At 43.0% G+C, this 144,179-nt stretch overlaps 3 protein-coding genes, 1 long non-coding RNA gene and 1 pseudogene across 4 annotated transcripts; 3 read left to right on the forward strand and 2 right to left on the reverse strand.

Moving 5' to 3' along the window:
• Nucleotides 1-20,294: 20,294 nt before the first annotated feature.
• On the forward strand, nucleotides 20,295-24,728 carry LOC118385549 (glutathione S-transferase theta-3-like). The gene is made up of 5 exons (XM_035772772.2): nucleotides 20,295-20,520; nucleotides 22,709-22,796; nucleotides 22,991-23,141; nucleotides 23,733-23,909; nucleotides 24,251-24,728. The coding sequence occupies exons 1-5, from the start codon at nucleotides 20,409-20,411 to the stop codon at nucleotides 24,446-24,448; spliced, it is 726 nt and encodes a 241-aa protein (XP_035628665.1). The 5' UTR covers nucleotides 20,295-20,408; the 3' UTR covers nucleotides 24,449-24,728.
• A 23,345-nt stretch (nucleotides 24,729-48,073) lies between these two features.
• On the forward strand, nucleotides 48,074-79,598 carry LOC118385550 (serine/threonine-protein phosphatase 6 catalytic subunit). Its single transcript, XM_035772773.2, has 7 exons — nucleotides 48,074-48,228; nucleotides 73,428-73,523; nucleotides 73,664-73,729; nucleotides 74,386-74,527; nucleotides 76,820-76,899; nucleotides 77,013-77,222; nucleotides 77,746-79,598. The coding sequence occupies exons 1-7, from the start codon at nucleotides 48,154-48,156 to the stop codon at nucleotides 77,992-77,994; spliced, it is 918 nt and encodes a 305-aa protein (XP_035628666.1). The 5' UTR covers nucleotides 48,074-48,153; the 3' UTR covers nucleotides 77,995-79,598.
• Nucleotides 79,599-92,565: 12,967 nt separating this feature from the next.
• LOC118385602 (protein SCAI-like) lies at nucleotides 92,566-108,970 on the forward strand (annotated as a pseudogene).
• Nucleotides 108,971-115,125: 6,155 nt separating this feature from the next.
• On the reverse strand, nucleotides 115,126-120,349 carry LOC118385551 (actin-related protein 2/3 complex subunit 5-like protein). The gene is made up of 4 exons (XM_052521730.1): nucleotides 119,930-120,349; nucleotides 118,151-118,222; nucleotides 116,025-116,201; nucleotides 115,126-115,810 (listed from the first exon to the last, which is right to left on the reverse strand). Exons 1-4 carry the CDS (start codon nucleotides 120,068-120,070, stop codon nucleotides 115,748-115,750), a joined length of 453 nt encoding a protein of 150 aa, XP_052377690.1. The 5' UTR covers nucleotides 120,071-120,349; the 3' UTR covers nucleotides 115,126-115,747.
• A 6,687-nt stretch (nucleotides 120,350-127,036) lies between these two features.
• LOC127930814 (uncharacterized) lies at nucleotides 127,037-129,802 on the reverse strand. Its single transcript, XR_008139587.1, has 3 exons — nucleotides 129,583-129,802; nucleotides 129,310-129,382; nucleotides 127,037-128,423 (listed from the first exon to the last, which is right to left on the reverse strand). It is a non-coding gene; the product is annotated as an uncharacterized LOC127930814 (long non-coding RNA).
• Between the last annotated feature and the right edge of the window lie 14,377 nt (nucleotides 129,803-144,179).

A 144,179-nucleotide genomic window follows, 5' to 3' on the forward strand; every position in this document is an offset into this window, starting at 1 on the left:
GGGTGAGAAGGATTACTTTATCCTATCCCAGGTATTCCTCAAAGAGGTGGGGTTTCAGGTGTCTCCGGAAGGTGGTGATTGACTCCGCTGTCCTGGCGTTGTGAGTGAGTTTGTTCCACCATTGGGGGCCAGAGCAGCGAACAGTTTTGACTGGGCTGAGCGGGAACTGTACTTCCTCAGTGGTAGGGAGGCGAGCAGGCCAGAGGTGGATGAACGCAGTGCCCTTGTTTGGGTGTAGGGCCTGATCAGAGCCTGGAGGTACTGAGGTGCCGTTCCCCTCACAGCTCCGTAGGCAAGCACCATGGTCTTGTAGCGGATGCGAGCTTCAACTGGAAGCCAGTGGAGAGAGCGGAGGAGCGGGGTGACGTGAGAGAACTTGGGAAGGTTGAACACCAGACGGGCTGCGGCGTTCTGGATGAGTTGTAGGGGTTTAATGGCACAGGCAGGGAGCCCAGCCAACAGCGAGTTGCAGTAATCCAGACGGGAGATGACAAGTGCCTGGATTAGGACCTGCGCCGCTTCCTGTGTGAGGCAGGGTCGTACTCTGCGGATGTTGTAGAGCATGAACCTACAGGAACGGGCCACCGCCTTGATGTTAGTTGAGAATGATCCCAGGTCAGTTTATATTATACAGGAAGTATTATTAAAGAGATGTAGTAGTCCCAGAGTTAATGATCCAAGGTCAGTTTTGCATTTCACCTCCTGATGATGATGATGACTGACCGTGTTAGAATAAAAAAAAACTAGGCTTAATCATGCTGTCTCTCTATCCACCTGTCTCTCGTCTGCAGGTATGATTTGATGTGAGAGGAAGCCAGTCCCGTCATCGCCACCTCACCTGCCAACTGGGGGCCCAAGGCTGGTTATGAACTGAGAGAATATTAGGGTAGCACTGTAATTCATTAATCATATGCTGTCTGCCGCTGTTCTTATCTATTTCCCTTTCTGTCTTCTACACCTCTCTCTTCATTTTGTAATGCACACCATATGTGCATTGAAGTACAGATTGAACTTGTATTTATAATACAATATTACAATGATCATAATTATAATGCATTTATGCATTTGGAACACCTGGATAATGGACTCCTTTCAATAAAAGCGTTTCACATTCTGGTTGAAATTAAGTGTCTCATTGAAATACTATCCTGTGTCCTCAGATTAATGCAGATGAAGGGAGTTAGATATGCATAGTTTTCTTTCTGTATATATGAATTACAAATCAATCATGTTTGTATTCTATTGCATAGTTACAATGTGTAATCATTGATGTCCCAGGAGCAGGAGTGGTAAACACTGTTGAAGTGTATCATTGTAATACACACCTGCAGACACAGCATATATTCAAATAATGGAGTTTGAAATGACTGATAAAGAATGTCTCAGATTTATACCTGAACCGCACCTTTATTTGCCAAGGAAGAGAACATTATCAGTGAATATATTCAATGTACTGGCTACAATGTGGGAATCTCGTGCGTGGTAATAACTACAGTACATGTATATAGGACTTGCATCCTTGGCACAATAAAGTTATTATATTCTACTCAATCCATGGGCTTCATTAATGCCATTCAGACTTGAAGTTGATACAACAACTATAATAGCTGAGGTTCATAGACAGGTTCTGAACTAATATTCATAGCAAAAGTTTGAGGGTCCATACACAGATTGGCTACTTACTGTAGCTAGCTACACATCCATAGGCATACAGTTATTTTTATCCTCCACTACATAATAAGCAAGAAAATAGTTAGCTAGCTATGTTACTTCAGCTGCATTGCAAGGCAAGCGTACACAATTGTACATTCAATTAGCAGTAAATGCTATTAGCTAGCTAGATTCTTTACATCCACTGTTTCATATGACGGCAGCCTTGTTTTCTGGTTTTCTCAGGAGTCCCTAAAACATTAAACAACACAAATTCTACATTAATTATCCTGTCATAACACTAGCTAGCTAGCTGGCTAATGTTAACTAGTCAGCTAAATAGAGATTTCTGTAAATTAACTTTATGACAAAAAAATATGCAGAATCGTTTGTCTGCATTAACTAACATATTCCTCTCAATTGTACATGTTTCGCTTATCTCATTATGTCGTTATAATTACTTGCATTTGATTCCACCGTAACGTTTTGTCAGCCATCTTTGCTGAAGAAAGTCACCAGGGACGGATGGCTCGTGTCTAATTAGTCATTGGAACCACCCGATATGATTGGTCATTTTTGGGTCCCAAAAACCTTAGGACCCAAATCCATAATGAGTGCTCTAACTCCCCCTTGTGGTGGTGTGAAAGCAATGAAGCCGTGACGCTGGGTACCTCTCAGTCCCGCGGTGCAAGCTCCCAACTTTTAAAGGAGGAACCATTGTAGTAGTTGCCAGGTGCACTGGTTTGAGTGTGTCAAGAAATGCAATGCTGTTCAAAAGGACATCCAGCCAGCTGCGAGAAGCATTGGAGTCAACATGGGCCAGCATCCCTGTGGAACACAGAGTCCATGCTGTTCAGAGGACAAAAGGGTGCAATTATTAGGAAGGCGTTCCTAATGTTTTGTACATTGTGCATAGTGAGCAAAATACTAATGCTAATAATTCAACTGTCATGTTAATAAGGATAATTCATTAGCAAAAATGCATTATTTCATAAAATGTAGTGCAAATGTTAGTTTGTCATGATGTACAACATTGGCAGCTACAAACTGAATTGTAGAGTCCATGCCCAAATAAATAAACAAATCAAATGCTAAATGTTCTTGGGAGAGAGCATCACGATCATAGCCAGGGGTAAGCCTCGGGAGCCTCAATCAGGGTCAGTCTGGTCTTGGAGCAATGATGACTGTGGTCCAGAGCCGTTAAACAGAGCAGTCTGGTCTCTGTAGCTGGAAAGCTACTCCTTGACCACCACTGATCACGCAGCACCCACCTGGTGATGCCCCAGCAAGCACCCACCTGGTGATGCCCCAGCAACCGATGGGGCCGCCGGAAGGCTCACGGCACCTCAGTGCTATTCTAAAGCAGCCTGTCTTCTTCCCGAGCATTTGTCCACATCTCTGCTGTCCTCTTGCTTAGGGCTTCTCTGCTAAAAAAAACATATACTAGCCAGTTAGCTAGCTTGCCAAACCAACCATACTTCTGATCTTACTTGACAGTTTTATAATGAAATACACTGTTAATAATACTCATTTTAAAAATGTTGAACAATCATCACGTCTTTGTCAAGTTTTCACTCTCAATTTCTTAAGTTGCTCTCTCAAGTCTGGGTATCTTTGGGTCTTTTTTCGCGATTGGATTTCAGGCTGGTGGGGGACGGGCTTAGAGGCGGTGCGTGTCCAGAATGGTCACTTACACTGGAGTGATGGACGAACTAACAAATGCTTGCCCTTGACCTGTCCAGTGGGTCATTTATAGTTACCACGGCCACAAATTCAGAAGGCCCGCCTCCTCGACCAATCAGACGAGGGAGTGTCATGACACATTATCCGACCGGCTTGCAGGGGCAGACTAAAGACATGCATTTATTGTATCTATTACTCCATCAATGATTCGGTTATATATTAGATATAGTAAAACCAACTGTTATAAATAAAATGTTTTAATCGGCCCTTAATCATAGTTACTTGTCTTAACCAATAATATGTTTACTCTAATATCTGCATAGTTTTTTAAATGGCAGCATGTAGACAAATACATTGACATAGCGTGAGTTCATTTTTATTTTCAAAATCCACAAGTAAAACAGAAATGTTCACAGAAATGTACATTTTAGAAATTGGCAGATTTTTTGCGGGGGGGGGGGGCTGATGTAAGATACTTTTTGCCATGCAGTGTAAGTGGACACCTCCTTGTCAAATATCTCATTCCAAAATCATTGACATTGATATGGAGTTGGTCCCCCCTTTGCTGCTATAACAGCCTCCACTCTTCCGGGAAGACTTTCCACAAGATGATGGAACATTGTTGCTGGGACTTGCTTCCATTCAGCCACAAGAGTATTGGTGAGGTCGGGCACTGATGTCGGTCGATTAGGCCTGGCTCACAGTCGGTATTCCAATTCTTCCCAAAGGTGTTCGATGGGGTTGAGGTCAGGGCTCTGTGCAGGCCAGTCAAGTTCTTCCACAGCGATCTCGACAAACCATTTCCGTATGGACTTCGCTTTGTGCATGGGGTCATTGTCATGCTGAATCAGGAAAAGGCATTCCCCAAACTGTTGCGACAAAGTTGGAAGCACAATATTGTCTAGAATGTGATTGTATGCTGTAGAGTTAGGATTTCTCAGGGGCTATGAAGAATGGCCCCAGACCATTATTCCTTCTCCACCAAACTTTACAGTTGTCACTGCATTCGGGCAGGTAGCATTCTCCTGGCATCCGCCAAACCCAGATTCATCCGTCGTACTGGCAAAGCATGAGTCATCACTCCGGAGAACGCGGTTTCCACTGCTCCATAGTCCAATAATGGCGAACTTTACAACACTCCAGCCAACGCTTGGCATTACGCATGGTGGTCTTATGCTTGTATGTGGCCGCTCGGCCATGGAAACCCATTTCATGAAGCTCCCTACGAACAGTTATTGTGCTGACGTAGGTTCCAGTTTAGAGAGATTTAGCTCCCATTTATTTGATTGGACACACAGATAAAGGGGAAAATGCTGGAGAGTTCTTCCAAGACATGGCTTGTTTGACACTGAACTAAAAGACAAAGACCTTTGGTATTTATTAAGGGAATTGGCTGCAGGTGTGTTTAGAGCACGGAGATGTACAGAGGTCTCTAGTGCCCAAAAGCATATCTTAACATGGGCAGCGTTGATACCATGCGATCTCCGCACATCTCTATGGCTCAGAGGTGCCTGCATTTAAAGGTAAAGTTAACCAAAAAGTCTAATTAAAGTGACAGTTCCCTAAAAAGTATAAGGAAAATTAGAGCCTTTTCTACAGCCGCCTCCAAAAAAATCTGGGTCTTTGCTGTTTTTGCCCTTACTCCTCAAAGACTCAAAGCAGCCTGTTTTTTCATTTATTTATTTTTAGTTCATCTTTATTTAACCAGGTAGGCAAGTTGAGAACAAGTTCTCATTTACAAATGCGACCTGGCTGACCTGACCTGGTTTAATGCACGTCATCCTTGACCTCAGGCAAGGGAATCAGACAGGCCTCTGGTCTGAGGTGAGTATGAAGTTTAAAAGGAAAACATTTGGCACCATCCAGTTCCTTATGTCTGAAACACAGGCTTCCAGGGAGGGCAATTTTGGGGCATCACCATGTTTCATCGAAATGTACAGCTGTGTGTCATCCGTCATAGCAGTGAAAGTTGGCTTTGTGTTTCTGAATGACATCACCAAGAGGTAGAATATATAGTGAAAACAATAGAGGTCCTAAAACGGAACCTTGATGAATGCCGACATTTACAATTGATTTGTCAGAGGACAAACCATCCACAGAGACAAACTGATATCTTTCCGACAGATAAGTTCTAAACCAGGCGAGAATTTGTCCATGTAGACCAATTAGGTTTTCCAATATCTCCAAAAGTATGTGGTGATTGATGGTTTCAAAAGCAGCACTAAGGTCTAGGAGCATGAGGACAGATGCAGAGCCTTGGTCTGACTCCATTCAAATTTGATTTACCACCTTCACAATGAGTATGTCCAGAGACATGTTGGACAAAACCCACTAAGTCGATGATGGCTCAGAAAGCCTTTTGGAGAGGGTCTGTGGACTTTTCCATGTTAATATTAAAGTCATCAAAAATTTGAATATCGTTTGCCATGACTACAAGGTCCGATAGGAATTCAGGGAACTCAGTGAGGAACGCTGTATACGGACCAGGAGGCCTGTAAACAGTAGCCATAAAAAGTGATTGAATAGGCTGCATAGATTTCATGACTAGAAGCTCAAAAGATGAAAACAGTCATTTATTTTTTTTTGGTGTAAATTTTAATTTGCTGTCATAAATGTTAGCAATACCTCCACCTTTGCGGGATGCGCATGGGATATGGTCACTAGTGTAACCAGGAGGAGAGGCCTCATTTAACACAGTAAATTCATCAGGCTTAAGCCATGTTTCAGTCAGGCCAATCACATCAAGATTATGATCAGTGATTAGTTAATTGACCATGACTGCCTTAGAAGTGAGGGATGTAACATTAAATAGCCCTATTTTGAGATATCACAATCTCTTTCAATAATGACAGGAATGGAGGAGGTCTTTATATTCCAGTGAGATTTCTAAGGCGAACACCGCCACGTTTTGTTTTGCTCAACCTAGATCGAGGCACAGTCACGGGTTCAACAGGGATAGCTGAGCTGACTACGCTGACTGTGTTAGTGGCAGACTCCACTACGCTAATGCCCTGCTGCCTGCACCTTATCTCATTGTGGAGCTAGAGGAGTTAGAGTCCTGCCTATGTTCGTAGATAAGATGAGAGTACCCCTCCAGCAAGGATGGAATCCGTCACTCCTCAGCTTTAAAGACTTGGTCCTGTTTGTAGGTGAGTCCCAGAAAGAGGACCAATTATATACAAATTCTATATTTTGGGAGGGGCAGAAAACAGTTTTCAACCAACGATTAAGTTGTGAAACTCTGCTGTAGAGCTCATCACTCCCCCTAACTGGGAGGGGGCTAGAGACAATTACTTGATGCCGACACATCTTTCTAGCTGATTTACACGCTGAAGCTATGTTGCGCTTGGTGACCTCTGACTTTTTCATCCTAACATCGTTGGTGCTAACGTGGATAACAAGATCGCCTTAGCCACCACAATTACAGGCCTCTCTCATCTTTTTAAGTGGGAGAACTTGCACAATTGGTGGCTGACGAAATACTTTTTTGCCCCACTGTAGACATTAAAATGCACCTATACTGTATATAAACAACATATCTGAAATGCCCTAGAGGCACCAATTCCTCCAATTCTAAAGTGCATTGGCGATCATTCCGCATGTAAGGTGCAACGTCTTTTTAAGCAGATCTACCGGTGGAGATAGAAGCGATCTCCAGTTAGCCATCCCTGAGACCGGGTCTGGTATCTCATAAGTCTATAAATTAACAATGAAGTTAGGTACGGCGGAAGTTTATGCAGGAGGGCTTTATACAAAAAAATACCCCCAAAATGAGAGCAATGCATCCATCTACAAGACTTCTAAGAGGACAGCCTACTTTCTGAATGCAGGGATGTGTACTGAACCTATCGCCCGTTATAAAGCGTAGAGTGCTATTATAAACTGTGTCCAATGGCTTCAGTACAGTGGCAGCTGCATTCATATAGACAATATCCCCATAGTCTATAACCGCTATGAATGTCAACTGCATGATTTTGTTTTCTGCTATTTAATGAAAGACATGGTCTATTCCTATAAAATAAGCCCGTTTCAATTCTTAATTTCTTGACTAACTCATCAACATACATTTTTTAAACTAAGATACCTTTTTGTTAATCCAAATGTCTAGATATTAATAAGCAGGGACACGATCAATGAGGGTATAAATCATCACATACATTTTTATGTGATTTGGAGAATAACATATATGTCACGTGTGCTCCTGTAACAGAATAACTTTACGTCCGTCCCTCGTCCCCTCGCCCATCACCCGGGCGCGAACCAGGGACCCTCTGCTACTACTTCAAGGTCTCAGACAACAGTCACCCACGAAGCATCCGTTACCCACCTTCCACAAATCCGGGTCAACAGCATCAATGTAACAGTATGACTTTAAACCGCAGAGCAAACCAGGGAACTTCTGCACACTACTTCAAGGTCTCAGAGCAAGTGCAGAGCGGGGAACTAACCGATCTCAGAAACGCTATTTAGCGCACACCGCTAACTAAGCTAGCCGTTTCACATCCGTTACACTCCCTCTCCAGCCTCTAGGCTGCTCGTTATGGCGCACACCTGTCACCATCGTTACGCTCACCTGCACATCATCAGACTCACCTGGACTCCATCAGCTCCTTGATTACCTTCCCTATATATGTCACTCCCTTTGGTTCCTTCCCCAGGCATTATTGTGTCTGTTTCAGTTTCATGTCTGTGTGCTCTTAGTGTTTCTTGTTTTGTAATATATTCCATTTATTTTATTAAAATACTCTCTCCCTGAACATGTTTCCTGACTCTCAGTACACAACGTTACATATACTGGGTTTTACTTGCATTAAGTACCAATTTTAGTTCAACAAAGGCTTTCTGCAAAACAATGAAGGTAGATTAAATCTCCAAAAGAGCCTGGTCAACCATGGAGGCAATAGCATGCACAACAGTGTCACCTGCATACAGCTGTATGTCAAAAACAAAACCAATGGTGTGTTTATATCAAAAAAGTACAGGACCTAAAATTGATCCCTGTGGGACACCTTTTGTAATGTCAAAACCTGACTTAACACCACCACAAAAACACATTCTGTCCTGTCTGTCAAGTCATGTTCTGATCCATACTGATTGCAGACAATCTTTGAATCAATATAGTGGTCAACAATATCAAAAGCTTTCAATAAGTCAATAAACAGGGCCGCACATTGCTTCCTCCGATCCATACCCTTTACCACATCATTTAACACCCAAGGTTGTAACATAGATGGTGCCATGACCTGACCTGAAACTAGACTGGTTTCATAACACTTAGAATACGTATCTTGGCAAGGAAGGATCGAAGCTGACAGTTGATTAATGATGTAAAAACATTGCTAGCCAAGATCATTTCGAGGTAGGGCGATAATTATTTAGGTCGGAGGGGTCACCACCTTTGTGGAGAGGGAGGACATGGTCTGTCTGTCTGTTTGTCTGCCAGAGATCAAAATAGATGAAGTTCTAGAGCCAATTCAGTGTCCGGCATGCAGCTGATAAAGGAAAGCTCAGAGTAAAAAAATAAATAAATAAACATTATGCGAGGAACAATGTTTTTCTGTTTGGTATCTTGAATACATACAATAGGACAGTGATCACTGATGTCATTAGCAAAGACACCACTCAATAAGTACTTGTTTGTCAAAATTAGTGAGGAGTTTGATGGGTTTCTTACATTCATCTAAGTTATTTTAAAGCCAAGACGAACAAATATTCTTCAGATGATCAGAGGCCGGGGTAAAACAATCCAGGTTAAAATCTCCTAAAATAATGAATTCAGATGACAGAAATGTTTTAAATATTCTGAAATATTATCAACAGCATCTGTTATTGCAGCAGGGGGGTGGGAAATCCCCACTACAAACACATGTGTTTAACCTATAACCAAACACTCACACTTTTTGAGTAAAGAGACACCTATAGACGGCAGCGTAGCCTAGTGGTTAGAGCGTTGGACTAGTAACCGCAAGGTTGTGAGTTCAAACCCCCGAGCTGACAAGGTACAAATCTGTCGTTCTTCCCCTGAACAGGCAGTTAACCCACTGTTCCCAGGCCATCATTGAAAATAAGAATATGTTCTTAACTGACTTGCCTGGTTAAATAAAGATAAAAAAATATATATACATAAAAAATATATATATATAACCCACAAAGAAGCTGAATGATGAGAAACCAATCAGGAAGGACTATACTGTTAGGGTTTTTGGAATCTCAACATGTTCTTAAATGTTAAGGAAAATCTGAAGGTGGATGATTTTAACTTTGTGTATTTCATGTATATGGATACAATGCCCTCAACCATAAAGTCTTCGCGTCATATATTTAGATTTGACACATTTAGGAAAGCCTGTATCTCATTTCTGAACATTTAGCCTAACATTTGCACATGATTTGGTAAGGTAGTCGAGTGATACAGTGGTATACTTGGTCAACAAAAGCTAAAATCAAATGTGAAGATTAGTTCATAAAATGCTGACCTCAGATTTTTACGTATCATTAATTCAAGAATTCATGCTGTATTGTAACAATTAGTGGGGTCGGAAATTATTGACACCCCTGATAAAGATGAGCATAAATGACTGTAAAATAAATAATAAAAATACTGAGCTATATTTTATTTAAAAAAAAGGGAAATTATATTTTATACCAGCACAATTACTGAGAGAAATAGATATTGTTTAACATTTACATTTACATTTAAGTCATTTAGCAGACGCTCTTATCCAGAGCGACTTACAAATTGGTGCATTCACCTTATGACATCCAGTGGAACAGCCACTTTACAATAGTGCATCTAAATCTTTTAGGGGGGGTGAGAAGGATTACTTATCCTATCCTAGGTATTCCTTAAAGAGGTTTAACAAGTAATACTTTATTCTCAAAGGTAGGGGTCAAGATTGACACCCATGTTTTCAATACCTTGCGAGGATAGATACTTTTTCTAAAATATTTTTATGAGTTGGAGACCACAATGGCAGCGATCTTATCCCCATCCTAAATACAGAATCCTTCCAGATCCTTGATATCCTTCATCTACGCTGATCAGCACTGCCCTCTTCAATGCAAACCACAGGTTTTCAATGGGTTTCAAGTCCAGAGACTGCGATAGTTATTGCAAAATGTTGATTTTGAGGCCAATGAACAATGTCTTTGTGGATTTTGATGTCTTGCTGGAAGTTCCACTGGCGGCCATGTTTCAGTTGTTCCCACCGTACATCTTAAAACATCTTAAAATGGATGACATCCATGGGTCTTTGTTCAGAACTAATTACTCATTTCCCCCGACAGACCTTGATGTCAGTAGAGATAAATAGCCTATCATTAGAAGGAATATGTTCCACACTACACTGTTCGTAGATTGATCATTAGTTGTATTATAATTTTGATATTTCACATGAAGTAACAACACATTCAAACATGGATTTTTCCTTCGCTTCTTGAACAGAAATCCCCCCTGGTCCATTAGATATAGAATTAATTGATCTTTGCACTGAAAGTAAAGGGGCTGAATAATTTTGCATGCCCAATGTTTCAGTTTTGATTTGTTAAAAAGTTTGAAATATACAATAAATGTCGTGCCACTTCATGATTGTGTCCCATTTTGTTGTTGATTCTTCAAAAAAAATACAGTTTTATATCTTTATGTTTGAAGCCTGAAATGTAATGAAAAGCAAAGTTCAAGGTTTTTAGAACTTTCGGCACTGTATGCAAATGTATTTAACATAAAAAAAATATATTTATATATATGTCTATATATATATCTATTTATGCATCTATCTATAATATATGAGCTGTAGGTGCAAACCCATTCATCTCAACACAGCCAGATGCTTCCTCAAATCAGTCTACATTAGAGGGAGCATCAATTGATTGGATGCTTTGCTACAGCACCACTGTTTATATAAGCCCTGTCCCTTCTGCTCCTGCCACAAGTGTTCATCTACCCAAATAATATTTGTGCAGGCATGGATGTGCCTAAGGGCCAAAAGGGCACAGCATGGCGGCGTTGCTGTGTTGTTTGCACTGAATAAGTCTCCCATCACATGCACCACATGCTCAGTGACCCTCTGAATCTAAACCTGAGAAAGGAAAACTGCTATTGCATCTGGCACCTCAGCAGCAGAATTCTGTCTGATGTTTTCTCAATATTCAATAAATGGGTCAGAGTTTTGGCAGGGTTATATGGCAAAGGGGGTGGGGGCTTGGTTCATTATGTTATATCTGGCTGTACTTTTCCTGTCTTATCCATGTCTTGTGTGAATTTAAGTCTGTTCAGTTTACTCCTGGTCCTTGGAAAATGCTTCATCTACCTGCCATGATGACTCCTTGCTTTCCCCAGTCCACCCGGCCTTGCTGCTGTTCCAGTTTCAACTGTTCTGCCTGCGGCTATGGAACCCTAAACTGTTCACTTTCCCTCTTGAGGTGCTGTCCTGTTGCACCCTCTACACCCACTGTGATCTCCACCTGGCCAGCAGAAAATAGGACTATGCCACCCCTCATAGCCTGGTTCCTCTCTAGGTTTCTTCCTAGGTGTTTGCCTTTCTAGGGAGTTTTTCCTAGCCACCGTGCTTCTACACCTGATTGCTGCTGTTTGGGGTTTTAGGCTGGGGCTATATAAATAGATTTAATTTGATAGAGGACTGAGGTCTTCTAAATATTGAAAGTGTGTAAATAGTTACCCATGTTATTTTGTAAATGTAAAATATATATATATATATATTTTTTTCAGATATTTTTTATCAATATTTTTTTTCTCCCAATTTATTTATTTTTTTGGGGGGAGGGTGTTAGAATACCATTTTGGTATTTTGTATATAGTTATTTGTCTCAAAATGTATACCTTCACCAATTTGGCCACTTGGGTACATTTGGGCTACTTGTGTGGGACACCTGGGTGACTTCATGATAAATGTCATGTAGCACACTCATTTTGGAAGTTATCATTCTGAAACTTTGCACAAGTACTGTTGCCCTCTTATATTTTTCACTGAAATTGTCCCCATCATCCTATCTGAATGTTTGTTTTATCTTGTTCATTTTAAAGATGATATAAAAATAAAAAACTGATGTTTTTTTCCATCATGTGCAACGATGTCAACAATTTTAATTGGCACATTTTAAGACTGAGAAAAAATAAGTATGGGCCCTTAGTGTCATCCTCAGTGGTGTAAAGTACTTAAGTAAAAAAAAAAAGTACTTCTTAAGTAGTTTTTCAGGATATCTGTATTTTACTTGACTATTTATATTTTTACATTTACATTTCTTAAGAAAATGATGTGCTTTTTATTCCATACATTATTCCATACATTATTCCATACACCCAAAAGTACTTGTTACATTTTGAATGCTTAGCAAGACAGGAAAATTGTCAAATTCACACACCTATCAAGAAAACATCCCTGGTCATCCCTACTGCCTCTGATCTGATCTGGCGGACTCACTAAACACAAATGCTTTGTTTGTAAATTATATCTGAAGGTTGGAGTGTGCCCCTGGCTATCTGTAAGGACTCGGTCCATGAGTCACTGAAATGTCGCTGGTGTCCCGTGGAGCCCGAAAGGCAGAACCCGGTAGTAGTATAGCCTTTTGTCTCCCCATTATTCTTTACTACTTGATACAATCAATTATGCTTAATTGCGAAGTGGAGGTAGCGCCAATCATTTACCCCAGGTAACAGTACGCCATCCACCGCCATCACCTGGAACCCTAGCATTCTGGAGATTTGGGTCTAATTGGGCCGTCCCGAACTGACCCGTGAGGGTTCCTGTGTCGGGAGGTCCGTCTAGGGTCTCCACCTCCATAAAGGGGAGCCTGAGGTCTTCCTCGCACGGTGGCTCGCTTGCCAGAGCGGGGTCATCTCCCTCCTCCGGGTCCGACTCGGGCCCAGTGGACACCTCGGGGCGGGGGTCGGGCACAACATATACATTTAGATTATAAAAGAGTTGTACAAACTATGTATATGTTGTGCAAAGTATTTGGGATTCTCAGTCCACAGAATTGAACACCTATCAATTAACCATGAAAACGGTAGTTACCCATGATATACACTATTGTGTTCTATGTTGGTAGGTCTAATAAACAAATATATTGTATACATTGATAATATTATTTTGTCAGAAATTCAAGCCGTTGATACAGTTCCCCATCAGAGACAACGACTAACACCAGCCTCTGATTGAGAACCATATCAGGCCAGACATAGAAAAATACAAATTAGACATACAGCATAGAATGCCCACTCAGATCACACCCTGACCAAACAAAACCTATAAACATACATAGCAAACTATGGTCCGGGCTTGACACAAACCTATTGGGAATTCTTGATCAATCAAAATGTACTCTTTCAAAATCGCCACAGTGACCAAATCTCTAACATTCCTGATCCTTCCCATATATTTGAACCCTAAACCTCCCACAATAACTATTGTCTATTGTTAGTCTCCGTGACCTTACTGACAATATCCTCGTTTAAAACAGATCGAAATACATTGTTGTCTACAGTTTTCATGTCTTTCATTATGCAGACATTTGTTTTATTAGCCTATATTTCTCATTGTGAATACGGTTGTCACCCCCCTTGGAGGCTTGGTGCATGTACAAAGAAAAAGTACCAAATTCAACCATGGGTGGCTGTTAACTAAAATAATGGCAATGCGTGTAGTCGTGTTAAGGTTTTCATTGTTTTCTTGTCAGAGTTTTATGGTTTTGCATATGACTGTACATTATATGCTGTCGTAATAGGGTTGAGGATCAGATCAAGCTGTCACGATCGTCATGGGTAATAATAAGTGGACCAAAGCGCTGCGTGGTGTGAATGCATCGTTTTAATGGATGACGAAAACACGAAGTAAACTGAACAAACCAATAAATGAACAACGACCGTGACGCTATATACCAAATGAGCTGACACAAGCACCTAACTTAGACAATCACCCAACAATGACAACACAGGCTACCTAAATATGGTTCCCCGTCAGAAAGTTTAACACCAGCCTTGATTGAAAACCATATCAGGCCCAAACACAGAAAAAAGACAAACTAGACACACAACATAGAATGCCCACTCAGATCACACCCATACCCAACAAAACCTATAAACATACATAGCAAACTATGGTCCGGGCGTGAAAACCTAGCTTGAAATCAGAATGTACCTGTTTTCATAGAATGACTTGTATAAAGATTATATTACAATTTTTGTGTTTTGGCTTAGTGGTTGTTTCTTTACTAACTAGGAAAACTCAACAGTGTGTAAGTCTGAGAAACATTATTGAGCAGGTTGGTTTACTGTTGTTGAAAGCTTGAAATGTACACACATTGAGAAGTGATATTGCAGCAACAGTTTTAAAGTGGGTAATCGTATCATGTATATATATCCTTGCATGTTTGAATTAGAGCTCCTTTAAAGTGTTTTCATCACCGCCTGGTAAACACATTCTTGTAAATTGTCTTCGTTGACATTTCTGGTTATGTCTCACATGTAACATAATAATCCTAAAGATTATGATAATAATGTTATATTATTTTTTATAATAATACATATTTGCAAACCAAATGTATTTCTGAAAACCCCCTTTTTGCATCTTCAATAGTTGTAGATGTTCCAACGTTCGTAGATGATCCTCAGGGGCATATAACAACCTGGGCTGTTGTAGAGTGGGCATAAGTTCAACACTCAGGAGTCAGTGTCCTAGCTTTGGTCTTTTTCATAGCCTGCGAGAGAGAATATATTCCACAGCCTTGGTTTCTAATCATACTTTCTAATCAATAAGCGGGTCAAGTTGACCCTAAGAGGGCAGAAGTTATTGTTTACAAACAGTGTGAATAAAACAACATTGTTTCATTGTATAAATAGTCTTCATTTTTAAAAACATACATGTAAATGGCTAGAATTAATACCTATGGTGATTCTGCGCAATGCACTTGGTCCACAGTTGTGCGTTGGTTGTTGGGGCATGGAATGTGTAGCGAGTGAGTGGAGGTTCCCGGGATTCACTGTGAGTTTGAAAAAAGTTCGTACAGAACTGGAGAATTGCATCCAAGTCACCCGATGTGTCAGATGTCCATAACGAATCCTTTATCGTTCTTGGCTGTATGTCGGCTGTAAATACATAAAATAGCTTTTAAAATAGTACACACTATTTTTATATTTTTATATATAAATATTTTTGGGTATGTGATTAATTATAAGGACTTACAGCGAAAAAATGCTGATGGCGACTGACTGCCTGGTTTTTGAGACTGTGAATTCCCCTCATGTTGTTCCAGATCCGGTAAACCGCTTAAAAGCTGCTTAAATGTTTGGGATCCAAACAAACGTTAGACAATTGTTTGGGATCCTGACAAACGTTAGACAATATTACCAGTTATACGCTATATATACCCTTTTTTAACATATATTGGCATTTGGCCTGAAATACCCAAATGGTTTAATATTACAATAATATCCCGATAATATTCAAACAAATCTTAAAATATATTTTTCATTTACTCACCTCCAGAAATATCCATTAGGAGAGATTCACTTATTCAGAATATATTTTTTTAATCTGTCCGGGCAGCTAAATATTCGGGCCTGTGGGTTTGCGCTAAAGCTGTGGTAACATAGTGTTAAAGTATATGCTCCACGTTCTGTCCCTAACTAGGGGGTGTTTCGAGACATTTTTTGTTTTATAATGGTTACATGTTCAGTACACACCCCTGCATTCTATATTATTAAGTAGGCTGTTGGTCTTTGAGGTCTGTTATGTCAATTTGCCTTTATACATCTCATTGACCTACTGTCAACTCCCTCAGTTGTAAACATCTACAATAATCATTAGACGTACGCGTCAGAGTTATCATACCCCGTGTCGGGGTTTGTACAGAGTTGGTTAAACCGCTCTTTTGCTCCCCATTTACATGGCTAATAATCTCCAAGCTGCTCTAAACGATGATGTTTTTGGTGTCTTTAGGTTCCTCTCTAGACTGTTGAATGAGGCCTGTTACAACTTTCTTACAAAACCTTTAAAGGTAGTTTGTGAAACCATTCAGTCGTGGATGTATGTAAACCATATTTAACACGTATTGCAGGTTACAGAAGCCTCCTGTTGTACTATGAATCCCCACCCATCCCTGTTAGATCTTGATGTGTTGGTTCTCTATGTATGTACATGTTTATAATCCACATAGTGTGAATATTGTTTTCCATAAAGTTAATAACCCCCCTAAACCGAAATATGAAATTACCTCTTTCCCCTATCGTTAAAGCGTGAGATACATTTTTAAAACCAGTGATTTAATTCAAAATATTTAGTACCTACATTTTAACACATTCCAAAATGTTGACTATTTCTTACAGATAAAGGGTCCGGTTAGCCCTGACCCTTATCCGTTTCGAATTCACCAACTCAAAGACGCTTGCCCGCTCCATCATAACTCCGTAAGTTTTCCCTCCATGTGTAGATCAACTGTCCTGCCTGTAAATCCTGGGTACATCATTAATTAATAAGATGTGTAGAAAACTGTTTAGCCATAGTTAAAGGCCTTTCATAAAGAGGCTGTCATGATGAACCTGAATCTGAAATGACCTTTAGGATCTTTTCTTTGGGGTTCTAATCTCCCCAGGTGTACATGCACTGAAAATCCTTAGGCTGGAGCCATCTGGAAGCTCTGTGCCTGTACATATAAAGAGAACTAAATAGGAAACTAGGCTGAGACACATTATTTAGATGGCTGTTTAATTGTTGTTTAAAGCCTGAAATGGACACAATGCCAAGGGACCTTGTTTCTAACACACACACACACACACACACACACACACACACACACACACACACACACACACACACACACACACACACACACACACACACACACACACACACACACACACACACACACACACACACACACACACACACACATTCCTTGTTTCTAACACCCACACACACACACACACACACACACACACACACACACACACACACACACACACACACACACACACACACACACACACACACACACACACACACACACACACACACACACACACACACACACACACACACACACACACACACACACACACATTCCTTGTTTCTAACACCCACACACACCCACACACACACACACACACACACACACACACACATTCCTTGTTTCTACCACACACACACACACACACACACACATTCCTTGTTTCATCGTGACGCAGGGTCATAAATCAATTACTTTGACGTGTGCCGTCTACTTTAATCTCTCTCTTCTGGGTAAACCAGCGAGTGGGTAATCTGCCTCTACCATTAGTCCTATTATCCAACAAGATCCTATAAGATACGAGGAGTATCTTAAGAAACAAAAAGTAAGATAACAGAAGTGAAACTAAAGTGATGAACTGAAATCCATCTCACAACTTTCCCAGTGAGAAAAAAATGAAAAAAGGAGGCCATGGAAAATAAACCAAAGAAACAGAAGGTCAGCTGTCCAGAAATGTGTGGTTATGGAGTCATACCTGTAAAGGAACACACCACCACACTCACCCGAAGTCTTACAGCTACAGAATGATGACCTAACTGCCCCTCACAGGACTCTACATCTATGTTAATGTTTTGGCCTAAGCACAAACCGTGATAATTCAACAGAGGCAGGCAAACCCCAACCTTCCACCTGTACAGCACCACAGCCATCTCCTAGCGCAATAGAGCCCATTGTAGACATATATGAGGGACTGATTGGAAAGTGTTGTGTTGTGGAATATAGTGAAGACCCTTACCCTGGTATTATACGAGATGTTGATGCAGAGAGCTGCGCTCTAGTCAAGACGATGAGTTGTGTGGGAGCCAACTGATTATTTTGGCCAATGAGAGAATGTGCTTGGGTTTGTCCCTGAGCCTCATCCAGCGACAAAATGGCATATGATGCTTGATGGCGCAGTCTGGGTGGAAATTTGCTCTCTCGTTAAGCAATAGAGTGCATTAAGGGCAAAACCTAATCTTGAGTGAGCACACACCTGTCTCATTTATTTTATTTTATTTAACTATTGATTGATTTATTATTATCTATTTAACTTTATTTAACTAGGCAAGTCAATTAAGACCAAATTCTTATTTACAATGACAGCCTACCAAAAATATAGGACAAAACACACATCATGACAAGAGAGACAACACAACATAAAGAGAGACCGAAGACAACAACATAGCATGGCAGCAACACATGACAACAACATGGTGGCAACACAACATGGTAGAAGCAGAAAACATGAAAACATTACTGGGCACAGACAACAGCACAAAGGTCAAGAAGGTAGAGACAACAATACATCACACAAAGCAGCTAAAACTGTCAGTAATAGTGTCCATGATTGAGTCTTTGAATGAAGAGATTGAGATAAAACTGTCCGGTTTGAGTGTTTGCTGCAGCTCGTTCCAGTCGCTCATGAGTCTGACTCAATAGACTGCAGCCAGTGAACACTAATGTGTTTAATGTCGACCAGTATTTCCAACTCTATACATGTATTTCTGCCTAATGCATTGAAGCCCCAAATTGTTCTAAAAGACAGTCACTTTACAGTTATTGAGGCATGTATCTTTGTTTTTTTAAAGGTTTTGAATGGTGTCACGCCCTGACCTTAGAGAGACGTTTTATGTCTCTATTTGGTTAGGTCAGAGTGTGATGTGGGGTGGGCATTCTATGTTTTGATTTCTATGCTTCTTTATTTCTCTGTTTTGGCCGGGTATGGTTCTCAGTCAGGGACAGCTGTCTATCGTTGTCTCTGATTGGGAATCATTTACTACAACTACTACAAATTGTTCTAAAAGACCCATGTATCTTTGTTTTTTAAAGGTTTTGAATGGTGTCCCTCCTTTCAGTGTGGGTAGTTAATGCTTCTTTATTTCTCTGTTTTGGCGTTAGAGGGACATCATAGCCTGATTGGGAATCTATTAAGCTTCACAGTAGGGTTGTATTGTTGGCGACATTCTAATAAAGAGGAATATGTACGCTCACCACGCTGCACCTTGGTCCGCTTCTTACGACGCTCGTGTACAACTGTGACATTAAACTATTGAATGGTATTTTTCATCAGTTGTTTTATATGAAACGTAATTTCATCACACTCTGTCGTTGCCACAACACTAAGTCATTACCATCACGGTACATAGTTTTGATATTGATGATATTTCCCATATGTGAACCTTTGATATGCTTGTTATTAAGAGAATTCCTACAATAATATATTACCAAGGCATATATGGACATTCAGACAGGACAAATACAATTAAGAAAACTACAAAATCGTTTTTAAAAAACAAACATGATTAAAAAAATTATGTGAAATGTTATATAAAATACCTTATACACAATACACAATTTCTGTCATTTCATTTTCAATTAAAATAGCACATTTTATGCCTTGGGGGTAATGACATTTCCCCTGGGTATTTGTGGAAACTGATACTTTTTTTGTTCGTTTAAATAGCATTTTCAATAACATTCAATATCCAAAAGTGCCCGTATTTGCGAAATCAACCATACATCATATCCTGATGTTGTGCGGGGAAGAGGCAGCAGGGAAGTCAGGCTGTTGCTCCCCGAGTTGTCAAGCGGATGTATCTAAAAGCAGCCACACTATTTTAGGGCAACCCCAACTAAAAAGGCTAACCGAAAAATTGTATTTTAGTTTAATTCATGTAACGTTATTCATAGTAGGTCACAATAAATCACACATCACCTTGAAATGCATTTGTTGTGAGAAATGTTCTATAGAAATAAAGTTCGATTTGATCAATGTTACATAGATCATGAGATAACTGTCTGCATGTCTGCATTACAATTATGCAATCATTTCAATTGATGAAAATCTTGTTTCGTTGTTACGTGTGCATTTTTAACCACTCAGACACACATGATCCTTTTCTATGCGTCGTGGAAAGTGGGCGTGCGCGCGAGTTCCAGTGAGAAGGCTCGGGGATCCTCCTCGCGCTCCAGGGGTGTGGTATATAGGTCCCGAAGAGAAGTAGAACGCTTCCACAAATTCTAGAAGTCATTCGGGGTTTGACCGTGAAGACAATCTTTGCATTGTATTAAAGATGGCGTTGGAAATGTATTTAGACCTTTTCTCACAGCCATGTCGCTCGGTGTATATTTTTGCCAAGAAGAACAACATTTCTTTTGATTTTATGAAGGTTTCGCTTTTGGAAGGTAGGTTATTGTTTTTATTTTGGAGACTGTGCTTTTAGAGTAGGCAACTTCATTCTAGAATTTTCACCGTTAATAAAAGGTTATCTAAAGTTCAGTAAAAAGTCATTTACAGAAGTATCCTGATAAGGTATTTTGGAAGTTTAAGTCTGGTAGGCATCTATTCTTACTTGCACGCAAGTAGCCTAGTCTGTGTGTAGGCCTAGTCTACCCTAACCCTGTCCTGGGTTTCTCAACTCCACGATACAGCTTCTACTATCAAGCCATAAGACTGTTGAACAATTCATCAAATGGCTACCTGCACTATTTACATTGACCCCCAAGTCAGAAGTTTGGACACACCTACTCATTCAAGGGTTTTTCTTTATTTGTATTTTCAACATTGTAGAATAATAGTGAAGACATCAACTCTGAAATAACACATATGGAACCATGTAGTAACCAAAAAAGGGTGAAACAAATCAAAGTATTTGAGATTCTTCAAAGTAGCCCCCCTTTGCCTTGACAGCTTTGCACACTATTGGCATTCTATCAACCAGCTTCACCTGGAATGCTTTTCCAACAGTCTTGAAGGAGTTCCCACATAGGCTTGAGCACTTGTTGGCTGCTTTTCCTAAACTCTGCGGTCCAACTCATCCCAAACCATCTCAATTGGGTTGAAGTCAGGGGTGATGGTGGAGGTCAGGTCATCTGATGCAGCACTCCATCACTCTCCTTCTTGGTCAAATGGCCCTTTAACAACCTGGATGTGTTTTAGGTCATTGTCCTATTGAAAAACAAATAGTCCCACTAAGCACAAAACAGATGGGATGGCGTATCGCGGCAGAATGTGGTTGTAGCCATGCTGGTTAAGTGTGCCTTGAATTGTAAATAAATCACTGACGGTGCTTTGCTGGTGACACCATCACACCTCCTCCTCCATGCTTCACCATGGGAATCACACATGCAGAGATCATCCGTTCATCTACTCTGCATCTCACAAAGATACAGTGGTTAAATCTCAAATTTTCAGATTTCCAACAGTCTAATGTCCATTGTTCGTGTTTCTTGGCCCAAGCAAGTCTCTTCTTCTTATTGGTGTCTTTTAGTAGTGGTTTCTTTGCGGTAATTCGACCATGAATGCCTTACTCACGCAGTCTCCTCTGAACAGTTGACGTTGAGATGTGTCTGTTACTTGAACTCTATGACGCATTTATTTGGGCTGCAATTTCTGAGGCTGGTAACTCTAATGAACTTATCCTCTACAGCAGAGGTAACTAGGTCTTCCTTTCCTGTGGTGGTCCTCATGAGAGCCAGTTTCATCATAGCACTTGATGTTTATGCGACTGCACTTGAAGAAACTGTTTCTCTGCTTATTTGAGCTGTTCATTCCATAATATGGTCTTTTATCAAATAGGGCTATCTTCTGTATACCACTCCTACCTTGGCTCAATCGCATTAAGAAGGAAAGAAATTCCACAAATGAACTTTTAACAAGGTACACCTGTTAATCGAAATGCATTCATGAAATAAGCTGGTTGAGAGGATGCCAACAGTGTGCAAAGCTGGTACCCCCTATATATAGCCTCGTTATTGTTATTTTATGGTGTTACTCTTCACATTTTTTACTTTAGTTTATGTAGTCAATATTTTCTTAACTTTGTTGTTGTTTAAGGGCTTGTAAGTAATCATTTCACGGTAAGGTCTACCTGTTGTATTTTGAGCATATGAGAAACAATTTGATTTGATTTGTTTAAGGGGAAGAGACGGGTTAAATAAGGATTTTTAAGCCTTGAGACAACTGAGACATGGATTGTGTATGTGTACCATTAAGCTGGTGAATGGGCAAGTGCCTTTGAACAGGGTATGGTAGTAGGTGGCAGGTGCACCGGTTTGTGTCAAGAACTGCAACGCTGCTGGGTTTTTCACGCTCAACAGTTTCCCGTATGTATTAAGAGTGGTCCAACCTCCAAAGGACATCCAGCCAACTGGACACAACTGTTGGAGTCAACATGGGCCAGCATCCCTGTGGAATGCTTTCGACACCTTGTAGAGTCCATGCCCCCTACAAACTGAGGCTGATCTGAGGGCAAAAGGGGGTGACACTTAATATTAGGAAGGTGTTCCTAATGGTTTGTACAGTACACTCGGTGTAGGTGGCTTATTACAGGAGTAAGTCTGTCACGTATCTCTGTCATTTACTACATTTCAGGAGAGCAGTATGGAGAAGAGTTTGGGAAGATCAACATGATCAGGAAAGCTCCTGCAATCCGAGATGGAGACTTCTGCTTGGCTGAGAGGTTGGAATGACAACATTGAGTTGAGATCAATAATCTTATCTGATGAGGCAATGTACTAAATGTAATAAAAGACTAAATCCTTTGTGATCCCTGGAGTAGCTAAACATATCCTCATTCTGATTTTAGTAATGATTCTAATACAGTGGCGAGGTAAAGTGTTTCCATGACTATAAACGGGCCAATCATCTCTGCAGCATTGCCATCATGAAGTATCTGGCAGAGAAGTACCAGACCTCAGACCACTGGTATCCAGCCGATCTGCAAAAGCGTGCCCGTGTCAATGAATACCTGTCCTGGCAGCACATGGGCATACGTATGCATGGCTCAAAGATGTTTTGGCTCAGGGTAAGTGATGCTACTACATGATTGGATTTAGAATAGTTTTCAAATTGTTCTTTGGACTTTGTTCAGTCCAACCCAGATAGCAATGTTTACTCAGTAGCACATTAACATCCTTTTTTTCCTGTGGTCAAATAAAGTCACACAACAAGAAGATTTAGGTAATAATAATGGTATTATAAACCGGTAGATGTTTCCAGTTTTCCATGTTCAATGTGTGCCCGTGGGCAGTAGTTTGTGAAGAAATAGACTACAGTGTACATTGTTCAATGTGTGAGCGTGGGCAGTAGTTTGTGAAGAAATGGACTACAGCGTACATTGTTCGATGTGTGCGCGCGGGCAGTAGTTTGTGAAGAAATAGGCTACAGCATACACATTGCCAAAGCATGTGACTGTGGCCCTTTGAGTTTCACTGACAAGAAAAATAATCCTTCTACAAGCATTGTTATAAGAACTTGATGCAGAGCTGTTTTGTTAAATACCTGTTAGATTTTGAGAGATGATCTCATGCCTTCTCGTTTTTCATGGCATAATATAAAGTTTCGGGAATTCAACACGTTTGTGTTTTGAATAATAGAAAGGCTGCCTGTGTTGTAGCTCTTGATTCCAAAGATCATGGGTGTGGAGGTCCCCAAGGACAAGATGGATGGAGCCCTGGAGGACCTGGAAGGCTCTCTGAAACTCATTGAAGAAAAGTTCATTGGGGACAAGCCCTTTATCGCAGGAGAGCAGATCTCCTTGGCCGACCTGGTGGCCATTGTTGAGATCATGCAGGTGAATGCTTTGCAGATCTTGTCTCTTCCTGCTTCAGTAGATTAGACCAAGTACGTTTTACATTTACATTTTTTGTCATATACCAGACACTCTTATCTAGAGCAACTTACAGGTGAAATGAAACCCCTTAGCTACCTGCAGTGACATGTCCAAATGAATTACTAAATCTGTCTTAGGTCTTTCGTTTGGAGCTGCTTGTTTCCACAAGTGTTTACTAGAACAATTATTGATATATGAAACAAGTCTGAATCATCACAAACCTAACAACAATCAATTTTGTTGTAATATATTGTTATATTGTGGCCCTTCTGAGTGTATTTCTGCGTTTTGGTATTCCACAGCCTGTCGGTTCCGGTTTGGATGTGTTTGAGGGGAGACTTAAGCTAAGTGCCTGGCGAGACCGGGTTCAGGCGGAGATCGGGAAGGAGCTGTTCGATGAGGCTCACCAGGGGATTCTTGCGTCCCAGGAAATGGTCAAGAATATGGACAGCAGCAAGATGCAGATCTTCAAACCCAAGATCTTGAAATTATTCCTCTGAATGCTCCAATGACAGTGCAGAGGAATTCAAATTAAGCTGGTCTTCAGAGAAATAATCAATCTGTTATTTAGCCACTATGCAGCATGTAACATAACAGTGTAACATAATAACAAAAACATCTACATTTCCTGTTAGTGCCAATTACATACATGATGTTTTATTCTAATGTTCTAAAAAGCTGTATTTGCCTTTCACTGTTTTTGATTGGCTGAATAACGTATTGAATTCAGACAACCAGGTTTAACGTTTGCAAACAATATATTATCTGTTTCAAAGTTGACTGGGTGGGTGTCCATTTTTTTTTGCTGTCTACATTCTTATGAATCTGTCTGCAACTTTCTCATACTGGCTCTTTCACAACAATCGACCATAGTCTAGAGAAGTCTGGCACGCAATAGTGCCTTGTTAGCTATTGCGTAAAACTATCATGCACCCCAATGGGGAGCTGAAATATGAGATGCCTTTTCCTCTCACTCTCTGTGTGGAAGTTACGGTGTGGGCCGATCTGTAAAATGTTGGCAGGGATACTTCCTTATCTCATGGGAGAGAGGGAAGGAATCAACAGCTGGTATTTATCTTCTCCTGATGTCGTACCCATAGCCCTATAGCATATGCATTTGTGTTAGGGGAAGAGTTAAATACTGTGTCTTATGTGTCTTCTAAACAATGTTCTGTGTGTTGATACTCCACTACCTTTAAGACCAGAAGGCCAGTGTGGTTGGTCTTTTATAATTAAACAGTGTGATTGTTTCCTTGCTATGCTGTGAAATGTGCTTATGATTGTGTAGTTTTCCAGAGTGGGAATGGCCCTATCTGTGCCAAAACGGTCTATATGTCTTGGTTGAGGTATAGCACATGAGTTTTGTCACTGACACTATACTTCTGACCCAGGACATGAACCCAAGGCTATTCCCTTTCTTTCAATAAATTCCCCATGCAAAAGCCAGCCTTAGAGACTGGGGGGATTATCCCACCGCTACCACCAGTGCGGCAGTTGAGGTGGAGTAACTTGACCTTGCAAATTGCACTTATGGGTGATCATCACTCTACCACATGTACCATAAGGTTCCGATATCTTGGTAGAGGTGGTACACTTTCCCCTTATATCTGAAAAGCGCCTTGTGTCCATTCTGATTTGGTCGTCAAGACACATATTTGATTCTAAGAGTCTGGCATAATGTGATGTAGTAACCATGCACATTGTATGTCTAACTAGACAGACGTAATTCAGTAAATTGTCATTTGTATGTAACAGATTGATATGCAGTAAGCCAACTCACCTACCACCACCCACTTTGCCAAATCACAGCCCCCACACCACTAGAGGGACGTCTTCAACCACCAACTTACCATCCTGAGACGAGGCCAAGTATTAGCCCACAAAGACCTCTGCCACAGCACAACCCAAGGGGGGGCGCCAACCCAGACAGGAAGATCACATCAGTGACTCAACCCACTCAAGTGACGCACCCCTCCTAGGGAGGGCATGAAAGAGCACCAGTAAGCCAGTGACTCAGCTGCTGTAATAGGGTTAGATGCAGAGAATCCCAGTGGAAAGAGGGGAACCTGCCAGGTAGAGACAGCAAGGGCGGTTTGTTGCTCCAGAGCCTTTCCGTTCACCTTCACACTCCTGGGCCAGACTACACTCAATCATATGACCCACTGAAGAGATGAGTCTTCAGTAAAGACCTATCGGTTGAGACCGAGTTTGCGTCTCTCACATGGGTAGGTAGACCATTCCATAAAAATGGAGCTCTATAGGAGAAAGCCCTGCCTCCAGCTGTTTACTTAGAAATTCTAGGGACAATTAGGAGGCCTGCGTCTTGTGACCGTAGCGTACGTGTAGGTATGTACGGCAGGACCAAATCAGAGAGATGGGTAGGAGCAAGCCCATGTAATGCTTTGTAGGTTAGCAGTAAAACCTTCAAATCAGCCCTTGCCTTGACAGGAAGCCAGTATAGGGAGGCTAGCACTGGAGTAATATGATCAAATATTTTGGTTCTAGTCAGGATTCTAGCAGCAGTATTTAGCACCAACTGAAGTTTATTTAGTGCTTTATCCGGGTAGCCGGAAAGTAGAGCATTGCAGTAGTCTAATCTAGAAGTGACAAAAGCATGGATACATTTTTCTGCATCATTTTTGGACAGAAAGTCTCTGATTTTTGCAATGTTACGTAGATGGAAAAAAGCTGTCTTTGAAACAGTCTTGATATGTTTGTCAAAAGAGAGATCAGGGTCCAGAGTAACGCCGAGGTCCTTCACAGTTTTATTTGAGACGACTGTACAACCATTAAGATTAATTGTCAGATTCAACGGAAGATCTCTTTGTTTCTCGGGACCTAGAACAAGCATCTCTGTTTTGTCTGAGTTTAAAAGTAGAAAGTTTGCAGCCATCCACTTCCTTATGTCTGAAACACAGGCATCTAGCGAGGGCAATTTTGGGGCTTCACCATGTTTCATTGAAATGTACAGATGTGTGTCATCCGCATAGCAGTGAAAGTTAACATCAAGTTTTCGAATGACATCCCCAAGAGGTAAAATATATAGTGAAAACAATAGTGGTCCTAAAACGGAACCTTGAGGAACACCGAAATGTACAGTTGATTTGTCAGAGGACAAACCATTCACAGAGACAAACTGATATCTTTCCGACAGATAAGATCTAAACCAGGCCAGAACTTGTCCGTGTAGTCCAGTTTGGGTTTCCAATCTCTCCAAAAGAATGTGGTGATCGATGGTATCAAAAGCAACACTAAGGTCTAGGAGCACGAGGACGGATGCAAAGCCTCGGTCGGATGCCATTAAAAGGTCATTTACCACCTTCACAAGTGCAATCTCAGTGCTATGATAGGGTCTAAAACCAGACTGAAGCATTTCGTATACATTGTTTGTCTTCAGGAAGGCAGTGAGTTGCTGCGCAACAGCCTTTTCTTAAAATGTTGAGAGGAATGGAAGATTCGATATAGGCCGATAGTTTTTTATATTTTCTGGGTCAAGGTTTGGCTTTTTCAAGAGAGACTTTATTACTGCCACTTTTAGTGAGTTTGGTACACATCCGGTGGATAGAGAGCCATTTATTATGTTCAACATAGGAGGGCCAATACAGGAAGCAGCTCTTTCAGTAGTTTAGTTGGAATAGGGTCCAGTATGCAGCTTGAAGGTTTAGAGGCCATGATTATTTTCATTGTGTCAAGAGATATAGTACTGAAACACTTGAGTGTCTCTCTTGATCCTAGGTCCTGGCATAGTTGTGCAGACTCAGGACAACTGAGCTTTGAAGGAATACGCAGATTTAAAGAGGAGTTCGTAATTTGCTTTCTAATAATCATCTTTTCCTCAAAGAAGTTCATTAATTTATTACTGCTGAAGTGAAAGCCATCCTCACTTGGGGAATGCTGCTTTTTAGTTAGCTTTGCGACAGTATCAAAAATAAATTTAGGATTGTTCTTATTTTCCTCAATTAAGTTGGAAAAATAGGATGATCGAGCAGCAGTAAGGGCTCTTCGATACTGCACGGTACTGTCTTTCCAAGCTAGTCGGGAGACTTCCAGTTTGGTGTGGCGCCATTTCCGTTTACATTTTCTGGAAGCTTGCTTCAGAGCTCGGGTATTTTTCGTATACCAGGGAGCTAGTTTCTTATGAGAAATGTTTTTAGTTTTTAGGGGTGCAACTGCATCTAGGGTATTGCGCAAGGTTAAATTGAGTTCATCAGTTGGGTGGTTAACTGATTTTTGTCCTCTGACGTCCTTGGGTAGACAGAGGGAGTCTAGAAGGGCATCGAGGAATCTTTGTGTTGTCTCTGAATTTATAGCACGACTTTTGATGCTCCTTGGTTGGGGTCTGAGCAGATTATTTGTTGCAATTGCAAACGTAATAAATTGGTGGTCCGATAGTCCAGGATTATGAGGAAAAACATTAAGATCCACAACATTTATTCCATGGGACAAAACTAGATCCAGAGTATGACTGTGACAGTGAGAAGGTCCAGAGACATGTTGGACAAAACCCACTGAGTCGATGATGGCTCCGAAAGCCTTTGGGAGTGGGTCTGTGGATTTTTCCATGTGAATATTAAAGTCACCAAAGATTAGAATATTATCTGCTATGACTACAAGGTCCGATAGGAATTCAGGGAACTCAATGAGGAACTCTGTATATGGCCCAGGAGGCCTGTAAACAGTAGCTATAAAAAGTGATTGAGTAGGCTGCATAGATTTCATGACTAGAAGCTCAAAAGACGAAAATGTATTTTTCTTTTGTAAATTGGAATTTGCTATCGTAAATGTTAGCAACACCTCCGCCTTTGTGGGAAGCATGGGGGATATGGTCACTAGTGTAACCAGGAGGTGAGGCCTCATTTAGAACAGTACATTCATCAGGCTTAAGCCATGTTTCAGTCAGGCCAATCACATCAAGATTATGATCAGTGATTAGTTCATAGACTATAATTGCTTTTTAAGTAAGGGATCTAACATTAAGTAGCCCTATTTTGAGATGTGAGGTATCACGATCTCTTTCAATAATGACAGGAATGGAGGAGTTCTTTATCCTAGTGAGATTGCTTAGGCGAACACCGCCATGTTTAGTTTTGCCCAACCCAGGTCGAGGCACAGACACGTCTCAATAGGGATAGCTGAGCTGACTACGCTGGCTGTGCTAGTGGCAGACTCCACTAAGCTGGCAGGCTGGCTAACAGCCTGCTGCCTGGCCTGTACCCTGTTTCATTGTGGAGCTAGAGTTAGAGCCCTGTCTATGTTGGTAGATAAGATGAGAGCACCCCTCCAGCTAGGATGTAGTCCGTCACTCCTCAGCAGGTCAGGCTTGGTCCTGTTTGTGGGTGAGTCCCAGAAAAAGGGCCAATTATCTACAAATTCTAGCTTTTGGGAGGGGCAGAAAACAGTTATCAACCAGCGATTGAGTTGTGAGACTGCTGTAGAGCTCATCACTCCCCCTAACTGGTAGAGGGCCAGAGACAATTACTCGATGCCGACACATCTTTCTAGCTGATTTACATGCTGAAGCTATGTTGCGCTTGGTGACCTCTGACTGTTTCATCCTAACATCGTTGGTGCCGACATAGATAACAATATCTCTATACTCTCTACACTCGCAAGGTTTAGCTTTAGCCAGCACCATCTTCAGATTATCCTTCACGTCGGTAGCCCTGCCCCCTGGTAAACAGTGTATGATCGCTGGATGATTAGTTTTAAATCTAATACTGCGGGTCATGGAGTCGTCAATTTGTCAGAGCTAATGGTGGGAAGCTTCGGCATCTCAGACCCCGTAACGGGAGGAGTAGAGACAAGAGAAGGCTCGGCCTCAGACTCTGACTTTCTGCTTAATGGGGAAAACCGGTTGAAAGTTTCTGTCGGCTGAATGAGCGACACCGGTTGAGCGTTCCTACAGCATTTCCCTCCAGAAACCATGAGAAAGTTGTCCGGCTGCGGGGATCGTGCGAGGTGATTTATACTAACGTTACAGTCTGTACTTACTGGTGGCACAGACTCTGTTTCATCCTTTCCTACACTGAAATTACCCTTGCCTAACGATTGCGTCTGAAGCTGGGCTTGCAGCACAGCTATCCTCGCCGTAAGGTGATTGTTCTCCTGTATATTATGAGTACAGCGACTTTAATTAGAAGGCATCATGTTAATGTTACTACTTAGCTTCGGCTGTTGGAGGTCCTGACAAACCGTATCCGGGGTGAAAAAGTCGAATGAAAAAAAGTTGAGTGAGGGAAAAATCTAAAATATAAACGGTAATTAAAAAGTAAAAAACGTAAAGTTGTCAGGTCCAAATGTATGTGGAAGACAAAGGCACTGGGAACTTCCAGTGGGAGTGACAGTTCAGCTGAATGTTCATTTGTTCCAAAACATCTGACATGCAGGAAAGATATAAAAAAATGGGCGGGCTATCTGGATCTGTCGAAGGATTCAAAATAGCGTTTTGAATCCTATGAGGAAGAAAACATGACGAAGATGTTGTGCGTCCCCCTGTCAATGTTTTTATTTTAAATATTCAACGCTGAGAATTATTGTCATAAGGTTGGAACCTGTCGTGGTAATTTACAAACCACACACAAGTCAGTTATATTTGAAACTTCATCTTTTAATAATATGAGCTTCACCATAGCCCTTTGACTCTCAGATCAATACAGTGTCTATAAAATAATTCTGAGAGTGCTTACAAAAGAATACTTCATCTTTTATAGCCAAGATACACCCCTCTCAACTCACAATGACGATCCACAGATCTCAAAAACTTCACAAAGGACCTTTTACTTAAAAAAGGAATATCCCATAGCCAGATAGAATTAGCTATAAATTATCGTTCAGTTTGCTCTCTAAGACGAGGTTCTAATCTCCTTCTTGGTACCTCATAGTACCAAAACATTACCTCACTATCTGGAATGCTCTTTAGGCTTTATTGGCCAAAGACATGGTAAATCTCCTCTGCCAGTGCTATCTCATAGAGGCCCATCCTCAGTGGAGCACACACATACAATATTCTAATGCTGGAACGGTCGTCGTCGGTGGAAGAAGGTGAGGACCAAGGTGCAGTGTGGTATGTGTCCATATTTATTAGAATGAACACGGAAATAACTAAATAACAAAGAGAAACGACCGAAAACAGTTCTGGCTGGTGCAGACACACAACAGAAAACAATCACCCACGAAACACAATAGAAAACAGGCTCCCTAAATATGGTTCTCAATCAGGGACAACGATTGACAGCTGCCTCTGATTGAGAACCATACCAGGCCAAACACAGAAATAGCATATCATAGAAAAAGTAACATATAGACAACCCACCCAACTCACGCCCTGACCATACTAAAACTAAGACATAATAAAAGAACTAAGATCAGAACGTGACAAATGCAATACAAAGATTATAAAATAATCTTACAAGCACTATAACATAATCTTGCAATGTTCCAAATTTTTCCAGGAAGGCCGAGCAAAACCTAAGTTATTTCTTTGAAATATTTATTTTCTGTCTTAAGTTGTTTTTCTGACTAAAGCCTCCCTGTCTCTGTGTCAATCTCTGCACGCTCAACCCAGCACCCCACGGTTTACCACATATGGTGGAGAATGCGGGCATTTCAATAGATTTGGTTGCCGTGGGGTCGAGTGTGCAGAGATTACCATGGAGGAGCTGGTGGCTCAGTTCATCCTCAGCCAGCAGAAGCCACAGGCCTTCCAGGAGCAAGTGCTGGAGGAGCAGCGCCAACAAAACCGCAAACTGGTAGCGGAGGTAGCCCAGTTGAAGGTTGGGAGGGCTCAGGAGTCTGGCCCGAATCAGTTCTTGGTTCAGTTAAGGGAGGACGATGACGTGGAGTCGTATTTTTTTTTTAATTTAAATTTTTTATTTTTTTTAACCTTTATTTAACCAGGCAAGTCAGTTAAGAACATATTCTTATTTTCAATGACGACCTGGGAACAGTGGGTTAACTGTCTGTTCAGGGGCAGAACGACAGATTTTTACCTTGTCAGCTCGGGGGTTTGAACTCACAACCTTCCTGTTACTAGTCCAACGCTCTAACCACTAGGCCACGCTCTGTGCACCTTCGAGAGGACCGCACAGCGGGAAGGATGTCCCAAGCCCCAGTGGGCCAGCCTGTTGGCACCCTACCTGTCTGAGAAGGCCCAGAAGGCCTACTTTCATTTGAACACTGCCCAGGCCGTGAATTATGAGGGACTCAATAGGGAGATACTAAGCCTTTATGGGTTCAATCTCGCACGCCGTGCACAACTGGTCCACGACTGGGCCTTTGACCCCACCCTGTCCCCCCGTGCGCAGATGAGCGACCTGGTGTGGCTGACCAAGGGCTGGCTACTGATGGATGTACCGTCCCTCCTGATGCTTGACAAACTCGTCCTGGATAAATACCTCCGGGCCCTTCCTTACGAGGTGAAGATTGTGGTGGTTAATTTCTGTCTTATCAAATGAGGAGAGACAAACCTTTCACACAAGTCAGAGTTATATTTAAACTACATCTTTAATAATAAGAGCTTTGCAATAGCAATGACTTTCAACGATTCCCTATTTCTAATGAACCACTGAGATTGACAACACAATGGCTACTAAGATATTTTATAGCAAAGATCCACCCCCTAGTCGACATGACAAACCACAGATTTTAGGAACAGTTCCCAAAGGAAGACTTTATAAATGAGAGAGGTGTATCCCGTAGCCAGATAGCATTCGCTATAAATTATTGTTCAGTTTGGCCCCTAAAACGAGGTTCTAATCTCTAATCTCGTTCCTGGTACGGTATAGCATAAACATTACTCTTTGCTCTTTAGGTTTTATCACCCAAAGACATTGTAAATCTCCTCTGTCAGTGTTATCTCATAGAGGCCCATCCTCAGTAAAACACATACACAATAGTTAATATGTTTTTGTTCTCACCAATCTACACACAATACCCCATAATAACAAAGTAAAAAAATGTGTTTACATTTCTTTGCTAATTTATTGAAAATGAAATACAGAAAGATCTAATTTACATAAGTATTCACACCCAGAATCAATACTTTGTAGAAGCACCTTTGGCAGTGATTACAGCTGTGACTCTTTCTGGAGTCTCTAATAGCACACCTGAATTGTGCAACATGTTCCCATTCTATTAACAATTATTCAAGCTTTGTCAAATGTTGATCATTGCTGATCAACTCAGGTCTTGCCATGGATTTTCAAGTAGATTTATGTCAAAACGGTAACTTGGCCGCTCATTAATATTCACTGTCTTCTTGGTAAGCAACTCCAGATTTGGCCTTGTGTTTTAGGTTTTTGTCCTGCTGAAATGTGAATTCGTCTCCCAGTGTCTGGTGGAAAACAGACGGAATCAGGTTTTCCTCTAGGATTTGTCCTGTGCTCCGTTCGGTTTCTTTTTTACCCTGAAAAACTCCCCAGTCCCTTAACAATTACAAGCATACCCATAATATGATGCAGAAATATATTGTAATTATTCTTTAGATAAAACTATACTAAATATATTCACGTCAACAAATCATTTATTAAAACACACTGTTTTGCAATGATGGTCTACAGTAGCCTCAGCAGCACTCTGTAGGGTAGCACCATGGTGTAACCGGAGGACAGCTAGTTTCTGTCCTCCTCTGGGTACATTGACTTCAATACAAAACCTAGGAGGCTCTTGGTTATCACCCCCTTCCATAGACTTACACAGTAAATGTGACAACTTCCAGAGCATGTCCTCCAACCTATCAGAGCTCTTGCAGCATGAACTGACATGTTGTTCACCAAATCAAAGGATCAGAGAATCAATCTAGTACTGAAAGTATAAGCTACAACTAACTAGCACTGCAGTGCATAAAATTTGGTGAGTAGTTGACTCAAAGAGACAGAAAGACAGTAGTTGAACAGTTTTGAACAAATTCATTTCTTACAAATTAAGGAGAAGCAAGAAAGAGAGAGATAGCTATATTTCATACAGTACCAGTCAAAAGTTTGGACACAACTACATCCAGGTAGTCACCTGGAATGCATTTAAATTAACAGGTGTGCATTGTTAAAAGTTCCTTTGTGGAATTTCTTTCCTTCTCAATGCATTTGAGCCCACCAGTTGAGTTGTGACAAGGTAGGGGTGGTATACAGAAGATACCACGCGATACCACCCGATTTGCAAGGCGGATGCCATGCAGGTGTTTGTACACATGCATATACACACACTCTCATTCAAATAAACGAATGCAAGAACACCTGACTGCCACTGAGCAGACTTTGAATGTCTGCTTTGGAAGACCTTAAAAAGTTTTCCTCAGCACTACTTCGGTGCATGTTGCTCATCACACTCTCTTCTACACTTTGGTGAAAATGTTTCCAATCCGTCATTCCACTCATAAAAATATTGTTGTCAGTCGGCTTCGCAAATGCCATACAAATTGAACAGTATAACGCATGGATTTCTTCACTGCATGACAGCCATTTCCGATTGGTGCCGTCTTTTAAAACAGTTTTGTTTTGATTCCTGCATTGGGTGGAAACATAAAAATGACTTGGGTCTCTTGAAATAATCAAAAGTTGGTCTGGCATCCTGGCCTTCCCTGAGTCTTTCTTCCACTGAAACTGGACAGGGCCTGTCATCAACATCAATGCTCTCTTCCACTGAAACTGGACAGGGCCTGTCATCAACATCAATGCTCTCTTCCACTGAAACTGGACAGGGCCTGTCATCAACATCAATGCTCTCTTCCACTGAAACTGGACTGGGCCTGTCATCAACCCCCCTATCTTCATTGAAACTGGACTGGTCCTGTCATCAACCCCCAAGATCCTATCTTCATTGAAACTGGACTGGTCCTGTCATCAACCCCCAAGATCCTCTCTTCTACTGAATCTGGACTGGGCCTGTCATCAACCCACAAGATCCTCTATTCCACTGAAACTGGACTGTACCTGTCATCAAACCTCAAAGATCCTCTCTTCCACTGAAACTGGACTGGGCCTGTCATCAACATCAATGCTCACTTCCACTGAAACTGGACTGGGCCTGTCATCAACCCCCAATGATCCTCTCTCCACGGAAACTGAACTGGGCCTGTCATCATCCTCAATGCTCACTTCCACTGAAACTGGACTGGGCCTGTCATCATCCTCAATGCTCACTTCCACTGAAACTGGACTGGGCCTGTCATCATCCTCAATGCTCACTTCCACTGAAACTGGACTGGGCCTGTCATCATCCTCAATGCTCACTTCCACTGAAACTGGACTGGGCCTGTCATCATCCTCAATGCTCACTTCCACTGAAACTGGACTGGGTCTGTCATCATCCTCAATGCTCACTTCCACTGAAACTGGACTGGGCCTGCCATCATCCTCAATGCTCACTTCCACTGAAACTGGACTGGGCCTGTCAACATCCTGGATATGAATAAAATAATATATAAATTAACTAATAAAGGCCCAATTTTGAAACACTACAGAAACACAGCAGCAGCCCCACTATTTCATATCAAGTGAATGAATGACGACACAACACGTTTTTTTGTGTGGCTTTTCTTGCCGTTCACAACGTACTGTTGGCATGGTGATGAGTTTCAATGCATTGTCTAGTAAGAGGTGAAGTGGTAGGAACCATGGCGATGAGGATCATAGCTAGCCAATCACTGTAGCCATTTTCTCCCGCACAAAATATGAATTTGAGAGGGAAAGGACTTGACTGGTTTTACAATATGTATTAGCTAATTAACGTTTGGATATGTCAAATGCTATTTAGCGTTTAGAACTCAAGGCAGAAGCAATCAGAATCAAATAAAAATGCTTATTTTAGCTAAGTAAATTATACTGCAGTAAGTCACTGATACTCAAGTGATTGCCATTTCCAACAAAATCCCCACAGAATGGCAAAATCTAGGCATTCAGAGCTTTGTTAGGCATCAAATTGTAGTTTTTCCGCTATCCGGTTTGAACACCCAGTTACTGTACGTCTTTACCTCAAATCTTTCTTTCTGGTACATTTACAGAGCAGTAGCTGACCAATAGTATTTGCATTTCACTCGTAAATTCTGATAGGTATTTGTAACACATTTAGGCACATATCTACAGCTTCGGCTGCACTGTCTTTGGCTTCGCTGTCCTCTCCGTCTACTCTTTTACCCTGCGAACTGGGTTGTGGCATCTTCCACTTGCCGGTCTAGCACTTCGATGTTAGCGTCGGTGGCACTGGTATTACTACTACTGCTGAATAAAGTTGGTACATTTTTTACATTTACTTGCATTTGAGTGAAGACTTTTGACTCTTTTCTCTCTGAACTTTTCAGCCCCACCCTTACATTTTTTACTCTGCTTTTCCATTTTTTTTTTATTGTAGCTTGTTTTCGAGCTGTCACTGTCAATGTCAATGTGTGTGTGAGCGAGACAAAGGGGGCGGGGCTAAGGGTTGCATCGACATTCGTTTGGAATAGACCAACGGGCCTGGGGGGGAAAGTGTCGCTCAACCTCCTGTTAACTTTTTTATTATTAGTAAAAAAAAATGTATAACACAGGTGGGTCACTGGCCCAGAGGAATTGTCCTGGTGCTCCCGGTGGCCAGTCCGCTACTGGCTGTGGTCATGAGTAGATTTGCTTGTTTTGACATGCATTTAGCCACATGTGCACATTTTGTTCATATGCTTTGCTAGTTAGTGAGTTATTAGCCCAGTTATAGATCATTTGTAGTCAGCAATAGGGGAGTGATTGTTTCCTACAAGAGCACAAAACATGCACATTTGTAGACATTTTTGAAAGCCAGTCAGGTAAAGAGCTTTTTTTTTTGTCTTAAAGGGCAGTGCTGCATTTTGAGACAGGTGACTACCTCATGAAGCTGGTTGAGAGAATGCTAAGAGTGTGCAAAGCTGTCATCAAGGCAAAGGGTGGCGATTTTAAGAATCTCAAATATAACATATATGCATATATTTTTGTTAACACTTTTTTGGTTACGATAAGATTCCATATGTGTTATTTCGTAGTTTTGATGTCTTCACTATTATTCTACAATGTAGAAAATAGTAAAACATTAACAAAAACCCTCGAATGAGTAGGTGTTCTAAAACTTTTGACTGGTAGTGTACTCAATAAACATCGGCAATTTTGCTACAACTCTTGTCTCTGTGTTGGTATGGAGTATGCTCATAGTCCATGAATGTTTATGCATTACACAGTATGGGTAGATGCATCTAACCTCAATGTCCTCATTCCTGGCGAAGCCCACCTATTCCCTGTATCTTATGGTTAGGGCCTCATCTGCACCTAGCAACTTCATTCTTGCTGTCCCCAGTCCACCTGACTGTGCTGCTGCTCCAGTTTCAACTGTTCTGCCTTGTTATTATTCGACCATGCTGGTCATTTATGAACATTTGAACATCTTGGCCATGTTCTGTTATAATCTCCACCCGGCACAGCCAGAAGAGGACTGGCCACCCCACATAGCCTGGTTCCTCTCTAGGTTTCTTCCTAGGTTTTGGCCTTTCTAGGGAGTTTTTCCTAGCCACCGTGCTTCTACACCTGCATTGCTTGCTGTTTGGGGTTTTAGGCTGGGTTTCTGTACAGCACTTTGAGATATCAGCTGATGTACGAAGGGCTATATAAATACATTTGATTGATTGATGTTATGAGTTGATGGTAGTTTACTAATGTCAGCAAACTATTACGGAAGTGACTTCTCTAACATTGTACAGCACTTGCAGGGAGAAAACACACATTTAGAGACCTTGGAAAGGTCATGTGGTGGGAACAGTGGTGGGTTATTTCTTATAAATCCCCCTCCAGAGGGGAAAGTTGACAGGTTTGTTCATGTGATCAGTATGAGTCACTGTATGAGTTCCCCCCCAGAAAAGGAAATGCCAATGTATTGTCTTTCAGCCTAAAAAACAGCTTCCAATTACATGTGTGCGTTTGCTTACACCCACACACCTACAGTGATAAGTATATTAAGACACTGATATGTCACGACCTCATTCTCTTGATGGGGTGAGCAACTTCAGTAAAAATATTGTTCATCAGATCATTTTTTACCATAAACTTCCACAAGTCTATAGTGTGTTTTCTTCAGCTAGAGTAATGATAACATCGCACTATCTACACTTTTGGATCAAATATAAACATAACCTCATAATTAGTCCACGAAAAAAAAAAGGTTTCTTTATAATCTATTTCAAAGCTAGGAAAGTCGTTCTCTGGACTATTTCTTGAGTTCTGCTCAGGAATTCAGCAAAATGTATGAACTTAATGAGTCAGCTGAATGGTAAAAAGTGAGAGGAATTTCTCAGAGGATGCTCCCAAATACATGAGTCAGTAAATGTCTGCATTTATTGACATGATCACACTTGCAACACGCCCCCGTCTCATGCGTCAGTCTTACTGGAGCTCCTTAACACAGAATAGGAAATCCTATAGTAGCAGAAAGTCAGAGACCTACAGTTCATTTCTAGTCACGTCAACAGTTCTGCAAGAGCCCGAATGCCAAGGGGATGGCACATGACACTTCTCTCACAGGCTTTCGACTTGTTGTGTTGGTCATTGCAGCATTGACTGTCAATGCAGTGTTTTTGATCTGGATTTGTTCTGTTAAGGTAAGGTAGTCTAGCGGTTACGAGCGTTGGGTCAGTAACCGAAATATGTCTGTGTCCTTGAGCAAGGTACTTAACCCTAATTGTTCCTGTAAGTTGATTTGGATAAGAGTGTTTGCTAAATGACTAAAATGTAAATGCTATGCTGATTAATGCTGTATAGACTACATTAAATATACAAAACATGAAGGACACCTGCTGTTTCCATGACATAGACTATCCAGGTGAAAGCTATTATCCCTTATTGATGCCACTTCAATCAGTGTAGATTAAGGGGAGGTGACAGGTGAAAGAAGGATTTTTAAGCATTTAGACAATTGAGACATGGATTGTATGTGTGCCATTCAGAGGGTGAATGGACCAGGCGCCAGGACGCATCGGTTTGTGTCAAGAACTGCAACGCTTATGGGTTTTTCACACTCAACCGTTTCCTGTATGTATCAAGAATGGTCCACCACCCAAAGGACATCCAGTCAACTTGACACAAATGTTGGAAGCATTGGAGTCAATATGGACCAGCATCCTGTGAATGCTTTTGACATCTTGGAGAGTCCAGGTCTCGAAGGAAATGAGGCTGTTCTGAGGGCAAAAGTGTGTGTGGCTGGGGGGTGGGAGTTGTGGTGAACCGTTACTTAAATGAGTTCGCTGGTCGAGGTCATTGGGCTATACATCTTAAGGTATTTACTCTATGTGGTCTATGCTTCTCTAGCGCTGCAAAGTGGACCATTTTTGTTCAATCTCAAAATAAAATTGCTTTGTTACTGCATGAGTCTGACTCTTGGGCTTTGAGATGAGACGATTTCTACATCTTATATAAGGTTACAAGAGACCTGGTGCACCAGGGCAAAACATACTATAAACATCTCCAAGCCCAGAGTTAGACTCAAGACATACAAAGCTGTATTTGGTCACAGATCTGTTAGGGTTCTATAAGGCCTATTTGCCAAATCACAGCAAAATCGATAGATTCATTCGATTCGGGCTCCTAAATGTTTCTCTAAAAATAAATACATTATAACATTTTGCAATTGCAATATATTCCATCAACACGTTTTCCTATTTTGGATATGATATGATTGTTCTATTCTTTGAGGTGTAACAGCGCTGGAGAGGATTGGTTCATTGGTTCTCCTGTTTTTTTTATTTTAGCATGGTGAATCGTCATCAGGAGCTGGACTGTTTCCAGGTCATGGTGAGTGTCATTCTGTGGGGGGGGAAGGGGAAGTTATACATATATTTGGCAATTTAACAGACATAACCATCGTTTTGTTTGAAGGAAGTGAAATATTTCTCTTGTCTGTTAAAACTATGCTAAAACATTTCTCCGTCTCACTGACACTTATTGACAAATGAATTACTGAGCCTGGCACCTGGGCCCCTATAAAGTTACAGGAAACTGCACCCCCACACTGGTGCTGAAAACAGTTCGGAACAGTTTGTTTATATATAATGGTGACAAGTGTTTTTCCCCAATGATTTACAGCACATTCGGAAAGTATTCAGACCCCTTCCCTTTTTCCACATTTTGTTACGTTACAGCCTTGTTCTAAATGGATACAAATTCCTCATTCCTCATCTCACAATACCTCATAATGACAAAGTGAAAACAGGTTTAGATATTTTTGCACATTTATTAAAAATAAAAACAGAAATATATTATTTACATAAGTATTCAGACTCTTTGCAATGAGACTCAAAATTCAGCTCAGGTGCATCCTGCTTCCATTGATCATCCTTAAGATGCTTCTACAAATTGATTGGAGTCCAAATATGGTAAATTCAAATTATTGGATATGATTTGGAAAGGCACACACCTGATTATATAAGGTCCCACAGTTGACAGTGCATGTCAGAGCAAAAACTATGCCATGTGGTTGAAGGAATTGTCCGTAGAGCTCCGAGACAGGATCCATCATTAAATGGAGGAAGTTTCTAGAGCATCATCAAACTGAGCAATCGGGGGAGAAGGGCCTTTCTCAGGGAGACCAAAAACCTAATGGTCACCCTGACAGAGCTCCAGAGTTCCTCTGTGGAGTTGGAAGAACCTTCCGGAAGGACAACCATCTCTGCAGCACTCCACCAATCAGGCCTTTATGGTAGAGTGTCCAGACAGAAGCCACTCCTCAGTGAAAGGCACATGACAGCTCACTTGGAATTTGACAAAAGGCACCTAAAGGATTCTCAGTCCTTGAGAAACTAAATTCTCTGGTCTGATGAAACCAAAATTGAACTCTTTGGCCTAAATGCCAAGCGTCACGTCTGGAGGAAACCTGGCACCATCCCTACGGCGAAGCATGGTGGTGGCAGCATCATGCTGTGGGGATGTTTTTCAGAGGCAGGGACTGAGAGAATAGTCCGAATCAAGGGAAAGATGAATGGAGCAAAGTACTTTTTTTATTTTATTTTTTTATTTCACCTTTATTTAACCAGGTAGGCTAGTTGAGAACAAGTTCTCATTTGCAACTGCGACCTGGCCAAGATAAAGCATAGCAGTGTGAACAGACAACACAGAGTTACACATGGAGTAAACAATTAACAAGTCAATAACACAGTAGAAAAAAAGGGGAGTCTATATACAATGTGTGCAAAAGGCATGAGGAGGTAGGCGAATAATTACAATATTGCAGATTAACACTGGAGTGATAAATGATCAGATGATCATGTACAGGTAGAGATATTGGTGTGCAAAAGAGCAGAAAAGTAAATAAATAAAAACTGTGGGGATGAGGTAGGTGAAAATGGGTGGGCTATTTACCAATAGACTATGTACAGCTGCAGCGATCGGTTAGCTGCTCAGATAGCTGATGTTTGAAGTTGGTGAGGGAGATAAAAGTCTCCAACTTCAGCGATTTTTGCAATTCGTTCCAGTCACAGGCAGCAGAGTACTGGAACGAAAGGCGGCTGAATGAGGTGTTGGCTTTAGGGATGATCAGTGAGATACACCTGCTGGAGCGCGTGCTACGGATGGGTGTTGCCATCGTGACCAGTGAACTGAGATAAGGCGGAGCTTTACCTAGCATGGCCTTGTAGATGACCTGGAGCCAGTGGGTCTGGCGACGAATATGTAGCGAGGGCCAGCCGACTAGAGCATACAGGTCGCAGTGGTAGGTGGTATAAGGTGCTTTAGTGACAAAACGGATGGCACTGTGATAAACTGCATCCAGTTTGCTGAGTAGAGTGTTGGACGCAATTTTGTAGATGACATCGCCGAAATCGAGGATCGGTAGGATAGTCAGTTTTACTAGGGTAAGCTTGGCAGCGTGAGTGAAGGAGGCTTTGTTGCGGAATAGAAAGCCGACTCTTGATTTGATTTTCGATTGGAGATGTTTGATATGAGTCTGGAAGGAGAGTTTGCAGTCTAGCCAGACACCTAGGTACTTATAGGTGTCCACATATTCAAGGTCGGAACCATCCAGGGTGGTGATGCTAGTCGGGCATGCGGGTGCAGGCAGCGATCGGTTGAAAAGCATGCATTTGGTTTTACTAGCGTTTAAGAGCAGTTGGAGGCCACGGAAGGAGTGTTGTATGGCATTGAAGCTCGTTTGGAGGTTAGATAGCACAGTGTCCAATGACGGGCCGAAAGTATATAGAATGGTGTCGTCTGCGTAGAGGTGGATCAGGGAATCGCCCGCAGCAAGAGCAACATCATTGATATATACAGAGAAAAGAGTCAGCCCGAGAATTGAACCCTGTGGCACCCCCATAGAGACTGCCAGAGGACCGGACAGCATGCCCTCCGATTTGACACACTGAACTCTGTCTGCAAAGTAATTGGTGAACCAGGCAAGGCAGTCATCCGGAAAACCGAGGCTACTGAGTCTGCCGATAAGAATATGGTGATTGACAGAGTCGAAAGCCTTGGCAAGGTCGATGAAGACGGCTGCACAGTACTGTCTTTTATCGATGGCGGTTATGATATCGTTTAGTACCTTGAGTGTGGCTGAGGTGCACCCGTGACTGGCTCGGAAACCAGATTGCATAGCGGAGAAGGTACGGTGGGATTCGAGATGGTCAGTGACCTGTTTGTTGACTTGGCTTTCGAAGACCTTAGATAGGCAGGGCAGAATGGATATAGGTCTGTAACAGTTTGGGTACAGAGAGATCCTTGATGATAACCTGCTCCAGAGTTCTCAGGACAGACTGGGGTGAAGGTTCACCTTCCAACAGGACAATGACCCTAAGCACACAGCCAAGATAATGCAGGAGTGGCTTCGGGACAAGTCTCTGAATGTCCTTGAGTGGCCCAGCCAGAACCCGGACTTGAACCCGATCAAACATCTCTGGAGAGACCTGAAAATATCTGTGCAGCGACGCTCCCCATCCAACCTGACAGAGAAGAATTGGGGAAAAACTATTTAATACATTTTATAACAAGGCTGTAACTTGACAAAATGTGGGTAAAATCAAGGTGTCTGAAAACTTTCAGAATGCACTGTATATAAACCCTGAATTGCTGATGCTATGTATTGGCCATTGAAAAGCTTTAAAGCCAACCGGTTGGTAATATTGGCACAATTCTAAACTGGAATTCATGGAATTCTACAGTATTTTAAATGTTTCAAGGCCAGTAACATTAGTAATCTCTAAAAATGATATGTTAACAAAAATATATATATACATTTTTATGTTAAGCTCACATAATATAATTTAAAAGAATGCATTAAGGTGTCTGTAACGTGGCAAAAACGAATGGTAAGGGAGTGCCAAGATGGAGTCACTGTGGCTTTAACACAGCGCCCCCTACCAGTCATCTAGTGTATAAATCAAAGTATATTTACATACACAGTAATAATTTTTTATTTATTTAACCAGGCAAGTCAGTTAAGAACATATTCTTATTTTCAATGACAGTGGGTTAACTGCCTGTTCAGGGGCAGAACAACAGATTTGTACCTTGTCAGCTCGGGGGTTTGAACTCGCAACCTTCCGGTTACTAGTCCAACGCTCTAACCACTAGGCTACGCTGCCACCCCAATTAGATATTAAACTGATTATACAATAGTCAAGTAAATGCCTTACTCTGCTTATCTTAATTGGCGTAAGGTCAAAAGTGAAGTAAGCATACGCTGATTAAAGGTCCTGGTTTCTGAGCAATCTTTTAGATTATTTGGACATGTAAACTAGCGGTGCGTGGGTCAGCTGTTTGGCAATTTGCTAATAACCCATCCGTAACCGCCCCACTATATGTGATAAAGTGAATATCTGAGGCCCGCACCCAACCCTAACCCTCAAATACAGAAAATGTGCTATAGGCTACAGTCAAAGACGGCAGAACGATATGTTGACAGGGGGTGCAGGATTTTGTTTTGACATGGGGGTGCAGGATTTTGTTTTGACAGGGGGTGCAGGATTTTGTTTTGACATGGGGGTGCAGGATTTTGTTTTGACATGGGGGTGCAGGATTTTGTTTTGACATGGGATGCAGGATTTTGTTTTGACAGGGGGTGCAGGATTTTGTTTTGACATGGGATGCAGGATTTTGTTTTGACAGGGGGGTGCAGGATTTTGTTTTGACAGGGGGTGCAGGATTTTGTTTTGACATGGGGGTGCAGGATTTTGTTTTGACAGGGGGTGCAGGATTTTGTTTTGACATGGGGGTGCAGGATTTTGTTTTGACATGGGGGTGCAGGATTTTGTTTTGACAGGGGGTGCAGGATTTTGTTTTGACAGGGGGTGCAGGATTTTGTTTTGACAGGGGGTGCAGGATTTTGTTTTGACAGGGGGTGCAGGATTTTGTTTTGACAGGGGGTGCAGGATTTTGTTTTGACATGGGGGTGCAGGATTTTGTTTTGACAGGGGGTGCAGGATTTTGTTTTGCTTGATTTAGATAGGTTTCTGCTTATAGTTTCCAACATGTTGGGAGGCTATTTGTTAGTCAACTTGTCTATAATTAGATACGTGTAGTTTCTCTTCTGTCATAATATGTTGCCCTAGAAGACTAAATAAACCCTTTTGCTCAACAGAATAATGTAATTGATTGTCCAAATGACATCAGTTTGACTTGAAAAAGAAAGCTGTGAAAACGACACAATGTGTTTCTGTTAAGATGTCAGTTCAGCTTTGATGCATAATTATGTGCTTGATGTGATACTTTTATAATGAAGACAGCACCTCTACGGATCGTACAGTATATAACTGAAAAAGCCTTAATTTGCATAAGAAGAATGAGAACTTTTTAGTGAGCATGTTTGCAGTTATATTATGCATTTGTGAAAATAAAAAACTAAAGTGTCTTCTTTGTCCCACAGACTTCGCCAAATTCCTCAGAAGTCCCTCCTCCAATTCTAGTGTGTTCTTTAAAGGTGGGTGACCCAGCCATGACTTTGCATTGTTGATACTGTGTCTGTTTATTCCTTAAATAATCCCTACTGTTCAAAAGTAAAAAACAAGGACATTTCTAAGTGACCCCAAACTTTTGAACCGTAGAGTAAGTAACTCAAAATGGATAGTTCACCAAAAATACAAACACAAACATTCTTTACTTTTTTAAACTTACGTTGGCTGTTGTTATTTGACCCAGACCGTTTAGGTGCATATTTGGGTCATTTGGCATTTGCCTTGTCAGATAATAAAAATCATCGCAGCATGACATGACTCATCCAGCATGCTCTCAGGAAAACAGAATAATATCCACTAAGTAACTCCAAAGCCGCCTGTGTACTATACCTGTATATCTTTCTCAGGACAGCAAAATGTACACTGAGTATACAAAACATTAAGAACACCTGCTCTTTCCATGATATAGACTGACCAGGTGAATCCAGGTGAAAGCTATGATCCTGTCATGCCCTGATCTGTTTCACCTGCCCTCACCTGCCCCCCCAGGTGTCACCCATCTTCCCCATTATCCCCTTTGTATTTATACCTGTTTTCTCTGTTTGTCTGTTGCCAGTTGACCTTGTTTGTCAAGTCAACCTGCATCCCTGTGGAATGCTTTCAACACCTTGTAGAGTCCATGCCCCAATGAATTGAGACTGTTCTGGGGGCAAAAGTGGGGGGCTGAAACTCAATATTAATAAGGTGTTTCTAATGTTTGGTATACTCAGTGTGTACTGTGTGAAACAAAAAACTAATTTGAATATTAAAAGTTACTTACTCCCTAAGTTGACCTATTTTTTGGTTTTCTCTGCCGAAGCTCTCCCCACCAAACAGAGCTTTGCTGAGCTAGGTGAGCTGGAGTGGGAGGAAGAGAGGAAGGAGATGGACAGTGTGTTCCTGACCAAGAGTAGGACCCACATCCAGGTGACTGAGTCAGGCTGGTACCTGGTCTTTGTCCAAGTCACCTTCAAGCTGCCAGCAGGGAAGGAGACCAGAGACCTAATGCTAAGGCTGGATTTCACCTATTCGGAACAGACGGGCCAGATTGCCAGTGCCTTCGACAAACGGCAGTTGCTGGAAGAGGAGCAAGACGCCACTCTGAGTTTCTTTGTCCTTGTGCGGGTGGGGCCGGAGAATAGACTGTCTGTCCTGGCAAGCCACAGGGCCCTGATTGATTATGAGAGGAGACCAGTCTCCACCTACATCACCATCATTAGATGCTCTGACTAGCCAAACTGGGCTGGCGTGTGGGCCAAGGTCAACTAGCTTTGGAATCACTGTCTGTATGCCAATCAAATGCCCACACTTAACAATGAAAGAAACAAGTATGTCACCACGACCAAAGACAGGCCTAGATTCAATCTCTAAGCTGAATATTAGTGTAAAGGTGACCGAATGCTTCCCAGCCGAAACAGTTAGGAAGAGTTGGTGCATAGAGTTGAAGTCGTAAGTTTACATACTCCTTAGCCAAATACATTTAAACTCAGTTTTTCACAATTCCTGACATGTAATCCTAATAAAATGTCCCTGTCCTAGGTCAGTTAGGATCACCACTTTATTTTAAGAATGTGAAATGTCAGAATAATAGTAGAGAGAATGACCTATTTCAGCATTGATTTCTTTCATCACATTCCGAGTGGGCCAGAAGTTTACATACACTCAATTAGTATTTGGTAGCATTAGCCTATCAGAAGCTTCTAAAGCCATGACATAATTTTCTGGAATTTTCCAAGCTGTTTAAAGGCACAGTTAACTTAGTGTATGTAAACTTCTGACCCACTGGAATTGTGGTACCGTGAATTATAAATGAAATAATCTGTCTGTAAACAATTGTTGTAAAAATGACTTGTGTCATGCACAAAGTAGATGCACTAACCGACTTGCCAAAACTATAGTTTGTTTACAAGAAATTTGTGGAGTGGTTGAAAAACAAGTTTTAATGACTTCAACCTAAGTGTATATAAACACATATATATATCCATTGATTCTTGAAGAATATAACTTTAAAATGCCTCATGAGCTTAGTTCAACTGTGAGAACCCCAAATATTAGCTTGTTTTACTCCAATGTTAGCAAACATTCAATGTAAGAAACACTGTGTAGCCTCATAACATGGTTTTAACAATAATTTTGATATCAAAGATGGTCAGTCCTTGCATCCGTAGCTCTGTCTATTCATCTGAGAGTGGTTACATTTATCCAGGGCCATCCCTCAGCTTTTTACCAAAACAGAGGCGGGGCGACTGTTATGTTATTGTTTGGATTTGCCCTTTAAACAGCTGCATATTATCAATATATCAAAGTGTGACCAACAAAAAGGTAAACAATAGGCTTATAGCAAATGCAGCATATGGCATTCATTTTCACAGTAGTGCTCAAAGCATGCCATTCCATGAGCGCAGCATTTATTTTCAACTCGAATCAATGAGCACAATCAGTAATATAATAATAATAATATATGCCATTTAGCAGACGCTTTTATCCAAAGCGACTTACAGTCATGTGTGCATACATTCTACGTATGGGTGGTCCCGGGAATCGAACCCACTACCCTGGCATTACAAGCGCCATGCGCTACAGACAACAAACTCATAAACAACAGAGTAGGGCTGGTTAATAAGACCTTCGTTTTGGGGTTATGCTCAGGTAAAACAATATGGCTGATCTATACTTCCATATTTCCAAGTCCTATTCTTGAAGATCAAGGGGTATAACATTTATTGGAATGACTGGAATTCTGATAGACTGGTTTTTAATGTTAAGATATAATTTAATCGTATTATTATAGGTGGTAGAACGTGATGGGTTAGAAGAAGCCTACATAACCAACCCATAAATTGCTATTTAACATCCATATATGGCCAGCTGTGTAAACTTTAACAATGATTTATCCTGCAATAGATGTCGTTCAATTGGTAACATACATTTTTGTCTTCTAATGCCTCTCAAGGGGAAATAAATATAAAAGTAACTGAATGTAATCAGATTATGTTACTGAGTTTGGGTAATCGAAAAGTTACGTTACTGATTACAATTTTGTACAGAGAACTAGTAACTAACTAATTACATTTAGAAAGCAACCTGCCCAGCCCTGTTGATATGTTTGCATTGTCTAGCTAGACTGCTAGAACGTTCCCATCTATCTCGCCTCCTCCCGAACTGCCTTTCGTCAGTTGTATTTCCATTTTTAGAGCGGTTCGTCGACGATCTTGTCAATATAGTAGATCATCTTTGTAGAAACTCACTTCGCTCGAGAACAGGAAGTTATACTCAGTTACTTCCGATTTGTCTGCGGTTGTTGTTTTTAAAATGGCGCCGTTGGACTTGGATAAGTATGTTGAGATTGCAAGACAGTGCAAATATTTACCAGAAAACGACCTAAAGGTGAGCAAGAATTTACGTTTTATTCGTGTACTTAACCAATACCGTTATGTTAGTGCATTCGATCAGGCCAATAGCCATATTATTGCGACATCAATATTCAGAGAAACGAAAACAGCTTGCCTGTTTAACTTGCCTGTTTGTTAGTTGTGCACGTCACAAATGTTGGGGACAAACCTAGGGGGTAATCGAGGTAGAAGAGATGTTTTATATTCTCGCTAGTAGTTAATAACTAGCTAGACCTGTGATGGATATGCACCTTAGAGACTAACGTTATGTACTCCACACATTCAACTCTTACAACCACTCGTATTATAAACACACACGCAGTCAACCTTGCTGTTGAACCGTTACGACACAACATGAACCCCTTTCCAGTACGCGACATTCTGACGGCACTCACGGCTTTACGACTTCTAAATAAAATACTTTTTTGGGGGGGTTCTCATATGCTTACAATGATTCGATTCTTGCTTGATCAGTCGATACGATTATATTTGGTTGTGATCTTTGCACAGTAACTATTTTGAATGCAGCAGTTGTTAGCCAGAATGCTAACGCTCATTGACCGTCTGTAGCCGAAGATACATTTTACCGGTTGAAGTGTTTTAAAAATATAATGCAGTTCATTTGCGATGATGACACAAACATTAAGCCGGACATTCATAAAAGCCTTAAAAAACAATTATAATCCAAAAGTAGTTTGAAATGCACTCTTAACCAACATGTTAATGGAGGATTTTTTGGCTGGTATTCTGTAAGAACTTCAATGTTCTGCCACCACCTTGCGTGCAGCGCCCTCTAACGGCAATGCTCGCAAACACAGAAACGTGTGACCAAGGCATTAGATTACCACTTTATATTTCTAAATAGTCATACTTATAGCACATTCATTATATCTATACATTATATCCTATTATGTATATAATACAGTGCACTCGGAATGTATTCGGACCCTTTGACCTTTTCCCACATTTTGTTATGTTACAGCCTTATTCTAAAATTGACCCCCCCCCCCCATCATTCTACACACACCTCATAATGACGAATCAAAAAGTTAACATTTTTGTAAATGTACTACAAATAAAATTAAAATGAATCCCATTTCCATAAGTCATTAGGCTTGGCACACCTGCATTTGTGGAATTTTGCCCATTCTTCTCTGCAGATCCTATCAAGCTCTGTCAGGTTGGATGGGGAGCGTCGCTGCACAGCTATTTTCAGGTCTCCATAGATATTTGTTCAGGGTCAAGTAGGTGCCTTTTGGCAAGCTCCAAGCAGGTTGTCATGTGCCTTTTTACCGAGGAGTGGTTTTCGTCTGGCCACTCTACCATAAAGGCCTTATTGGTGGGGTGCTGCAGAGATGGTTGTCCTTCTGGAAGGTTCTCCCAACTCCACAGAGGAACTCTGGAGCTCTGTCAGAGTGATCATCGGGTTCTTGCTCACCTTCCTTACCAAGGCCCTTCTCCCCCGATTGCTGAGTTTGGCTGGTCGGCCAGCTCTAGGAAGAGTCTTGTTGGTTCCAAACTTCTTCCATTTAAGAATGATGGAGGTCACTATGTTCTTGGGGACCTCCAATGCTGCAGAAATGTTTTGGTACCCTTCCCCAGATCTGTGCCTTGGCATAATCCTTTCTTGGAGCTCTACGGAAAATTCCTTTGACCTCACGACTTGTGGGACCTTACATAGACATGTGTGTGCCTTTCAGAATCATGTCCAATCAATTGAATTTACCACAGGTGGACTCCAATCAAGTTGTAGAAACATCTCAAGGATGATCAATAGGTATTGTGTGTAGATTGATGAGGATTTTTATTTCTTAAATCCATTTTATAATAAGGCTGAAGCGTAAGAATGTAGAAACAGGCAAGGGTTCTGAATACTTTCCGAATGCACTGTATCAGGATATTATGCACACTACTACCTCTTATTTTATTTTTGATTATACACTTTTTCTATTGTTCTTATTGTACTACGATGTTGAGTGAGCTAGCACACAAGCATTTTGCTACAACTGTTTATACCTGCTGTAAAATGTGTAGCTAATGTTCCGTGACATTTGACTTGAATAGCTAGCTGGCTTCATGGGGTGGAGGCCGCTTACTGACGTTCACTCTAGAGCTAGTTAACAATGGTTTGTGAACTATCTAGGAAGGATATCAGCACGCACATTATAACGAGTTTGCCAGTTTATAGGCCTAATAGTACTGTAGAGCTCTTTTTACTTGCACACAATATAGCTGGGTTGTCCTGTCCCTAGGAGTCCACCACCCAGCAGAGCCCCAATCCAATACACCAAACTCAGCTTTAGGATCTTAATGAATCATTCATTGGTTTTGAGTGTGTTAATCTAAGGCCAGAGGGACAACCCACAGGATGTCAGATCCACCAGGGCCAGGACTGAGCAGCCCAGCTGCTAGAGACAGCCTAAATCTCCACTGACATGGACATGTTTTCAGTACAGACTCCTTTAGTCGTACTGTATTCCTTGTAAGCCATCCAGACCTTATGACAGTTGCCTAGTATACCCTTAATCTTGTAATAAATCTAGTGATACTTTTCTTGACATTGTGCGAGGATAACCAACCTTCCAATTAATGGCAATGCATTTCTTCGCCACTATACATGCTTGGTTACACAGTTTAAGATAAGTCTCCAGTATCAACATTTCCAAGCAAAACAAAATAATACAGTGAGATGGGAGAATCTGTAGACATGCTGAGATAAAAGATCATTCTCTTTGCCAGAATTCAGCCAGCCTTCACAAGACCAAAACATATGCAAATGTGTCCCCTTTAGTGGTTACGTCTCCAGCAGAGGAATGACATTTCTGACTGCATGTAATTCAGTTTCACTGGCATACATTACATTCTATGGATGGTCTTAAACTGCAGGAATCTATGACTGAGATGATATGCACATGACTGGGCCTTCAAACACATCTGTATCCATCCATCATCTTCAATGGCGTCTTCCCTATCTTCCTCACATAATGACCATCATTCTCAGATCCCAGACTGTAGCTTTAAGCTGCTGTCCTGTAGCTACTGTTGCTCTACCTATCTGCTCAAGGTGGAACTTTGTATCATTCACCGGTAGTGTTATTATACTGCACAATTCCCCCTGAGCTCTGTCTTCCCTGGCTGTCTGACCCTGCTGGAACCCCTGTCACCATCTGATCCTGTAAAGACATGATGAGCGTAGTGTTGTGTACTAGAGGGCTGCGTTCCTGCTGGAACCCCTGTCACCATCTGATCCTGTAAAGACATGATGAGCGTAGTGTTGTGTACTAGAGGGCTGCGTTCCTGCTGGAACCCCTGTCACCATCTGATCCTGTAAAGACATGATGAGCGTAGTGTTGTGTACTAGAGGGCTGCGTTCCTGCGGGAACCCCTGTCACTATCTGATCCTGTAAAGACATGATGAGTGTTGTGTACTAGAGGGCTGCGTTCCTGCTGGAAACCCCTGTCACCATCTGATCCTGTAAAGACATGATGAGTGTAGTGTTGTGTACTAGAGGGCTGCGTTCCTGCTGGAACCCCTGTCACCATCTGATCCTGTAAAGACATGATGAGCGTAGTGTTGTGTACTAGAGGGCTGCGTTCCTGCGGGAACCCCTGTCACCATCTGATCCTGTAAAGACATGATGAGCGTAGTGTTGTGTACTAGAGGGCTGCGTTCCTGCTGGAACCCCTGTCACCATCTGATCCTGTAAAGACATGATGAGCGTAGTGTTGTGTACTAGAGGGCTGCGTTCCTGCGGGAACCCCTGTCACCATCTGATCCTGTAAAGACATGATGAGCGTAGTGTTGTGTACTAGAGGGCTGCGTTCCTGCTGGAACCCCTGTCACCATCTGATCCTGTAAAGACATGATGAGCGTAGTGTTGTGTACTAGAGGGCTGCGTTCCTGCTGGAACCCCTGTCACCATCTGATCCTGTAAAGACATGATGAGCGTAGTGTTGTGTACTAGAGGGCTGCGTTCCTGCTGGAAGCCCCTGTCACCATCTGATCCTGTAAAGACATGATGAGCGTAGTGTTGTGTACTAGAGGGCTGCGTTCCTGCGGGAACCCCTGTCACCATCTGATCCTGTAAAGACATGATGAGCGTAGTGTTGTGTACTAGAGGGCTGCGTTCCTGCTGGAACCCCTGTCACCATCTGATCCTGTAAAGACATGATGAGCGTAGTGTTGTGTACTAGAGGGCTGCGTTCCTGCGGGAACCCCTGTCACCATCTGATCCTGTAAAGACATGATGAGCGTAGTGTTGTGTACTAGAGGGCTGCGTTCCTGCTGGAACCCCTGTCACCATCTGATCCTGTAAAGACATGATGAGCGTAGTGTTGTGTACTAGAGGGCTGCGTTCCTGCTGGAACCCCTGTCACCATCTGATCCTGTAAAGACATGATGAGCGTAGTGTTGTGTACTAGAGGGCTGCGTTCCTGCGGGAACCCCTGTCACCATCTGATCCTGTAAAGACATGATGAGCGTAGTGTTGTGTACTAGAGGGCTGCGTTCCTGCTGGAAACCCCTGTCACCATCTGATCCTGTAAAGACATGATGAGCGTAGTGTTGTGTACTAGAGGGCTGCGTTCCTGCGGGAACCCCTGTCACCATCTGATCCTGTAAAGACATGATGAGCGTAGTGTTGTGTACTAGAGGGCTGCGTTCCTGCGGGAACCCCTGTCACCATCTGATCCTGTAAAGACATGATGAGCGTAGTGTTGTGTACTAGAGGGCTGCGTTCCTGCTGGAACCCCTGTCACCATCTGATCCTGTAAAGACATGATGAGCGTAGTGTTGTGTACTAGAGGGCTGCGTTCCTGCGGGAACCCCTGTCACCATCTGATCCTGTAAAGACATGATGAGCGTAGTGTTGTGTACTAGAGGGCTGCGTTCCTGCTGGAAACCCCTGTCACCATCTGATCCTGATGAGCGTAGTGTTGCGTACTAGAGGGCTGCGTTCCTGCGGGAACCCCTGTCACCATCTGATCCTGTAAAGACATGATGAGCGTAGTGTTGTGTACTAGAGGGCTGCGTTCCTGCTGGAACCCCTGTCACCATCTGATCCTGTAAAGACATGATGAGCGTAGTGTTGTGTACTAGAGGGCTGCGTTCCTGCGGGAACCCCTGTCACCATCTGATCCTGTAAAGACATGATGAGCGTAGTGTTGTGTACTAGAGGGCTGCGTTCCTGCGGGAACCCTGTCACCATCTGATCCTGTAAAGACATGATGAGCGTAGTGTTGTGTATAGAGGGCTGCGTTCCTGCGGGAACCCCTGTCACCATCTGATCCTGTAAAGACATGATGAGCGTAGTGTTGTGTACTAGAGGGCTGCGTTCCTGCGGGAACCCCTGTCACCATCTGATCCTGTAAAGACATGATGAGCGTAGTGTTGTGTACTAGAGGGCTGCGTTCCTGCGGGAACCCCTGTCACCATCTGATCCTGTAAAGACATGATGAGCGTAGTGTTGTGTACTAGAGGGCTGCGTTCCTGCTGGAAGCCCCTGTCACCATCTGATCCTGTAAAGACATGATGAGCGTAGTGTTGTGTACTAGAGGGCTGCGTTCCTGCGGGAACCCCTGTCACCATCTGATCCTGTAAAGACATGATGAGCGTAGTGTTGTGTACTAGAGGGCTGCGTTCCTGCGGGAACCCCTGTCACCATCTGATCCTGTAAAGACATGATGAGCGTAGTGTTGTGTACTAGAGGGCTGCGTTCCTGCGGGAACCCCTGTCACCATCTGATCCTGTAAAGACATGATGAGCGTAGTGTTGTGTACTAGAGGGCTGCGTTCCTGCGGGAACCCCTGTCACCATCTGATCCTGTAAAGACATGATGAGTGTTGTGTACTAGAGGGCTGCGTTCCTGCTGGAACCCCTGTCACCATCTGATCCTGTAAAGACATGATGAGCGTAGTGTTGTGTACTAGAGGGCTGCGTTCCTGCGGGAACCCCTGTCACCATCTGATCCTGTAAAGACATGATGAGCGTAGTGTTGTGTACTAGAGGGCTGCGTTCCTGCGGGAACCCCTGTCACCATCTGATCCTGTAAAGACATGATGAGCGTAGTGTTGTGTACTAGAGGGCTGCGTTCCTGCGGGAACCCCTGTCACCATCTGATCCTGTAAAGACATGATGAGCGTAGTGTTGTGTACTAGAGGGCTGCGTTTGCTGGAACCCCTGTCACCATCTGATCCTGTAAAGACATGATGAGCGTAGTGTTGTGTAAGAGGGCTGCGTTCCTGCTGGAAACCCTGTCACCATCTGATCCTGTAAAGACATGATGAGCGTAGTGTTGTGTACTAGAGGGCTGCGTTCCTGCGGGAACCCCTGTCACCATCTGATCCTGTAAAGACATGATGAGCATAGTGTTGTGTACTAGAGGGCTGCGTTCCTGCGGGAACCCTGTCACCATCTGATCCTGTAAAGACATGATGAGCGTAGTGTTGTGTACTAGAGGGCTGCGTTCCTGCTGGAACCCCTGTCACCATCTGATCCTGTAAAGACATGATGAGCGTAGTGTTGTGTACTAGAGGGCTGCGTTCCTGCGGGAACCCCTGTCACCATCTGATCCTGTAAAGACATGATGAGCGTAGTGTTGTGTACTAGAGGGCTGCGTTCCTGCGGGAACCCCTGTCACCATCTGATCCTGTAAAGACATGATGAGCGTAGTGTTGTGTACTAGAGGGCTGCGTTCCTGCGGGTCCATAGATCAATGCGGTCTGCATCTCTCATGCTGGGAGCGGGTTTGAACATATTTTTGTCCTATAGATGATTGGAAACGTTCCTCTTTCTGCTTTGTATGCGTCAGCCGACTTATTGTGTTAAAAGCACATGTTTTCCTCATTCACACAAAGGAATTCACAGCTTCAACTTCGGTAGCCTACCTCTCCTAGTTGGGTGTGAATGCGCCGAGTGTGTGTGGTCTCATTGAAATAGAGTAAGCTGCTTGCATGGGCGGAGAATTATGTGGCAGTTAACTTGAGGAGGAAATTCTTAAATACAATTAGACTGTAGTTTACTACAGTGTCTGTAAATAGACTAAGTGCACTAATAAATGATGTAATCATCATTGAAAAGGCACAATGTGCACATGGGTTAGGCTACTGTGGTGAGTGAGCATTGTGCCTTTTCAATATCAATAAGTATTGATTACCCATTATTTTTTTGTCTGCCTGCAAATCGTCCTCATGAAAGGTAGTCTATATCGTATAGGCCTATGCAAACATAGTATTGCTGTCATCGTTCTTGCTGCTTTAAGTTCAGTAGCCATACCAGTGAGATCAGGTGTGCGTGTGGTCTCTATTAAATAGAGTAGGCTATAGCCTAGGTATGGGAGGAGAAGCATGGGGCAGTTATCTTTCCAATGAAATGTACTTCTTAAATAGGCCTGTAGAGATGAAACGGTATAAACATTTCATATCACGATTTTTGTGACCAAAATTATCACGGTATTCAGCATTATCGCGTTAATGTTGAAATGTTCAAAAACTACTGATACACACACTGAAATAATTTCACCAAGTTTTATATTGAAAACCAACAGCACTATGCACTTTTTGCATAAACTAGAGGTCGACCGATTAATCGGAATTTGCCGATTTTTGGGTGCCGATTTAAAAATATATATATATATATATTTTTTTTTTACGTAAATATTTTTTATTTTAAATGTAATATTATTCTTTTTTATACCTTTTTAAACTAGGAAAGTCAGTTAAGAACACATTCTTATTTTCAATGACGACCTAGGAACGGTGAGTTAACTGCCTCGTTCAGGGGCAGAACGACAGATTTTCACCTTGTCAGCTCGGGGGATCCAATCTTGCAACATTACATTTAGCTAGTCCAATGCAATAACGCCCTGCCTCTCTCTCGTTGCACTCCAGAAGGAGGCTGCCTGTTACGCGAATGCAGTAAGTCAAGGTAACTTGCTAGCGAGCATTAAACTTATCTTATAAAAAACAATCATAATCACTAGTTAACCACACATGGTTGATATTACTAGATATTATCTAGCGTGTCCTGTAAAGGTTAATGAAATACAAATGGTATAGAGGGAAATAGTCCTATAATTCCTACCACCAATTCCTACCACCAGCTTTCAAGGCCTCCTGGACGCAGCTGTCGGCGTCAAGGCCTCCTGGACGCAGCTGTCAGCGTCAAGGCCTCCCGGACGCAGCTGTCAGCGTCAAGGCCTCCCGGACGCAGCTGTCGGCGTCAAGGCCTCCCGGACGCAGCTGTCGGCGTCAAGGCCTCCCGGACGCAGCTGTCGGCGTCAAGGCCTCCCGGACGCAGCTGTCGGCGTCAAGGCCTCCCGGACGCAGCTGTCGGCGTCAAGGCCTCCCGGACGCAGCTGTCAGCGTCAAGGCCTCCCGGACGCAGCTGTCAGCGTCAAGGCCTCCCGGACGCAGCTGTCAGCGTCAAGGCCTCCCGGACGCAGCTGTCAGCGCCAAGGCCTCCCGGACGCAGCTGTCAGCGTCAAGGCCTCCCGGACGCAGCTGTCGGCGTCAAGGCCTCCCGGACGCAGCTGTCGGCGTCAAGGCCTCCCGGACGCAGCTGTCGGCGTCAAGGCCTCCCGGACGCAGCTGTCGGCGTCAAGGCCTCCCGGACGCAGCTGTCGGGCGCAAGGCCTCCCGGACGCAGCTGTCGGCGTCAAGGCCTCCCGGACGCAGCTGTCGGTGTCAAGGCCTCCCGGACGCAGCTGTCGGTGTCAAGGCCTCCCGGACGCAGCTGTCGGTGTCAAGGCCTCCCGGACGCAGCTGTCGGTGTCAAGGCCTCCCGGACGCAGCTGTCGGTGTCAAGGCCTCCCGGACGCAGCTGTCGGTGTCAAGGCCTCCCGGACGCAGCTGTCGGCGTCAAGGCCTCCCGGACGCAGCTGTCGGCGTCAAGGCCTCCCGGACGCAGCTGTCGGCGTCAAGGCCTCCCGGACGCAGCTGTCGGCGTCAAGGCCTCCCGGACGCAGCTGTCGGCGTCAAGGCCTCCCGGACGCAGCTGTCAGTGTCAACTTTTGCAGCCTCAGGCTCATCAAAAAGCTCATTTTGAAGCGGGGGTCAATGAAACAAGCCATGTGCATGACTCTCTTTGCCTTCTCTGTGTATCTGTTGTTAAGGTCTTCTCTCATTACCCTTTTCATCTCCTTGGTCAGGGTTGACTCCGTATCCTTTTCCCACCAGAACATCACAGGTGATGTGGTCCAGGACAGGCTTGTGTCGGAGGCAAGTGCATCTGTAAACTTGCTCAGAGGTTCAAGGAGCTGGCACAGTTGCTCCATGACAATTATGTCGGCGTCCTTGGGCATCAGATCCTCTTTCTCCAGCCAAACTGTCTGCTGGTGGCTGAGGAAACGCTCAAGCATCTTGCGTGTAGCTCCCCATCGGGTCACCACATCATGGATCAGAGCCTTCTGTGGCATGTTGAGGGCAGCTAGCTTTTCTCTCAGTTCTCGCCTTCTCTTCCAGCTCCGTGAGAAGCCTTGGGCCAGTTGACGGCAGGCCTTGACTGCTGTGTCAACTCTCTGAATTTTCAGAGCCTTTGAGATGGTCAGGTTCAAATGATGGCCAAAGCACCAAAGCCACAGATCTGGGAACTCTTCAAAAGCCTTGATCATGTTTGTTGCGTTGTTTGTGGTTATGCAGGCCAGGTCTTTCTTGTTGATTCCCAAATCTTCCAGCATAATCTCCAAAAACTCTCTGTTGTGAGAGGAGTGATCTTCTGGGAAGTACTGTGTTTCCAGGCAGTTTGATTCCAGTTGCCAGTCTGGGGAGAGGTAATGGATAGTGAAGCTGATGTAGGGTTGACCACCCCTGCTTTCACTGGTCCAGAGGTCAGTGGTTGCAGCAAACCATGTGCGTTTGAGCCAAACTTTTTCCAACATTAGCTTTAACCTGGTTGTACAGATTTGGGATTTCAGTCTTTGAAAATAATCTTTGTGATGTCACTTTGTAGTGAGGCATGGCAACCTTCATCAGCCTCAGAAAGCCAGGCCACTCAACAATATGAAATGGCATCATGTCCTTTGCAATGTAATATGAAAGGGCTGCAGTGAGGTCTTTAGCATGTTTTGATGTGGGTGCATAAGCAGCCTGCCTTTTTTAAATGCTTCCTGGAGTGTCTTTCACAACTGTAGATGAGGGACCAGTAGCATCAAATCAACGTTTCAAATCAAAGTTTATTTGTCACATGCGCCGAATACAACAGGTGTACAGGTGAAATGCTTACTTACTTACTAACCCTAACCAATAATGCAAAAAAAGGTGTTAGGTGAACAATAGGTAAGTAAAGAAATAAAACAACAGTAAAAAGATGGGCTATATACTGTAGCGAGGCTATAAAAGTAGTGAGGCTACAGACAGACAGACAGACAGACAGACAGACAGACAGACAGACAGACAGACAGACAGACAGACAGACAGACACCGGTTAGTCAGGCTGATTGAGGTAGTATGTAGATATGGTTAAAGTGACTATGCATATATGATGAACAGAGAGTAGCAGTAGAGTAAAAGAGGGGTTGGTGGGTAAAGGGACACAATGCAGATCGCACGGTTAGCCAATGTGCGGGAGCACTGGTTGGTCGGCCCAATTGAGGTAGTATGTATATGAATGTATAGTTATTGACTATGCATATTTGACTATGCATATATGACAAACGGAGAGTAGCAGAGGTGTAAAAGAGGGGTTGGGGGGTCACATAATGCAAATAGTCCAGGTAGCCATTTGGTTACCTGTTCAGGAGTCTTATGGCTTGGGGGTTAAAACTGTTGAGACACCTTTTTGTCCTAGACTTGGCACTCCGGTACCGCTTGCCATGTGGTAGTAGAGAGAACAGTCTATGACTGGGGTGGCTGGGGTCTTTGACAATTTTTAGGGCCTTCCTCTGACACCGCCTGGTGTAGAGGTCCTGGATGGCAGGCAGCTTAGCCCCAGTGATGTACTGGGCCATACGCACTACCCTCTAGTGCCTTGCGGTCAGAGGCCCAGCAATTGCCGTACCAGGGAGTGATGCAACCGGTCAGGATGCTCTCGATGTTGCAGCTGTATAACATTTTGAGGATCTCAGGACCCATGCCAGATCTTTATAGTTTCTTGGAGGGGAATGGGCTTGGTCGTGCCCTCTTCATGACTGTCTTGGTGTGTTTGGACAATTCTATTTTTTTGGTGATGTGGACATCAAGGAACTTGAAGCTCTCAACCTGCTCCACTACAGCCCCGTCGATGGGAATGGCAGCGTGCTCGGGCCTCCTTTTCCTGTAGTCCACAATCATCTCCTTAGTCTTGGTTACGTTGAGGGATAGGTTGTTATTCTGGCACCACCCGGCCAGGTCTCTGACCTCCTCCCTATAGGCTGTCTCGTCGTTGTCGGTGATCAGTCCTACCACTGTTGTGTCGTCTGCAAACTGAATGATGGTATTGGAGTCATGCCTGGCCATGCAGTTGTGGGTGAACAGGGAGTACAGGAGGGGACTGAGCACTCACCCCTGTGGAGCTCCAGTGTTGAGGATCAGCGTGGCAGATGTTGCTACCTACCCTCACTGCCTGGGGGTGGCCCGTCAGGAAGTCCAGGATCCAGTTGCAGAGGGAAGTGTTTAGTCCCAGGATCCTTTAGCTTAGTGATGAGCTTTGAGGGGACTATGGTGTTGAACGCTGAGCTGTAGTCAATGAATAGCATGTTCCTTTTGTCCTGGTGGGAAAGGGCAGTGTGGAGTGCAATAGAGATTGCATCATTTGTGGATCTGTTTGGGCGGTATGCAAATTGGAGTGGGTCTGGGGTTTCTGGGATAATGGTGTTGGGAGCCATTACCAACCTTTCAAAGCACTTCATGGCTACGGGCGTGAGTGCTACGGGTCTGTAGTCATTTAGGCAGGTTGCCTTTGTGTTCTTGGGCACAGGGACTATGTTGGTCTCCTTGATGCATGTTTGTATAACAGACTCAATCAGGGACATGTTGAAAATGTCAGGGAAGACACCTGCCAGTTGGTCAGCACATGCCCGGAGCACACGTCCTGGTAATCCGTCTGGCCCTGCAGCCTTGTGAATGTTGACCTGTTAAAAGGTCTTACTCACGTCGGCTACGGAGAGCGTGATCACACAGTCGTCCGGAACAGCTGATGCTCTCATGCATGCCTCAGTGTTGCTTGCCTCGACGCGAGCATAGAAGTGATTTAGCTCATCTGGTAGGCTCGTGTCACTGTGCAGCTCGCAGCTGTGCTTCCCTTTGTAGTCTGTAATAGTTTGCAAGGTCTGCCACATAAGAGAAGCGTCGGAGCCTGTGTTTTATGATTCAATCTTAGCCCTGTATTGATGCTTTGCCTGTTTGATGGTTCGTCGAAGGGCATAGAAGGATTTCGTATAAGCTTCCGGGTTAGAGTCCCACACCTTGAAAGCAGCAGCTCTACCCACTGGGTTTGTCTGCTGCACGCACACTCTGTAAACAAGGGAATAGCTAATGTGTTATTATTATTAGTGTATTATTATTATTAGACACACTATCTTCTGTGTTGCATTTGAGTATATGCAATGACCCCATGCTTAACTTACATGAATACAAATGAGTCTTAAGAAGACAGTGATAGTAATTGCAATGAGCCCAACAATTTAGTCTTGTACAGGAGTCTATAGTGTTTCTCCTGTTGGAACACTTTTACAACCAAGTCGACTGCCGGATTTTAAATGAACAAAATATGTTGGTTGGGTGACTAAACTACCTAACGTGTGCAATGGGTGAATAGTCAGCAGACACACGACACATACAGCAGCAGAACAATGTGTTTTTACAAGACTAGCTAACACTGAAAGCTTCAGTTTACATTATTGACAAGCACGTTCCCCCATTCCGAAGTCCCCACATTATTCTTTGAGTTAAAAGTTAACTTACCTTTACTTCACTATAAAGTAGTGGGTGATGGTCATGAGATTTGAGGTGTTGCCCCCTTAAATAAAACATGTTTTTTGTGCATGTTCTACAAGCAGGGTGACCATGTTTTCATTTTCAGTTTCCCTCAGCACTCTTGTAAAACCCAAAATACGACCACACTTCAGATTTGGTCCTTTTAAAGGCTTGAAAAATGTCCCTTGAGCCGTCACTGCATTCCGCCATGTTTTCACACAAAGCAAAACCCACATTGCATGCTGCGCCTGCATCAGACTGTTGCTAACTTAATCAAACACTGTTTTAATGGTACTAAACATTTGAAACGCTAACCGTTGGGAATTTTATCGTGAAACTGGTAACCGTTTCATCCCGAGGCCTATGATTAAAGCCTCTTTAGGATAGGGGACGGTTCTGTCCCACTTGGGCAAAAAAACAGGGAAAATGCAGCGCGGCAAGTAAAAAAAAAAAATGATATAAAAATCAAACTTTCATTAAATCACACATGTAAGATACTCGATTAAAGCTACACTCGTTGTGAATCCAGCCAACATGTCAGATTTTATAAAGGCTTTTCGGCGAACGCATAAGAAGCTATTATCTCATGATAGCATAATAGTAAACAAAGAGTAGCATATTTCAACCCTGCAGGCACTATTTTTTTATTTTTTATTTCACCTTTATTTAACCAGGTAGGCTAGTTGAGAACAAGTTCTCATTTGCAACTGCGACCTGGCCAAGATAAAGCATAGCAGTGTGAACAGACAACACAGAGTTACACATGGAGTAAACAATTAGCAAGTCAATAACACAGTAGAAAAAAATGGGCAGTCTATATACAATGTGTGCAAAAGGCATGAGGAGGTAGGCGAATAATACAATTTTGCAGATTAACACTGGAGTGATAAATGATCAGATGGCCATGTACAGGTAGAGATATTGGTGTGCAAAAGAGCAGAAAAGTAAATAAATAACAGTATAAAAACAGTATGGGAATGAGGTAGGTGAAAAAGGGTGAGCTATTTACCTATAGACTATGTACAGCTGCAGCGATCGGTTAGCTGCTCGGATAGCTGATGTTTGAAGTTGGTGAGGGAGATAAAAGTCTCCAACTTCAGCGATTTTTGCAATTGTTCCAGTCACAGGCAGCAGAGTACTGGAACGAAAGGCGGCCAAATGAGGTGTTGGCTTTAGGGATGATCAGTGAGATACACCTGCTGGAGCGCGTGCTACGGATGGGTGTTGCCATCGTGACCAGTGAACTGAGATAAGGCGGAGCTTTACCTAGCATGGACTTGTAAATGACCTGGAGCCAGTGGGTCTGGCGACGAATATGTAGTGAGGGCCAGCCGACTAGAGCATACAAGTCGCAGTGGTGGGTGGTATAAGGTGCTTTAGTGACAAAACGGATGGCACTGTGATAGACTGCATCCAGTTTGCTGAGTAGAGTGTTGGAAGCCATTTTGTAGATGACATCGCCGAAGTCGAGGATCGGTAGGATAGTCAGTTTTACTAGGGTAAGCTTGGCAGCGTGAGTGAAGGAGGCTTTGTTGCGGAATAGAAAGCCGACTCTGGATTTGATTTTTGATTGGAGATGTTTGTGAGTCTGGAAGGAGAGTTTGCAGTCTAGCCAGACACCTAGGTACTTATAGATGTCCACATATTCAAGGTTGGAACCATCCAGGGTGGTGATGCTAGTCGGGCATGCGGGTGCAGGCAGCGATCGGTTGAAAAGCATGCATTTGGTTTTACTCGCGTTTAAGAGCAGTTGGAGGCCACGGAAGGAGTGCTGTATGGCATTGAAGCTCGTTTGGAGGTTTGATAGCACAGTGTCCAATGACGGGCCGAAAGTATATAGAATGGTGTCGTCTGCGTAGAGGTGGATCAGGGAATCGCCCGCAGCTTGATTTTTGATTGGAGATGTTTGATGTGAGTCTGGAAGGAGAGTTTGCAGTCTAGCCAGACACCTAGGTACTTATAGATGTCCACATATTCAAGGTTGGAACCATCCAGGGTGGTGATGCTAGTCGGGCATGCGGGTGCAGGCAGCGATCGGTTGAAAAGCATGCATTTGGTTTTACTCGCGTTTAAGAGCAGTTGGAGGCCACGGAAGGAGTGCTGTATGGCATTGAAGCTCGTTTGGAGGTTTGATAGCACAGTGTGTCCAATGACGGGCCGAAAGTATATAGAATGGTGTCGTCTGCGTAGAGGTGGATCAGGGAATCGCCCGCAGCAAGAGCAACATCATTGATATATACAGAGAAAAGAGTCGGCCCGAGAATTGAACCCTGTGGCACCCCCATAGAGACTGCTAGAGGACCGGACAGCATGCCCTCTGATTTGACACACTGAACTCTGCAACTCTGTCTGCAAAGTAATTGGTGAACCAGGCAAGGCAGTCATCCGAAAACCGAGGCTGTTGAGTCTGCCGATAAGAATTTGGTGATTGACAGAGTCGAAAGCCTTGGCGAGGTCGATGAAGACGGCTGCACAGTACTGTCTTTTATCGATGGCGGTTATGATATCATTTAGTACCTTGAGAGTGGCTGAGGTGCACCCGTGACCGGCTCGGAAACCAGATTGCACAGCGGAGAAGGTACGGTGGGATTCGAGATGGTCAGTGACCTGTTTGTTGACTTGGCTTTCAAGACCTTAGATAGGCAGGGCAGGATGGATATAGGTCTATAGCAGTTTGGGTCCAGGGTGTCTCCTCCTTTGAAGAGGGGGATGACTGCGGCAGCTTTCCAATCCTTGGGGATCTCAGACGATATGAAAGAGAGGTTGAACAGGCTGGTAATAGGGGTTGCGACAATGGCGGCAGATAGTTTCAGAAATAGCGGGTCCAGATTGTCAAGCCCAGCTGATTTGTACGGGTCCAGGTTTTGCAGCTCTTTCAGAACATCTGCTATCTGGATTTGGGTAAAGGAGAACCTGGAGAGGCTTGGGTGAGGAACTACGGGGGGGGCGGAGCTGTTGGCCGAGGTTGGAGTAGCCAGGCGGAAGGCATGGCCAGCCGTTGAGAAGTGCTTATTGAAGTTTTCGATAATCATGGATTTATCGGTGGAGACCGTGTTTCCTAGCCTCAGTGCAGTGGGCAGCTGGGAGGAGGTGCTCTTGTTCTCCATGGACTTCAGTGTCCCAGAACTTTTGGAGTTGGAGCTACAGGATGCAAACTTTTGCCTGAAGAAGCTGGCCTTAGCTTTCCTGACTGACTGCGTGTATTGGTTCCTGACTTCCCTGAACAGTTGCATATCACGGGGCTATTCGATGCTATTGCAGTCCGCCACAGGATGTTTTTGTGCTGGTCGAGGGCAGTCAGGTCTGGAGTGAACCAAGGGCTGTATCTGTTCTTGGTTCTGCATTTTTTGAACGGAGCATGCTTATCCAAAATGGTGAGGAAGTTACTTTTAAAGAATGACCAGGCATCCTCAACTGACGGGATGAGGTCAATGTCCTTCCAGGATACACGGGCCAGGTCGATTAGAAAGGCCTGCTCACAGAAGTGTTTTAGGGAGCGTTTGACAGTGATGAGGGGTGGTCGTTTGACTGCGGCTCCGTGGCGGATACAGGCGATGAGGCAGTGATCGCTGAGATCCTGGTTGAAGACAGCGGAGGTATATTTGGAGGGCCAGTTGGTCAGGATGACGTCTATGAGGGTGCCCTTGTTTACAGAGTTAGGGTTGTACCTGGTGGGTTCCTTGATGATTTGCGTGAGATTGAGGGCATCTAGCTTAGATTGTAGGACTGCCGGGGTGTTAAGCATATCCCAGTTTAGGTCACCTAACAGAACAAACTCTGAAGCTAGATGGGGGCGATCAATTCACAAATGGTGTCCAGGGCACAGCTGGGAGCTGACGGGGTCGGTAGCAGGCGGCAACAGTGAGAGACTTGTTTCTGGAGAGAGTAATTTTCAAAATTAGTAGTTCAAACTGTTTGGGTATGGACCTGGAAAGTATGACATTACTTTGCAGGCTATCTCTGCAGTAGACTGCGACTCCGCCCCTTTGGCAGTTCTATCTTGACGGAAGATGTTATAGTTGGGTATGGAAATCTCTGAATTTTTGGTGGCCTTCCTGAGCCAGGATTCAGACACGGCAAGGACATCAGGGTTAGCAGAGTGTGCTAAAGCAGTGAGTAAAACAAACTTAGGGAGGAGGCTTCTGATGTTGACATGCATAAAACCAAGACTTTTTCGATCACAGAAGTCAACAAATGAGGGTACCTGGGGACATGCAGGGCCTGGGTTTACCTCCACATCACCCGCGGAACAGAGAAGGAGTAGTATGGGGGTGCGGCTAAAGGCTATCAAAACTGGTCGCCTAGAGCGTTGGGGGCAGAGGATAAGAGGAGCAGGTTTCTGGGCATGGTAGAATATATTCAGGGCGTAATGCGCAGACAGGGGTATGGTGGGGTGCGGGTACAGCGGAGGTAAGCCCAGGCACTGGGTGATGATGAGAGAGGTTGTATCTCTGGACATGCTGGTTGTAATGGGTGAGGTCACCGCATGTGTGGGGGTGGGACAAAGGAGGTAACAGGGGTATGCAGAGTGTATCTAGGGGCTCCATTGTGAACTAAAACAATGATAACTAACCTGAACAACAGTATACAAGGCATATTAGGGAGACTTTTATCTCCCTCTCCAACTTCAAACATCAGCTATCCGAGCAGCTAACCGATCGCTGCAGCTGTACATAGTCTATAGGTAAATAGCTCACCCTTTTTCACCTACCTCATTCCCATACTGTTTTTATACTGTTTTTATTTATCTACTTTTCTGCTCTTTTGCACACCAATATCTCTACCTGTACATGCCCATCTGATCATTTATCACTCCAGTGTTAATCTGCAAAATTGTATTATTCGCCTACCTCCTCATGCCTTTTGCACACATTGTATATAGACTGCCCATTTTTTTTCTACTGTGTTATTGACTTGCTAATTGTTTACTCCATGTGTAACTCTGTGTTGTCTGTTCACACTGCTATGCTTTATCTTGGCCAGGTCGCAGTTGCAAATGAGAACTTGTTCTCAACTAGCCTACCTGGTTAAATAAAGGTGAAATAAAAAAAAATAAAAAAAAATACAGCGAGGCATACAGTAATCACAGGTGTTGAATTGGGAAAGCTAGCTAAAAACAGTAGGCGAGGCTAATCAGCTAGCACAACAAACAGCAGGTAAAATGACGTTGACTAGGCAACTGGGCCGACAGATAAAACAAACAAGCAGAATGGAGTACCGTGATTAATGGACAGTCCAGCGTGCGTCAGCTATGTAGCCGAGAGATCAGTGTCCAGGGGCAGCGGTGGATGGGCAGGGAAGCTGGGCTGGCGAGTGTTATCCAGGTTTAAAAAAAAAAAAAACTAACAATGACTAAATAGCTTGTAGCTGGTTAGCGTCTGGAGGTTCTTGAGTGTGTCGTAAAATAAAATAAAAATTAAAGGTGATAGCGATTCCGTATCACAGTGGGTGGGGCAGGTTTCCGGAAGGTATAAACAAAATAAAAATCAAAGAGAGATATAAAGTAAATGGGTTCAGAGTGTTTGGAATGCAGTGAGCCAGATGGTTAGCAGGCCTGTGCTAACAAGCTAACAGTACGTAGGCCCGGGCTAGACAAGCTAGCCGTTAGCAGGCCGAATTAGCAAGCAGGGAGATAGCGAGGGCTAGAGAGCTAACCTTTGGGGGACGTCGCGATGGGGTGAGTCTGTTTATTCCTCTTCTTGCGGTGACATCGACAGACCGGTCGCGGGCCCGGGTAATTGTAGCCCAGGAGTATGCTACAGGAGCTCTAGTGCGCTGGGTGAGCTGGAGACACAGCGTTTCAGAAAGCTCATGGGGCCTTGGCCAGCAGATGGATCTTTGGCGATGTCGCAACGAAAAGCCTGTTGAAACCACCTCGGACGATTATGTCGGCGGACCAGTCGTGATGGATCGGGCGGGGCCCGTGTCGGCAGTAAAGGGTCCAGGCCAATTGGCAAAAGAGGTATTGTTGGGCCTCTTCGGCTAGTCGGGAGATGGGCTTAGCTCAAGGCTAACTGTAGCTTGTTTTGGGACAGAGACGTTAGCCAGGAGTAGCCACTCGGATTGCAGCTAGCTAGTTGCGATGATCCGGTGTAAAGGTTCAGAGCTTGCGGTAGGAATCCGGAGATGTGGTAGAGAAAGAGCAGTCTGATATGCTCTGGGTTGATGTCGCGCTGGTGTCCTAGTTAGCTTTGAAGACCGCTAGCAATGGCTAACTGAGTACGAGCTAGTAGCTAGTTAGCTGGCTAGCTTCTGATGGTGGTTCCGGTTCTAAAGTAAAGTATGGAAAAAGCAGATCCGTACCACATTGGGTGATGCGGGTTGCAGGAGAGTATATTCAGCTCTAGTTTGAAAGTGAGATTAAAATATGTACGAAATATATACAGAAAAAAAAACGAAGAAAACTATATTTACACTAGACAGGACGGGACAAGACAAAACACACGTCCGATTGCTACGCCATCTTGGAAAACATTCAACGCAGAAATAAAATATAAAACATGCATTACCTTTGACGAGCTTCTTTTGTTGGTACTCCCATATGTCCTATAAACGTCACAATTGGTCCTTTTTGTTCAATTAATTCCGTCCATATATATCCAAATGTCCATTTATTTGACACGTTTGATCCAGAAAAAAACAACTTCCAAAAAACGCAACGTCACTCCAAAAAACTTTGAAAGTTACCTATAAACTTTGCCATAATATTTCAAACTACTTTTTGTAATACAACGTTAGGTATTTTTAATCATTAATAATCGATCAAATTTTAGACTGGTCGATCTGTGTTCAATACAGGAAGACAACAAACCAACGCTACTTTTCACGTCTTGCGCAACTCTCAACAGTGTTACCCAGTTCCTAGATGGCCTACTTCTTCATTGTACAAATTAATAACCTCAACCAATTTCCAAAGACTGGTGACATCCAGTGGAAGCGGTAGGAACTGAAAACAGGTTCCTAAGAAATATCATTTGCTAATGAGAACTCAGTGAACAGATAGAGACCAAAAAAAATAAATCTGAACTGTTAGTCCTCTGGGTTTTGCCTGCTACATAAGTTCTGTTATACTCAGACATGATTCAAACAGTTTTAGAAACTTCATAGTGTTTTCTAGCCACATCTAATAATATGCGTATCTTATATTCCTGGCATGAGTAGCAGGAAGTTGAAAATGGGCACGCTATTTATCCAAAAGCGAAAATGCTGCCCCCTATACCTTAAAAGGTTAAGAAGTTAACTATACATGGTTGACGATATTACTAGTTTACCTAGCTTGTCCTGCGTCGCATATAATCTATGCAGTGCCTTGCATTCTGTGGATCAGAGTCAGGGTATATGCAGCAGTTTGGGCCGCCTGGCTCGTTGCGAACTGTGGAAAGACTATTTCTTCCTATAACAAAGACGGCCAACTTTGCCAACGGGATGATTTCACAAAAGCCCATTTGTGATTAAAGCACAATCGTTGCACGAATGTACCTAACCATAAATGTCAATGCCTTTCTTAAAATTAATACACAGAAGTATATTGTTTTAAACCTGCATATTTTGTTAAAAGAAATTCAAGTTAGCAGGCAATATTAAACTAGGGAAGTTGTCACTTCTCTTGCGTTCAGGGTATATGCAACAGTTTGGGCCGCCTGGGTCGTTGCAAACTAATTTGCCAGAATTATGACATAACATTGAAGGTTGCGCAATGTAACAGTGATATTTAAACTTATGGATGCCACCCGTTAGATAAAATACGGAACGGTTCCGTATTTCACTGAAAGAATAAACATTTTGTTTTCGAAATTATCGTTTCCGGATTTGGCCATTATTAATGACCTACGGCTTGTATTTCTTTGTGTTATTATATTATAATTAAGTCTGATTTGATAGAGCAGTCTGACTGAGCGGTGGTAGGCAGCAGCAGGCTCGTAAGCATTCATTCAAACAGCACTTTACTGCGTTTGCCAGAAGCTCTTCGCAATGCTTCAAGCAGTACCTATTAGAACATCCAATAGTCAAAGGTATATGAAATACAAATGGTATAGAGAGAAATAGACCTATAATAACTACAACCTAAGACTTTTTACCTGGGAATATTGAAGACCCATGTTAAAAGGAACCACCAGCTTTCATATCTTCTGAGCAAGGAACTTACACGTTAGCTTTTTTACATGGCACATATTGCACTTTTACTTTTGCATGATTTAATTGCGACTAAATTGATTTTATTGATGTATTATATTAAGTTAAAATAAGTGTTCATTCAGTATTGTTGTAATTGTCATTTTTACAAAAAAAAGTGTGTGTGTGTGTAAAAATCGTTTGATTAATCGGTATCGGCTTTTTTTGGTCCTCCAATAATCAGTATCGGCGTTGAAAAATCATAATCAGTTCGAACCACTTTGGACGCGTGCAGGTTGCCATCTTTCTGGTCTGATATGTTAATTCTTAAACCATTTTATACAGTTTGTTCAAAAAGGCAGTTTGTGAGGTTGAAATGCTCTCTGACCTCAGTGGAGGGGTTGGTGACTACTTAATTGTACAAGGTTATAGAAACCATTTCCTCTGAGTTTCTAAAATCACATCCCTCTATTAACAAAAACACAAATGTTTCATATTCCATACACAACGCATGGACACTTCACACATACAAGTGGGGCAAAAAAGTATAATTTGCAAATAAATTCATTAAAAATCCTACAATGTGATTTCATGGGTTTTTTATCTCCTCATTTTGTCTGTCATAATTGAAGTGTACCTATGATGAAAATTACAGGCCTCTCTCATCTTTTTAAGTGGGAGAACATGCACAATTGGTGGCTGACTAAATACTTTTTTGCCCCACTGTATAGTGTGTATACTTTTCAAGTTACAGAAGTTATAACATTTTTAATGACAAAATAACAGCCGAAATTACATTCTTTAGATCGCCTCTGACCATTCCCACGTTCTTTGTTTGAAGTTCTGTTCCAGTATTTGTTTTAGAACGTGTTAGTTTTGGCAGAAAAATGTCTATGTAGACAAAGGCACATTCCTGTGGCAGCTGAATGTTCTGTCCTTGATTTTCATTAAGGAGTAAGCTGCCCCCCCCCACACCCCACACCAGTTCCCTCTTCCCCCCTCTGTGGGTGAGAGGGTCTTTCTTTAAATCCATTTATTTGAAAGCTGATCTAATCTATTTGGATCCTTACATCAACTTCAATCTATCAATCTATTTGGATACAGTACATACAGTACATCAACTTGCGAAAGCCAGCCAAGTTAATTTACTTCTGAAATGGAACAAAACAAAGGCTACAAAACATTTCCATACAAACAGATGTTAGTAGTACTATCAATAATAGCCAATACACACTAGTTTTGTTTTTTCCTGTGAAGTTAAACAGCAGTTCACCTTGCCAGCGATATCAGTCAACTAAAGAGTAGCCAGTTAATGCTCTGCTTGCTTTTACAACTCATCGAAGGAGCGCAACACACATGCATACATACATGCACACACAATGAACTATGCTCAACTCTCCCCCTCGTACTGGTTTAGCCAGCATTCACACAGCCTGTCAGCCCTCTCTGTGGTGTCCTTGCTGTCCTAAATCCAGCCGGCTGAACACTCTGATGTGCCTGCATGGTCCTAAAGCACACCATTGCTGCTATTTGTATCACATTGCAATGATAAAACTGGGGGTGGACAAAAATGCAATTTCAGATTTTGGGGGGGTGCATGACCCCTGTCCCCAATGAAAGTTGTGCCCCTGATCAAAAATATTTCACAGCTGTTTAGCTGGTACAATGAATCTCTCTACACACTATACTAGCTTATTTTGTCATACACACTAAAATTAGGCTAATTATTAGTTTTAGTAACCAGGAAATGGCGGAACGATTTCTGCATTCTGCAATTTTAATTTGAAGTTCCTGTTCTTTGTCAGACTTCTCACAAAAACAAGCGTTACGCTGTGAAATGTCAACGGCGCCCTAGCGGGCTGATTACACCGCTCGTTTTGCGTGCGCGAGCATTGCAAAATAAATTCCGAAACCTATATTATTCAATTATTGCACCCTTACTGCTCGCGCGTGCCAACGAGCGTCTGCATTGCCATGGGCTAAAATAGAAATCAGTTCTATTTCTGACGCAGATTGCAGTGCAAGTCCTGCCTCTCCCATCTCCTCATTGGTTAATAGAAGCAGTTACCCACGTGCCATCTCCTCATTGGTTATACCCACGTGGGTGACTGAAAGACGAACGAGGTCGGTGGCGGTAATGCACCTAATTTATGAAAGTTGCCAGTCGCAATATAAAGTCAAGAGAAGAAAAAGTCTGGAAGGAGAAGAGATGACTAGAAACTATTAGGTTGACTGTTTTTATATGTAAATTAATTGGTGGCGTAGAGGACCTTGAGTATTTCAGGTTCAATTACAACTCAATGTTTATATCCCAGGACAAATTAGCTAGCAAGTGCAAGCCAACTAGCTATATTGCCATAAATGTTTAATGCTTTTTGACCTGTCCCCTAATTAATATAATTGGTTCAGAGTTTGTTTTGATATTTTAACCTGCGTGTCGTGACCGCGTTTGGTGTAGGGGGACAAAATACATTTATGCGCGATGGGGCACGCGCGCAGCCAGTTTGGGTTCCGTGTGAGCGTGTACGGCAAGCTTTTTATTTTTCAAAGCCTTTTTAGATTTAATTCTGCTCATGTCATGCTAATGTAGCTATTTGTGACCCGCGGAAACAACTTAGAAGACGAGACGACCACAAAATGTGAAATCCTCAAAAATTTCGCGAAGAAAGCTGCACTGCTCTGACAACAGAGCTCAATGTTTATTATCTGGTGTTTTAGGCTACGAAATCTGACTTTTGGGCTATATCGATAAGTTAACCTCATAGTCCGCCCCATCCCGCATGCGGTCGCGTTACTACAGCCTCAAGCTCATTACCATAACGCAACGTTAGCGATTTCTAAAAATGAAATAAATATGCCTGCTCTCAAGCTTATCCTTTTCTTAACAATCCTGTCTCAGATTTTCAAAATATGCTTTAGAACCAGTGTAACACAATAATTTGTGTAAGAGTGGTGATAGCTAGCTTAGCATTTAGCGTTAGCATTTAGCACGCAACATATTCACAAAAACCAGCAAAGGGATCAAATAAAATAATTTACCTTTGAAGAACTTCAGATGTTTCAATGAGGAGACTCTCAGTTACATAGCAGATGTCCAGTTTTTCCTGAAAGATTCTTGTGTAGGACACATCGTTCCGTTTTGTTACTATGCATTTGGCTACCGAAACTAACTGAAAATTCAGTCACCTACACGTCAAACTTTTTCCGAATTAACTCCATAATATCGACTGAAACATGGAAAACGTTGTTTGAATCAATCCTCAAGGTGTTTTGTCATATCTCTTCATTGAAATGCCGTCCCTGGAAGCCTGCATTCTTCTCTGATTCGGATGGAAAAATACTGGTAGCTGACTTTTGCGCACCAATTTCCACGCAGACACCGTGCGGGACACTTGGCAATTGTAGTCTCTTATGGTCAATCTTCCAATGATATGCCTACAAATACGTCACAATGCTGCAGACACCTTGGGGAAACAAGAGAAAGTGTCCGTTCATTCCTGTCGCATTCACAGCCATATAAGGCGATCATGGAAAACGTAGCCTCAGAAATCCTGTTCATTTCCTGGTCGGTCAAACATCTTGGTTTTGCCTGAAGCATTTGTTCTATGGCACTCACAGTGAAAATCTTTGCAGTTCTGGAAACGTAAGAGTGTCTTCTTTCCAAAACTATCAATTCCAAGCATAGTCGAGCATCTTTTCGTGACAAAATATTGCGCTTAAAACGGGCACGTCCTTTTATCCAAAATGAAATACTGCCCCTAGTGGACTAACAGGTTAAAGACCCCACTGAATGATTCAGAACAATCATATTTGTCTCGGTAACGTGTATATTAGGACACAAGTAAGTAAAAAGTCATCACCAAAGTGGGTTTTCACCCACTCTGGTCAGAGGGGAACACACTCTATAACCCTCAAACTCAACTCTGGACCTCGAAGCCAGTTCCACTGCGTTTTTTTATTTATTGTTCCCCTCTAATCAGGGACTGATTTTTAAGACCAGGTAGGACAGAAAACCAGCAGGCTTCGGGCCTCGTGGCGTAAGAGTTAAATCCCGTTGCCCTGCAACATTATTTCAATTTTGATACCTCTAACGTTAACAAATTCAAATATGGTTGTGTCAAAATATCAGTCGGCCCATCGTGCAAGTGTTATTTGTCAGCCTGATAATTGTGTCATGTGTCTCACCCCTTACAGAGATTATGTGACTACGTATGTGATTTGCTGCTCGAGGAATCAAATGTTCAACCAGTATCCACTCCCGTCACTGTTTGTGGAGACATTCATGGCCAGGTATTATCTAATTTTCTTTTTGATACCTTTCCCAAATTCATTTGTTCTCTCACTATGCGCATTTTAAACATCTACATTTTGATGGTAGTATGATCCACTTGCCGTGAATGTGAAATTGTCTTTCTGATCCCTGTCTCTAGTTTTATGACCTATGTGAACTCTTCAGAACTGGCGGACAAGTTCCAGACACAAACTACATTTTTATGGTAAGAAGTTTTTTTTTTTTTTTACTGTTCTGTAGCAGGGATAATATTGAGTATGGTAAGAAATCAAATGTTATTTGTCACGTACACATGGTTAGCAGATGTTAATACGAGTGTAGCGAAATGCTTGTGCTTCTAGTTTGGGCAGTGCAGTAATATCTAACAGGAAATCTAGCGATCCCCAACAACTACCTAATAAACACATGGCCGAGCTGCATAGGCATGGTGCAATAGATGGTAAAAATACAATATATACATGTGATATGAGTAATGTAATGTATGTAATACAGTATACATGTGATGCGTACCTATTCATAGTCACTTTGTCCCCACCTACATGTACAGATTACCTCAACTAGCCTGTATCCCTGCACACTGACCCGATACTGGTGCCCCCTGTGTATATCGTGTATAAGTGTATAAGATATGTAAACATTATAAATAAAATACAGTATATACATGTGATATGAATAATGTAAGATATGTAAACATTATTAAAGTGGCATTGTATGAAGTGACTAGTGATCCATTTATTAAAGTGGCCAGTGATTGGGTCTCCATGTAGGCAGCAGCCTCTCTGAGTTAGTGATTGCTGTTTAGAAACTGGATGACTTGAGATTGCTCTGAACCCTGGTCAGTGACGGTCTCTGTTTCCTCAGGGAGACTTTGTGGACAGGGGATACTACAGCTTGGAGACGTTCACGTACCTGCTAGCCTTAAAAGCCAAGTGGCCGGACCGCATCACGCTTCTACGAGGAAATCACGAAAGCAGGCAGATCACACAGGTGTACGGTTTTTACGGTGAGCAACATGCCTAATTGCTGGGGGCACATGAACTCTAACAACACATAAGACCACATGTATACTTCTAGGGTCTCGTGCCCTAGTTATTGTGACTGCTGACTTACTGGTTCTAACTAAATGAACAAACAAATAAGTCATTTATAAGTTGAGTTTCTTGGCTTATTCCTTTAAGCCCCTAGTGGCACGAAGAGGGGTTTTCGGAGGAGGGGTTTTCTTGACCTCATTCCAGGTGGTTCCTGCCTTCTTTGTCTCCTCATTTGGCCCGCATGCTCAGTGTCGCCCTAGATCATGTGAACAGTGACGTCAGGGTACTGGCTACAATTTTGTTGTGCATCCCCCCCACACTTCTGCAGCATCATGACCTTGACTATTCCTGAGGCCTCAGCGCCCTTTGAGGGAGGAAAATCTCCACATAGTTTTGCGAACAGGTGTGCACGAAGTGGCTGTGGTTTGCTGTAGTTCACTATTGATGTTAACTGCTGCTGTATACTGTGTCTCCGAGTTCTGTGCTCTGCTCATTTGCCACCTGTTGCTCTTGGTGTATCATACAATGCGTCCATATGGCAGAGGGGGACTCATTCATAACTAGAGTGCAGAGGTCTGGCTGCTGTCCCGGGATAGATGGAGCCCCATCTGTGCAAAAGCCCAACATTCGATCCCATATGGAATCTGTTTTTTGTCTATATACAGTGCATTCGGAAACGATTCAGACCCCTTCCTTACACAACTTATTAAGTTACAGCCTTATTCTAAAATGGGGGGGTGTGATTTATGAACCACTGAAACACCTGTTTGGCCCCGCACCACTCGTTCCTGTGCTTGGTGAAGAGTGGTGTTAAATTGAAGGAATGAATCCGAGCCTCATGCGTATCACCTGTGGAAGGTTGGGCTTCCAGCGAGGTGTGGATTTCGTTGGCCTTGGCAAGTGTGATTTTTAGACCCTTCAACCGAAGTCGCGAGATTGCGACTCCTCTTAATATGTTGTACCTAATTTACCTCTTTCAGGGAACAGTAATTATAGTTAGAACATTACGTTTTGGATATCTCTGCAGAGGTTCTGTGTCAGCTACCTCCTTTCCTCTATAAGAATCCAGGTTGCATCTGAGAGCCACTCTTTCCGATTGTTTTCCTTACAGCCCGTGGACGTACAGACCAACTTTCTGACCAGGTGTTGTTAACATGGTCCACTGCTTGTCTAGTGTGTTTTTCCTCAGTGAAGTGTGAGATGGTTGTGGAATCTGTTCTGCAGCGTGACAGTTTGTCTCCTTTTACATCGGTTGTGTTCTGAGGCTCTGGGTATTGAACTTGTGATGTGGTTTTTTACTTGGCATCTTTTTAAGGCTCTCAGCTTGGTGTTGAGGGTTCCCACGACCAGATGGTGGTCGGAGGCAATGCCTCTCCTAACCCTGAAGTCAAGTAAGCTCCTTCTTCAGTTGCCCTCTGGTGATATTGTCGAGTCCCAGGTTGCTTTATGGATTCTCTTGTGGGAAAGATGCGCTCTCCTACAACTAGGTTGTTTATGGCACAGAAGTGAATAATAGCTCTCCACCACAAGGGGACCATTTTGTCTGACCAAGGCCATGAACCCCCATTATGGTGTCTTTACCTGTGTTGTCTGAACCCGTCTTGGGTGTTGCATCATAAACTGCTTGTAGATTCTCGTAATAGAGTTGTTCTGATTCATCCACTGCATTGTGTTTTATATAGGTGTGTACCATTGGACAATGGTTACTTTCCTGGCTTTGTAGTTAAAACCTTGCTGTGATGGTCCTTGTTGAAACTGCCTCCCATTATGTGTGGTCTTCATTCTCATGTCCTGAATAGGAAATCACTTCCTGTTTTTGATAGTGTGGTCCAACCTGCACCATTCCAGCAAGCTTCAGCTAGTTGTTGTATTCCTTTTATAACTTGGGGATTCTTGTGCTGCTTTTCCTGCTTAGTACGTTGTACAGACATTCCAGGTCCCAAGTTGGATTGAGGTCTTGGTTGTAAGAAGATTTTTTTCCCACAGGCTGGTTTCCCCGAATGCTTTCACCAGTCTACTTCATTAGTCCCCTCGGGAAGGTGCGGGCTCCATTTTTCTTTTTTAGTTTAATTTGCATTGTTAGGTTTCTGTAACAGCATTTTGTTTTAACCAACAGCATTTTGTTTTAACAACCTGAAGAAACCATTTATAGGTTACTACTGTGTAATTATACATTTTTTTCCATTATCTGTGAATGTTGTACCATAAAAAGAAGCACTACCAGAATTATGTGTGAAGTGTAATATATGTATATATTTTTGCAGATGAGTGCCAAACGAAATACGGAAATGCAAACGCCTGGCGATACTGCACTAAAGTGTTTGACATGCTAACAGTAGCTGCTGTAAGTCCAGCCATTGATTTCAATTATAAAAAAATTTAAAAAATGTGTGCTTTTGTTACGTTACATTTTCCCACACTTATGAGTCTATAACTAATAGGAGTTTCTGACCACAGTTGATAGACGAGCAAGTCCTCTGTGTGCATGGTGGTCTTTCACCTGACATCAAGACCCTGGACCAGATCCGCACAATCGAGCGCAACCAAGAGATTCCCCACAAGGGGGCCTTCTGTGACCTGGTGTGGTCGGACCCAGAGGATGTGGACACCTGGGCCATCAGTCCGCGAGGTGCAGGCTGGCTCTTTGGCGCCAAGGTCACTAATGAGGTAAATGCATCAAATTGTTCTCCTGCGGAGAGGGGTAACTACCGAAGGGGATTATGATAAATACAGGCCTAGACGGGCTTCCAGACTGACTGTTTTGGTTGCATTTATTGTCTCGCCTCCTGCCAATCACAAGGCGTCATTGCCTATGCAGAGAGTAAGTGACATGGTCATTCTAACTATCGACACCTTCAGTGGTTGAATTGTAAACTGAGGGGGTGACTGTCCTGGGGTTTATGCCCTAGCACAACACCGCCGATTCAAATTATCAAAGGTTAAAGATGGGTTGGTTATTTGAATCCGCTCTAGTGCTAGGGCAAAGCAACGTGCATCCAGGGTGGGCACCAGGACCGTGTTTGGGAAACCCTGATCTAGGGGGTTAAAGGGGGCAACTTTTGATCGCACATGTGGGGAAAAGTTCATCTGTAGCCTTGATGGAGTTCTAAGTGGAACGGACTCTTTGGGGGCGCACCTCACCTATGTTGAATACCGAGTTACATCCATGATCCTTCTTTACCAATTTCAGTTCGTTCACATCAACAATCTGAAGCTGATCTGCCGTGCACACCAGCTGGTCCACGAGGGCTACAAGTTCATGTTCGATGAGAAGCTGGTGACGGTGTGGTCCGCGCCCAACTACTGTTACCGCTGTGGAAACATTGCCTCCATCATGGTTTTCAAGGACGTGAACACACGGGAGCCCAAGCTGTTCCGCGCCGTGCCCGACTCTGAGCGGGTCATCCCTCCCCGAACAACAACACCTTACTTCCTCTAATGACCAGCCATTTTGTTCAGTTCCAAAATAACCCCCAGCCTCTTCCCCTTGCCCCTATCCCTTTTGGTGTTTGCAGTCTTAAGGGAGGGGATTGGTGTAACTAAGAAATATCACAATGGTCTGTCTGGTCCATGACCATAGCTCTTGTCCCTTCAACGTTTACAGATCTGAGGGAATGAGATGGGTGTTTTCAATATGATAGAAGCTCCCCTATACCTCATTAGAAAGCGAGGTGGAGCGGTCACTAGTTTGTTTACTTTACGCCTGTCTGATCCTTTCAGATCTACAAACACCAAAGTGATAGATGCTTCAATCAGTCAATTGATTCACATCAGCAGTTGTCGCAAAGTGCTTTAACAGATATCCAGCCTAAAACCCCAAAAAAGCAAGCAATGCAGATCGTGATGCACAGTGGCTAGGAAAAACTCCAGAAAGGCAGGAACCTAGGAAGAAACCTAGAGAGGAACCAGGCTCTGAGGGGTGGCCTGTCCTCTTCTGGCTGTACCAGGTGGATATTATAAGAGTACATGTCCATTTGGGCCAGATTGTTCTTCAAGATGTTTAAACAGTCATAGATGACCAGTGCAGGGTCAAAAAAATAGTCAGTGGTTATAGAAGGTGCAACAGGTCAGCACCTCGAGTACATGTCATTTGGCAGAACAGCAGATGCTTCTGGGCTGAATCTTCTAATGGGTTTAGGGCAGCTATCTATATATTTCGTTATACCTATCTGGTTCCTTGTTATCTGCAAAGAGGTTTAGGTTAACGGTTATGGGACTGGGATATTGTCCCCACTGTTAACTACCCCCACCCACCCCCAGCTTCTCCCAAGGGGACTTGCATCTCTCTGTTTGTCTCCATTTTTGTCTTGAAATATACATTCTCAGACCTTCCTCTTCCCTTGAAAGTATTTGATGTTGCCGAATGTGTTTTTATTTGCTTTTTTTTTTCAGATAACATTGTTGTATTGTATGAATTGAGTCAAAAGTCCCGTTGACCCCTCATTTCAATTGAAGCCCCATCTTCATACATTACTACGTGCCAATGCACCTGCTTTAATTTATACTCCCTCAAATTCCATTCGATGGTAGTAAATGGGACATGCATTTCCAATAAAATTGAATTGTATGAAAACTCAATGTTCTGCAGCTTTGTGCACATTTAAGTCATTCATCTGCTCTGCTTCTTTATAGGGTTATCATATGATGCCTCGGAGTGAATTCCTTTGATTGCACTGTGTCACAGAATTCCATGTTAACTATTGAATGGAGTTTCAGTGGTGTGTGTTTTGAGTGTTATTGTTCCAACTGGGTCGATATTGCAATTATGCTAAAAGCAGGTCACCTGATAATATGCTCTTTCTCAGATGTAACCTATAGAAAACTTATTTCCACCAAAGACAGCAATTTAAGTATCTCGTTGTTGTTGTTGTTTTTTAAACCAGATCAGTCGATGGGGACTGAGTGGGTTATGATGCTTTTGTACATTCAAATAATTGTATTGATTTATTGTTCCTATTTTTTTCTGCTCTGATTTGTTGTATTTTATTATTGTAGACTGCAACCCATATACCAATTGAAAATAAAAGGCCTTTACTAATTTAAGTACCTGTTTGTGTTTTGTTGAAAAAGATCTGAGAAATCTCTTCTAATGGTGGTTGATGCATTGGTGTTAGAAGTGGGGTGGCGCAACTCCCTGCAAGGGTGTAAACTCTAAACTTGCCTTGGCTTGAAGTCAGGGTTTCAGCCCTGCAGTGGTTGCACTGATTTTCATTTTGGTTGCATAATTTAGGGATTCACAGCAAACTTTCTAATTTGGCGCACTGAAACTTGAGCCCATAAGTAACTTTGTCAAAAAGAATGGCACTGATTGGCCTATAGGTGGTGCTGTTATAAGCAGTCTCACTTGAACCCTCATCCATCACCTGTTTGACCTAGAGACTTGACACTTTGTATCGGTTTCTTTCCTCATGCTGAACAAATTTGCCCCAAGGACCCATAAGGTCTGTCAGGATAGATTTTCCTCCATCTTGGACATTTTGGAAAACCTTTGGAAAAACTTCTCATGAACCATAAAATCCAAATGACACCATTCAGTACGTAGGTTTATGGTACATCTCTTAACCTAGTTTGTGAAAATAATATAATATAATAATAAATCTAGGTGATCGAGCCCAGTTATTGATAAATCTACGTGTCTATTTAAATCCTTTGTAAATCCCCTCCACAATGGCCTACCAAAGACATTACCATGATGAACCAGGTTGTTTGGCATTGATATCTTTACTTATTTTTTAAAACTATTAACAATTCACTTTTTTGACTATAACGCTAATTCTTAAAATAATTAGGACTAAAAGTCATATTCATTCCAAATGTGGTCTTTGGACTCATCACAATAGTCCCTAAAGAGTTCATCTTCGAACGCATCAATGTTATTAACACACATGACCAAAGGTAAGTGGACACCTGCTTGTCGAACATCTCATTCCAAAATCATGGGCATTAATACGGAGTTGCCCCCCCTTCTGGGAAGGCTGTCCACTAGATGTTGGAACATTGCTGTGGGTACTTGCTTCCATTCAGCCACGAGCATTAGTGAGGTGCCAAGAGTTTTTCACCTGCAGGGACTGGGAGACTCGTCAGGATCGAGGGAAAGATGAACGGAGCAAAGTACAGATGAAAACTTGTAAATTGCTGTGCAGTGACACTCCCCATTTAACCTGACAGAGCTTGCGTGGATCTGCAGAGAATAATGTGAGAAACTCTCCAAATACTGTTATGCCAAGCTTGCAGCATCATACTCATGAAGCCTCGAGGCTGTAATCGTTGCCAAAGGTGCTTCAACAAAGTACTGTAATGATTATGTGAATTATGTGAATGTATATTTCACAATTTCTAAAGACCTGTTTTTGATTTGTAATAATGGGGTATTGTGAGTAGATTGGGAAAAACACTGTCAAGGGTTCTGAATACTTTCTGAATGCACTGTATAAATGTAATATATTAAGTAATGACATTAAGAATGATTACCTGCTGCATTCAAAGATAACCAACCTACACTGCTAGACTAAACTTTACTTGCGTCATCCTTGTGGTATTGATAAACATGGTAATGCTTTAACTGATTGCATATGAAGGAGGATAGTTCCTACATGATAGAATGCTCTCTTTGTTATCCAACTGATCTTGTGTACATTCTGTCATCCTTTGAACCCCGTTCATTGCTGCTCACAGCAATATTTTACTTAACTTTAATACCTTACATGATTTAAAGCTTTCATCAAGTGTCAAAGGAATATACTTAGGTTTTGGGTTATTATAAGTTGAGGCAGTTTTACAAATAAAAGTATCTAATGAAATTATAAGTTAATTATTCAGTATCAAGATGTTGATATTTATTGAAACGACTGAAAGTCTTACAGACTGTGCCTTTAATCAGTTAGCAAAGAGGACTGACTGAAAAAGCGAACCTGATTGATCATACATCCCGTGCAGAACGTTTAGGGTTTTTCCTCCACTGGCGCACCTTCCTGTACCACAGCCACAGCAGACACCTTTTCATATACACATTGGCACGCACATACAACCACCCGCAGCTAGTTGAGGCTGACAACCGTGCAACACCGGTCCGTTAACCGTGAAACAGCTGTATACGACGGCGCGGCACTGCATTGGATGCTCTGATTTAGAAACGGGTTATACATTTAGCTACATACATTTTACACCTGGATACGGTTGACCAGAGGACGACTGATGGAGACAACAACAGTAGGAACGAGTCAGTTCGTTAACGTTAGCTAGGTAGTATATTAGCTAGCCAACGTTACCGATAGTTGCTACGTCTCCCATTGCCCAGCTGTTCTCGCAACTAACGTTACTTTAGCGGTAGTAACCAGATTAAATTACTTGCACATCATCATACTAGCTACAGTAGCTAGATATTGTTAGTCAGCTACCTGCTGTATCACAGAGTATCTCAACCTTTGCCTGGATCATGCTGCTTAAACGGATGCACTGTTAATAGCTACCCAGCTAAACGTAATTGATTGGCTGGAGGCTATTTTTGCATGAACGATTCCAAATCTAACGTTACCACGTTAACAACGAACGACGTTAGTTAGGCGAACTCACCAACATAACATCGTGCACGCTGAATGTAACACCGGCTCATCGTTACGTTATGTAATAGTGCAACGAGCCCTGCTTGTGTCACTGCAAAGACGCGCGTGTGTCCTGTTACAAATTACTGCACTGATTTTGTCGTTTTTCTCAATACTCCCTTCATTTCTGTCAAAACGATTTGTCTAATTTTAAGAAATATAGATCAACTGCTTTCAAGTGGACTCGGACTTGACACAAGCCGGACGGTTCTTTAAGGTGAGTGTCATATTCTGTAGCCGAGGTCGCCCTTGCTCTGGGGATTTGAGATGCTTTCTCACAGCATCTTGAGTTGAAAGTGCTTTAAAAAATGTCCACTGAAAATAAATGACAATGAAGCAAATTGTTTTTTTATTTTTATTCTCGACTTCCATCTCCAGTCTGGCGAGGGAGCTATTAATTTGAATGGAACCAAGTTGACTAGAAGGCATACACCCCCTTTGCACAGTTGTCACATTTTGGTGTCCTGATTGCAATGTCAGTGCTATCAACTTTCCCCTTGATCCTGACATGTCCTAATTCATTGCTGATGACAATCGAACCAAATACAGTTATTCACTTGGGATGGAAGAGGTGCAGGAGCTGTCTTTTTACCAAGTCGGTGCATGAGACTATGTTCACCGAAGTTCACTAATGCCATTATGCTATAGAGACCTTTAGATTATTCACTGTAAATAAGTCTTATTCCATTGAGGTCTAGTAGCCTATCAGACAACAATAATATACACTTAAAATGTACTATACAATACTGACTTCAAGAGTTTGTTAATGTAATTCAATATTACATTTTTATAAGCTCTCAAATGTATAAACATTAATAAACAAAACCCTTTGTACCAGGACTAAATAAAACACTGATAAAGATATGGAATACCTCCATGAAATGCCACTTAAGTATTGAGTGCTACAATTCCTAAAAAGCAAAGGTATCAGTGCTATCAAGAAGATATATACGGTATAGTATAAATAAATAGTTTTAACAGTAGTACATCTGGTCTTCATAAGGAATTTTCTAGCCACCGTGCTTCTACACCTGCATTGCTTGCTGTTTGGGGTTTTAGGCTGGGTTTCTGTACAGCACTTTGAGATATCAGCTGATGTACGAAGGGCTATATAAATACAATTTGATTGATTGATTGATTGAATGATTTTAAATGGTTCAGTTGGTTCAAGAACAGATCAGCACATTATAAAGCAGAGAGGTAATTCATAAAGGCAGCGTTCAAGCATCTTCACATAATAATAATGCCCAGCGGGGGTTAATATTCCACGGCTAAGGGCGACACAACGTGGAGTGCCTGGAAACAGCCTTTAGACATGGTATATTGGCCATATACCACAACCCCCTGAGGTCCCTTATTGCTATTATTAAGGCTTTGTGACCTTGTTCGTAGGCTTACAAACACAGGCATATCAGTACCGCTGTACACTAGCGCCTACAAAACAAGTTTCATAAACAGATTAGGTCTAGTTAACAGAAAGACCCTGCGTGCCAGGACTGACATAACATTAATGATGTTAAACAAGTCACTGTCCAGGTGCTGAAGCTGCAAGCACTTTAACTGCTTGTTTGGAGGAGCTGGCCATGGTGCTGAAATGCAGTGAAGAGAGGGAGGACTGGTGTGTAAAGTAGGTTGAACAGACAATTTAAAAAAATGTATTCTTATTAGCATATCATTTTCAAATCACTTAGATAAAAAAACAATCTTCCCACTTTCGCCTTATCATATCAAAACAAGCTCCACATTGCTTTGTGTGTTCTTTGGCAAGGCAGTCGGTTGTGTTGGCGTGTCTCCTTCCTTTACTCAGCCACGTCTTCACATATGGCAAAGGGTGGAACAGCAGCAGTGGTTGATCGTTGCGTTTGAGGAAAAGCAAATTGGAGAGGTAGCTCACTGTGAGCGCGTTTCACGATGTCATTCATGCTGCTGAATGCACGCTCGCATTCACTGGTGAATATGGCGATGGTTTCTACTGCTTTCATCAGAGGTGACAAGGAGACTGGCCTTTTTTTTGTAGCTTTGGAGTCCTTGAACTCATGGAATCCCCGAACACTCTCCGTACCATTTACTCTGAACACCTCGCACAGGTGTCTCATTGCATTGTCTCCTAATAGAATGTCCAGCTCTAGGCTTGGGCGGTGTCCAGATTGTCATACTGACCTTGTGCCATACTGGGATATTCGGTAATACTGGCACTGAACACAAACCCCACTGATGGGCTGTAACCCGAAGGTTAGCAATACTAATAAGTACATGTAAAATCCCATAGAGAATGCTAACTAAATGCTAACAAGCGCATTGCTAACATTTTGTACAGTTTCTGACCTACACTATAGAAGTATTCAAGTACGGTAACTAAAAAATGCTACTCACACAAAACAAATATTAGCCAGCATTGCTCTTGATCTAGGAGGGGATCTTCTGCTTTTACCAAGCGGTCTAAGGCACTGTATCTGAGTGCAAGGGGCATCACTACAGTCCCTGGTTCAAATCCCAGCTGTATCACAACTGGCCATGATTGGGAGTCCCATAGGGTGGCGCACAATTGGCCCAGCGTCGTCGGGTTTGGTCGATGTAGGCCATCATTGTAAATAAGAATTTGTTCATAACTGACTTGCCTAGTTAAATAAAGGGTCAATAAAAAATTATAAGTGAATGTTTGTTTTTGGAAGAAGCTAACCATGTAGTTAGCTAACTGGCTACTATATTAGCAAACTAAACACACAACTGAAGAGCATTTAGCTCATTTTAGACGGTTAACGTAATAGTTATAAGATATCACCGCATTCTTATCGGCAGACTCAATAGCCTTGGCTTCTCAAATGACTGCCTCGCCTGTTTCACCAACTACTTCTCAGATAGAGTTCAGTGTGTCAAATCAGAGGGCCTGTTGTCCGGACCTCTGGCAGTCTCTATGGGCGTGCCACAGGGTTCAATTCTCGGGCAGACTCTTTTCTCTGTATATATCAATGACGTCGCTCTTGCTGCTGGTGATTCTCTGATCCACCTTTACGCATACGACACCATTCTGTATACTTCTGGCCCTTCTTTGGACACTGTGCTAACAACCTCCAAACGAGCTTCAACGCCATACAACATTCCTTCCGTGGCCTCCAACTGCTTTTAAATACTAGTAAAACTAAGTTCATGCTCTTCAACCGATTGCTGCCCGCACCCTCCCGCCCGACTAGCATCACTACTCTGGACGGTTCTGACCTAGAATATGTGGACAACTACAAATACCTAGGTGTCTGGTTAGACTGTAAACTCTCCTTCCAGACTCACATTAAGCATCTCCAATCCAAAATCAAATCTGTAATCAACTTCCTATATCGCAACAAAGCCTCCTTCACTCATGCCGCCAAACATACCCTCGTAAAACTGACTATCCTACCGATCCTTGACTTCGGCAATGTCATTTATAAAATAGCCCCCAACACTCTACTCAGCAGATTGGATGCAGTCTATCACAGTGCCATCCGTTTTGTCGCCAAAGCCCCATATACTACCCACCACTGCGACCTGTGTGCTCTCGTTGGCTGTCCCTCACTACATATCTGTCAGATATGTCAGGTCATCTACAAGCCTTTGCTAGGTAAAGCCCCGCCTTATCTCATTTCACTGGTCACCATAGCAGCACCCACCCGTAGCACACGCTCCAGCAGATATATTTCACTGGTCATCCCCAAAGCCAACACTTCCTTTGACTGCCTTTCCTTCCAGTTCTCTGCTGCCAATGACTGGAACAAATTGCAAAAATCTCTGAAGCTGGAGTCTTACATCTCCCGCTCTAACTTTAAGCATCAGCTGTCTGAGCAGCTTACCGGTCACTGTACCAGTACACAGCCAATCTGTAAATAGCCAATCCAACTACCTCATCCCCGTATTATTACTTACACTCTTGCTCTTTTGCACCCCAGTATCTCGACTTGCACATCATCATCTGCACATCTATCCCTCCAGTATTAAATCAAAATCAAATCACTTTTTTTTGTCACATACACATGGTTAGCAGATGTTAATGCGAGTGTAGCGAAATGCTTGTGCTTCTAGTTCCGACAATGCAGTAATAACCAACAAGTAATCTAGCTAACAATTCCAAAACTACTACCTTATAGACACAAGTGTAAGGGGATAAAGAATATGTACATAAAGATATATGAATGAGTGATGGTACAGAGCGGCATAGGCAAGATACAGTAGATGGTATTGAGTGCAGTATATACATATGAGATGAGTATGTAAACAAAATGGCATAGTTAAAGTGGCTAGTGATACATGTATTACATAAAGATGCAGTAGATGATATAGAGTACAGTATATACGTATGCATATGAGATGAATAATGTAGGTTATGTAGGGTACTGGCTGTAAGCAGGGGCTTTGGATCACTACTGGCTGTAAGGTGGGAGTCACTGGCTGTAAGCAGGGGCTTTGGATCACTACTGGCTGTAAGGTGGGAGTCACTGGCTGTAAGCAGGGGCTTTGGATCACTACTGGCTGTAAGGTGGGAGTCACTGGCTGTAAGCAGGGACTTTGGATCACTACTGGCTGTAAGGTGGGAGTCACTGGCTGTAAGCAACCTGTTGGTTGTTGTTGTTCTTCGGAGGCCGGAGCGGGATTTCTTATAAGCATCCGGATTAGTGTCCTGCTCATTGAACTCGGCAGTTCAAGCCTTTAGCTCAATGCCGCTGTTGCCTGTTAATCCAAGGCTTCTTGTTGGAATATGTATGGACACTGTGGGGACCACATCATCAATGTACTTATTAATGAAGCCAGTGACTGATGTGGTGTACTCCTCAATGCCATCGGATGAATCACGCAACATATTCCATGTCGGTGCTAGCGAAACATTCCTGTAGCTTAGCATCCGCTTCCTTGTACTTCCTGTTTCCAGGAATCAGGATCGAGTCATGGTCAGATTTGACGAGGGAGAGCTTTGTATGCGTCTCTGTGTGTGGAGTAAAGGTGGTCTAGAGATTTTTTGTTCACCTCTAGTTGCACACTTCAAACACATTTGTGTTTTCATGTGCCGAATACAAGAGCGTGAACTGCTTAAGAAAATATTTACTAAATAAACTAAAGTAAAAAATACCATTAAAAAAAAGTAACACAAATAACAATAACGAGGCTATATACAGGGAGTACCGGTACCGAGTCAATGTGCTGGTGTACAGGTTAGTTGAGGTAATTAGGTCATTTGTACATGTAGGTAGGGGTAAAGTGACTATGCATAGATAATAAACAGCGAGTGGTCGCTGTGTAAAAACAAAAGGGGATGGGGGGGTCAATGTAAATAGTCCAGGTAGCCATTTGATTCATTGTTCAGCAGCCTTATGGCTTGTGAGTAGAAGACGAGTCCCGGTACCGCTTGCCATGCGGTAGCAGAGAGAACAGTCTGACCTAAATAATTCATTTCCGTTCCTTAGGCGAGCTGGCTTGCTCCTGACTTGTTTAGAGTAACGTCAGTTGATAGTGACAGAATCACATATTACTTCCCAAGTCAATTTCTTTATCTCCTCGGCTATAGAAGATTGTAGCGCAGCCTCTGAATGTCATAGATTCCAGCCAAAGATGTCCCATATGTGTCGGAGTCACATCTTTCCCTGGCATTTTACAGCTTGTTTCTAAGCACAAAGCATTACGGACTAAAGATGGATCGCTTTGTATAATAAGGTAGTACGCCCAATTTTTCAGTTTTAGATTTTTTTGTTTGAAATATCCAATAAATGTCGTTCCACTTCATGATTGTGTCCCACTTGTTGTTGATTCTTCACAAAAAAATACAGTTTTATATCTTTGTTTGAAGCCTGAAATGTGGCAAAAGGTCGCAAAGTTCAAGGGGGCCGAATACTTTCGCAAGGCACTGTATATCAAGAATGGTCCACTACCCAAAGGACATCCAGTCAACTTCTAACAACTGTGGGAAGCATTGGAGTCAACATGGGCCAGCATTCCTCTGGAACGCTTTCGACACCTTGTAGTCCATGCCCCGACTAATTGAGGATGTTCTGAGGGCAAACGGGGGTGCAACTCAAATATTAGGAAGGTGTTCTTAATGGTTTGTACCCTGTGTAGGCTCCCACACAAAGCCCTTTTGTTAGTAGCAGAAAGTGGAGACTTTTAAAAATGAATTAGACCTTGTCGAATTGGCTTACTTTCAGCACCAATTCACTGTTCATCTTCTTGGCTACTGCTTCATAGTAATGTAAGTTATGTAAAGCCAGGAGTAGGTTTTCTTGATTGAACACTGTTCTCTATTGAGGGATTTTGGTCAATACAAACACTCCAACATAATCAATCAAAATCTCCCCAGGAAAAACATACATCTTCTTCAGATGAAACAGGAACACAATACGATAATCTTTAAACTCCAACCAAATTCACGGGTTTGTCACCATCTTAATGGATCTTCGTGGATAGCTCCCCTCTCTTGGTGGCCCAGAGATAGTTTATCTTAATGGATCTTCGTGGATAGCTCCCCTCTCTTGGTGGTCCAGCTCCCTCTCTTGGTGGTCCAGATAGTTTATCTCTTGGATCTTCGTGGCCATTCTTGGTGGCCCAGAGATAGTTTATCTTAATGGATCTTCGTGGATAGCTCCCCTCTCTTGGTGGCCCAGAGATAGTTTATCTTAATGGATCAGCTCCCCTCTCTTGGTGGCCAGATAGTTTATCTTAATGGATCTTCGTGGATAGCTCCCCTCTCTTGGTGGTCCCAGAGATAGTTTATCTTAATGGATCTTCGTGGATAGCTCCCCTCTCTTGGTGGCCCAGAGATAGTTTATCTTAATGGATCTTCGTGGATAGCTCCCCTCTCTTGGTGGCCCAGAGATAGTTTATCTTAATGGATCTTCGTGGATAGCTCCCCTCTCTTGGTGGCCATCCCAGAGATAGTTTATCTTAATGGATCTTCGTGGATAGCTCCCCTCTCTTGGTGGCCATTCTCCAGAGATAGTTTATCTTAATGGATCTTCGTGGATAGCTCCCCTCTCTTGGTGGCCCAGAGATAGTTTATCTTAATGGATCTTCGTGGATAGCTCCCCTCTCTTGGTGGCCCAGAGATAGTTTATCTTAATGGATCTTCGTGGATAGCTCCCCTCTCTTGGTGGCCATCCTCCAGAGATAGTTTATCTTAATGGATCTTTGTGGACAGCTCCCCTCTCTTGGTGGCCATTCTCCAGAGATAGTTTATCTTAATGGATCTTCCTTAATGGATCTCTCTTGGTGGCCCTTAATGGATCTTCAGATTCTCAGATCTTAATGGATTTATCTTAATGGATCTTCGTGGATAGCTCCCCTCTCTTGGTGGCCATCCTCCAGAGATAGTTTATCTTAATGGATCTTTGTGGACAGCTCCCCTCTCTTGGTGGCCATTCTCCAGAGATAGTTTATCTTAATGGATCTTCGTGGATAGCTCCCCTCTCTTGGTGGCCATTCTCCAGAGATAGTTTATCTTAATGGATCTTCGTGGATAGCTCCCCTCTCTTGGTGGCCCAGAGATAGTTTATCTTAATGGATCTTCGTGGATAGCTCCCCTCTCTTGGTGGCCATTCTCCAGAGATAGTTTATCTTAATGGATCTTCGTGGATAGCTCCCCTCTCTTGGTGGCCATTCTCCAGAGATAGTTTATCTTAATGGATCTTCGTGGATAGCTCCCCTCTCTTGGTGGCCATTCTCCAGAGATAGTTTATCTTAATGGATCTTCGTGGATAGCTCCCCTCTCTTGGTGGCCATTCTCCAGAGATAGTTTATCTTAATGGATCTTCGTGGATAGCTCCCCTCTCTTGGTGGCCATTCTCCAGAGATAGTTTATCTTAATGGATCTTCGTGGATAGCTCCCCTCTCTTGGTGGCCATTCTCCAGAGATAGTTTATCTTAATGGATCTTCGTGGATAGCTCCCCTCTCTTGGTGGCCATTCTCCAGAGATAGTTTATCTTAATGGATCTTCGTGGATAGCTCCCCTCTCTTGGTGGCCATTCTCCAGACATAGTTTATCTCCTTCTTCTCCTCGCCTTCCAAAAGATACATCCTCTCCTTTGGTGGAGCAACCACTCTTATACTTTCTTTTCCCTCCCTTCTCTGCTAGTTCCCTCCTCTCTCTTGTAGGGGAAAGAGAATATGTCATATGTACCGTCAGCCGTGCTTAATTGCCTCTGGTTACCTTGACTCACATGCCTGGTTGGGCTACTATCCGTGAGCCCAGCCTGCCCCCTGGTGGTCCTTCCACAGAGGTCAATTACTCTGATAAATAGCTTCATTATGGGCAAAGAAACATTTGTTTTTATTAAATCAATTATAGCAGTAGCAAGCTTACCTCATCTTCCCGCTGTCTCTCTCAAACCGAACAGAACATCAGTAGTCCTCCATGCTCACAGATATTGCATTTTATTTTCTGGACAAATAAATAACTATTTTCGGAAGAAGCCTTTGACTCGTTTCCTGAAGTGCCACTGTACAGAGCACAGCCATTAGTTAGGCAGCACAAAAGGGGTTACATCATCAAGAGCAGGCTACGGCTCATGATTGGGAGAGCATATCCATTGCAGTGTGTAATGCAGTGTAGCTCAGTTTTATATACACCATCCCAGCAGCGCAAAACCTCGAAGGAAGTACATTTTCTTAGAGATCTATCTTTGCCATGTGCTGCTCCGAGCATGCTCTTCCTATAGCCTAGGCCTATAGCATAGGCTATGGATCATTTGATTGAGACCACACTAGGCGTACTTGATATTGTGTGCAAATCAGGGATGAGGGGCAGCATCAGACACTGATCTGTATATAATAAGCAACTATTTCTCAAACATTGAGCAATATGACATTGAATCGATTACAAATGACATGACCCTCTTTTGGAGTAAAATACTAAACCCATCCCCTGACTGAAATTGAAAAAGCATGACCGTTCCCCATTTTCTTCCGGGTAACAATTGTGTACATTTCGACCTCTTTCGAAGGTCGAAGTCTTTCTGCTTGGCTCTGATGTGATTTGACAACTTGGAACAGTGCATCCTGTACATTCTCAATCTTGAACAGTCTACTGGCACACATACGCCGGAATCACAGTAGTGGCAAAAAATAACCGGTATGCAGTTCCCCAACAATTAGAGGTGCCGGTTGTGAGAGCAAAATTGCTCTCACAAGATTATGTAATAATACTTGTATTGCATCAAATGGTTGTTTTATGCAACAGATTAGAGGGTTCTTATAACTCTATTGTGTCAGTGTTAACTGAAAGTGGGCCTTTGGGAGTTAACACTGACAGGAGATTTACGATGTCTTTTGGGTTATAAAACCTAATGAAACCACATTCCAGAGCATGAGTTAATGTTTCTGTTCTCTATGGTACCAGGGAGAGATGACCCCAGGGCCCGACCCTGGTCTCTACACAAAGATAACTGTTTTTACAGCAGATGCTGTCTGCTGTGAATAATCATTATCTGTCATACAAATCTTAACCTTGTGACCCATTCCATCCATCTGTTGTTGGCCATGTAGACTGAAAGGGGTGTTTCTTGGCTATAAAAGACCTTTGCACTTTTGTCTGGGGGCTCTCAATGAATCATTTGAGGGTGATTCGTCGACCAGCCATCGTTATCGTAGAGCACTCAATCGATTCACTTTGTATGTGTGTGTTATATTGACCTGCTTCCTTACTAATAAGTGAATAAAGATTTAGTTTAAGTATAACTCTGACTTGTGTGATAAGTTTGTCTATCCTCATTTGATAGTAAAGAAATGAACCACCACACGGTACGACACTCCGTCCCAAGTCAAGAACTGTACCCATAACATGGTGCAGCCATCGTATGCTTTAATTTATGGATGGTTTCACTCAGTGATGTTGGATTGCCCCTCTAGCTATACTGAACAAAACTATAAACGCAACATGGAAAATGTGGGCCCCATGTTTCAAGAGCTGAAATATAATATCCCAAAAATGTTCCATATGCACAAAGTGTATTTCTCTCAAATGTTGTGCACAATAATGTTTGTATATGTTTGTATAATCCCCGTATGTGATGTAAACCTGAATATTGACTGGTTTTCATCAAGCTGTCCGCTCAAGAGGAAGCTTCTCACTGTAACCAGTGTTTACAAACACTACAGGAACAAGATCATCCACGTGTATTGATCATAGAGCTGCCGCTTTCAAGGAGCAGGACTGTAACCCGGAAGCTTATAATAAATCCCACTATGCCCTCCGACGAACCATCAAACAGGCAAAGCATCAATACAGGGCTAAGATGGAATCCTACTACACCGGCTCCGACGCTCGTCAGATGTGGCAGGGCTTGCAAACTATTACAGATTACAAAGGGAAGCACAGCAGAGAGCTGCCCAGTGACACGAGCCTACCAGATGAGCTAAATTACTTCTATGCTTGTTTCGAGGCAAATAACACTGAAACATGCATGAGAGCGTCAGCGTTTCCGGACGATTGTGTTATGTCGCTCTCCGCATCCGATGTGAGTAAGACCTTTAAATAGGTCAACATTCACAAGGCCACAGGGCCAGATGGATTACCGGGATGTGTATTCCGAGCATGCTAACAACAAATGTCTTCACTGACATTTTCATACTCTCCCTGTCTGAGTCTGTAATACCATTTTTCAAGCAGACCACCAAAGTCCCTGTGCCCAAGGTAACCTGCCTAAATGTCTACCGACCCGTAGCACTCAAGTCTGTAGCCATGAAGTACTTTGAAAGACCGGTCATGGCTCACATCAACACCATTATCCCAGAAACCCTAGACCCACTCCAATTTGCATACCGCCCCAACAGATCCACAGATGATGAAATCTCTATCTCTATTGCGCTCCACACTGCCTTTTCCCACCTGGACAAAAGGAACACCTATGTGAAAATGCTATTCTTTGACTACAGGTCAGCGTTCAACACCATAGTGCCCTCAAATCTCATCACTAAGCTAAGGACCCTGGGACTCAACACCTCCCTCTGCAACTGGATCCTGGACTTCCTGATGGGTGGCCCCAGTTGGTAAGGGTAGGCAACAACACGTCGGCCACACTGATCCTCAACACGGGGGCCCCTCAGGGGTGCGTGCTCATTCCCTTCCTGTTCTCCCTGTTCACTCGTGACTGCACGGCCAGGCACAACTTCAACACCACCATTAAGGTTGTCGATGACACAACAGCCTATGGGGAGGAGGTCAGAGACCTGACCGTGTGGTGCAAGGACAACAACCTCTCCGTCAACGTGATCAAGACAAAGGAGATGATTGTGGACTACAGGAAAATGAGGACCGAGCACATCCCATTCTCATCGACGGAGCTATAGTGGAGCAGGTTGACAGCTTCAAGTTCCTTGGTGTCCACATCAACAACACACTAACATGGTCCAAGCACACCAAGACAGTTGTGAAGAGGGCACAACAAAACCTATTCCCCCCCCAGGAGACTAAAAATATTTGGCATGGGTCCTCAGATCTTCAAAATGTTCTACAGCTGCATCACTGCTTGGTATTGCAAGTGCTCGACCTCCGACCGCAAGACACTACAGAGGGTAGTCCATACGGCCCAGTACATCACTGGGGTTAAGCTTCCTGCCATCCAGGACCTATTTACCAGGCGGTGTCAGAGGAACGCCCTGAAAATGGTCAGACTCTAGCCACCCTAGTCCTAGACGGTTCTCTCTGCTACCGCATGGCAAGAGGTACCGGAGCGCCAAGTCCAAGAGGCTTCTGAACAGCTTCTACCCTCAAGCCTGAACATCTAATCAAATGACTAACCAGACTATTTGCATTGCCCCCACCCCCTTTACACTGCTGCTACTCTCTGTTATTATCTATGCGTAGTCACTTTAGTAACTCTACCTTTAGTAACTCTACCTACATGTACATATTACCTCAATTACCTTGACTAACCGATGCCCCTACATTGACTCTGTACCGGTACCCCCTGTATATAGCCTCGCTATTGTTATTTTACTGCTGCTCTTTAATTATTCGTTACTTTTATTTGATATTGTTATTATTATTTATTTTTTAATTGCATGTGACGAATAACATTTGATTTTAAATAACATTGAATTGTTTTCCACTTAAAATGTTTAGTTGTGAGTTAGGTTCACATTAACCACTTTACAAACAGACACTGATCATATAGATAATATTCTGTTGTTTAGTACACAGTTAACCTGCATTTCAAGAAGGGATTCAGCCTAAAAGTCACTACAAATTAGAATTTTAAAGCTGATTTAAAATAAAAATGCCCTCAGCAGGGATGTTTTGTGCTTCAGTGCAATGAAAATATGTCACCTTTTTGGGCCCTCACCAGTTTGCATCCCTGCGTCCCTGAGAGGTAGTTAGCAAACCAGGCCAAAGACCCCTCCGAGGCACAAATACTCCTTAGCCGGCCAACAAGAATGGAATGGTCTACCGTATCAAAAGCTTTGGCCAAGTCAATAAAAATAGCAGCACAACATTACTTAGAATCAAGGGCAATGGTGACGTCATTGAGGACCTTTAAGGTTGCAGTGACAAATCCATAACCTGAGCGGAAACCAGATTAGTATATCTGAGAGAATACTATAGACATCAAGTAAGCCAGTCAGTTGATAATAGATTATCCCCAGAGAGGAGAGACAGGTTAAAAAGGTCAGAGATAACCTTGGCGATGATTGGGGCAGCAACCTTTAAAGAATTTAGGGTCTAAACCATCTGACCCAGATGTAATTTTGGAGTCAAGTTTAAGAAGCTCCTTTAGCACCTTGGACTCAGGGACCTCCTGCAGGGAGAACCTATGTAGCGGGGAAGTGGGAAAAGAGGGAGAAGCATCAGGGCTAGTCAGTAAACAAGAAAGTTCATAGTCAACAAAGCATGCAGGAGTCATGAGGCAAATAGCAAAATGCACAAGAAATACAATATAACGACTTGGGGCTTGCCATTGTCATTTCAGAATCACTCACCCCACCTGTGAGTGTGTGCTGAAGGAGAGCGAGCGGAGAGGGGGGAGTGTGGTGACGGTACATGTACCAGACAGGAGGAGAAAGGGCAGACGGTGAACAGATCGCCAGGTGGATTCCAAGCAGCAGTGCAGCAGGCAACGGGAATAGGTGTCACACCCACTTGGGAGAAGCTTTTATTTCTGGAGGCAGATTTCTTGGAGCAAATGCCCGTGGATGGTCTCTGAGCGGGATGTGGTTTCAAGGACTCCGGATTTGGGTGGGGTAGCCTGCCATTTGTTGGGCTCATGCTTCGACACCTCTCACTTCACACCTCAGTGCTAATTGAAGGTGTATCTGGTCTGTCTGGTGTGTCTCAGTTCCAGGTTTGATGGTGTCCTTGATAGTATTAATCCTTCCAGGTAATTTTGTCCAAAATTAGGTTGTATGTTTGGAGTTTTGATCTGCAGTGAAGGTTATGCTGTAGAGGGTATCATTCTGTATATGTCCCTTTCAAAAATATTCAAGTTTATCTAACTCCAAATATATATTTTTGTAAAAAAACATGTTGGAAAATGTGAGAGCTTACATGCATGCAGCTGTATCTCTCTCTCTCTTTTCCCTGAACTCGATCTCTGTAGCACTCCACTAATCAGGCCTTTATGGTAGAGTGGCCAGATGGAAGCCACTCCTCAGTAAAAGGCACATGGCAGCCCGCTTAGATGAGGAGCGGTCGCTGCACAGCTATTTTCAGGTCTCTCCAGAGATGTTCAAATCGGGTTCATGTCCGGGCTTTGGCTTGGCCACTCAAGGACATTCAGAGACTTGTCCCGAAGCCACTCCTGTGTTGACTTGGCTGTGTGCTTAGGGCCGTTGTCCTGTTGAAGATGAACCTTTGCCCCAGTTGGAGATCCTGAGCACTCTGGAGCATGTTTTCATCCAGGATCGCTCTGTACTTTGCACAGTTCATCTTTGACCTGATCCTGACTAGTCTCCCAATCCCTTCAGTTGAAAAACTGATTTTGTGTGTGTGTGTGTGTGTGTGTGTGTGTGTGTGTGTGTGTGTGTGTGTGTGTGTGTGTGTGTGTGTGTGTGTGTGTGTGTGTGTGTGTGTGTGTGTGTGTGTGTGTGTGTGTAGATTGATGAGGGGGGAAATTCTTAAACATTTTTAAGAATAAGGCTGTAACAAAATGTGTAAAAAGTGAAGGGATCTGAATACTTTCCAAATGCACTGTAATGGCAGAATTCCTGCAGTGACAAAATAGTTGAAGATGGTGTGAATGTTCCAAAAGCTAGATGAATTTAGTCCTGGTGCAAAACATTTTACTTGTGTGTTTTTGTGCTTACCAGGGATGACTCACTGTATTTTGCTTAGATTGTAACACAACTCTCCTTCTATTGTCTCCGCCCCTCATGTTAGGCCTGAGTTGGTAGTGAAGAAACTCCGGTATTATGCCCGCTACATTGTAGTTTGTTTACTTCTGAACAAGATGGACCTAGTGAAAGTGCTGGTCAAGGTAAGAAACCTGAGAAAAACAAACAAGAACCAGAGGAAGTTCTGAATCTTTCAATCTCATTTGTATTTATTTAGGCCTCTTTTTTTTGCATTGTTTTATTATATTGGGGTTTTAGTATGAAGTGGAATGCAGAAAACACAGGAACAAAGACACAAGTTTCAGCCTGAAATGTTTATTCTGGCAAACCTTTGACTGTAATTGAAGTATATTTCCTTTAAGATCCTACAAGCAGCAATAGTTTTTAAACTGTACATGCATTAGTATCTTTGTGTACATAATATCTGTCTCCCCTCCTGTAGGAGCTGTCAGAGGAAATTGAGGACTATACGCAGCGATTCAACACAGAATATCAATTAGAGTGGAATCTGGTCTTACAGGAAGTGGCAGCTTTTGTGGAGGTAAGATCCCAAAGAATAACTGAATCACCTGATGCCTTTCACCTGTTGCTACTGCCTATTGCCTACCATGAAAGGGGGAAATGTCATCATAACTTAAGAATGAAGGATATAGCAGCACTTAAAGGAGGCCTCCACAGGTCAGCAAACGTTTGAAAAGAAGGATGTTGCCCAATGACTATTACTAAAGTACATACACCAGTGACTAACCTATTCAACATGAGGTATTGTATTTCATTCTGGATTTTGGGGGGTTATGATTTTACATTTCTGTAAATCTTTCATTTGAGTGAAAGATAATGTGTACCACACACGTGCTACTGGAATGATGTGCACAATGGAGTACAAGGGAAGCTGTGCATGATACAATTGTCAAGTGTGTTTGTTTCTGTGAGCAGGCAGACCCAGTTGTGGTGCTGAACAATGAAAATACCGTGGTCGTCATTTCCAATCGGCTACAGGAGGGGGGCATGTCTCCGTTGGAACAGGGCATGGTGGTTGGTCAGCTCACCCTGGCAGATGCACTAATCATTGGCAACTGCAAGAACCAGGTGTTTGAACACATACATTCTAGTCTAAAGCCCAGCCCTTAAACAACCCCTAGACCAGTCTGTAGAGCCACATTCTAAACTATATTATTTTGTGTTTGTCAGGTGAAGTTCAGTGAGCTAACCATCGATATGTTCCGCATTCTCTAAGCGTTGGAGCGGGAACCAGTCATCCTGGCTACAACGACATCTAAACATGGAACATTGGTGAGGGGGAATACTGAAAATGCTTCTTACATGAATGTCTTGTGGACAACGACACATCCAGAATATTGCAAATGTAAAAGTCTCATGCGATTTCGGGCGAAAGGCAGCGCTGGCAACCATGCATGAAACCTGTCCTTTAAACAGCTGCTTACTCACTTTCTTCCTTCACAGGCCCTTACCCCATGTCTTCCTTCACAGGAACCCAGCGGGAAGCCAGCCAAGAGAGAGAACCCTCACAAGTACCTGCTGTACAAGCCAACATTCAGCCAGCTCTTCACCTTTTTGTCTGCCTCCTTTAAGGTCAGTCTCCATCTGACTGTCTCCCCCCCTGTCCCCTCTACTCTGCCTTCATGTTCCAAAATGTCGGCTTAGCCATGCTTGGCTGGAGCTGAACAAAGTTGTTGCTACTTTTCATCTATTTTTCATCACCCCCACCTGTATCTGCCTTTTTTAAAGCCGTCTGAACGGAAGAAACAACATATCCTGTTTTAGAGTACATCCCAATGGAATCCTATCAGAATTCAACAAAATTTAAATGGAAGTTTCTATCAATTCCCTGGGTCATTTCATGTTTTCGTGTGTTTCGGGGTTAAAGCAGGCAGAAATCCATCTGGTATGACGTAGCATTGTGATAAATTCGCTCTCACTACACTGGAAGTTAACAGGGATATGAATTTTAGATCACTAAAACGTATATCAACCATGGCAGGTTTCAATACTGACAGATGTCATAACTCAGGAAGATGTCTTCTCTAAAATATGAGCAATGGCTCATTCGAGTATTCGATATTCCTACCTCGAGAAATGTGTAATTTAACAGAGGGTCTGGCACTTTTTTTCCTATTTGTCTACCTCTTTAGTCCAGGGTGCATTGCATGGTGTCGTTGCCAGAGATATTATAGACAGGAGAGTCCAATGAATGAAGGAAACGTATAATCAATCAATCAATCAATCAAATGTATTTATATAGCCCTTCGTACATCAGCTGATATCTCAAAGTGCTGTACAGAAACCCAGCCTAAAACCCCAAACAGCAAGCAATGCAGGTGTAGAAGCACGGTGGCTAGGAAAAACTCCCTAGAAAGGCCAAAACCTAGGAAGAAACCTAGAGAGGAACCAGGCTATGTGGGGTGGCCAGTCCTCTTCTGGCTGTGCCGGGTGGAGATTATAACAGAACATGGCCAAGATGTTCAAATGTTCATAAATGACCAGCATGGTCGAATAATAACAAGGCAGAACAGTTGAAACTGGAGCAGCAGCACAGTCAGGTGGACTGGGGACAGCAAGGAGTCATCATGTCAGGTCGTCCTGGGGCACGGTCCTAGGGCTCAGGTCCTCCGAGAGAGAGAAAGAAAGAGAGAATTAGAGAGAGCATATGTGGGGTGGCCAGTCCTCTTCTGGCTGTGCCGGGTGGAGATTATAACAGAACATGGCCAAGATGTTCAAATGTTCATAAATGACCAGCATGGTCAAATAATAGTAAGGCAGAACAGTGCCCCCCCCCCCCAGCAGACTGTTGACCAATCGCGTTCATTTTGTCATTCTGCGTCACGCGGTTGTTAAGCTAATCGCCATGCAATCCCTTCTCAAAGTCAGTGTTTATGTCGAGGAGCGTGTCTATTTTCCGTAATGTCACGATTCGAAAGCTATACTATATTACAGATAGCAAGTTAATTATCTCACATCTCTGAAAAGATTTGTAATGTTGTACTTGTTGTTGACTAAATTTGTGCTAATGTTGGGTTTTGAGCTAGCACCCAATAGACTCCCATTCACTCCTTGAAGAAGAGTGGTACTCTTCGCCCAGAATACACCGCACAGCCCATTGCCGTAGCAATGGCAACGTTTCCCATCTCCTCAAAAGTATATCTGCCGTTGCTAATGTCAGACTCCACTCTGTGAGGAACATCGATCTGCAGGTTGAACATGGTGATATTGTAGACTCCTAAATTGTTAGCCGTAAAATCACCTAAACAAGCTGCACTAACTAGCTAATTTACATGCTAATATTGTCTTTGGTATTATTATGTGTAGCTACGTTTGCTCGCTAGCTAGCCAGTCAGTCAGCCCATAGAGTGCATCGCATTGTGGATTGTTTTAGTCAATTTAAGGTGCAACAGATTTCCACAACTATTTTCCATGTTGCAAACCAACCTTATTATAAAGCCAAAATGAAAAAAGAATTCTCCAACAATATTGTTCTCACATATGTGTTTATTGAACACTGTAAATATAGATATTTTTTCTTTAAATGTAACCTAAACTCATACATCGCCTTGGTCTGTACAATTGCACTTATTTTAGCGCCCCAAAAAACGTAATACTTCCAGATCAACTGTAATGTCAATACCATTGTAAAGCACATTTTCTCCCCTTTCCAACAGAATCAATTACATGACCTAAATGCTGCCCGTTTCTGCATATTTCAAGAAGGCAATGAGCCCCGTCGGGTCTTTTTAAAAATGGCGGGTGGAGAAGCGAAACTAATGCGTGATAGTGAGAAGGAGAGATGTTGTGTGGGAAAACTGTCCAACTTCAAATCAAATCAAATCAAATTTTATTTGTCACATACACATGGTTAGCAGATGTTAAATGCGAGTGTAGCGAAATGCTTGTGCTTCTAGTTCCGACAATGCAGTGATAACCAACAAGTAATCTAACTAACAATTCCAAAACTACTGTCTTATACACAGTGTAAGGGGATAAGGAACATGTACATAAGGATATATGAATGAGTGATGGTACAGAGCAGCATACAGTAGATGGTATCGAGTACAGTATATACATATGAGATGAGTGTGTAGACAAAGTAAACAAAGTGGCATAGTTAAAGTGGCTAGTGATACATGTGTTACATAAGGATGCAGTCGATGATGTAGAGTACAGTATATACATATGCATATGAGATGAATAATGTAGGGTAAGTAACATTATATAAGGTAGCATTGTTTAAAGTGGCTAGTGATATATTTACATAATTCCCATCAATTCCCATTATTAAAATGGCTGGAGTTGGGTCAGTGTCAATGACAGTGTGTTGGCAGCAGCCACTCACTGTTAGTGGTGGCTGTTTAACAGTCTGATGGCCTTGAGATAGAAGCTGTTTTTCAGTCTCTCGGTCCCAGCTTTGATGCACCTGTACTGACCTCGCCTTCTGGATGATAGCGGGGTGAACAGGCAGTGGTTCGGGTGGTTGATGTCCTTGATGATCTTTATGGCCTTCCTGTAACAACGGGTGGTGTAGGTGTCCTGGAGGGCAGGTAGTTTGCCCCGGTGATGCGTTGTGCAGTCCTCACTACCCTCTGGAGAGCCTTACGGTTGAGGGCGGAGCAGTTGCCGTACCAGGCGGTGATACAGCCCGCCAGGATGCTCTCGATTGTGCATCTGTAGAAGTTTGTGAGTGCTTTTGGTGACAAGCCAAATTTCTTCAGCCTCCTGAGGTTGAATAGGCGCTGCTGCGCCTTCTTCACGACGCTGTCAGTGTGAGTGGACCAATTCAGTTTGTCTGTGATGTGTATGCCGAGGAACTTAAAACTAGCTACCCTCTCCACTACTGTTCCATCGATGTGGATAGGGGTGTTCCCTCTGCTGTTTCCTGAAGTCCACAATCATCTCCTTAGTTTTGTTGACGTTGAGTGTGAGGTTATTTTCCTGACACCACACTCCGAGGGCCCTTACCTCCTCCCTGTAGGCCGTCTCGTCGTTGTTGGTAATCAAGCCTACCACTGTTGTGTCGTCCGCAAACTTGATGATTGAGTTGGAGGCGTGCGTGGCCACGCAGTCGTGGGTGAACAGGGAGTACAGGAGAGGGCTCAGAACGCACCCTTGTGGGGCCCCGTGTTGAGGATCAGCGGGGACGAGATGTTGTTGCCTACCCTCACCACCTGGGGGCGGCCCGTCAGGAAGTCCAGTACCCAGTTGCACAGGGCGGGGTCGAGACCCAGGGTCTCGAGCTTGATGACGAGCTTGGAGGGTACTATGGTGTTGAATGCCGAGCTGTAGTCGATGAACAGCATTCTCACATAGGTATTCCTCTTGTCCAGGTGGGTTAGGGCAGTGTGCAGTGTGGTTGAGATTGCATCGTCTGTGGACCTATTTGGGCGGTAAGCAAATTGGAGTGGGTCTAGGGTGTCAGGTAGGATGGAGGTGATATGGTCCTTGACTAGTCTCTCAAAGCACTTCATTATGACGGAAGTGAGTGCTACGGGCGGTAGTCGTTTAGCTCAGTTACCTTAGCTTTCTTGGGAACAGGAACAATGGTGGCCCTCTTGAAGCATGTGGGAACAGCAGACTGGTATAGGGATTGATTGAATATGTCCGTAAACACACCGGCCAGCTGGTCTGCGCATGCTCTGAGGGCGCGGCTGGGGATGCCGTCTGGGCCTGCAGCCTTGCGAGGGTTAACACGTTTAAATGTCTTACTCACCTCGGCTGCAGTGAAGGAGAGACCGCATGTTTCCGTTGCAGGCCGTGTCAGTGGCACTGTATTGTCCTCAAAGCGGGCAAAAAGTTATTTAGTCTGCCTGGGAGCAAGACATCCTGGTCCGTGACTGGGCTGGATTTCATCTTGTAGTCCGTGATTGACTGTAGACCCTGCCACATGCCTCTTGTGTCTGGGCCATTGAATTGAGATTCCACTTTGTCTCTGTACTGACGCTTAGCTTGTTTAATAGCCTTGCGGAGGGAATAGCTGCACTGTTTGTATTCAGTCATGTTGCCAGACACCTTGCCCTGATTAAAAGCAGTGGTTCGCGCTTTCAGTTTCACGCGAATGCTGCCATCAATCCACGGTTTCTGGTTAGGGAATGTTTTTATCGTTGCTATGGGAACGACATCTTCGACGCACGTTCTAATGAACTCGCACACCGAATCAGCGTATTCGTCAATATTCCCATCTGACGCAATACGAAACATGTCCCAGTCCACGTGATGGAAGCAGTCTTGGAGTGTAGAGTCAGCTTGGTCTGACCAGCGTTGGACAGACCTCAGCGTGGGAGCCTCTTGTTTTAATTTCTGCCTGTAGGCAGGGATCAGCAAAATGGAGTCATGGTCAGCTTTTCCGAAAGGGGGCGGGCAGGGCCTTATATGCGTCGCGGAAGTTAGAGTAACAATGATCCAAGGTTTTACCACCCCTGGTTGCGCAATCGATATGCTGATAAAATTTAGGGAGTCTTGTTTTCAGATTGGCTTTGTTAAAATCCCCAGCTACAATGAATGCAGCCTCCGGATAAATGTTTTCCAGTTTGCAAAGAGTTAAATAAAGTTCGTTCAGAGCCATCGATGTGTCTGCTTGGGGGATATATACGGCTGTGATTATAATCGAAGAGAATTCTCTTGGAAGATAATGCGGTCTACATTTGATTGTGAGGAATTCTAAATCAGGTGAACAGAAGGATTTGAGTTCCTGTATGTTTCCTTCATCACACCATGTCCCGTTAGTCATGAGGCATACGCCCCCGCCACTCTTCTTACCAGAGAGATGTTTGTTTCTGTCGGCGCGATGCGTGGAGAAACCCGTTGGCTGCACCGCCCTGGATAGCGTCTTCCCAGTAAGCCATGTTTCCGTAAAGCAGAGAACGTTGCAGTCTCTGATGTCCCTCTGGAATGCCACCCTTGCTCGGATTATCACCATATAGCCTCTAAAATATAAATAAAACACTATAAAGAGTTTATATAATGTGTCATTACATACCTATTTGAAGGTTTGTGTCGAATTTGAATCGGGTTTTTAGGGCGGTGTTAAAGTGATCTTAGAAGTAAACAGCGGCTTTGAGAATGATGATCGCATTCAACGATGACGAAAAAAATGACTAGTTATCCCCCCCTTACCCCCGTCACTGTCCATTTCTTGTTTTTAAACGCTGAGAGAAGTCCTACACCTGGCGGAGAGAGATTGTAAGACAGAAATAGTTGCTTTATGCGTGCTGTACGTTACGACATGACACGTCAAGATGTAGCGGAGGGTGTAGTGGAAATTTCCTGTATTACCAAATCATGAGAGCAAACCACACACAAGTCAGAGTTATCATAAAGTCCATCTTTAATTATATGAGCTCCATCACAACCCTGTGACTCAGATTAATTCAGTGTCTATAAATGAATTCTCTGAGAGTGCTTACAAAACAGTTATTAATATCATTTATAGCCAAGACACACCCATCTCAACTCACATGATGAATAACAGATTTTAGGAACATTACGAAGAAAGACTTTACTTGAGAGAGGAGTATCCCATTGCCAGAGCATTAGCTATAAATTATCGTTCAGTTTGCTTTCCTAAAACGAGGTTCTACTTCTCGTTCTTGGTACAACATAGTACCAAGACATTACCTCATCCACTCGCATATATCAAATACACCCCTCCTGGACAAGATCACAGAGACACAGTGACTGGCACACAGACATTGTGGGGCCAAGAGATAATTGGTTCCCCCTCAATCATCCCTTCACATGGTTTAAAATATATGTTTACAAATGAAGACAAGCTTGACCTCTCCCCTTTCTGCGGCCCAAGTAACTGAGTCCCAGGACAGAGAAAGGATAACTGCAAATGGCCACCACTATAGTACAACAAGATACATTGAGAAGTAACTCACAAGCATATAATGAAAATAAAACATCTTATGTTACCCAACTATTCTGATTCATCCCCAACAAGGGTCAGTTTTTTCAACTTTTCTCCAATAGTATCGAGCCATTAGCATGTCGATCAACGCTTGAATAGAAACCTAGTTCACACCCCCGATTTTGACCTCAACACAGTCGCTACAGTCCCATTAGTTTTCTTTGTAGCCTCGTTTGAATGTTGCGGTTGCGCACATTTGTACAGAATGGGGTGAGTTTACCTTATATTTTAAATACATTCATGTAGGTTTGACCAAGCTCAAAACATTTAGGATGGTATTGGCTGACTTGAGGTGGTGTTGTTTTGTAGGAGTTGCCAGCGAACAGTGTGCTGCTCGTCTATCTTTCAGCTACCTGAGTCTTCCCTACTGGATGCTTGGATTATGAGGGTACAACAGCATTTTGTAAACACACACACACTCACTGGTCAGCTTCTTGAAGCAGGAGCTGAAATTAATCTGATCATTTCTTCCCCAAAATGTATTTAACTTTGTCTTTCTATCAGGACCATATGACTTTGGAGGAGTCCTCACCGACACGAACCGCGATGTGGTAAACGGGGAGACGGTGCAGAAAATGAACCAAGCCCAAAAAGAGATGCACTGGTAAAGATCAGGCGCTGATCAGTCCACTGTCCTCAATGTTTTCTAACGTTTGGCAGACATGAGATGCATGTACACTATTGGCCTTTAAAAAGATACACTGAACTTTTCGCACAGCCCATGTTATTTCTAAACACAGTCTATGATATTTGCCAGATATTGTTGTTTTTTACAATGTGTGCGTGTGTACATGCAATGACTGTTGACTCTTGTATGCCTTAGCCTTCACCCTGGGGACTTGTTCCCTTTCACTCGGAAGCCTCTCTTTGTCATTGTGGACTCCTCCAACAGCACAGCCTATAAGGTTGGTGAGAATTACATTCATCACAATGAAAAACAACTGTGTTAAGATGGTAATAGTAACTTTGAGGCGCTTTTCAGACATTGCCAGAATACTCTACAAATTGTTTTCATTAAGATTTTCATCAGCATACTTAAATTGGTTGATGGTAGTTTACTGGATTTTCATCAGCATACTTAAATTGGTTGATGGTAGTTTACTGGATTTGCATCTTATTATTATTAGTTGTATAAAAACAAAGTAATCATGGTGCCAAAACACAACGCTGGGGGAGCAGTATTCAAGATATGGAGTCAAGATGGAGAACAAGGCATGTTGAGCTTACTTAGGGGATCACCTTTTGTTAACAACTTGTTTGACTCATTTTAAGATGCATTTATGGAAAAATGGGCTATTCCTTCTGGGAATTCACTCTGGTGTGATAGTTACTAATGCTGATATTTCATGCATCTCCATGTAGAATTTCACCAATCTCTTTGGTCAGCCGCTGGTGTGTCTTCTATCTCCCACAGTCTATCCACAGAGCATGCAAGGTTTGTTTGTCACTATTACTTCAGCTTTGTATCAAATCAAAATCAAATAAGTTTATTAATCGTATACACACATTTGCAGATGTTGTCTCACGTGCAGCAAAATGCTTGTGTTTCTAGCTCCAACAGTGCAGTAATACCTATCAATAATTTAAATAAATAAAGACATAATATACACATAATCCAGAAAAATAAAGTAACATCTCCCATAGTTATTCACAGAAGTTATGATCATTTGGGGGTCAATGTAATATCCATCTCTCTCTGTCTGCCTTTTGCAGGAGTCCAGGAGCTTCCCAGAATCGTACTCTCAGCTACCTAAACAGGACACGGTGGAGAGCAGCTTCCTGCGGAAGCACGTTCTGGAGCTGGCTGCCATGTTGGATGTGCAGCGCCTGTTTTGGGACGGAGCGCTGGACGTAAACTACTGACTTTTAGCTGACCAGCTAGTCACCACAACTTTACAAACACAGACCAACTACAGACACACAGACCACCACTATACACACTCTCACAGGGGAGAGTCCTCATCATCTTTCAGAGGTAATCAAGTTACTTGTTGACCACACTGCTATAGTGTTTCTTTGGAACCCAAGACCCACTTATTTCCCCCACCTTATGTAAAACTATTGTTTAGCATATCAGCTATATTTATTTTGAATAGTCATACAGCTACTTGTGGAAGTCAACAGTGCACCATGCACAATCAAAAACATTAACAAGTCACCCATCTACTTAAATACACATGAGATGAGCATGTACGTCCGTGTTACTCATAAAAACAAACTCAAACGAACACGTGGTGTAGCTATTTTAGTCTGAGGGCAGCAGGAGGACACATGAAGATAAAGGGATTTTAATCTTTAAAAGACGATAAATAGCGTAGTTTTACGACCGCACTGCCTGCAATTGGTTCACTGCAAATTGACTTCAATGCAAGCTGTAGGGAAGTCTCCTCTTCTTATGTGTGGTTAGATGTGTTGGCCAAGTTTACTGGCTGTAGGGTTTAGAGAGACCACCGGCATGTTTTCGTTTACCAGACTAGATTTGCTGGTTTTTATCACATCTAATTCAAACGGAATTGCCTTTTATTTTCTTTTGTTTCAGGAGTCCTTTCTGTAAAACTGAGGCCTAGCGGGGTCAACTAACAGATGCAGACCCCAATGAACAGTTTAGCCCTTTCTAGAAACCGCCCCTACTACGTAGGCACTAGCTCCTACTCTCTAGGTACTAACATAGGGTGGTGGGGAAGTCAGCGGCTCTGGGTCTGCAAACATGTCAGCTCCTGTAGTGCAGTGACTGGGCAAGCGGGTGGTCACTAAACTATTTTCACTGTCTGTTACTCCTTGTATCAGAGGAAGTTTTCGGACTGGGTTTAACATGGGTATAGGCTTAAGCACCCCGCAGGTACACAGCTACCCACCCTCACACAGGCTAAAAAGAAAACCTTGCCCAATCATCTGCTTTTTCAAAGAATTCACTTGAGGAACCAGGGTGGCTCTTTTCAAAGATTTTCCTTTGGCCTTGATTGGATTTCATAAGATGTTGGCCGCATATCTTGTGAGTCTCGAGCATTGTAGTGTTGGAAGCGGCCTCTTTCTCTTTGCTGTAGCCTATATGTTTTGGGAAATGCATATCAATAGTCATCCTTTACCTGCACTCTCCTGACCAGCTCTTTCAGACCAGTGGGAATTAAGTAATATTCTATTGAGATTCACCGTTCCTGATTCCAAATCTGTTGGCTTCTGGGAAATGTACGACTTTCAGAGGCCCTGTGTCATTCTTCATTCCTAAGCAATCATAATGATGATTCCTTTAAGTGGATTTCTGAAGCATGATGGTTTACTGGAGAGAGTACATGCTGCTTTTTCTCCTCCTCTTTCTTTGCATGGCTTCTCAGTATTATTGTCCATAGAGTTTACTCAGTCGAGTTCACGTTAGCCTGATGTCAGATGAGTTCCAGCATTAGCCGTGCAGTCTGTGCCTAGCATGGCATCAAGCATAGTCTTGTTTCCTTATATTGATGGGGGCTTGAAGCAATGGAAACGGCTAGTGCTGAAACAGACCCCCAGGCACTCAGTTTTAAGTAAATGTGTGTGTGGCGATGAACAAAGATGGCCAAACGCATTCTGTTTTCGTACTTACTGAGATTTTTATTTATTTCTGTGTATATTTATGTATAATTGAAAATAACAGTATGTAATAGAGAGATGTTTGTCTTTTGTACATATGTCATATAGTTTATTGTATTAACTGTGAAACAGATATCCTGTTAGCATAGCAATTTAATGAACGAACTGCACATTCTCTAATCCGGGCCCCCCATTAGTTGTTTTGGTCAAGTTCAGCCAGCATACATTCCAAGGACATGGGGAGAGCCAGGGGAAAACTGACATTTCTTCCCATTGTTGCATTGACTGCAAAAGTGGCTCATTTCAACATGGGAAATACTACTCCCCGTGGCAATTATATTTTTGTTTATTTGTTGACATTTATGATGATATCAATTGTATCCTTGCACTTTACTGTATTCAATGATGATCTAATCTTATTTGTCGTGCTGTCGGTTAAAAAAGACATGCCAGACCATCCATTCCATTGTTCCCTATGCCAGGGGTTCTCCGGGACTACTTGTGATAGCAAATTCATCAGGGACCCCTTCAAAATCAGAACATGACTCTGACTTTAGACTGCGTTTAAAAATGGCATACAAGGAGTTTTACTATGACTTCTGCAGCAGATGGCAGGACTAACCAAGTCTCGGGCCCTGGGAAATTACATTTGAGTCCACATTTTGACCTTTTAAATCTTAATGACAGTGCATACGTACATTTTCTTTAAAGCATAGAGTTGAAAACTAGATCATTAATGGAGTACTGTTGATCCCTGTGAGCTTCCCAGGCCCTGTTGTGAGCTTCCCAGGCCCTGTTGTGAGCTTCCCAGGCCCTGCTGTGAGCTTCCCAGGCCCTGCTGTGAGCTTCCCAGGCTCTGTTGTGAGCTTCCCAGACCCTGTTGTGAGCTTCCCAGGCCCTGTTGTGAGCTTCCCAGGCCCTGTTGTGAGCTTCCCAGGCCCTGCTGTGAGCTTCCCAGGCCCTGTTGTGAGCTTCCCAGGCCCTGTTGTGCATTTAAGGACTAGATTCAATCCGTATTGCAGAAGATTCATAATAAAAATGGTGCCGACAGAGAGGACTGACTCGCTTCGTTTTTTTGTATTATGTATTACATTGTTAGCCCAGAAAATCTTAAGCGTTATTACACACAGCCGGGAAGAACTATTAGATATCAGAGCGCCGTCAACTTACCAGCACTACGATCAGGAATACGACTTTCCCGAGGCGGATCCTTTGTCCGAACTACCCAGGGCATTTGAACTGATTCCAAAGGCAGACCTAAAACAACGGCGCCGAAGAAGAGGGTGTTGGAGCGGCCTAGTCAGACTTAGGAGGCTCACCCACCGCTTCAGAGTATATTACTCGCTAATGTCCAGTCTCTAGATAACAAATGTAGCAGGCTCACGGGGGTGGGGATTCCACGTCACCAAGTTCAATAACCAAACACGCACATGAAGCACAACTAGAATACAAATGGGGAATTTTATTAGGGAGATTTGTACACTGTGGGAAAGTGGGGAATTCAGCAACCAGTTAGTTCACAGTCCACAATCTGTTCTCGTTGCCCGTTCCGTTCTCCAGGGGTACTCCAACAAAATAGGAAAAACACGGGGGGATGAATACTTTTGCAAGGCATTAAAAGCTTTAAATTCCTGACTGATGTCTTGATGTTGCTTCAATATACTCACATAATTTTCCTACCTCATGATGCCATCTATTTTGTGAAGTGCACCAGTCCCTCCTGCAGCAAAGCAACCCCACAACATGATGCTGCAAACCTCGTGCTTCACTGTTGGGATGGTGTTCTTCAGCTTGCAAGCCTCCCCCTTTTTCCTCCAAACATAACAATGGTCATTATGGCCAAACGGTTATATTTTTGTTTCATCAGACCAGAGGACATTTTTCCCAAAAAGTATGATCTTTGTCCCCATGTGCAGTTGCAAACCGTAGTCTGGCTGTTTTATGGTGGTTTTGGAGCAGTGGCTTCTTCCATGCTGAGCGGCCTTTCAGGTTATGTTGATATAGGACTCGTTTTACTGTGGAAATAGATACTTTTGTACCTGTTTCCTCCATCATCTTTACAAGGTCCTTTGCTGTTGTTCTGGGATTGATTTGCACTTTTCGCACCAAAGTACGTTCATCTCTACGAGACAGAACGCATCTCCTTCCTGAGTGGTTTGATGGCTGCGTGGTCCCATGGTGTTTATACTTGCGTACTATTGTTGGTACAGATGAACGTGGTATCTTCATGTGTTTGGAAATTGCTCCCAAGGCTGAACCAGACTTGTGGAGGTCTACAATGTTTTTGCTGAAGTCTTGGCTGATTTCTTTTGATTTTCCCATGATGTCAAGCAAAGTTTGAAGGTAGGCCTTGAAATACATCCACAGGTACACCTCCAATTGACTCAAATGATGTCAATTAGCCTATCAGAAGCTTCTAAAGCCATGACGTCATTTTCTGGAATTTTCCAAGCTGTTTAAAGGCACAGTCAACTTAGTGTATGTAAACTTCTGACCCGCTGGAATTGTGATACAGTGAATTATAAGTGAAATAATCTGTCTGTAAACAATTGTTGGACAAATTACTTGTCATGCACAAAATAGATGTCCTAACCGACTTGCCAAAACGATAGTTTATTAACAAGAAATGTGTGTAGTGGTTGAAAAGCGAGTTTTAATGACTCCAACCTAAGTGTATGTACACTTCTGACTTAAACTGTAACTTCATTGCCTCTGTGGACTGTCTCATTCAAACTGCCTTTTGGTTTTATTCATGCTTTTTTTTTTCTTCCTCAAGCACATCATGGACCGCGTCATCACAATGAAATTCCCATAAGAGTTATCACTGCCAAAACAAGTTGACTGATAGGCTGCTAAGGGAAGACCATGAAGAATTACTGTCCAGTTGAGAATATCACCCATGTCTTCTTGGACTATGCCTGAATCATGAATTTACAAACATGACGAAATCCTCATGGAAAAATAAATTCTAAACATCCCTACTTAACTAAAACTGATGCAAAGAGGATTAGAGTTGATGCATTGTGACTGTATCTCATAACACTGAATTGTATGCAGTATAACCATTTCAGGACAAACTGCTTCGTTTTACGGCCTTTGTTTCCACCCTGTTTTAATCTTGTGGTGACTTTCCTCTCCTCCATGTAGCGTGTAATTCTGCATTGTAGTTAGGAATGAGGAGTAAGAGGAACAAAAAGCATCATGTGCAAACTGGAAGTGAAGCAACAGCTTCACCGTGCATCTCCATCCCAAAATAGGTCTTACTAGTGATGATAGGACATGTAAATTACATATGATATTTACGGATAACGATGAAGCTCTAGACACCATTTATGTTATAATACCGGTAAACTTGTAGATCGCGTGATGTGACTGTCCTCTTTCCCCTGTTGGCATGTAGTTGAAGCCCTAATAAGGTGGAACATTGAGAAGACAAAAGGAGTGTCCGTTCTATAAGTTTATGATTATTTGAAAGCGTCATGTCAGTTCTGGGCAATACATTTCTATCTGCAATGCGCTGAACGAGTAACAATTTATATGGAATAAAAATACAATGAAGAATTAACCTGAATTAATTTGTTTATCTAGTGTTACTTTAAGTGTTCTTTCTAATAGTTCCTACTGTTGTGGGAGGGAACGATTTCAAAGTGATATACAGTGCATTTGGAAAGCATACAAACCCCTAGACTTAAAAAATAAAAATGTACATTACAGCCTTATTCAACATTTTTTAAATGTTTTTTATTCTTATCAATCTACAAACAATACCCCATAATGAGAAAGTGAAAACAGGTTTTTAGAAATGTTTGCAAATGTGTTAAAATTAAGAAATACCTTATTTACATAAGTATTCAGACCCTTTGCTGAGACTCGAAATTGAGCTCAGGTGCATCCTGTTTCCATTGATCATCCTTGATGTTTCTACAACTTGATTGGAGTCCACCTGTGGTAAATTCAATTTATTGGACATGATTTTGGAAAGGCACACACCTGTCTATATAAGGTCCCATAGTTGACAGTGCATGTCAGAGCAAAAACCAAGACATGAGGTCGAATGAATTGTCCGTAGAGCTCCGAGGCAGGATTGTGTCGAGGCACAGATCTGGGGGAAGGGTACCAAAACATTTCTGCAGCATTGAAGGTCCCTAAGAACACAGTGGCCTCCATCATTCTTAAATGGGAGAAGTTTGGAACCACCAAGACTCTTCCTAGAGCGTGCTGCCCGGCCAAACTGAGCAATCAGGGGAGAAGGGCATTGGTCAAGGAGGTGACCAAGAACCCGATGGTCACTCTGATGGTCACTCTGACAGAGCTCTAGAGTTCCTCTGTGACCATGGGAGAACTTTCCAGAAGGACAACCATCTCTGCAGCACTCCACTCCATTTTTATATATATATTTTTATCAATGAGGCCTCTATGGCAGAGTGGCCAGACGGAAGCCACTCCTCAGTAAAAGGCACATGACAGCCTGCTTAGTTGGCCAAAAGGCACTTAAAGGACGCTCAGACCATGACAAACAAGATTCTCTGGTCTGAGGAAACCAAGATGAAACTAATTTGCATGAATGCCAAGCTTCACATCTGGAGGAAACCTGGCACCACCCCTATGGTGAAGCATGGTGGTGACAGTATCATGCTGTGGGGATGTTTTTCAGCGGCAGGGACTGGGAGACTCGTCAGGATCGAGGCAAAGATGAACAGAGCAAAGTACAGAGAGATCCTTGATGACAACCTGCTCCAGAGCGCTAAAGACCTCAGACTGGGGTGACGGTTCACCTTCCAACAGGACAACGACCCTAAGCACACAGCCAAGAAAACGCAGGTGTGGCTTTAGGACAAGTCTCTGAATGTCCTTGAGTGGCCCAGCCAGAGCCCGGACTTGAACCTGATCGAACATAACAAAATGTGGAAAAGTCCAAGGGATGCTTGTTAAAACATTGACATTCTGTATTTATACTTTTAAATGGTCCTGTCCCATTTGTTGCCAATTATATTTGATGTCATTAAGAATGAAGGAAAATGAAGGAATGAAGGAAAAATGAGTAATGTGACTAAAAAAACAAAACATGCAAGGTTTTTTGAATACTCTTTAAAACGTCTTCAGGATTGGTGGATCCCCTGCGGGACAGTTGAGCTAATGTAGGCTAATGCAATTAGCATGAGGTTGTAAGTAACAACAACATTTCCCAGGACATAGACATATCTGAAATTGGCAGAAAGCTTAAATTCTTGTTAATCTAACTGCACTATCCAATTTACAGTAGCTATTACAGTGAAATAATACTATTGTCTGAGGAGTGCACAGTTTTGAACATGGAAAGTTATTAATAAAGAAATAGGCACATTTGGGCAGTCTTGATACATTTTGAACATAAATTAAATGGTTCATTGGATCAGTCTAAAACGTTGCACATGCACTGCTGTGATCTAGTGGCCAAAATCTAAATTGCACCTGGGCTGGAATAATACATGATGGCCTTTCTCTTGCATTTCAATGATGATTGTACCAAAAAATACAAAATACGTTTTTTGTTGTTGTTGTATTATCTTTCACCAGATCTATTGTGTTATATTCTCCTACATTCCTTTCACATTTCCACAAACTTCTAAGTGTTTCCTTTCAAATGGTACCAAGAATATGCATATCCTTCCTTGCACGAGGCAGTTAGATTTGGGTATGTCATTTTAGGCAAAAATTGAAAAAAGGGGGCCAATCCTTAAGAAAATGTAAAGTTTGACTTTTGTTTAGTTTGTGTGAAATGTATTGTCTTCATTCAATAATCTTCCGACAGATTATTAAATAAATGTTATTGCTTTGACTACTCTCTTCTAAAAATGAGACATGTCCCAAAGCAGCAATGAAACATTTGATTTAATACATAAAATCAACAATTACAGTAGGCACAGGCAAGATAGTTTTGGACTGAAATATTAATGTTTCGGATTATGAATTAATTTACAAACACCACGGAAATGTTAACTGATTTTAATTTGCAATGTGTTCCAGAACCCGGAAGTGTAAAGGCTAAAGGGATAGTTTTCTAACCAAAACCAATGTGAGAACTCTTATTTGATCTGTATCACTGAAGTGTTAGATTGCACAATAGCAACGTACAGGTCATTTTTGATTGAGCCGACATACTGTATGCAGTGTTTACCGCGAATGCGCTCCCCGCTAACGTAGATTGCTTTTAAATCAGGCTGCAGCGCTGAACCTACGCAATACGGCTTGAATGGAGCCCGAAGTCAATGTCCCCCACTTAGCATGATATTTCGTGCAAACAGCTACATGGTAAACCACATCTTGTTCCATAGCATTTATTTTTACATGCCACTAGTCAATGATGGCCACAGAGATGATTTATACCAGTTTCTTCTTGCTCTCAAGAAAAACTAAATATAGAATTCCTCCAGTTGTTGCTGACAGCAGAATTCAGTTTAGCTGATATATTTCTCGAAGGGGTTTATGTAGACATGTGTCAATGGTAGTTATGTCTATGTATCTGTTAAAATTAGCCACCCCTGGGTGGCTGTGAGATGTCATTTGGAGCTTGATGTTTCTGGTTAAGTATAGGAGGCAGCTTTCATTAATTTGTTTACTGCTGCTAACACAACTTCACACATTTAATAACATTTAACCTTTTACACCACATTTGCCTCCTGATGTCCTACCCTGAAATTGACAGTTCACAAATATACATGATTTTGCACCTAAGGGCTATTGTCACGCAAACACCCAATACCAAATTGACCCCTATGCACTTATCATCTAGCTCCACTTCGCCCTCCGGTAGACTAAATGGAATTTTCACCATATTGTAATCCTCACAGCTCTCCACAAGTGCATTAGGGCAGCCTGGGTTACTGAAAAATACTCTGCTTCGTGCTTGCTCGTAGAATATGCAAACTAAAAATAATTTATACTCTTTTGGATGACTGATTTTGCTCTGGAACCTAAAGTTTGTTGATTCACAAGAATATTAGCCCCTAGTGTGGAAAGAGCAGTTCGCCGCACCTGCCGTGGTTGTGTTCTGAACAGGAATACAGGTTCCACAACCAAATTCACTACCACTATTCTAAATATACAACACGGCGCTTTACAGCCAGCCCCAACTGTTTTTCCCCCACTAATCAGTTCTGAAAATATCCGATTGTGATTGGTCAAAACAACAACATTTGGCTCCCGTAGAGAGGGCAAATGACAAGGACACTTGTTTCCAGTTTTATTGCAGCAGGCACTTCACAACAAAATTCCCCCATAGTTCAATATACCCCACCCTGTATACCAATTAATTGAATCTCAATCTCTTTATATTAAAATGTACTTTGTCTGTACAAAAATGACAATGAGAAAAAAAATGAAATACTACACTAACATATCAGGCATACACTTGCAAGCACACTGAATGTCACACACACACACACACACTGGTATAAAGGTCCAGTACCACTTAATGTATACCCTTCCTCTGACCGGCCATGTTCATGTCTCTTTTCCTTCCTTCCCCACCCTCAAAGAAACATGCTGATGCTTCTCAATGGCATTAGAACAGAAATGCAATAAAGAACGAGCAAATATCTCGTGATTGGGTAAAAATGATAATCCTATACATGAACACATATCCTTTCCTAAATTACAGCTATCCCATCCCATTCTTATACATTTTCAAACTAAAAATAAATGTTCCCTTTGTGTTTTGTCTTTAACTTATGTAGTGTTTTGGGTTTTTTTCAGTAAGAAATTGTGATAATCTACTTTCCCTTCCACAGAAGGCAGTCACTCCTCTTGCCAGTGGTCATCCGAGACACTCCACGTGATAAGGCCGCTCCCTTCAAACGGTCTTTCGGGCCGTCAGAACTCGTACGATTGACCCTAAGCCCCCAACTGCGAAAGCCTGAGTGAAGAAAGAGGGGAAGAAACAAAATGATAAAACACAGGTGGCACCTAGATTGGGGAGGACGGGCTCATAGTAATGGTTGAACATGGTTTTGGGTTTGATACCATTATGAGCCAAACTCCCCTCAGTAGCCTCCTGTGCATCATATTTCCATGAACATTAGATGGACTAGAGTTTAAAGATTGCACAAGTTCAGATATAGCTTTCACACCTTTTCGTGCCACTGTAGGAGAATGGCACTGCTATTGTCGGAGGGCTTCTCGAAGCCTCTATATATGTACTTCATAAGCAGGTCCACCCCGCTTCTGTCAAGAGACTTGACGGCTGGCTCAATATCACTTGACTTAAATGATGTCAACACTCTCAGCACTATTGCCAGAGCCCTTTCCTGAAAGACAGAACAAGAAAGCAAGAAAATATGTTTACAAAAGTTATTTACACCAGTGCAGATTCCCAAGAGAGGCAACGTGTTGGGGATGCTTGCTAAGCCTCTCCTGCAATGAGCTAGCATTCTACACCAATGTTAATATAGACTCCAAGCACACTTCATGACCAAAACTATGTGGACACCTGCTCGTCAAACATCTCATTCCAAACTCCCCCCTTCCCCTTCGCTGCCCAAACAGCCTCCACTCTTCTGGGAAGGCTCTCCGCGAGATGTTGGAACATTTCTGCAGGGACTTGCTTCCATTCAGCCACGAGCATTAATGTGATTGGGCTCGCAGTTACCATCCCAAAGGTGTTCAATGGGGTTGAGGTCAGGGCTCTGTGCAGGCCAGTCAAGTTCTTCCACACCAAAGTCGACAAACCATTTCTGTATGGACCTACGCTTGTGCACTGGGGCATTATGATGAAACAGGAAAGGACCTTACCCAAACTGTTTCCACAAAGTTGGAAGCACAGAATTGTCTAGAATGTCATTGTATGCTGTAATGTTAAGATTAGCCTTCACTGTTACCACGGAGCCAAGGCCAAACCATGGTAAACAGCCCCAGACCATTATTCCTCCTCCACCAAACTTTACAGTTGGCACTATGCATTTGGGCAGGTAGCCTTTTCCTGGCATCCACCAAACCCAGATTTGTCCTTTAGACTGCCAGATGGTGAGCGCGATTCCAAAGAAAAAGTTTCCACTGCTCCAGAGTCCAATGGCAACGAGCTTTACACCACTCCAGCCAACGCTTGGCGATCTTAGCTGCTCGGCCATGGAAACCCATTTCAAGAAGCTCCAGACAAACAATTATTGTGCTGACGTTGCTTCCAGAAGCACCATCGAGAGCATCACTGCCTGGTATGGCAACTGCGCGGCCTCCCACCGCAAGGCACTACAGAGGGTTGTGCGAATGGCCAAGCTGGGGGGGGGGGGCCAAGCTTCCTACCATCCAGGACCTCTATACCAGGCTGTGTCAGAGGAAGGCCCTAAAAATTGTCAAAGACACCAGCCACCCTAATCATAGACTGTTCTCTCTGCTACCGGAGCGCCAAGTCTAGGTCTAAGAGGCTTCTAAACAGCTTCTATCTCCAAGCCATAAGACTCCTGAACATCTAATCAAATGGCTACCCAGACTATATGCCCCCCCACCACCACCCCTCTTTACACCACTGCTACTCTTGTCGTCAACTATGCGTAGTCACTTCAATAACTCTACCTACATGTACATACTACCTCAACTAACCGGTGCCCCAGCACATTGACTCGGTACCCCCCTGTAAATAGTCTCGCTATTGTTGTTTTACTGCTGCTCTTTAATTACTTGTTACTTTTCTCTTACTCTTGTCCGTATTTATTGAAACTGCATTGTTGGTTGGGGGGCTCTTAAGTAAACATGTCATTGATCATACCAGTTGTATTCGGCGCATGTGACTAATAAAATTTGATTTGCGTTTGGAACTCTGTAGTGAGTGTTGAAACGGAGGTCAGATGATTTTTACGCACTTACAGCACTCAGCAGTTCCGTTCTGTGAGCTTGTGTGACCTACCACTTCGCGGCTGAGCCGTTGTTGCTCCGAGACGTTTCCACTTCACAATAACAGCACTTACAGTTGACCGGGGCAGCTCTAGCAGGGCAGAAGTTTGACGAACTGACTTGTTGGAATGGTGGCATCCTATGACGGTGCCACATTGAAAGTTATTGAGCTCATCAGTAGTCCTTTTCCAATGCCAATTTTTTTCTAAGGTCGATTGCTGTGGGCTTCATTTCATACACCCGTCAGCAACGGGTGTGGCTGAAATAGCCGAATAAACTAATTTGAAGGGATGTCCACATACTTTTGTATATATCGTGTACCTTTTCTACAAAGTTACATGAATGTCAGATGAAAGTCTTGGCCCCTCACCTTTACTGCTGGATTCTTAGTGTTGAGAGGAGGGTTCCGCAGAGCAAGGTGAAAAGCGGTCATCGTGTCACCTGTGCATTAGTCGGTTAAGGAACTTAACACCGTCTACTGCCATATCCTAAATAGGTTTGAAGGGCAGTAACATTGTACTTCTCCACCCCCCCACCACCACCAGAGGCAAAAGAAACACACACCTGTTTAGGCGAGGTGCTGGCTAACGGAGTAAGAAAAGTAGAGCCTCACTAGGCGCTCAGATACAATCATTTCAGAACCAATGTTTTGACAGACAAGCGGTCTTCATCAGGGTATCATGACAACCTAATGCTGGTCACTAATTGATATACATTTAAAAGACACGCAGGTGCCTGCAATCATAGCCGGGTGTGGCTTGATTTCATTGGTTGATTTACAGAAATGGAAGAAGAAGAAAAAAGCAAACATCCCGCCATATAATCATAGAAACAAACATATACAATGAATAGAAAAAATATAATAATAAGAATGGCTTCAGATCATAAGTCTACATTAAGACTAAAGGGAGCAAGGGTCTCTAAATGAAAGATCCAGGTGGCATCTCATTTTAATACATTGTCAAGGTCACCCCCTCTCCTAGGGAAGGTGATGTATTCAATGCCGATATACCGAGGGAACGAAATGGAGTGGTTTGCTTCCAAAAAGTGGGCTGCAACTGGGTACGTCAAGTTTTTGCAGCTAATGGTGCTACGATGCTCAGAGATTATTTTCACCAAATCAAATTGTATTATTCAAATGTAGATTTAGCAGGAGCTAAATGGTTGTGTTCCTAGCTCCAACAGTGCAGTAGTATCTAACAATTCACAAATCTAAAAGTTTTAAAAATATATATATATTGGGACGAGCAATGTCAGTGGTATTGACTAAAATACAGTAGAATAGAGTACAGTATATACATATGAGATGAGTAAAGCAGTATGTAAACAGTGGCCAGTGATTCCATGTATATAGGGCAGCAGCCTCTAAAGGTGCAGGTTTGAGTAGCCAGGTGGTAGCCGGCTAGTGAGAAGCAGACCGACATCAGAGGGTGTTGTTGCCATTGCCACTATCTAATGTGAGATCCATTTCAAGAGCTCACATAGGTGTCTGATCATATACAGCCGGTTCCAGCTCACCTGACCAGAGTGGTACCTCCTCAAATGGAGAAAGATGACACACCGAGAATGAAACGCAGAGAGATAGCTATTGTGCCTCACAATGTGAGGCACAATAGCTAACAATAGCCTCAAGCAAATCCTCTACTGGTGTCATTGCCCTAAATGTGGCTCACTCGAAATAAAACATCCCTCATAAGAGGGCCATGAAGAACCTCCTGACACCCTGCAACTCCTGTCTCACACAAATCAAACGGCATAGTGATTCCCTCATTAACAGTGCAGCAGCTGCTGGAGCTTTGCATGCTAGCTATAGACAACCATGTTTCGACATAACTAAGTTACCCAGCTAACGAGTAGCTAGTCTCGGGTTCCGATAGCTCTGGAGGGCGCCCTGGTCTGGACCAGCGCTATAGGATAGTTCAGCCAGGGATATCCTCCAGGCATTGGCTAACCAGCAACCTAAACTTATATATAGTTACATAACATCAGCTAACTACCTAGAAAGATACATGTCAACACGAGCAGAAATTAAATGAGCATTTTGATTTGAGTTGAAAACAAAATCCATTATCAAATCACATCGGCTGTCAGCAAGCTAGCTCGCTAGCACATTTAGCTAACGACCATGGGGGCATGAACGTAAAGGATATATCCTGATGAGGTTTTCTATCTCCGTGCCGTCCGGTCCCTGATTATCGACAGCCTCATCGTGGTCATCAACGAATTTGTTCTCATCAAATTCATCTATGTCGAGTTTCCTGAATCGCGACGAAAGAGTGTTTTTCGCCATCAGAAGCAGTAGCTAGCAAGCTAAAGCTAGTCCTACACACGGCGCTGTTGCGTTAACGCGAGCCAAGTACAGGGTACTTGCTCTGGATCGGTTCTCCTGCTATCTGGCAACCACCGTCTTCGCTAACGGTGTTCTGATTGTAAACTTGTCTAGATAATATTATCTGCCAGTGTTACACACATTATGTCACCACCATGTACCTCGCTAACTCGTTTGACACGCAATAGTGTTGCCTAAATTCTTTTCACTCAGGTGAAGCCAGCGGCACCTGTCGTCACTTCCGAGTCAAATATATATTTTTTAATCCTTCACAATAAGAGTACTGCTGCCATGACTGGGGGAACAGTAACGGATTACATTTAATCAGTTACATGCAAACCAATCACAAAAAACCTAATTGTAATCAGATTAGATTATTTTACAAACTAGATTACTTCTTGGATTACTTTTAAATTCAGAAAGGAGAAGAAAAAAAATTGACACCACTCTGTTTTACCTCAACTACATTCAATGCAGTATGGAAAAAAGGTACACGTTTAAGTTCGTTGCACCTGAGCAAGTCTGACTACAAGTCAGAGACCACTATGATGATACAAGCGTTTCATGGATCCTTTTTGTAGTCTTCTAATGCCTCAAGGGGAAAGTCATCCAAAAGTAATGGAAAGTAATCAGATAACGTTACTGAGGTTGTAATCCCAAAGTTACGTTACTGATTACAATTTTGGACAGGTAACGAGTAACTTTAGCAGATTGCATTTAGAAAGTAACCTACCCAACCCTGGATAGTGCAGTATACAGTAGTACACCGTTGTCATTCTAGACTAGAGATGCGCAATGTCTTCGTACTTGATCAGGGGAAACACTGGGGAAGTGCTTGAGCTCTCTTCGAAGAGAGAAGTTTGTCCGGCTCAGTAAAGCCTCAAACATAAATTGAGTGTACAAAACATTAAGAACACGTGCTCTTTCCATGACAGACTAACCAGGTGAATCCAGGAGAAAGCTATGTATGATCCCTTATTGATGTCACCTGTTAAATCCACTTCAATCAGTGTAGATGAAGGGGAGGAGACATGTAGATGAAGGGGAGGAGACATGTAGATTAAGGGGAGGAGACAGGTTAAAGAAGGATTTTTAAGGCTTGAGACAATTGAGACATGGATTGTGTATGTGTGCCATTCAGAGGGTGAATGGGCAAGACTGAAAATATAAGTGCCTTTGAACGGGGTACGGTAGTAGGTGCCAAGCGCACCGGTTTGTGTCAAGAACTGCAGCGCTGCTGGGGTTTTCACGTTTAACAGTTTCCTGTGTGTATAAAGAATGGTCCACCACCAAAAGGACTTCCAGCCAATTTGACACAACTGTGGGAAGCATTGGAGTCAACATGGGCCGGCATCCCTGTGGAACGCTTTCTACACCTTGTAGAGTCCATGCCCCGACGAATTGAGGCTGTTCTGAGGGACAAAGGGGGAGGGGGGGGGCAACTCAATATTAGAATGATGTTTCTAATGTTTGGTATACATCAACCAATAGAAAACATCAACCACTAGAAGCTGTGTGCACACTTAGTCTAAAGTTTGCGGGATTGTTTTACTTTTATTTAACGAGGCAAGTCAGTTAAGTGCGGTCGCATCGCACTTCGCACCGCAGGTTGTATAACTTTTTCACTACATTTCATTATAGTACAACGGTTGATTTGTCTAATCTTAGCAATTCCTTCTTAGCTAGCTACATAGCTGTCCTTGTATCAGAGATAATTGCATAATTATCGTATTTCGTCGCCCTAACGTAGCCTTCACTGCTATTCGCCCAGGAGCTAGCAACGCTAGCTAACGCCCACAGATTAGCATCACCGTAGTGCTATTCACTCAACTGAACGACTTGATTAGTTTAGTGTTAGCTAGCTACATAGCTGTCTTTGTTTCCAAGATAATTGTGTAGTTTAGAGTGTGTAGTCTTGGAGTGATTATCTTAATTCACTGAGGTTCGCTAGCCAGCTATTTGTCGTCCTTAACGTAGGAGACTCTGCTAGCTAGCCAACAGCTAACAGCTAACAGCTAGCCAACGTCTACTGAATCGAATTCAACAACCCGGTCAGGTAGTATCACATTTTCATTTCATTTCATTACAGTACAACGGTTTGATTTGTTTGATCGTAGCTAGCTACTTAGCTAGCTACATAGCCGTCTTTGTTTCAAAGATAATTGTGTAGTCTAGAGCGATTTCCTAGGTTAGCTAGCCAGCTATTGTCGTTCTTTTAACGCAACGTAACGTAAACAACACTGCTAGCTAGCCAGCTAGCCCCCGAATAGTAGCACTGTAGAAACTATTACACTCAACGGAACGACTTGATTAGTGTAGTGTCAACAACGCAGCTACTGCCAGCTAGCCTACTTCAGCAGTACTGTATCATTTTAATCATTCTAGTCAATAAGATTCTTGCTACGTAAGCTTAACTTTCTGAACATTCGAGACGTGTAGTCCACTTGTCATTCCAATCTCCTTGCATTAGCGTAGCCTCTTCTGTAGCCTGTCAACTATGTGTCTGTCTATCCCTGTTCTCTCCTCTCTGCACAGACCATACAAACGCTCCACACCGCGTGGCCGCGGCCACCCTAATCTGGTGGTCCCAGCGCGTACGACCCACGTGGAGTTCCAGGTCTCCGGTAGCCTCTGGAACTGCCGATCTGCGGCCAACAAGGCAGAGTTCATCTCAGCCTATGCCTCCCTCCAGTCCCTCGACTTCTTGGCACTGACGGAAACATGGATCACCACAGATAACACTGCTACTCCTACTGCTCTCTCCTCGTCCCCCACGTGTTCTCGCACACCCCGAGAGCTTCTGGTCAGCGGGGTGGTGGCACCGGGATCCTCATCTCTCCCAAGTGGTCTTTCTCTCTTTCTCCCCTTACCCATCTGTCTATCGCCTCCTTTGAATTCCATGCTGTCACAGTTACCAGCCCTTTCAAGCTTAACATCCTTATCATTTATCGCCCTCCAGGTTCCCTTGGAGAGTTCATCAATGAGCTTGATGCCTTGATTAGCTCCTTTCCTGAGGACGGCTCACCTCTCACAGTTCTGGCGACTTTAACCTCCCCACGTCTACCTTTGACTCATTCCTCTCTGCCTCCTTCTTTCCACTCCTCTCCTCTTTTGACCTCACCCTCTCACCTTCCCCCTACTCACAAGGCAGGCAATACGCTTGACCTCATCTTTACTAGATGCTGTTCTTCCACTAACCTCATTGCAACTCCTCCAAGTCTCCGACCACTACCTTGTATCCTTTTCCCTCTCGCTCTCATCCAACACTTTCCACACTGCCCCTACTGGATGGTATCGCGCCGTCCCAACCTTCGCTCTCTCTCCCCGCTACTCTCTCCTCTTCCATCCTATCATCTCTTCCCTCTGCTCAAACTTTCTCCAACCTATCTCCTGATTCTGCCTCCTCAACCCTCCTCTCCTCCCTTTCTGCATCCTTTGACTCTCTATGTCCCCTATCCTCCAGGCCGGCTCGGTCCTCCCCTCCCCGCTCCGTGGCTCGACGACTCATTACGAGCTCACAGAACAGGGCTCCGGGCAGCCGAGCGGAAATGGAGGAAAACTCGCCTCCCTGCGGACCTGGCATCCTTTCACTCCCTCCTCTCTACATTTTCCTCCTCTGTCTCTGCTGCTAAAGCCACTTTCTACCATTCTAAATTCCAAGCATCTGCCTCTAACCCTAGGAAGCTCTTTGCCACCTTCTCCTCCCTCCTGAATCCCCCCCTCCTCCCTCTCTGCAGATGACTTCGTCAACCATTTTGAAAAGAAGGTCGACGACATCCGATCCTCGTTTGCTAAGTCAAACGACACCGCTGGTTCTGCTCACACTGCCCTACCCTATGCTCTGACCTCTTTCTCCCCTCTCTCTCCAGATGAAATCTCGCGTCTTGTGACGGCCGGCCGACGAACAACCTGCCCGCTTGACCCTATCCCCTCCTCTCTTCTCCAGACCATTTCCGGAGACCTTCTCCCTTACCTCACCTCGCTCATCAACTCATCCCTGACCGCTGGCTACGTCCCTCCCGTCTTCAAGAGAGCGAGAGTTGCACCCCTTCTGAAAAAACCTACACTCGATCCCTCCGATGTCAACAACTACAGACCAGTATCCCTTCTCTCTTTTCTCTCCAAAACTCTTGAGCGTGCCGTCCTTGGCCAGCTCTACCGCTATCTCTCTCAGAATGACCTTCTTGATCCAAATCAGTCAGGTTTCAAGACTAGTCATTCAACTGAGACTGCTCTTCTCTGCATCACGGAGGCGCTCCGCACTGCTAAAGCTAACTCTCTCTCCTCTGCTCTCATCCTTCTAGACCTATCGGCTGCCTTCGATACTGTGAACCATCAGATCCTCCTCTCCACCCTCTCCGAGTTGGGCATCTCCGGCGCGGCCCACGCTTGATTGCGTCCTACCTGACAGGTCGCTCCTACCAGGTGGCGTGGCGAGAATCTGTCTCCTCACCACGCGCTCTCACCACTGGTGTCCCCCAGGGCTCTGTTCTAGGCCCTCTCCTATTCTCGCTATACACCAAGTCACTTGGCTCTGTCATAACCTCACATGGTCTCTCCTATCATTGCTATGCAGACGACACACAATTAATCTTCCCTTTCCCCCTTCTGATGACCAGGTGGCGAATCGCATCTCTGCATGTCTGGCAGACATATCAGTGTGGATGACGGATCACCACCTCAAGCTGAACCTCGGCAAGACGGAGCTGCTCTTCCTCCCGGGAAGGACTGCCCATTCCATGATCTCGCCATCACGGTTGACAACTCCATTGTGTCCTCCTCCCAGAGCGCTAAGAACCTTGGCGTGATCCTGGACAACACCCTGTCGTTCTCAACTAACATCAAGGCGGTGTCCCGTTCCTGTAGGTTCATGCTCTACAACATCCGCAGAGTACGACCCTGCCTCACACAGGAAGCGGCGCAGGTCCTAATCCAGGCACTTGTCATCTCCCGTCTTGATTACTGCAACTCGCTGTTGGCTGGGCTCCCTGCATGTGCCATTAAACCCCTACAACTCATCCAGAACGCCGCAGCCCGTCTGGTCTTCAACCTTCCCAAGTTCTCTCACGTCACCCCGCTCTTCCGCTCTCTCCACTGGCTTCCAGTTGAAGCTCGCATCCGCTACAAGACCATGGTGCTTGCCTACGGAGCTGTGAGGGGAACGGCACCTCAGTACCTCCAGGCTCTGATCAGGCCCTACACCCAAACAAGGGCACTGCGTTCATCCACCTCTGGCCTGCTCGCCTCCCTACCACTGAGGAAGTACAGTTCCCGCTCAGCCCAGTCAAAACTGTTCGCTGCTCTGGCCCCCCAATGGTGGAACAAACTCCCTCACGACGCCAGGACAGCGGAGTCAATCACCACCTTCCGGAGACACCTGAAACCCCACCTCTTCAAGGAATACCTAGGATAGGGTAAGTAATCCTTCTCACCCCCCTAAAAGATTTAGATGCACTATTGTAAAGTGGCTGTTCCACTGGGTGTCATAAGGTGTATGCACCAATTTGTAAGTCGCTCTGGATAAGAGCGTCTGCTAAATGACTTAAATGTAAATGTAAGTTAAGAACAAATTCTTATTTACATTAACGGATTACACTGGCCAAACCCGGATGACGCTGGGCCAATGTGCACCACCCTTATGGGACTCCCAATCATGGCCGGTTGTGATACTGCCTGGAATCGAACCAATCTGTAGTGTCTGTTGTGACACTTTTAATCGGCCATTCCAATTAATCTGTCAACCTCTAGTCTTGACACTCAGCAATGGGAGTTGACACCGGGAGTCGACATGCAAGGAGTCGAGGAATCAATGATTTTGGAGTCGACTCTCCAGTACTACGTTATCGTTCGTTAACAGTTGGAAAAATGGCAGCGAAAGACAAGTGACCGCAGCGAAGTCCCCAATACTTTGACAAGTTACATGAGAAAGAAATGCTCACTTTGCGAGGCGCAATTGAGATACAGTAATGGTAGGACAGGTGCGATCTCTAGTGGTGTCTACTAACCTTCGGGCCAACTGGGGGCCCAAGGCTGGTTAGGAGACACCGGTACAGAAACTTGTGTAATTGTGATGAACTGAGAGAAAATTAGGGGGGCACTGTAATTCATGAATCATATGCTGTGTTCTCTGGTCCTCTGGTCTTACCTTTTTCCCTTTCGTTCTTTTACACTCTCACACCTCTTTCTTCCTGTTTTTAAAATGCACACCAGATGTGCATTAAAGTACAGATTTTTACTTGTATTTATAATACATTACAATTGTAATATTTATAATGCATGTATTATGCATTTATAACACTTGGATAATTCACTTTCAATAAAACGTTTCACATTCTCTACTGGTTGAAATGAAATCTCTCACTTGATGAAATACTACAGCTATCCCGTGTCCTCAGATCAATGCAAATGAAGGAAATTTGATATTGAGATGAACCGATTAATAGAGTATTTACATGATGCATAGGAAGTGTAGTGTATTGTTTTTTGAATTCTGTTTCTGTAGGTATGAAGTACAAATCAGCCTTTAACTACTTACATTTATGTAAATGTAAATGTAACTACTTAAATCCTGGTTCTAGTCTATTGCATATGTATATGAGTACACAATGTGTATCCGTTGATGGACCAGGATTGGTAAACACTGTTGAAGTGTATACTTGTAATACTGTACATACTTGCAGACACAGCATCACTGGCATTCTTTTTACTCCTGGTGTTGGATAGGACTGACCGAAAAGACTTCACAGACATTCATACCTGAACCGCACCTTTATTTGCCAAGGTAGAGTACATGATCAGTGAATATATTCAATGTACAGGCAACAACTTTTTTATTATTTCATTTAACCTTTATTTAACCAGGCAAGTCAGTTAAAGAACAAATTCTTATTTACAAGGATGGCCTACCAAAAGGCAAAAGGCCACCTGCGGGGGCTGGGGATTAAAAACAAGGATTAAGTAAATAAAAATATAGGACAAAACATACATCACGACGAGAGACACTACATAAAGAGACCTAAGATAACAACATACAGTGGTTGCTCCTTTAAAAGATGTGAGCTTACACTGCGGGACTCAGAGGTATCCAGCGTCATGGCTTCATTGCTCCAGACCACCACAAGGGGGAGTTAGAGAACTCATTATGGATTTGGGTCCCAAGGTTTTCATATGACGAATCATATCGGGTGGTTCCAATGACGAATTTGACGCGAGCCATCCGTCGCCGGTGACTTTCTTCAGCAAAGATGGCTGACAAAACATTACGGTGGAAGCAAATGCAAGTAAATATAACGTCATAACGGGTCAAGCAAAAACATTTACAATAGAGAGGAATATGTTAGTTAAATGTAGATTGTGCATATTTTTTTGTCAAAGTTCATTTACGAAAATCGCTATTTAGCAAGTTAGCTGACTATCTAACATTAGCCAGCTAGCTAGTGTTATGACATAAGTATGAAATTGTAATTCGTGTTGTTTAATGTTTTAGGGACTTCCTGAGAAAACCAGGAAACCAGGCTGTCGTCATGGGAAACAGTGGATGTAAAGAATCTAGCTGGCTAATAGATAGCATTTACTGCAAATTGAATGTACAATTGTGTAAGCTTGCCTTGCAATGCAGCTGAAGTAACATAGCTAGCTAACTATTTACTTGCTTATTATGTAGTGGAGGATAAAAATAACTGTATGCCTATGGATGTGCACATTGAATATATGCTGTGTCTGCATGTATGTATTACAATTATACACTTCAACAGTGTTTAACACTCCTGCTCCTGGGACATCAATGATTACACATTGTAACTATGCAATAGACTAGAAACATTATTTAAGTAAAGGCTGATTTGTAATTCATATATACAAGGAAAAAAACAGTACACTACACTTCCTATCTAACTTCATCTGCATTCATCTGAGGACACAGGATAGTATTTCAATGAGATACTTAATTTCAACCAGCGGAGAATGTGAAATGTTCATTATCCAGGTGTTCTAAATACATAAATGCATTATAATTATGATAATTGTGATGTTATATTATAAATACAAGTTCATTCTGTACTTTAATGCACATATGGTGTGCATAAAAACCGAGTAAGAAAGACGAGGTTGGGAGAGAGGTAAGAACAAAGGCAGACAGCATATGATTAATGAATTACAGGGCTACCCTAATATTCTCTCAGTTCATCACAATTACATAGAGTCTCTAGCGGTGTCTCCTAACCAGCCTTGGGCCCCCAGTTGGCCCGAAGGTTATCTTAAGAGCGGGTGAGGTGGCGATGACGGGACTGGCTTCCTCTCTCACATCAAATCATACCTGCAGACGAGAGACAGGTGGATAGAGAGAGAGCATGATGAAGCCTCGTTTTTTTTATTCTAACACGGTCAGTCATCATCATCATCAGGAGGTGAAATACAAAACTGACCCTGGATCATTAACTCTGGGACTACTACATCTCTTTAAAAATACTTCCTGTATAATATAAACTGACCTGGGATCATTAACTCTGGGACTACTACATCTCTTTAATAATACTTCCTGTATAATATAAACTGACCTGGGATCATTAACTCTGGGACTACTACATCTCTATCTGTATTTCAATGTAAACCATCGCTTTAATAATACTTCACGTATAATATAAACTGACCTGGGATCATTAACTCTGGGACTACTACATCTCTTTAATAATACTTCCTGTATAATATAAACTGACCTTGGATCATTAACTCTGGGACTACTACATCTCTTTAATAATACTTCCTGTATAATATAAACTGACCTTGGATCATTAACTCTGGGACTACTACATCTCTGTCTGTATTTCAATGTAAACCATCGCTTTAATAATACTTCACGTATAATATAAACTGACCTGGGATCATTAACTCTGGGACTACTACATCTCTTTAATAATACTTCCTGTATAATATAAACTGACCTTGGATCATTAACTCTGGGACTACTACATCTCTTTAATAATACTTCCTGTATAATATAAACTGACCTTGGATCATTAACTCTGGGACTACTACATCTCTGTCTGTATTTCAATGTAAAGCATCTCTTTAATAATACTTCCTGTATAATATAAACTGACCTTGGATCATTAACTCTAGAACTACTACATCTCTGTCTGTATTTCAATGTAAAGCATCTCCTTAATAATACTTCCTGTTGAGCCGACCAAGTGACCTCTCACCTATGATAATGCTGTGCCCTCTGTGTCAGCCTGTTCAGATGCGGGAGGTGTTCATCAATACAGCTGATATAACCTAGAGGATTTAGGGAGAAGGGGGAGAGGGATGAAGTAAATTATAGAGACTTATTGTGCATGTGTTGTCTCATCTGGTGTCCACACTAAGTGACTTCAGAGTACTTTATGCTGAAAAACAGACACATGAGGACAAACAATAGAAGATAATGTCATTATTCAACTTTTACATTACCAGATCACAAATGAATACATAAATACCACTTGAAGCTTGATGATGACTTGATCATTTGAATCCGTTGTGTAGTGCTAAAGCAACAGCTGGTGAGGTGTCAGGTTCGCCTCTGTATTCAAAGGGGGATTATTCCAACTCTCTGTGAAATGCTGCAGATCTGCCCGCAGACGAGGTAGGAACACATTTCCCACACAGAAGAGGTGGATAGAATTTGACAGGTCAAGGTAGCCTTCTTCCTCCAAACTGTGCAGCAACTTGTGATACTGACGTGGCACATCATTCCAAACGTTCCACTCTAACAGAGAGAAGGAAAATGATTTTTTGGGGGAGGGGAGGGGGGCATAATCTCTGTGGTCCTGTGGTCTTCCACCATGAATAGTGAACACTGAGGTGGGTCCGAGGTTATAGAAATGCAAGTTCTGTGTGCCTCTGTGATTGGTTACTGACTGTATGTGATGCAGACACCTATCAGAGTGTACCTGAAACATTTAAATATAGAGGGCTATGTGTCTCACCACTTGGTTATTACAAGGCTAACCCCCAGGGAAATCAAGACTTGGCAGCAACAGGGGCTTGATAGTCCAGTGAAAATGACTGTGTGTTCATGTGGTGTAAATCTGAAAATGAGCAGCTGACATCTTAAGGTGTTTTTTAATAAATGCATGTGAGACAGGTTCCATGTACAACAAGACAGGCAGAGATGGAGAAAAAGAAAACAGAACATTTCAATTACCTCTGGTTATGAACACTTTTGCCACAGTAAAAAAAAGAAGCCTAACACCAGACTGGTATTGTGGTTGTTCATTAGGTGATGGGAAATATGCAATATGCATACTTTTAAAAAAATGTATTTTTATTTCACCTTTATTTAACCAGGCAGGCAAGTTGAGAACAAGTTCTCATTTACAATTGCGACCTGGCCAAGATAAAGCAAAGCAGTTCGACAGATACAACGACATAGAGTTACACATGGAGTAAAACAAACATACAGTCAATAATACAGTATAAACAAGTCTATATACAATGTGAGCAAATTAGGTGAGAAGGGAGGTAAAGGCAAAAAAGGCCATGGTGGCAAAGTAAATACAATATAGCAAGTAAAACACTGGAATGGTAGTTTTGCAATGGAAGAATGTGCAAAGTAGAAATAAAAATAATGGGGTGCAAAGGAGCAAAATAAATACATGAATTAAATACAGTTGGGAAAGAGGTAGTTGATTGGGCTAAATTATAGGTGGGCTATGTACAGGTGCAGTAATCTGTGAGCTGCTCTGAGAGTTGGTGCTTAAAGCTAGTGAGGGAGATAAGTTTTTCCAGTTTCAGAGATTTTTGTAGTTCGTTCCAGTCATTGGCAGCAGAGAACTGGAAGGAGAGGCGGCCAAAGAAATAATTGGTTTTGGGGGTGACTAGAGAGATATACCTGCTGGAGCGTGTGCTACAGGTGGGAGACGCTATGGTGACCAGCGAGCTGAGATAAGGGGGGACTTTACCTAGCAGGGTCTTGTAGATGACATGGAGCCAGTGGGTTTGGCGACGAGTATGAAGCGAGGGCCAGCCAACGAGAGCGTACAGGTCGCAATGGTGGGTAGTATATGGGGCTTTGCTGACAAAACGGAATGCACTGTGATAGACTGTATCCAATTTGTTGAGTAGGGTATTGGAGGCTATTTTGTAAATGACATCGCCAAAGTCGAGGATTGGTAGGATGGTCAGTTTTACAAGGGTATGTTTGGCAGCATGAGTGAAGGATGCTTTGTTGCGAAATAGGAAGCCAATTCTAGATTTAACTTTGGATTGGAGATGTTTGATATGGGTCTGGAAGGAGAGTTTACAGTCTAACCAGACACCTAAGTACATTACATTACATTTAAGTCATTTAGCAGACGCTCTTATCCAGAGCGACTTACAAATTGGTGCATTCACCTCCACGTATTCTAAGTCAGAGCCGTCCAGAGTAGTGATGTTGGACAGGCGGGCAGGTGCAGGTAGCGATCGGTTGAAGAGCATGCATTTAGTTTTACTTCTATTTAAGAGCAATTGGAGGCCACGGAAGGAGAGTTGTATGGCATTGAAGCTTGCCTGGAGGGTTGTTAACACAGTGTCCAAAGAAGGGCCGGAAGTATACAGAATGGTGTCGTCTGCGTAGAGGTGGATCAGAGACTCACCACCAGCAAGAGCGACCTCATTGATGTATACAGAGAAGAGAGTCGGTCCAAGAATTGAACCCTGTGGCACCCCCATAGAGACTGCCAGAGGTCCTGACAGCAGACCCTCCGATTTGACACACTGAACTCTATCAGAGAAGTAGTTGGTGAACCAGGCGAGGCAATCATTTGAGAAACCTAAAATATATATAAACCAAGGCTGTCGAGTCTGCCGATGAGGATGTGGTGATTGACAGAGTCGAAAGCCTTGGCCAGATCAATGAATACGGCTGCATAGTAATGTTTCTTATCGATGGCGGTTAAGATATCGTTTAGGACCTTGAGCGTGGCTGAGGTGCACCCATGACCAGATCTGAAACCAGATTGCATAGCAGAGAAGATATGGTGAGATTTGAAATGGTCGGTAATCTGTTTGTTGACTTGGCTTTCGAAGACCTTAGAAAGGCAGGGTAGGATAGATATAGGTCTGTAGCAGTTTGGGTCAAGAGTGTCCCCCCCTTTGAAGAGGGGGATGACAGCAGCTACTTTCCAATCTTTGGGAATCTCAGACGACACGAAAGAGAGGTTGAACAGGCTAGTAATAGGGGTGGCAACAATTTCGGCAGATAATTTTAGAAAGAAAGGGTCCAGATTGTCTAGCCCGGCTGATTTGTAGGGGTCCAGATGTTGCAGCTCTTTCAGAACATCAGCTGAATGGATTTGGGAGAAGGAGAAATGGGGAAGGCTTGGGCGAGTTGCTGTTGGGAGTGCAGTGCTGTTGACCGGGTGGAAAGCATGGCCAGCCGTAGAAAAATGCTTATTGAAATTCTCAATTATGGTGGATTTATCAGTGGTGACAGTGTTTCCTATCTTCAGTGCAGTGGGCAACTGGGAGGAGGTGTTCTTATTCTCCATGGACTTTACAGTGTCCCAGAACTTTTTTGAGTTTGTGTTGCAGGAAGCAAATTTCTGCTTGAAAAAGCTTGCCTTGGCTTTTCTAACTGCCTGTGTATAATGGTATCTAGCTTCCCTGAACAGCTGCATATCATACAAAATAATATACTTACCTTCCTTGAAAATCCATCTATACTGCTAAAGATGAGAATATTGTATCTTGAAAAAAAGCATTGGAATTAAAAGTGAAATGTTGAACCTATTAACCTGCTTCATTATTTATGTGTTACCAGTTGATGAAGAACAACTCCCATTTCATACATCATTGAAAAAATGTTGACGAATAAGTAATGATACCTGCACCATCTACACACTGCAGACACTCCCTAACTCTTCCTAACTCTTCGCCATTGTACACGATAATAATTGCATGATTTATCATTCTACAGTATGCATGTATGTAATATAGTAGAATGTTATGAACCGACACTGAATCGTAGGAGCTAACTACTAGCTATGAAAACGTTAGACGGAAGAACGCCCAGTGCTGCTTACCTGAGATTCCATCATCACACAGTCCTTCTTCGTAGGTGTCCGCTATGACTTCCTTTGTGTCGGAAAAGAAAGGCTGAACAGTATTGGTTGTAGCCAAACTGACACTCAAAAAATGGCCAAAATGGAGGGTGGTTGATAGCGAAATATTTTGTTTTGTTTTCAAATACATTTTTTGTTTTCAATATATTTTTGGGGAATAAAATGCATTAAGTTTTGCGCTCTATTACAAAATATTTGATTGCAAATGTTTTTGTTGTTGCTTTGAAGCATTTTTTCTTTCAGACCAATTATTTTTGATTGAAAAGGAAAAGGTTGTTTTCAGATTTATTTTTGATTGAAAAGAAAAAGGTTTTGATCTCGAAAAAAAAGCCAGTCAGGTGGGGAATGACGCATGGAAGAGGTCGAGGAACGAGACGGGAGTAACAACAATTTGTTGCAAGTCGGGGAGGGGGGCTAATAGCTGAACGTTAGACTATTCAACCTTTACTAAAGAATAGTCTAATAGCCGAGCTAGGTGTGAACCCCCCTCTCCTATGTGAAAACACCCCTCCTATCACAGACCGGATTTGCCCTAACGACCAAGGGGGAGTTAGAGCACTGATTATGCTTTTGGGTCCCAATCCACTACTGTCTCTAACTGACAAAGAATGGGCAATATTTTTACACACTACGTGCATCAGCACCAAGCTGTGAGTTTGTGTGACCTACCACTTCACGGCTGAGCCGTTGTTGCTCCTATCCGTTTCCACTTCACAATAACAGCACTTACAGTTGACAGGGGCAGCTCTAGCAGGGCAGACATTTGACGAACTGACTTGTTGGAAAGGTGGCATCCTATGACAGTGCCACGTTGAAAGTCACCGAGCTCTTCAGTAAGGGCATTCTACTGCAATGTTTGTCTATGGAGATTGCATGGTTGTGTGCTCAATTTAATACACCTGTCAGCAATGGGTGTGGCTAAAATATCCGAATCCACTCATTTGAAGGGGTGCCCACATTCTTCTGTATACAGTGCCATCAGAAAAGCATTCAGCCCTCTTCGCTTTTTCCATATTTTGGTACGTTACAGCTTTATTCTAAAATGTATCAATAATAAATCCTCATCAATCTACACACAATACCCCATAATGACAAAGCAAAAACGTTGCTAATTTATTTCAAATAAAAAAATGTATCAGTGTACATAAGTATTCAGAGTATTCAGTGACAAATCTTTACGACAAGGCCAACAGAGATCCTATTTAATTAATAGGGATTCTATATGTAATTGTCTGATTAAATGTTTTTGGTGCATGTGCACATGTACGAGGTCCAGTATGGGGGTACTGGAAGTTAGTGTACTGATAGTCTCCTAGCATATTTAGCCAAACACATTGAGCAAGGCAATGACGTTTGTTGAGTTATCTACAGAAAGAGCAAATGTAACACTTCCCCCCCAACAAATTTGTCAATGCTTCACAGTTTTTCCTTTAGTGTGTATATATCCATCTCTGCCACAGTTATCAGTGCATCCTGAGAAATGTTGTTTTGTGCAGAGATTCTATCTTGAAAACATAGTGGAGGATTGGAAACGGAAACGGTTGGAAACGGTCTATTCCTCCTCACAATAAAATGTCAATGTGGATTATTCATTTTAGTTTTATTCAGTGTTCTATTGTTTATCATGCAAACACCCTACAGTGAGCTACATTCAATCTCTACAGTACGCTACCACCACCTAGTGGCAGAAGGTCTTCTTGACGCCCCATTCTGAAACCCTGCTGTGATATTTCTATCTTCCTCTCAGACCCGAGTGGACATTCCGTGTGTGACCAGTGCAAGCCAGAGTACCAGGGACCCCACTGTGACCAGTGCCGGGATGGATTCTACAACGCTGTCAGCATCTGCCTGCCCTGCAACTGCAGCGGGAACGCCGACCCCGGGACCTCACCCCCGCATCTGTAACTCAGAGTCCGCCCACTGCCTGAGCTGCGTCTACAGCACCACAGGGAAACACTGTGAGCACTGCGCAGAGGGCTACGTGGGTAGTGCCATCATCCAGAGTTGCGATGGTCAGAATCATTTTAGAATAATTATCATCGTCATCTTTGTTCAATCAAGCACCTTTTCATGAGGCAAACCAGAGTGCTTGAAGGCATTAACTCTGTTAGAGTTAAATTTAACGCTCTTACTGTCTGTGTTAAATTAAAGGGACATTTCACCACTGCTCTATTTCACTATACATTTCCCTGAATATGTTCTTAACATATCATATATGTAATACACATTGTGGATTTCCTCACTACACATAAATACGAACGCTTCTGCATCTCACCGCTAAGCAAACCACAATATCCAGAATTCCTAGCGATTACAGGACGTAGAACCGCCCCGGTGGATACAGTTGATTTGGAGAAATATCTATTTGTATCCAGCCCTTTCAGCCGGAGGATTTTGAAATGGAGCTGAAGTCTCAACTCATGGGGAGCCCAAGTCGTTGAACATTGAAAAGTGATGCTATTCCATCGATTTTCCTCTTCACCTTCAAAGAGGAAGATATTCGATCAGCAAACATCAGCATAGCAAAAAGAAGTTGAGCTGAGGTATCTAAACTAAAATCTAGCTAGCTAGCTAGCTCTCACATTCCAACGCAAATCAATGTAATTAGCCAGATGCTATCTGGCGATGTGATTTGTAACTTCGCAAGCTAATGTGTCTAGCCGTGTCTGAATCCTGGCTTAGGAAGACCACCAAAATTCTGAAATCTTCATCCCTAACTACAACATTTTTAGACAAGATAGAATGGCCAAAGGGGGCGGTAATCTTTGCAATCTACTGCAAAGATAGCCTGCAGAGTTCTGTCCTACTATTCAGGTCTGTACCCAAACAATTTGAACTTCTACTTTTAAAAATCCACCTCTCTAAAAACAAGTCTCTCATCATCGCCGCCTGCTATAGACCACCCTCTGCCCACAGCTGTGCTCTGGACACTATATGTGAACTGATTGCCCCCCATCTATCTTCAGAGCTTGTGCTGCTAGGTGACCTAAACTGGAACATGCCTAACACCCCAGCCATCCTACAATCTAAGTTTGATGCCCTCAATCTCAAACAAATTATCAATGAACCAGACCTGACTGCCCTTAACCAACACAAAAACATCCTATGGTGTTCTGCGTTAGCATCGAAGAGCCTCTGTGATGTGCAACTTTTCAAGGAAGCTAGAAACCAATATACACAGGCAGTTAGAAAAGCCAAGGCTAGCTTTTTCAGGCAGAAATTTGATTCCTGCAACACAAATTCAAAAAAGTTCTGGGACACTGTAAAGTCCATGGAGAATAAGAACACCTCCTCCCAGCTGCCCACTGCACTGAAGATAGGAAACACTGTAAACACAGATAAATCCACTATAATTGAGAATTTCAATGAGCATTTTTCTACGGCTGTCCATGCTTTCCACCTGGCTACCCCTACCCCGGTCAACAGCACTGCACCCCCCACAGCAACTCGCCCAAGCCTTGCCCATTTCTCCTTCTCCCAAATCCAGTCAGCTGATGTTCTGAAAGAGCTGCAAAATCTGGACCCCTACAAATCAGCCGGGCTAGACAATCTGGACCCTTTCTTTCTAAAATTATCTGCCGAAATTGTTGCCACCCCTATTACTAGCCTGTTCAACCTCTTTTCGTGTTGTCTGAGATTCCCAAAGATTGAAAAGCTGCTGCGGCCATCCCCCTATTCAAAGGGGGGGGACACTCTTGACCCAAACTGCTACAGACCTATATATATCCTACCCTGCCTTTCTAAGGTCTTCGAAAGCCAAGTCAACAAACAGATTAATGACCATTTTGAATCCCACCATACATTCTCCGCTATGCAATCTGGTTTCAGATCTGGTCATGGGTGCACCTCAGCCACGCTCAAGGTCCTAAACGATATCTTAACCGCCATCGATAAGAAACAATACTGTGCAGCCGTATTCATTGACCTGGCCAAGGCTTTCGACTCTGTCAATCATCACATCCTCATCGGCAGACTCGATAGTCTTGGTTTCTCAAATGATTGCCTCGCCTGGTTCACCAACTACTTCTCTGATAGAGTTCAGTGTGTCATATCGGAGGACTTGTTGTCCAGGCCTCTGGCAATCTCCCCCTCTGGCAGTCTCCCCCTACTACCTCTCACCCTACTGTATTTATTTATTTTGCTCCTTTGCACCCCATTATTTCCTTTGCACCCCATTATTTATATCTCAACCTTGCACATTCTTCCACTGCAAATCTACCATTCCAGTGTTTTACTTGCTATATTGTATTTACTTCGCCACCAAGGCCTTTTTTTGCCTTTACCTCCCTTATCTCACCTCATTTGCTCACATTGTATACAGACTTCTTTTTCTACTGTATTATTGACTGTATGTTTGTTTTACTCCATGTGTAACTCTGTGTTGTTGTATGTGTCGAATTGCTTTGTTTTATCTTGGCCAGATTGCAATTGTAAATGAGAACTTGTTCTCAACTTGCCTACCTGGTTAAATAAATATGAAATAAAAAAATAGAAAATAAATGTTTGTTTGGTCATGTTACGTTAGCTACAGACTTTCACAGAGGCTAATTTGACTGTGTGTTCTATATAGAGTCCAATCCTATCAACATCAAGCTCAGCACCAGGAACAAGTGTAAGTCACCTTTGCAAAATTTTTCCATGACACCAGAATGAGCAAATACATATACTGGAGCTATGCATAAACAAGGTCCGTGTCTTGTCGTCAGAGTTGGTCTGTTTATAAGTAGGCTACAGTGGTTTTCTTGGTTTTATGGAGGTTGATTGTTCATGCAGAAAAGGGGGTATTAGTAAGGAGGCGATGGTGTGGGTGACTGACTGGTGTCTGCTGGGCTGGGTATTGTGTGTGAAGGTTAGTATGCATGATCTATTGACACGAGGGGGTGGGTGGATATAGTACCTTGTCTGAGTGTGTATTGATGGGGACAAAGTAGTAAAATGTTGGCTAATCACTGACTACTGTGTGTCCTACAGACTAATCCTGCTGCTGCTGATGACGACCTTGACACCAGCTTTAGTAGAAAAGAGCCTGTAGACCCATTGGATGAAAGCTTTCAGGTGGGAACAAGCTCAAACTCAACATCATTAGACTCGGAAACAAGCTAGGACAGCCAAAGGTATTTATGAAAGCACAATACCCTCTTGAGAAAATGGTGAATCCCCAATACACTAAACTGTCTACAAGCCAAGTGCTCCTCAATCTTTTCACACCCTTGCAGTCAGTTTTTTTTGGCATGGGCGAGAGGGCCGTTAGTGTGCTCTTCTAGCCTATGCACTTGATTGTTGGTAGTGCTTGTCTACTCAACAGCACAACCAAGGAGGGTTTACACAAGTCAAAGCCCCCCACCCTCAAACGTTTCACATTTTTGCTTATGTCCATTTGGAAGACCCATTTGCGACCAAGCTTTAACTTCCCGACTGATGTCTTGAGATGTTGTTTCAATATATCCACAAAATGTTCCATCCTCATGATGCCATCAATTTGTGAAGTGCAGCAGTCCCTCCTGCAGCAAAGCAACCCCACAACATGATGCTGCCACCCCGTGCTTCACGGTTGGGATGGGGTTCTTCTGCTTGCAAGCCTCCCCCTTTTTCCTCCAAACATAACAATAGTCATTATGGCCGAACAGTTCTATTTTTGTTTCATCAGACCAGAGGACATTTCTCCAAAAAGTACGATCTTTGTCCCCATGTGCAGTTGCAAACCGTAGCCTGTCTTTTTTTATGGCGGTTGCTTCTTCCTTGCAGAACGGTCTTTCAGGATATGTCGATATAGGACTTGTTTTACTGTGGATACTTTTGTACCTGTTTCCTCCAGCGTCTTCACAAGGTCCTTTGCTGCTGTTCTGTGATTGATTTGCCCTTTTCGCACCAAAGTACGTTAATCTCTAGAAGACAGAACACGTCTCCTTCCTGAGTGGTATGACGGCTGCGTGGCCCCATGGTGTTTATACTTGCGTACTAGTGTTTGTACAGATGAACATGGTACCTTCAGGCGTTTGGAAATTGCTCCCAAGAATGAACCAGACTTTTGTACATCTACAATTGTTTTCTGAAGTCTTGCCTGATTTCTTTTGATTTTCCCATAATGTCAATCAGAGGCACTGAGTTTGAACGTAGGCGATAGGCCTTGAAATACATCCACAGGTACACCTCCAATTTACTCAAATTATGTCAATTAGCCTATCAGAAGCTTCTAAAGCCATGACATCATTTTCTGGAATTTTCCAAGCTGTTTAAATGCACAGTCAACTTAGTGTATGTAAACTTCTGACCCACTGGAATTGTGATACAGTGAATTACAAGTGAAATAATCTGTCTGTAAACAATTGTTGGAAAAATTACTTGTGTCATGCACAAAGTAGATGTCCTAACCGACTTGCCAAAACTATAGTTTGTTAACAAGACATTTGTGGAGTGGTTGAAAAACGAGTTTTAATGAGTCCGAACTAAGTGTATGTACATTTCCGACTTCAACTGTAGGTACAATTAGATAATTCAGTGTACACGTGTAACAACAATGAAAAGGTGCAATGAAATACAATGAGATCATCTATTTGAATGTCTTTTAACTTCTGAGAGTTGGCTTAACGTTGGACCTGAGCTACCTAGCTAGCTATCAAGCATGGACCTGAGCTACCTTGCCAGCTATCAAGCATGGACCTGAGCTACCTAGCTAGCTATCAAGCATGGACCTGAGCTACCTAGCTAGCTATCAAGCATGGACCTGAGCTACCTTGCCAGCTATCAAGCATGGACCTGAGCTACCTAGCTAGCTATCAAGCATGGACCTGAGCTACCTAGCTAGCTAGCAAGCATGGACCTGAGCTACCTAGCTAGCTATCAAGCATGGACCTGAGCTACCTAGCTAGCTAGCAAGCATGTATGTGCAGAGTGGCAGCAGAGTTCAAATAACCTTTTTAGTTAATAAATACAATGTGAAACGTGATAACTATTCTATCCCCAACTAGCATTGACAAAGTTAATCGTTCTCTAATAAAACATCTCTTTCTCTAATTTCTGAATCAAGCTTGTAATGTCAGTAGGCTCCAGTAGCCTATGCTTCGGAGAGGGAGGGGCAGGTAGCTTACACGCGCACACACAGTGGCAAGGATTTTCAGCTGGCAGGCAAACACTGGAATACGTTTCTGAGTGACATAGTGAGGATTTTGCATAGGCACTTTGTTTAGCAGTTTTTTGTGGGACTGAAAAAAATCCCCAGAACGTAAAATAACATTATTAACCAGTTTCCATGCTCTTAAAATAACAGTTCCGTTTCTGAATAGTATAGATCACCTACGTTCCCGGTTCTGATTCTGTTACTCATAAAGAAAATTCCGGCTTGTTTTTTTTTCCTGAACCGGTTCCAACCCCTGGTCAGTAGTGGGTGTTTGAATTTGTGTGTGTGTGTACTGACGAGTGGACACTAGCGTACCGGATACCCCCCGCACAGCGGAGGGGGTACGAGCATACGAGCTCTAACTCATTTTGACAGTAACCCTCCAAAGAGCCATTCATAAGCCTTTTTTTAAATGTTTCATATTTACTAGGATGAACCTATGTGCTAAAAGTGCATCAGACCATGTTTTTTTTACTGACTGAACGTAAAGGGGATATCGCTGAACAAATGCCGGGGTCGAAGGTTACGACAGCGGCAGTGCAATGAGTGGAGCTTACTCAGGTGTTCAGAACCGCACATCAGACCGAAAGCCTAATGCTTCTCAAGTAGTTCTCTGTGATTTTTAGTTTAGAAAACGATCTCTCCGCAGAAGCGACAGTTATAGGGATGGTAAAAACAGCTTGATTGCCGTAGCAACATCAGGGAAACTGGGCAGAAGAGAGTGGTGCTTCAGTTACAGCAGTTCTGCAACATCTTTAACTGCGCCTCTCATTCTCCTTCATTTCCCCTTTATAAATAGCACCTAAATAGCAGCTACAGTAGGCGGTAGGCTATATAGCTATAGATAGTAGACTGCACAATGAAACACACTATTTAGTTCAGTTCTTTGCACCCCATCACTGTGAGGTAATGTTTGTTTTACTCTGTGGTTTACTCCTCCCATGTATGGGTTTTTACCTGCCTCACTAACAACGCCTTTTGCCTATTCCCTGCCTGTACATTAGCCTCAGATTTCAGATCAGATCAGATCAGATCAGATTTCCTGTTATCTACCTATTGCCTGATCTCCCGGACTACGTTACGAGCCTTTTACCTGCCTGTACTGTTGCCCTTTTGGACCCTCTGTCCAAAAGGGCAACAGTACAGGCAGGTAAAAGGCTTGTAACGTAGTGTAGTGCCTGCCCTTGGACCTAGCTATCTGCATCCTCCTGTGGTCCTTTGCAATAAACACCTGCTTCGCCCTGCGTTTGTAACCAGCTCTCTGTCTCCCCTCGTGTTCATTACAGTGTTATGCTTAAAGTTCATTACAGTTATGCTTAACATGAGAAAATTACGACCAAATAGGCCTACCAATAAACATGTAACCATTATCAAGCTATAGATATAGGCTACATACCCTGGCACCACTGAAAGCCTACCATAGAGTCACCATTTCAGCACCATGGGCATCGATCGGTAGTCTATACTTTGTGAGTGCGTGGCTGTTTGGTTGTTTTTTAGGGGAGGGGGGCAGCCTTCCAGGTGGTGCAGTGAAACAGCGATATGCCAGTGCGTGTGCCCATGGTTTTGTATCGTTGTGTGTGAGAGTCGGTAGTGTATGAGAGTTATTTGCCATATTATTGAGTGTGTATTCAGAGTGCTTCCGAGGTGCGCGAGGTGTTGAAGTCACCGCACGAGACAGTATCCCAAGAAAGATAAATAATTATCCCCCGGAGGCGATGGTGCATTACTTAAAGAGACGCAACAATATGGCCTAATTTCATGATACATCAAGGGAGCGCTGCGTTGCGTTGCCTTTCAACTGCCAGAGCGCAAAAAGGGGAGGGGAGGGAACATTCATTAAATCATCTGTATGGTGTATTCAGAGCACAGAAGGGAGCCTGCCTCATTACAAAAATAATAGCATTTTATACCACACATGGCATTCAATAATTAGTCTCATTTGTGCCAGCTGAAGTCACTTTCTCCACTAGATCAGCAATTATGCAATATTTTTACTCTTTAAAAGCAACAGATTTTTCTCGGAGTGTTTGCGATGTGCATTCATGTCTTGAACAATGACCCATCACATTGGGATTAGACAGCGAGACACATCCCTGACAAGTTCTGCCAAAATCGTTCCTCTACATCACTGACAGTTGCCCTGTCAAAACATCAACACTTGCTGTTTCATGCAGCGGCAGAAATGGTAGCCCGGGTACGAGTCTGTTTGTGCCATAATCTCACTCCTTGACACGTCTTTAGCAGGGCAAGGAGTTGACATGATCGCACAAACGGATCTGCTGAACCACTGATTTTCTGTGTTTGAGACTTCGATGTCTATTTGTCATCAGATTGTTTCCGCATCCTCTACCGTGCACCAATCACCTGAGTTCCCTTAGTTTTACAGTTGTTCTTAATTGCTAAAACACTAAAACCCAGTGGCTGAACAAAGTTCTCAGTTGCCTGGACTCATTTAGCTAATTATGCAGTCTGTTGTCAATACCTTAAACCATTTCACATGATAAAACACAATTTGACTTTTCAGCCAAACTCAAAACACATTCTGCACTCTAATGCACATGTCACCCATACTGGTAAACACAAGGTATACTACTGTATTTTGTAATTGCAAATTTACTGTACTACTGTTTCAATAGTACTGAAATACTAACAATACTGTACAGCTGTTTCAATAGACATTTGTAAAGTTCATCACTGTATGTATTGTACTGCATGAATATGTTTTGTAACTGCACAACTACTTTCTGTAGAATTACGAGGCTGCCACATGCAGGTGGAAGGACAGCTATATTCACTCAGGAGCAAGAGGCCGTTATAGTTGGCCTGGTCCTTCAAGATAATGCAATACGACTCAAATCCAGGAACGAGTGATACAAGACAACACACACTTCCAGGGAATCGACAGTGTGAGCATTTCCACCATTGACCGTGTCCTCCATCGTAACAGGATGCGAATGAAACAAGTATACAGAGTGCCTTATGAGCGCAACTCACCAAGGGTGAAAGAACTGCGAGCTCAGTATGTGCAAGTAAGTGTACATTCAGAAACATTTACTACAATCCAGATTGTCTACAGTACGGGAAGCCTAATTGTACTCTGTACGACTTACAACATCCTACATACAGTATATTGTATTCCTACACAGACAATATTTGACTTGGAATCCTTGGACAGACCCCATGAGTTCATCTCTGTCGATGAAGCAGGCTTCAATCTAACAAAGAGGAGAAGGAGGCTGAAACATGATTGGACAGCAGGCCATTGTTGAAGTCCCTGGTCAACGAGGTGGCAATGTCACAATCTGTGCTGCTATTAGCAACCATGGTGTTCTACATCACCATGTTACACTCGGGCCATATAACACCCAGCACCTTCTAAGATTTATTGCCAATCTAAGAGATATTTTATTTGAGCAGCAGGTTCAAGAGCAGCAGGGTTAAGAGCTGAATGAGAATCCCATTCCCACCTATGTGATAGTGTGGGACACTGTCAGTTTCCACCGAGCTGCTCAGGTAAGGGAATCATTTAACATCAATGGGCAGTTTATGAACTTGTACCTCCCTCCATACTCGCCTTTCCTGAATCCGATTGAGGAGTTTTTCTCCTCTTGGAGATGGAAAGTGTATGATAGACAACCCTACACCTGAGTAAATCTGCTGCAAGCCATGGATTTAGCCTGTGGTGATATAAATCAAATCAAATCAAATTTATTTATATAGCCCTTCATACATCAGGTGATATCTCAAAGTGCTGTACAGAAACCCAGTCTAAAATCCCAAACAGCAAGCAATGCAGGTGTAGAAGCACGGTGGCTAGGAAAAACTCCCTAGAAAGGCCAAAACCTAGGAAGAAACCTAGAGAGGAACCAGG

Source organism: Oncorhynchus keta, chromosome 6, assembly GCF_023373465.1.
Source record: "Oncorhynchus keta strain PuntledgeMale-10-30-2019 chromosome 6, Oket_V2, whole genome shotgun sequence".
Taxonomy (NCBI): Eukaryota; Metazoa; Chordata; class Actinopteri; order Salmoniformes; family Salmonidae; genus Oncorhynchus; species Oncorhynchus keta.

Excerpts from the sequence above, each read along its gene's own strand:
- LOC118385551 (XM_052521730.1), bottom strand. The coding sequence starts at position 120,070 with ATGGCGAAAAACACTCTTTCGTCGCGATTCAGGAAACTCGACATAGAT. Across the intron at positions 116,202-118,150 it reads CTAAGAATCCAGCAGTAAAG|GAAAGGGCTCTGGCAATAGT; the intron begins GTGAGGGGCCAA and ends TCTGTCTTTCAG. Across the intron at positions 115,811-116,024 it reads TCCTACAGTGGCACGAAAAG|GCTTTCGCAGTTGGGGGCTT; the intron begins GTGTGAAAGCTA and ends TTCTTCACTCAG.
- LOC118385550 (XM_035772773.2), top strand. The coding sequence starts at position 48,154 with ATGGCGCCGTTGGACTTGGATAAGTATGTTGAGATTGCAAGACAGTGC. Across the intron at positions 74,528-76,819 it reads ACAGGTGTACGGTTTTTACG|ATGAGTGCCAAACGAAATAC; the intron begins GTGAGCAACATG and ends ATATTTTTGCAG. Across the intron at positions 77,223-77,745 it reads GCGCCAAGGTCACTAATGAG|TTCGTTCACATCAACAATCT; the intron begins GTAAATGCATCA and ends TACCAATTTCAG.
- LOC118385549 (XM_035772772.2), top strand. The coding sequence starts at position 20,409 with ATGGCGTTGGAAATGTATTTAGACCTTTTCTCACAGCCATGTCGCTCG. Across the intron at positions 22,797-22,990 it reads GACTTCTGCTTGGCTGAGAG|CATTGCCATCATGAAGTATC; the intron begins GTTGGAATGACA and ends TCATCTCTGCAG. Across the intron at positions 23,142-23,732 it reads CAAAGATGTTTTGGCTCAGG|CTCTTGATTCCAAAGATCAT; the intron begins GTAAGTGATGCT and ends CCTGTGTTGTAG.